A 144,179-nucleotide genomic window follows, 5' to 3' on the forward strand; every position below is an offset into this window, starting at 1 on the left:
ACCCTGATCCTTTAACTGCAAAGCCTTTACATATTTTATTTTGTGTTTCCTTAGCCTTAACTTGAATAAGAGAGTTACTGCACTTTCAGGTAACTGACAACTTTTAAATATAAATAATGATCTTGGTCATGTAAAGTGCCATTGCGTATATCTTCTTTATACGAAATTTGGCTTGCCCAATTGCTGACATTTTTTTCTCCTTCCAAAAGAGAACCATTTAGATTATATTGTTAGAAATAGATCAAAGAGCTTCTCTAAGTTATTGTCACCTCAAACTTTAGAAAATAAGCAAAGTTTAGAGATTCAAAACTTTATCCAAAATCTGCAATTATCTTTCAGAAATTCAGACAAGAGTTTCTTTGTGCTAATTTAGCTTCCATTATCCTGAGGGGTCGAGTAACTCGACAGCTGTTGTTAGAATAAAGTAGGAAGGAACATCTTTACATTTAAAGCTCCCCCCCCTTTCTTTTTAAATGAACATTAGGAAAACTATGGTCAAAATTCTTATTGTTGTTATTGCTATTGTTGTTGTTGTTGTTGTTATTCCTTTGGGAATAGATTTGGGTATTTCCTTGCCAAGCCGAATGTAATAATTGAATCTCTCCCAAATCTGAGTGATAGAGCAGTCAGAAATGACTCCATCTGACAGAAGAGCCATGAGGCAAGTGATGGATACTATTGTCCAAATTTGACCCTCCATTAACACCACCTATCAGCATCTGTATTCTGTCATCAATTCCCATCCTAGAGCCAAGAGGGGTGACTCTAATATTCTAAGCACATTGAAGGCTTCCATGCTGAGCTCAACCCTGCATCAACTAAATGGGTGGAGAGGGTGACCTAAACCTTGCTCTCTCTATCTCAACTCGCCTTATTACCCCTCTCCAGTCCTATTGTTTTGCAGGTGCTTGCAATTTGCTCCTTATCTCTCCTATGTTTATGAGGGCTTTTTATTAATAACAAAAGGAGAAATGTTATTAATATTAATTAACAAAATAAAATGAAGCAGTTTTGGGAATCCACCAAATGAATAATCTCATCGTCTAATTGAGTTGAAGAGAAAGGGGGGGAGGGGAGGGTGGAGAAACAGATGACCTACTGGGTGACAGGCACAGGTTGGAAGGGTGACATTTTATTGTAAGCCTCCCAATGAAAGGAAGAAAAGGAAAGGACCAGTCAATTTAATGCAGGGACCAAGAGTGCAAGAGTGTTGCTAAGAGACAGAGATGCTGCTAAAGTTCTATCAGAAGCTGTACTCTGACCTTATGCAAATAGAGGCTTCCAACTCTTTGTGGAAAGGCTGAAAATTCCACCCACTGTGTCACCAATACCTGGCATAGAGCCTTTTATTCAAATGTTCTCTAAAAACACACACACAGAGGATGTGACAAAGCATGACACATTTAGGGCTGTAAAGAAAAACAGAGAAAATGGGAAAAACAGATCTTAGTGTGGAAATGTCACCCTTCCATACCTTCTGGGACTGTCATTTTCCCTTTGCAGAAAAGTAACCCAAAGACTCCTAAATTGCCCTCTCCTTGCGTGAATACAAGCTTATTAAGACTCTGGAGTAAAGCTAAAAGTACTGTCATTAATTATATACGCCAGGGAAGCTGGAGATGGGGAAGCACAGGGGAGGGAGGGTAGAGGTGGGGGGTCAAGGGGTGGAGAGAGCTGAGAGAGATTATATCACACGCCTTTTTTGAAAAAAAAAAAAGGCTATTCTTTTCCTCTTGTTTACCAGGGTAAAGATACGGGCCTTCTCCTCAGGAACCTGGGCATCTTTAAAAGTTTCTGAATAGAGGGTGAGAGTCTGCCAACCCAAAGGAGATTTGGAGGATAGGGGCTGATAAAGTGAATGGCACCTCGTGGGTGTAGCTTGGGACATCCATGGGACATCTAGCTGTAGGGTAGTTCAAGATAAAAGGGAGGTGGAGTCCTTCTTCCCAGGTGGTAACTCAGACATGCTTCTGTCTGAGACAGGCGATCTCACAGGTCAGTCCCTGTCCCACTCTTCAATGGAAAAATTGTCCAAGAATTTTTTCCAGGTAAAATGAATTTACCAAGCCGGATTCTCCTGTCATTTCTCAGTTTTCAAATGAGAGCATACTCACCTAGCTTCATTCTTCCATCACTTAACTCAAAGTTAACTCATTCGTTAAAAAAAAAACAACACAGAATATCACTTATCGATCTGGGGAACTGTTTTAAATTTCTGGATGCCAGTCCCCAGAGGTGGGGGTTATGCCCGTTGCCTTCCTGGCTGAGGGTGCCAGGTGAGGACCAAGATCCAGAGTCGGAAGAGTGGCACTTTAAAGCACCTCCTGGCCAGACCAATCATACACTCCTTATAAGCGAACTCCTCCTCAAAGTCCCTTTTCACTATGTTCTTTGGCATTTCTTTCATTTTCTTGGGCTGTCTTGCAATTCTGCCGATTTGATTTCAAATGAAATTGGAGCTCAATTCGTTTTTCTCACAGGTCCTTCTGAGGTCTAAAGATACAACAGGAATAAGTTGAGATCTCTGGGAAGGTTGAAATAGCAAAGGGACAAATTGACCGTTAACACTCAATCTTTTATTTTTTTTAACTTTTTCTTTAATCACCACACTTAAACTCTACTTTGTCACACCTCTTCCGCTTTCACACTTTGAGGTGATATTAGGCAAATTTTCCAAATCATGCCTCTGAGCAAAAATATTTTCAAGACCACACTTTTCAACTTGGATTTTGTAGTCAGTTGTGATGTGGAGATGCAGTCAGAACTGAAGAAAACCTTTCTTATTAGAAATCAGGGGAAAAACCCCAACCCCAAACCCAACCAACCCTGTTTTCACAAGTAATGTTAAGGTTGTCCTTCCCTTCCTCTAACTCCTGTCCTCTCTTTTTACCCTGTAGGTTGGCAAAATTAAAAAAAAAAAACAAAAAAACAAAACCAAACCCAAAAAAACCCCACCAAAATTCAACTTATTTGTAAATGAATTATAATGAAAAGAGTGGACTTTATATAAACCACTCAATTTCATTTCTTTTTATCTCAACACTGGAAAAAAATCCCTAGGCAAAAGAGATGTTTTTTTACTCTTATTAATATACACAAATAAATATATTTAAGGACTTTTAGGGGGAAGATTTGAAAATGTTTTATAGTGATGAACTTCCTAGGGCAACTTGTCTATTGGATTTCTTTTCTCTTTTTTATGGCAGGACTTTTCATAATGTGCACAATACTATTAAAATTTCATATTAGCAGTGTGTATGGTGAACTTTGTAATGGGAAATTCAATAGCTGCTGTAAATATTAATGGAATATGAAATGAAGCCACAGCCTCCATGTAGCCCTGACAGTAAAACGGAGTGAACATGTGGCGGCCCTGGGGCAAGAGAGGCCCTTCCTCTTGTCTCTCGCGCTTTATTACATTAGCCCCAGCCTCTCCGTACAGTTCTGAGCTCTGAAGCTTAAGTTCACGGGTCACCCATGACAAATGTCCCCGTGTCGAGCCAAACCAGACCCGCCTGGCCCTGCTATTACATCTGCCCAACAAGCCCCTGGAGAGTGCTTCAGGGTGTCAGTTTCAGGTAAAGAGCTCTTTAGCGAAACTTCTCTAAACAGATTACAGGAGAGGGAGGGAGCGACTCAACTACTTCAGGACATTTTAACTGCAGCTTGACAGGAGCGAGGAGAGGGGTAGCTGGGGAAGTGGGAGTACAGGCTGTCCCTTCTTCAACCCTAACTGAAGCCCAAACTCCAGGTCCTTACACAGATTGCCCCAATTGCTGCACCTTGGTTGAAAATAATATTTGGGATTTTCTCTCTCTCTCTCTCTGTGTCTCTGTATCTTTCTCTGGGTCTCTGTCTGTCTCTGGGTCTCTCTTTCTGTCTCTGTCTCTCTCCATCTCTCTCCCCTTGTTCCTCTTTTCTATCTCTCTGTTTGCCTGCCTGCCTATCTTCTCTCTCCCTCCTGATCTCCCAATGTCAGGTTTAAGGGGAGGGAGAGGGAAATTTGAGAATGAGTCGCTTCCACCAAACCTCCTGCCACTCTAATAGCTTCTTCATGCTACAATCGAGGGAGCCCTAGAAATAACTCTCTTAAAAGTTTCCTCGGTCCTTCCTTACTTGATCTACCCAAGTGGTGTCTCCCATCTGGGAATACCAAGGCACGAAGGAATAATGAGGAGCCTTGAATTCTACTAGTTTGGGGACTGGTAAAAGTGGAGGCAGTTAAGGGGATGGGGAAAGCGGAGGGGGAGGCCCTAGACAAGAGCATTGCTCCAAGAGCTATTATAGACCCCCTTCCTCTGCCCCTCGACTTCATTCTGGGTACTTCTGGTTCGAGATCTCAGGCGCCGGATCCCGTGACACAGGATCTCACCTAATGGTCCTTTGCATAGTTTTGTGATTTAATAATGGGGGCCTGAGGGAAGGGCCAGGGCACGGAGGTGGTTTAATGCAGAGAGACAGGATGTAGGTAGAAAGTGTAATCCATTCAGTTTTAATAGAATAAAAGAGAAAAAAAAAACGGCAGTCGAGAAAATAAAGATAACTTCTGTTTTTAATCGCACCAGATACGATCAGTTCAGAATTCCCTACGACTGAAATGAAGGGCCGAAGGTGCACTTGTGTGTTGACAAAAGTGTGTGTCAACACCTCTAACATCATCAACTATTTATTTCAACACTTTATACAAAGTCGGCATTTTGAGCGGCAGGCTCTGCCAAATTTTTATGGTATACGAGCATGCACTTATAATAGCTTAGTATTCGTTTGGACATTAATCTTCACTTGTTAAGAGATAGTGTGTCAAATTTTACTTTATGATATCACTAACATTTTTAGGGTGCAACTCCTTGGTATTTGTAGCTCCCCAACTGTCTTTGACCAAGGCACACATTGTTCTTGTTGCATATGAAAAGGAAGTAAAACAGGTTGAAAAGGCGACAAGGTACAAGTCTATGCAATTCTTGAAAGAAGAGTTAATATAAAAATCAGTGGGAAAATGTGCATTATGTGGCAATTGACACTATAAACTAATTTCTCTTTCCTTCCTTCCTTCCTTCCTTCCTTCCTTCCTTCCTTCCTTCCTTCCTTCCTTCCTTCCTTCCTTCCTTCCTTCCTTCCTTCCTTCCTTCCTTCCTTCCTTCCTTCCTTCCCTCCTTCCTTCCCTCCTTCCCTCCTTCCTTCCTTCCCTCCTTCCTTCCCTCCTTCCTTCCCTCCTTCCTTCCTTCCTTCCTTCCTTCCTTCCTTCCTTCCTTCCTTCCTTCCTTCCTTCCTTCCTTCCTTCCTTCCTTCCTTCCTTCCTTCCTTCCTTCCTTCCTTCCCTCCTTCCCTCCTTCCCTCCTTCCTTCCTTCCCTCCTTCCTTCCTTCCTTCCTTCCTTCCTTCCTTCCTTCCTTCCTTCCTTCCTTCCTTCCTTCCTTCCTTCCTTCCTTCCTTCCTTCCTTCCTTCCTTCCCTCCCTCCCTCCCTCCTTCCTTCCTTCCTTCCTTCCTTCCTTCCTTCCTTCCTTCCTTCCTTCCTTCCTTCCTTCCTTCCTTCCCTCCTTCCTTCCTTCCTTCCTTCCTTCCTTCCTTCCTTCCTTCCTTCCTTCCTTCCTTCCTTCCTTCCCTCCTTCCTTCCTTCCTTCCTTCCTTCCTTCCTTCCTTCCTTCCTTCCTTCCTTCCTTCCTTCCTTCCTTCCCTCCTTCCTTCCTTCCCTCCTTCCTTCCTTCCCTCCTTCCTTCCCTCCTTCCCTCCTTCCTTCCCTCCTTCCTTCCTTCCTTCCCTCCTTCCTTCCTTCCTTCCTTCCCTCCTTCCTTCCTTCCTTCCTTCCTTCCTTCCTTCCTTCCTTCCTTCCTTCCTTCCTTCCTTCCTTCCTTCCTTCCTTCCTTCCCTCCTTCCTTCCTTCCTTCCCTCCTCCCTCCCTCCCTCCTTCCTTCCTTCCTTCCTTCCTTCCTTCCTTCCTTCCTTCCTTCCTTCCTTCCTTCCTTCCTTCCTTCCTTCCTTCCTTCCTTCCTTCCTTCCTTCCTTCCTTCCTTCCTTCCTTCCTTCCTTCCTTCCTTCCTTCCTTCCTTCCTTCCTTCCTCCCCCCTTCCCCCCTTGCTTGTGGGAGGAAAGACTTTAGCATACCTTAATGTTCAGACATTCTCTCACTTTAAAGCACAAGATACACAACCATATGTAAACTTTCATTACCTACCTAGGGCAACTGTCTAAATATTTCCATAACATTGACTCCAAATATTTTCCCGCATTCAGTTCTTTGACATAAATAAATAATCATTTAACTTCCCTTTTGACGTCAGTTCTTTGATATTATCTCTCTATTCAGTTATCTTGGTGAGGGTACTTTAAAAACAACACACATTTCCTGTCTAGTTTGTTCTACTAATCAACAATACTTTCTGAAAGGAACTGCATCTGCTCCAGATGCAAGATGCAGAGCTGAAATGGGAGCAGAACTTCAATTAGCATATGTTTATGTCCTTTTGCAACAGATCATTCAATGGTATGTACTGCTTCAACGAGACAACCAAGTTTGCAAGGTAAACTTAAATGCTTCAGGGACACATTTTTATACCTTCTGAATGAAAAGGAAAACACAACAATCTATATCTTTAAAATGGTACTGGCCATCCCTGTTTTTTCGGTTTTTTGTTTATTTGTTTTGTTGTTGTTGTCTTAGTGGCTTTCATATTCTTCACCCATTTTTTTTTTTTTGGTTTGTTTTTTTTGTGGGGTAATGAAGGCTAAGTGACTTGCCCAGGGTCACACAGCTAGTAAGTGTGAAGTGTCTGAGGTTAGATTTGAACTCAGGTCCTCCTGAATCCAGGGCTGGTGCTTTATCCATTGCATTACCTAGCTGCCCCCTTTCATATTCTTTTTCAAGAGTTTAGCAGATGTTTCTTACTATTTCATTGGGGCCATTAAAGGCTTTACAATTCCCCAGGAAGTAGAACTCCCTCTTGTTGCCCTTTGGAAGAGTTACACTTTCTAAGAACACCAAGCTCCCCTCAACAAACTACTACCACCACCACTACCACGACCACCAGCACCACCACAAAAAAAGGACAAGAAATGGATATGGGTTTTGTAAGTGTTAAATAACTTTCTCAGCGTGTATTAAAGGAAGATTGTATTTTATCAACAGCTGATTGATGCTGCCATGTGGTCCTCTCCGTTTGTCTATAGTATCATATTTATTTAACCTGCTGGGGGACTGTGTCCAGGGGCAGCTTGCTCATGCTGACAAGAGCATACACATTACACACTACCCCAGGTATTCTGATTGATTGTTCCCACCCCAAAGCCTTTGGATCATAATTTAGCACAGCAGGTTCTGCATCACAGACTAGGTTTAAAAAAAAAAAAACAACACAAAACCTTGTAAGAGATTTCAATAAGCAACTACTGCCAAGAAACCTTTCTCTACCTCCTCCCCCCAAATATTTTAAATGCTTCCCCTGATATTTCAGTTTGTATAATTACAGGGCACACAACCTTTATTTACCTTAGTTCCCTGAAGTGTTATCAGACTATTCATATAATCTATGGCCAGACCCATACACTTTCATGACTGGAAAAAAAAATGAGCATGCCAAATTAGGATTATGTCAAACAGTGGATTTTTGAAGGGAGGGGACAACAAACAGTTTTAAAGGGTGGGGGTGATAAAAAGGAAGACTCCAGGATTGTTGTTTTTAATAGACTTTCACACAGACTACTTGAGATTCAGTTCATAAACTCCTTTGGTAGCTAACTGGATTTTGCCCCAGGGAAAAAAAAGATTTTTCTTGCATATGATAAACTGTTCAGCAAACTCTGTGATAAATTACTGGTGGAGGGAATTTCCCTGATATCTCTATTCTTTCAAGGCAACAATTACAATGCTTTAGGCACATCTGAGTAGTTCTGAAAGCTTTGGCCTGAAATTAGAGTTATTCATTGAAGAAACAAATATGTGAATCCTTACTTTAGCATTTCTTAAAGCAACAATACACCACTTTTATTCCTTCCCTTCTTGCCCCTTCCACCTCCCCCCACCCCACTAACATTACTCCCTCATAAAATGCACATGAAGATATTAATTCTTTTAGAATATGTTTCTGAAAAGTTACACTAGGAAAATGATTTTTTGGTTTTTTTCCCTATGCATTATTTTAGATTACTTTTCAGGTTATTAACTTTAAAAAGACTTTTAAATGTGGTATTTTATAATGCATGGCACTGATAAATCTGTAAGCCCTATGTTATTATTTCTGTCATTTAAATACCCACAAGAATTACTCTTGAAATCTGAAAAGACAATCTTAACAAACACAATTTTATATCTCTTTGCCCATCAGTTTTACTTTGTCAGTCTAGGTCAGATGGGAAGGTCATTACTGAAGGTGGCTAATTGCATGTATATATAATGCCATGTTTGGGGGTGGGGAATTTTAGCATTTAAAAAATGTTAAGTACATAATTGCTTTACAAATAAATCAACACACTTAAGATAGTTTTCCTTTAACTCAGTTTAATATCCATCAGAAATAAAATGATTCTTATCCTTCCCAGGGACATAGTAATAGTATTTATTACTAAAGACTCACTCCTTTTCCCTCCCAACCTTTTATTATACAAAGCAAAGCACTGTTATCCAGAGGAGGAAAAAAAAACTCCACATCTATTGCTACCTACTCTGTTTTCTTCTCTTTTACAAAGAAGGTAAATACATTAACTAAATGTAAAGAACACTTCACATTCCAGTGAATGTTTCTTCTCTCTAGTGTTGTTTTCCTGACCACTCTTCAATAAGGGAAAATCTCTGAAGCCTACCTCTTATCGTCCCCAATCCAGGATGTATGTGCTAGACCCAGGTGGCATGGTGGCATATTCTTGCCAATATTGCCATTTTGAAAAACACATGTGGGGAACTTGTTATTTGTTCTTAGATGATATTTGACAAAAATCTTTGCAAGATTCCAGGAGACTCATCTTTTCTCCTGAGAAACATCTGTTATCAAAGTAAGTACATATCCAAGATACAGAGAAAAAGAGAAGAGGTTGCTGGGCAAAACAACTGCATAGGAGGGGCACTAAGATGAAGGCTACAAGGTAAAAGAAAGGATATATTAGTTTACAACTAAAGAAATCTACAAATTTTACTCCTAAGCTAAAGGACTAATAATGTAATTGACTGATAAAGTAATTGAATAATAGCCCCTTAGAATAGTGTTTATAAACCATTAATTTTTCACTTAAAAGCATTCATTTAACTCCATCTACTACCAGGTCTATTTAACAAAATAAACATGCACATTACCTGCCCATAATATTGTAGAAAACATATTCATCTCCTGTGACCCTGAAGTTTGGGAGTTGAACAAATTGCATGATATTCTTCTATTTATTCATACAGGGCACACCTATTTCGTTTAGTAAGTGTTTTAACCACACCTATTCTAATTTCTTCCTGTTCAATGTGATAGAAAATGTTTTCAGACTCAGTAACCAGGAATGAAATGACAACACCAAAGTTAAACAGAAGATTCTAAAGTGGGGAAAGATTGCATTATGACATTGTACCCAACTATCAAATTTACTGAGGCTTTAGAAATGCAGAGGCAGGCATTCTGCCCCACTCCCCAACAAAGTATGAATCACACAGATAGGGTAAAGTGTGAATAATCTTTAGGGAAAGTGATCTGTATCATGCTACCTGTCTCCTTGGGCCCCATAGTAGACTAAATAAAACATCCTTTCATGTTAACATCAAGTCCAAACTAAGCTCTAAGTGGCTACTATTCCACCAGTCACTATGTACCAAAATGCAAGAAAACTGTCAAGAAACATTTAAAAACAGGCAGATACATGAATCTGTGACTTGCTATCAACAACTGTACATCATAATCTGTGTATACCACTTTTGTTTCCTCAGTCTTGACATGTACCAGGTACAAAATTCCTTCATATTTTAATATCCTCTAATATGTGAGACTTTCTGAAGGGATACTAAGTAACAAGGAATGTTTTTTTTTTTTATTGTGAGTTGTTTTGCTTACCTATTTGAATGAAAATTTAGTTCTAAATCCAATTATTTTCTGCAAATGTGTTTATGTATCATAAATATAGACGATTTTATTTTGAAGCCATTTTTGAGTGAATGTATTTAAATGAAACAAAATAGAAGAAGTGTTTAATTTCCATCAATTTTTATTTGAGAAAATAAAAAGAAAATTTCATATGTGAATATGATTAGCATTGTTTATTCTATGGGAAGTTGGTCTCCATGTATTTGTTTTTTTTGCCGCTATTTTAGATATTGGAGATTAGTGCTAAGATTAAAATCAGAATATTATGGTGACTTGGTTTGTTAACACCAGTGAAAGTAGTTATTTCTTATCAATCACAATTTCTGTTAAGTAAAGGAAAGCCATGATTTTGTCAGCTTTGATCACCTGTTTAATACACATAGATGCAAATTCTCCATCCCTGTTTTCTTGACTACTTAAAGATAGCATATTAATATGATTGACTTTTGTTAGAACAATAACTAAGGTAAGAATAGTTTCCATTTGATGTCATTTCCTTAACTAGATCATGCAAACATGTCTCAACAAAAGCTTATGTTTTCTTACACATGTTAACTTTAACCTTGTCACTTCAAGCCACTCCTTTTCTTGGAATCAGTCTTCTCTACCTTTCCCAGATCTCTATTCACAAGTAATTTCTCTTTCTTTAAACAAAATATTTCTAATTGATGCACATTTGAAATTTATGTGGAGTTATAAGCTTATAGACCACCATTCAATGTACCTAAAGAATAGGAAAATTTGGATTGCATTTTTGGCATTTGCCTTCCTCAATATCCAGTCATTATTTTATCTGAGAGGGAACCTAAGTTTCAGCTCTAAATACTGTATTCTCACCTTTTATCAGGGGAAACTAAACCCCTTGGAATACCCATTGTGTCTATTCACCGTTGCTACCCCCTACACTGCTGAATCAAATCTCTGTCTTCATATTTAGACTAATAATTTCTGAGTCAAAGCCAGGGTCTCTCAAGGAAGGACAATATATCACAGACCCTTATCAATTTCTCTATCTAAATGCTAAGATTTAAGGAAATATGATTGTTCTCATTGATTTACATTTTTTTTTACTTTGTTCCTTCTGAGATTCAGCAAATAGTTAAACTAGTTTACACAGTTGATTATTGGCATTTCCCCTTTTAAGTACAGCTCTTAAGTAAGCAGACATGCTAACGAGCTTTTCTATTAGGCAGCTTTTACTTTATTGCCTTTTCATAGTGCAGCTATCAAAAATAAGATAATGACCAAAGAGCTGGTACCTAATCAGCTTTTTAGCTGAGTTTAAAGAGTCTAAAGGCTGTTTAAAGGTAGCTTTGGTCATGTATGCTGGCTGACTGTAGTGTTTGCTCTGCCACATTATGATGGGGAGAGTAATGTGTTTAAAAGATAAGGGGAAAGGGGCCAATCAAAAAAGTAGGGTTACATATGATAAACCCTGACACATCTAGTCATTTTTCACATACATGAAAGGAAGTCTAAAAAACTGTAAGGAAAATAAAGGTACATTCAAGCACACTACTGTTTATCAAAGAGCAGGAAAAGAGTAAATGAGGAAACCTGAAAACTTTTCATTTGCCTTAATTAATTGCCCCTAAAGCTTATCCTTAAATTAAAAGGCTGGATGAAATAAAATAGATTTCTTAGTATTTTTTTTCTTCCTTTTGGGGAAACAAAAGGTAAATTCTTTTAAAACAAATGTGGTTTAAATGAGTAGAGAATTCCCCTTCCTCATTCCCCTTACCCTGCCCCCATTCTAATTTTGACACTGATATAGGAAATTTTAGGCACTAGGGATATAGGTTATGAACTGAGCTTAACTTTTTTTTTTAAGTGAGGCAATTGGGGTTAAGTGACTTGCCCAGGGTCACACAGCTAGTAAGTGTTAAGTGCCTGAGGCTGGATTTGAACTCAGGTACTCCTGACTCCAGGGCCGGTGCTCTATCCACTGCACCACCTAGCTGCCCCTTGAGCTTAACTTTTAATAGAGCTGATGAAAATAAAATGATTGCATTATGTTTAGGAGTGAGTTGAAATTAGAGATATAGTATATGAAGAGGTTCTTTTCACTGGACTTGGAGGTTGCATTTATATTAAATGGTTTTCCTGATTACTGGTGGACAAATCCAGAATTAAAATGAACAAACCAAAAGACCTCCCACTTTCCTATGATGTATATAATGCCATATTTTGATAGTATTGGGGTGGGGGGTGTTCCATGATTGGAACGTTTTAATTAATGTAGATCTGTAACTAAAAATGTATGAGAAAAATATTCCCCCAAATTGTAATCATTAAAATTCCTTCTTAGATTTATGGTCTCATTACAAAAACTTCCTTTCCCCAGGTAAAATAAAATTCTAGGAAGAGTATAAGAATGTCTTCTAAAGTACAATAATCTCCCACAAAATAAAAGTTTAAATTGTGAAAACTTATAGAAATTAATTCTGTGGATTTTTGTTCTGTCTTCTTTTTGGTAGAATTTTAGTGACTTTGATTAGGTAACATAATTAAACTTGCTGTATTTTTTCTTAGAAAAATCTTCTTTATTTTGAATTTGTCCCTTTTTTTGAAAAGTATTTGATAAGCTGAAAAAGTCTCTTCAAATTATTTTTTCAGATGCAGCATATTTTAAAAGACCATCACATAGTCTAGATATGTATTTCTTCTATATATTAATCACCTTTAACATTTTTTGTGCTTTGGTTCTAATAATCTATTGGTGTAGGTTTTAAAGATGAATTTAATGTCAACTAGGGATTAATGTGCATTAATTAAATTGACTGTATCTTATTTAATGAGAAAAAAGGATTTAGTTTTAATGCTGAAGATCTTAATAAAGCTTCTCTGTACTTATCTGTATTTTCCCAACATTCTGAAATATTTTATTAAAAAGTGAATTAATTTAGTACCTATAGAGTAGCAAAACCATGAAGTATACCAAGTGATTGCAAACTGATTTTGTTTTTGTCATTCAAGAAAGATAATCAAATACTACTTTCAATTACCAATGATTCAATTAGTTTCAACATATTTTGGAGTAAAAACATAATTTCAGTTTTTTGGGTTTTGAAGTCAATTTTCCATCAAGTTTCATAGAAAAACATTAATTCCAAAAACATTGTATTGAATACCTACCATATTAAGTGAAATTTTATCACATTCAAACAGATCTGGTAATAAGTCTAAAATTATTCTTTGTAAAAAAGTGTGTATGCATAATATTTACATGATACATGATGTTTTTGACTAGTTTACATAGAAATTATATCCATTTGTATATGTGTTTATATGCATACATTTACATATATTTATAATTTACACATATACTTATATGCATACAGAAATATATAAACTAACATTACAGAAAAAAACAACCTTTTGTGTATCACAAAACAAAATTCCAAGTCTAATCTCTAAATTATGAGTTCCCCTTTAAATGATCATTAGTCCCCAAATACACAAAATGGCAATACAGATTCTGTTTAATGAATCTTTGTGACTGAGGAGAAATCCAACTGACTTTTTGTTAATCCCTAAGGATGAATTCAAAATAACTTAATCTGAGACTGATATTATTGTGCTTAATTTATCCTTTACTTATATTTTAGGGCATCTAATCAGAACCATGTCTTTATAGGGACCAAGCTTCCAAAGAACTGGATTTCATTTCTAGTTGTTTTTTTTGGGGGGGGGAGGGAGCAGGAGGATGTGAGAAGGGCAACATCTAGTCATCCCTAAAATATTTTCAATAATGTACTCTTTCCTTTCCTTTCTGCTCTTCTCACAGTCCTGTCACAAGGGCTGGACATTGGCAAAAATCCTAATTGTACAAAATTTTTCTTTTGTGACTTTTACCTACCTTTTGTCTCTTCCATTTACTGTCCCAAACCAAATGCCCGAGTGCTTTGTGTTTGCCTCTTAGTAACCTTTCTTTGGTCCTATCTTGGGTAAGATCCATAACCTGGAGTTTTCTTCTTTTGATCTTTCTGTTCATTAAATAGCTGCTGTTCTCATTTCAGAGTACTGTTCTATACTTTTTTTTTCTTTCAGTGAGACAATTGAGGTTAAGTGACTTGCTGAGGGTCACACAGCTAGTGTCAAGTGTCTGAGGCTGGATTTGAACTCAGGTCCTCCTGACTCCAGGACCCGCATTCTATCCAATGCACCGCCTAGCTGCCCCAAATCATTAACATTCTTTTTTTGGTTGTTGTTGTTCTATACTTCTTAAGATAATAGCTAACAATTTTGATTTACTAATTTGTATGTGGATAGAGCACCAGGCCCAAGGTCAGGAAGTCCTGAGTTCAAATTTGACCTCAGACATTTACTAGCTGTGACACCCTGGGCTAGCCACTTAACCCTATTTGCTTCATTTTCCTCATCTGTGAAATGATCAAGAGAAGGAAATGGCAAACCACTCCAGTATCTTTGCCAAGGAAACCCCAAAAGGGTCATAAAGAGTAGGACATGACTGAAATGATTGAACAGCAGCCAGAGCAACAGCAACAAAACTTCTTCCAGATAACACATTTGCTTTTTAATAGGGATCTTTAGGAAACAGTGTAGTACAATATCTAGAACAAGGAGAAAAAGTACTCTCATTGTATTCTTTACTAGTCAGCCTTGGTCTGAAATACCACATTTAGTTATGGAGTTAAATGTTTTAGGAGGGACATTAGTAAACTGGAGCGGATTCAGAGAAAGGCAATAAAGACAGTTAAGAGTCTTGAAATCATGTCATCCAAGAAACAATTGAATTAAATAGGTATATGGAGCCCGGGATAGGGAAGTCTTTGAGAGAATTTTGTCTCCAGCCTTTGAAAGGGATGTTTTGTAGAAGAAATGTTGAATTTATTCCATTTCCACTATAAGACAGAAGTAGCATCTTTGGATAGAAATTATATGGGGACAGGTAAGACTTTCCAAAGGCAAAACTGCTCAGAAATGAAATCAGCTACTTTGAGAAACAGTAAGTTCCCTGTTCCTGGAAGAATAATTTTCAGTGATATTGAAGAATGGATTTTTGTACTGGGTGAATGATGCAGCTAGGTGAATTCTAAGACTTCTTCAATAATTAATGGTGGACATGTCAGACACTGTGTTGGACTGATGGCAAAAATATTTTTGAGCAAGACAGTATTCCTTATTCCTCATATCATGCTAAATAAACAGCACCTTACTTACTCTAACTGTTCACTGAACTGGTTCTGCCTATACTTACCATTTCTTGTGAGAGATGTGACAGCACTTCCATTATTTTCCTGTGTCCTTCCCCAATGGGATTGAAGTGGGAGGTAGATGTGGGAGAATCCAAGTGGAGCTAGAATGTTATTACTTTTCTTTCAGTGAATACATGTTAAGAATCTATTGTCCTCTTCTAGAATTATACTTACTGCTGTCATTAACTGCCCCTCCCTGCCTTTTGGCCACAAGTTGTATAAATACTGTGACACACTTTGGTAGTCATAGGACTTAATGTAGCATCAGTGAAGATTTCATATTTGTCCCTCTGCTGAATGGTGAGATCAAAGATCATGGAAGCTGTATTCTCAGTCCATGTTTGGGTTCGGAGTGAGGAAATTTACCCTCATTTGCTGCTAAGGAAAAGATAAGTTCTTCCACTGACACCAGTCAAGAAAGTTATTGATGCCCTTAATAATATTAAACACATATATGTCACTTGGGGCACTTATTCTCACATATGAGTCTCTTAGAATGACTACTCTCCCAGAGTTAAGATCCTTATTGGGTCCCCATTCACTCAAAACCACAGATTAAGAGCCCCCAGCAATGTGTTTACTTTTTCTGTGGTCAATCATAGGACACAATTTGTTCAAAGCAAAGGCATTTAGTGAAATAGTGTAAAAGAAAAGTCATAATGGAACATGACCCCCTTTTCCTCTCCACATATACATACAGCATTAGTAATAAAGATAGGCAAACAAAGGGACATGCAAAGGGTTCACACATAGTGAAGATAAGTGTCCAGGGCACACTTGGGGAGAGACAACTCATACTCTTGATCCTGCTGGTCTCAAGGTGACTGCTGGGCATATAGTCTCAATTGATGCACTGATCTCTGCTGGGCATTCCTACTACTTACCAGCTTTGAGATTCAACTCTTCAGGGCTACCTATTATGAAGATCACCTCTAATCTTCTAGGGTTTAACTAGATTGGCTTAGACCTTTTGTTTGGTAGGCCAACAGTTTTTCAGTCATAACTACCACACCCTTTCCTTTCCAATCTCATGTTTGAATGGATATGAAAACCCTTCTATAATAGGTAACTATCTAACCCAAGGTTAGATATGCCCAAGATCTTCTCTGGTTGGGCATGTAATGGTATTTGAGTGAGAAGAAAAGGTAAACTTAAGGTGAAAGGCCATTATTCTCTACCTAATGGTTAACTGAAATTCCTTGTGTCAATCTGAGTTATTTTGGTGCCATATGTTGGACAGGGAAAAACTCCATTATCTCCCTATTTACATAGGGAAAAAAGGATTTAGTTTTAATGCTGGAGATCTTAATAAAGCTTCTCTGTACTTATCTGTATTTCCCCAACATTCTGAAATATTTTATTAGAAAGTGAATTAATTTAGTACCTACAGAGTCGCAAAACCATGAAGTCTACCAAGTGATTGCAAACCGATTTTGTTTTTGTTATTCAAGCAAGATAATCAAATACCACTTTCAATTACCAATGATTCAATTAGTTTCAACATATTTCAGAGTAAAAACATAATTTCAGGTTTTTTGGGTTTTGAAGTCAATTTTCTCATATTTCTTTTTTCTCATATTTACATTTTCTTCAGCAGACAATGCACAGGGTTTAGAATTAAATAGGAGGGAAAGATCAGAATGGGTTATATTTGGAAAACAGCAACTCTTTTAAAGTTGTAAAGTCGTTTGCTACCTGACAAGCCCATATTTTTTAACACAATTGTTTTTCTGGTGATGTTTTATTACTACAGCAGGATTGGTGGTTCTTGGAAGGTTTAGAAAAAAAAAAAACATGATCAAAAATCAAACAGGATGAGAAAACATACAAGGCTGGGGATTTCATTTGGAGAAGAAGGACCCATAACACTAAGAACCCAGATCCACCCAAATATAAGTACTTTTGTCAGGGGGGAGGACACCTTAATTTGTAGACAAATGTCCCAGAGGCAGCAGCAAAAGGGTACTCAAATAAGCCTTTACAAACAAAATCAATCATATCGTCAGATTTGTAAAACCTCATGTTCTAAACAGGAACAACAAATTATTACACAATGCAAGTGTATTATTTGGTATCTTTATAAGCAATTTTTTGTTGTGATCTATATTCAGGACAGGGTCACCAGGGAATGATTCAATTAAGAACTTACTGGGTTTTCCCCCAGGGTGGTAACAGGAATCCCTAGAAGAGTAGAGTCTAGGGCAGATCACAATGGGTGCCTTCCCATAACACTTATTTTATTTGATTTTGTTTGTTCATTTGATTGTCTGTCTGTCTGTCTGTCTATCTATCTATCTATCCATCTATCTATTTATTTTGGGGCCATGTGGGCTAAGTGACTTCCCAGGGTTATACAACTAGTGTCTGAGACCAGATTTGAACTCAGGTCCTCCTGAATCCAGGGCTGGTGCTTTATCCACTGTACCACCTAGCTGTCCCTTCCTCCCCACTAACATTTTTTAGTAGGTAAAATATACCAAATGGACTGAATGTCTAGAAGGGGAATATAAAAGCCAAAGAGGAGGAAACATAAAACCAGGGCTAACTAATAGTCCTGTGACAAGTTGTATGACCTTGGACAAGTCACTTAACCTCTTTCATTCTTATTTTCCTTTTTTTTTTCAGGGCAATGAGGGTTAAGTGACTTGCCCAGGGTCACACAGCTAGTAACTGTCAAGTGTCTGAGGCTGAATTTGAACTCAGGTCCTCCTGAATCCAAGGTCAATGCTTTATCCACTGCACCACCTAGCTGCCCCTTCCTTTTTTTTTTTTTTAAATGAGCTGAATACAACAAAAACAATGTAAAAAATATTAAACAAGTACTGCCTCAGGCACTGAGAGAGATACTAAATTTAGATAAACCAGGTTTCTTATCTCATGGAGCTTCTAGTACAGTAAGTGGATAAGACAAAAACACAGATAACTGTGTCATTACATGATAAGTGCATTAGCAAGTTGTAAAACTAAGTGCTATGTGAGGTCTTAGGGGGAAGATTGTTATTAACCAGGGATCTGGAAAGGATTTCTGAAAGGGGAAGCATTTCAGTGGTGTTATAAAGGGTGCAGCAGAAATCAACAGGCAAAGAAGAGGAAGGAAACTATGTGGCTCTGCTATTTAATACCTACGAAACTTGGGGAAAGTTTTTTCTCCTGAGTTTCCTCATCTGTAAAATGAAAGAACTGGAGTAGGTGACCTCTAATATCCTTCGTATTCTAGGTCTATGATTCATATGATACTCAGAAGACTTGTAATCATCAAGTTGCAGTGGTAGATTTTTTTTTTGGGGGGGGGAGTCATAGAGCAAATCACCTTACCTGGAACATAGACTGCATTGAGGCTAGTGATAGAAGATTGGAAAGTTAGGAAACTTTTTGCTTGTGCATGCCAGGAAAAGGAATTGAAACTTTATTCAGGAGGCAAGGGGAACCACCTAAAGAAAAATTAAATAGTATGTTTCATCTTAAAAAGTCTGCTATAGGGGGCAGCTAGATGGTGCAGTGGATAAAGCACTGGCCTTGGATTCAGGAGGACCTGAGTTCAAATCTAGCCTCAGACACTTGACATTTAACTAGCTGTGTGACCCTGGACAAGTAATTTAATCCTCATTGCCCTTCCCTCCCCCCTCCCCCCAATCTGCTATATCTTGGAAGAAAAGGCCAGTGTACAAAGGCAAAATGTTATTGATCTGAAATTATTATTTTGTCCATATTTCATGTTTCTTATAATTGTGGCACAAAATAGAAAGAAGGAAGAAAAACCTAGTTCATTTGTTATTTCTCTTATTGTCCAGGACAGAGCTCAGTTATGCAACCACTGGTTCTGTTCTTGCATCTATAATGCTCTTTCCAGTTGTAGGCTTTCTGAGGTGAAAGTAAGATTAATCTCATAGGTTTTCCTGGTTCTGGAAACTTAAGAGTAGATTTTGAGTGACAAGGGAGGACCAGAGCTTAAGGTTTATTGCTATTGATCTAAAGCAGTCAGTGGAAGACTGTAAACTTGAAAGTAGGGACCTTGGTTATTGAATTGAGTTTGTATAGTGCCTAGTACAGCTCTATTCACAAATACAGCAAATATTGATAATTCAGATTTAGGTCAATAGCTTTAAATAAAATATAAGAGCTTTCGCTTCTATATACAGTTCTCTCCCCCCCCCCCCCCCCCCGTCCAAATTCAGCATGTGGACTGCTTGGGAGTGATTTCAAGGAAGAAGTATAGGAATTGGAAAGCTGGATCCAATGGGAAAGAAACAAACAGAAGTTCAAAGGTATGTTTAAGGTGCTCAAAGGCAGGGAACATGTCTTATGCTCTAAAAACAAGTCCTTCATGGTGCCTCACTATACTAGGTACTCAACAAATATTTACTGATTTGATCTGAGAGGAAAATATTAAAAGAAAGATATAGGGGAGAAACTTAAGAACCTGCAAATCGCTACCTGATGGTCTGAATTGCAGTAGAACAGCTTCTGAAAGTAGATTTCAACTTTATATCATGGAATAGTATAGTCCATTCCCATTCCATAGTCATGCAACAAGAAATTTATCCAGTCAACTCTCATGATAATAATTCAATTCAGACTAGAAAACATTTCAAAGCAATTAAAATCATTTGCCAATTATATTGTTTGAATTATTTTCAAAATTATATCCAAATTCCAATGTTTATCAAGTAGGGTCATTTATTAATGGAATAGATTTGTCTAAGGTTTTCTTTGGGTTCTTTGTAACACCTGTATTCATGTTCTATAACTTAATTTGTCTTTTAGAAATTACTTGGCAGTGGGTGTGTTACTATTGTTTTGGCTTGAAAAATTATGATCCAAAGGGTGATCCCCCCCCCAACTTTTATTTATAATACAAATGTTTGTTCAATTCTGCTTTATTTAGTTACATAGTGCAATTAGGGTAAGATTCAGCAAGGATTTAATACCATTTTTAGTCATAGAATCTTAAGAATTGAAAAGGATATCCACTTATTTAGTTCTGATGAAAGTATTCCCTTTATAACATCTTGTAGAAGTGATTCTTTAAGTGCTTGAACACCTTGTGACAGTAAACTTGCTGCCTTACAAAGATGCCCATACATTTCTGTATAGCACTAATTGTGATAAAATTCATTATCTTGATCCCAAATCTGCTTCTATTTAATTTCTGCTTATTGTCCTAGTTCTGTCTTTTAGAACAATGAAGCAAAACATCTAATTACTTTTACATACAATAGTGCTACAAATATTTGGAGGCAGCTATGGTATTCTGATATATCCTCTCTTTGCCAGAATAAATATGCACAGTTGATTCAACTGTTAAAATATGCTACAATTTTTACTCTCTCACCATCATAGTGATAATGCTCTGGACTAGTTCCAGCTTATTAATGGTGCTTTAAAAATATGGTCCTCATAAGAAATGTGTTTTGACTATTACTATGAAATGGGACTATCACATAACACTTTCCCATTGATATTGACACCTTACTTCCATTAAAGTTGCTTGATATAATTTTTTTTAGTGATGCAATTGGAATATCATTTTGTTATTATTATTTTCATCTGCTATGACTGATAGAGTCTTTAGAGTCATTTAATATCCCCAAACCCTCTCCCAAAACTTCTGTCTAGTTACTTCTTCCATTTTGTCTTTCAACAGTTGTTTTTTTGAACCCAAGTCCAGGGTATTACATTTATTTTTTTTGCTTGAAGGATCTGTAATTTTATATTGAAATTCTCTGAGCCAATGCAGGTCACAACCTTTTCTTAAAAATGATATTCTTTAAAGCACCAGCCCTGGAGTTAGTAGGACCTGAGTTCAAATCTGGCCTCAGACACTTGACATTTACTAGCTGTGTGATCCTGGGCAAGTCACTTAACCCTCATTGCCCTGCAAAAAAAAAAAAGTTGTTCTTTAGTTTATTTGGCCAAAACAACCTCATCATCTTGCAGCCAATCCAATGAGTCAACTTATCACCTTCCAATCCAATGATGGATCTTTATACCTTTAGATATTCTGATTATGAAGCAATGGGAATGCAATGTATCAGTGGTCCCATATTTGAAGCCTTTCCAACTTGCCCAGGTCTTCCAGAGCCTGTTATCTCTTGGCATAGTCCTCCAGAATTCAAATTCACTTCCACATTATGATAAAATATGAAAGAAAGAATTTGAGATGGGGCTTTATATTTGTTTCTATTAAATTTCATCTTAATTTTGGGAAACTGTTCTACCCTGTTGAAAGCTTATTGTTTTCACTCTATCATTCAATGTCAGTTATCTATGGCATCTTTGTTTATTAAAAAATCTGAAATAATGTTATCTCTTTCTTCATCAAAGTCAGTCATATTAGTTAAGTAGGGATGCTGTGATCATTCATGAGGAAGGGCTCCAGGATATCACTGAAGTTTTCTACACTATGACTTCCCTTTGCTCTTTTCTTTTTGACAATAAAGGTATAGGTCATAATTTTTTTTTCCTGGATTGTTCCCTGTCTTAATTCTATATTGCTCTTTCATTCTCATTTTCCCAAATGATCTTAATGTGTGGATGGGAGTTAAAAAGAGCATAAAATAGAGAAAAGCCCTAAAGTTGAATTCAGTGAATCCTATCACAGTCTAGGTCTCCAGGAACACTGGGCATCACATGTATTTTAGAATGAAAAAAGACCCACAAATTGGTTTCTTTTTAAAAAATTATTATTATTATTATTATTATTATTTTTTTTTGTGAGGCAATTGGGGTTAAGTGACTTGCCCAGGGTCACACAGCCAGTAAGTGTTAAACATCTGAGGCCGGATTTGAAATCAGGTACTCCTGACTCCAGGGCTGGTGCTCTATCGACTGGGCCATCTAGCTGCCCCCACAAATTGATTTCTAAAGGTATGCTTTCAATAAAAATGGGGAGTTCTTTTTAAAATAGTCTTAAAATTTTACAGAAGAAACAACTTTAAGAATTTATGGTCTATATTCTGTGCATTCTTAAGCAGTCCAATGTAGGGAAGGAATGTGAGCATACAAGCTTCTTTGATTACAACTTAAAGATTTTTTTTTTAATTTTGCCACTAAATGAACAATTTGTTTGCCAAGATTCTAAAACAAATAAACAATAACAACAACATCATCATCAACAACAATTTTAAAGCTATGTTCATATTGACTAATGTCCTGCCTCTTTTCTTTGTATCGTTAAAGGAGATTCTTTATTTTTTTTTTATTTTTTATTTTTTAGTGAGGCAATTGGGGTTAAGTGACTTGCCCAGGGTCACACAGCTAGCAAGTGTTAAGTGTCTGAGGCCGGATTTGAACTCAGGTCCTCCTGACTCCAGGGCTGGTGCTCTATCCACTGCGCCACCTAGCTGCCCCCGATTCTTTATTTTTTAAAAAATATTTTTACTTTTGTCCTTTTTTTTACATCACCAAATTTTCTCTCAATATCCCCTCCTAGAGATCCCTCCCATGTAAAAAGCCAATATTTTAATGACAAAAAAATGACAGGAAAAATGAGGTAACCTGATTAAAATATTGAAAAAGTTTAAAAATCTGTGCAACCTACCATCCTTGTGCAAATGGGGCGGGGTGGGAATATCTTTTCATATCTCTTCTTTAGAGCCATGCTTGTTCTTTGTTAATTTTGCAACATTCACTTTTGATTTGTCTGTGGTTATTCTTTCCATTTGCCCTGTTGTGGTCATTGCAGATATTCCTTTCCTGGCTCTGCTTATTTCACTTTGCATCAATTCATTTATGTCTTTCCATGCTTCTTTTATCTTGTTCATAATTTCTTAGAGTAAACTAATATTCAGTTACATTCATGTTCTATGGATTGTTTTGCCGTTTTATGCTTGATCAGCAGCTCTAGGTCCTGTGAACACCCTCTGAAATGATGATTTTGATAGCCTTTGGACCTTTCTCATAGGAAGACATTTCCTGAGTCTTTTTATAATGAGTAAATAGTTCTTATCGAGGATTCAGAAAAAAAAACACAACACACTACTTGACAGTAGTTCTTGAAATGATGCTTTTTCCTTCTCTGTCTTTGTCATTGAAGGAATGTATTGTACTGGTAAATGACTTCAGAAATATGTTATGTGTAATTGGGTTTAAAATAGGATTAAAAATAATTCTTTTCCATGTATTACTTTCCATTTATTACTATTCTCAGGCAAAGAGAAAGGGAACCAATTTCAAGAAATGATAAGAGGATGATAATAACATTTGTTAGTAAGTGGAATGGACACACCATTTATATGATGACTATAGATGTGACCAAATAAAATGTAATGTTTTCACTGTTCTCTTAGATTTATAATAGGGGACTGGTCTGTGATTGTCTATTGCCTTAGGACACCATAGTGAGCATTTCTTACACACATATGAAAGAATTTCATGCAATGTATGAGTGAGTACCCCTAAGTTTAAATTTAGTGGAGCTATGGACATTCATCTCAGAGGTGGGGAAGAAAGAAACTCCCTTCATTTACTACAGAGTAAAGAATTTCTCAAAGGAAAGATTTTCTTTATAACCTTAAAAAAAATAATCTTGTCCTCATCCTCACCCTATAGTCTATAGAGGTACAAAGAGGTGGACTGTGTTCATAGATGGAAAGTACATCATAGAATTCTTTCTTTCTTTCTTTCTTTCTTTCTTTCTTTCTTTCTTTCTTTCTTTCTTTCTTTCTTTCTTTCTTTCTTTCTTTCTTTCTTTCTTTCTTTCTTTCTTCCTTCCTTCCTTCCTTCCTTCCTTCCTTCCTTCCTTCCTTCCTTCCTTCCTTCCTTCCTTTCTTCCTTTCAGGGCAATGAGGGTTAAGTGACTTGCCCAGGGTCACACAGCTAGTGAGGCCAGATTTGAACTCAGGTCCTCCTGAATCCAGGGCTGGTGCTTTATCCACTGTGCCATCTAGCCGCCCCCACATCATAGAATTCTAATTAATTTAATATGATATTTGAAACTGAGTAATTCCTTTTATTTATATATTTTAGAGACAGTCTTAAAGTAATCTGAGCACTCAAGGACCCAATCTCAGCACTCACTGGTCACAGAAACCTTGACCTGCTCTCTTCTTGGGCTGGTTTGCCACTACTTAGGCAGCCAAATTACCCTCTATTCCCAGGAGTTCACCATATTGGTGCTAGACTTAATGTAGATAACTGGTCAACTTTAGTCCTACTGTAGCTCAGAACTCCCAAGGTCAAGTGATCAATTGACCGGCCTCAGTCTGCCCAGTAGTAGGGATTGAATGTATGTACTACCACACCTGTCTGAATACAAGCATTTCCAAACATCTTCTATTGATTCCTGTGATACTGCATTATAATGAGAAAGTGGACCTGTATTCTTGGAGGCTGATACTTATAAGCCCTAGCTGATTATGAAGGTCTCAAATACGAGCCCAGCAAAATCTATTTAGCCATTGTCTGAGGATGATCCTAGCTAAATTTGGAAAGAGTCGTCATCAGATGGTTGGAATTTTCATCCCTAAGATTTCACAACTAGTATTTAATGAAGGTATAGAAAGATTGTAGTTTGTATAGGAAGAGGGAGTATGTATACCAGTGAAATAGCTGAGGTACTGAATATTTCCAAACACACTAGATAAATGAATATTTTTTGCTTATATAGATTGTGGAAACAGACACATTTAATGCTTAATATTTAATCTAACCACATTTAATTAATACAGTCCATATTTATTTCATTTGTTTATACCATTCCTTTCTCTTTTGTGATTAAATTACTGAGTAGCAGTACCTATAAGTAACTTAATTATATGTGTTGCTTAATGGAGATATTAGTTAATTATGTATAAAATAATTGTTGTGTTTTATAACATATTGCAGTTATAATGTCAATCATATCATCCTTGAATAGATTTTTTGGGGGGTTTGATTTTAGTATGTTTAAATGAGAAAGGCATATACTAACTGATGTAAATCATTACCTTAAACATAATACTAGATTCAAATTATAGCCTTATTAATGTACATATTTTGTTTACTTGCACATAATTTCACAAGTAACCATTTTAATAACATCCTTATCATTTCTGTGCAAAGTTGTACTGTTTAATATGAAAGAAAAATTCTGTTTGCTTCTTTAAAAAAAAGTAGTCTAAAATTTGATATCAGCGTTTTTAAATGGATTTTCCAATTTCAGACTAGATAAGCCTATTCATTAGGTTTATAGTTTTTTCTCTTCATTTCAAAGAAAAATTAAAAAAATAAAAATGCATTAAAGAAGAGGGGCATAATTAACTTATAAGGTTCTTTGCATTTCTTTGTGTTCCTCAGAGCCCTTAGCACAGTGCCTTTTATGAAGCATATTTTAAATAAATAAATTTCCAATTTGAATTTAATTGAAATTTCAAGAAATTCACATTAGAAAAAAAACAACCCAGAATGAATATTCCTGAATGAAAGCCAGAAGATATGGAGGAACAGTAAATGACAAGTTTTGTCAAAGTATCTTTAGTGACAATTCAAAAGAATCTCCAGGTGAAAATAATACTTCAGCACATGGAGAAAGTGCTCCCATTCCTTTGACGCTAGAGCACTCATAGTTATGCCTTCAAGTTATGTAACTTTCAATGCATATCTCTTTTAAAAATAGTTGGAAGAGGGCATTTTCCTGGTTTCTGGAGAAATTCGCAGTAGAAATTTACATTCTTAACAAATAGCTAACATAGGCCGACTCTTTGAATTTTATTTAATGTGTTTAGAACTCTAAGAGTCAAGGAAACAGAAAGTATCTTTCCTGATGTGATGATTTCTACTGATCAATGTACACTTTGCCTCCCGGTCCCATTTGTGGCCCATGAGATCTAAGTGACTGCCCAGGACTGGCATTATGATCAAGAAACAGAGCAATTATACAGAATAGTAGGGCTGGATCTAGATACAATTGTAAAATAGAATTGTTTGTCTTTTGTACCCTTCTGCCTCACATTTCATTGCCTTTATCTCCTTACTTAACACTTTTGAGAAGTCTTCCTCTTTCCTCCCCAGCAAAGTCTGTCATTTAGATTTCTATTCATTCTTCATAAAGTCTTAGCTTTATTGCCTGTCAAGACTATTCACTCTTTAGGCCTAATTTTTTTTTTCACCCAGAGAGTCAGGTTTTTTGTCTTGTTTTTTTGTTTGTTTGTTTTGGCAGGGTAATGAGGGTTAAGTGACTTGCCCAGGGTCACACAGCTAATAGGTGTCAAGTGTATGAGGCTGGATTTGAACTCAGGTCCTCCTGAATCAAAGGCCAGTGCTTTATGCACTGTGCCACCTAGTTCCCTTGAGTATTCACACTTTAACAGGGTCCTTTGGAAGACCCAATACCCTTCAAGACCCCCAAATAATGAATTTCTATTGGTGAAATTTCAACACAACCAGTGCAAGGGAATCGTTTTGCTGTAAAGGACTTTTGTTATGCTCCTCAAATCAAACCTTATGTGTGAATATTGACAGATTGCCAGCTGATAAGTCTGGCCAACAACAATCCCAAAGAAGAATTTAGAGACATTAATCTAAAGTTGAAATCATAAGTTGTTCTTGAAGGTTTATATTTATTAACTAGCTCAGTTGAATGAAGGCTCCTTTTATTAAAGATATGATGGGATGAATCATGCTGGAGAGCAGCCTCAGTAAGCAAATGGTAGTAGACTTCAGAGGGCAAAGGAGCTCATTTATCAAATTTTAAAGCTTAAACTTTAATTTATTTTCAGATATTTTTTAATCATGTAGATGGAAAAGTTAAAATTTTGCAGGTACCTGAAATCAGGTCATTATCTGAAGTAAAGCAAGGGAATGGGGGAAACCTAGTAAAAAGAGACCAAAAATTGATCAGAAGGGATACTTTTCTTTGATACATTTCTGTGTTTTTTCCCTCTGCAGATAAGGGAACTTTCTGAACTTACCCATAGGTACTGCCTCTAGCAATATTATCATCTGATATAAAAAAGGATAGGTTTCCAGCTTGCAGTTATTATTCTTTAATTTCCCTCATTCTAAATTATTTAGGAATATAATTAGATCAAAGTGAAATGAGATTTTATCATGCATAATTTTTTTCTACTTTAAAGAGACAAGTCAACAGAAAATTTCACTCAGTAGAAAGGGGAGCCAAAGCATAGATACCTGAAAGTGAAATTTTTTTCTCACTTTGAGTATTAACACTGGACATGTTAGTTCATTTTTTTTTTTTTTAGTGAGGCAATTGGGGTTAAGTGACTTGCCCAGGGTCACACAGCTAGTAAGTGTTAAGTGTCTGAGGCTGGATTTGAACTCAGGTACTCCTGACTCCAAGGCCGGTGCTCTATCCACTGCGCCACCTAGCTGCCCCATGTTAGTTCAATTTTAAATAGGAAAATCTGTATTCTGGATTTTATTTTAGTGAGGCACGAACAGAAAAGGGAGAATGAGTTTTAGGAGGGGGATTTTTTTTTCTTTTACTGTTCTTTCTTACATCTGGGACTGAAAATTCACTTTAAAGTAGAGCCAAATTTCCCATAAAATATAAAATGGAAACTTATACACCTCCTACAAAGATTTTCTGCCTTCAAATTTCTTAACCAAGTAAATTATCGGCTCCCTCCGTAAAAAAAGAGCAAAATCAGATCTTCTGAAGAAATGGGATATCTGTGAGATAGGTTGTATTAGTGTTTCTCTCTTTAGGTAGAGGTTAGTTGTTTTGTGCATTGAGGAGCAGAGGGACAATTTTGTGACTATTCCAAATAGACTTGGGGGTGTGGCACCAATTATTAATTTATCAGTGAGCTAAACTTGGACATTTCTGATGTCATGGTTGTATTCAGATGAACATTGTGATATGGTCCTTCGGGAAAGCTGACCCCTGCCAGCTATGGGAAAGCAGTAGTGGTGGTAAGCCCTCTCTGGTGTGGCCTACCGTTATAGGCTTGATGGATCCCTGACCTCGGTCCAAGCGGATATTCCTGTAATGATATTGATTGTAATCTATTCATACCCACAATCTAAGAATCAACTTAGTTGAGAATATAGAGGAAGAGGCTCATCCCAGTATACTGGACAGTAGGCAAATTCTTTGGTCATGGCAAACCATGAAATAAAGGAAAATATAAAATGACCTTTATTCCCCATGTAGCCATTTTCTACAGCTTTAGTGATGGCAATAGAGTTATGGAAAGGGGGTGACAGTGCTGAGAACCAGGAGGTTTCTACACTGCCAATAAACATTATTTAACTTAAATGTGAGATTCTTATTCAATGACCAAATGAGGTCATATCTTAGCAGTGAGAGGAACTGAATGATGCTAATGTTGACACTCTCATGGTAAAAGAAAGCAGGAGAGATAAGGAAATCACATTTAAATGGAAGAATGGATGACAGATTCTGCTTGGAGAAGAAAATAAATGAGTTGGCAAAATTTACTTTATCAATTATCAAAAGATATAGTATTATGGATCATTTGATCATCTCAACTCACAGTGCTCATGATATGCATAAATAAAGAGACCACCACGAAAATAAAATTCTACATGTTAACATCTGTTAACAATAGAGGATGGGGGCAGCTAGGTGACACAGTGGATAGAACACCGGCCCTGGACTCAGGAGTACCTAAGTTCAAATCCGGCCTCAGACATTTGAAACTTACTAGCTGTGTGACCCTGGGCAAGTCACTTAACCCCAATTGCCTCACAAACAAACAAACAAAAAACCAATAGAGGACAAAATAGAAATAGACTTGGTGGTGTGGTACCGATTATTAATTTACCAGTGAGCTAAACTTGGACATTTCTGATGTCATGGGTGTATTCAGATGAACATTATGATGTGGTCCTAGGGAAAGTTAACCCCTGACCAGCTATGGGAAAGCAGTAGTAGTGGTAAGGCCTCTATGGTGAGGCCTACTGTTACAGGCTTGATGGATTCCTGACCTCAGTCCATGTGGATATTCCTGTAATCAAGCTAATATTTGGAAATAGCAGTGCAAAGGTAGGCATAGGGGAAGATGACAAAAAATATGTTGAAAAAATGTAACAAAGGAGGTCAAATACTTGTAGCATACACTAGAAACTCCTCTATATCAAAATAAATACTTTCTCGAAGAAGGAAGTCAAAAGATCAAATAATGCCACAAAATTTACATTTACTCTATTTAGCAAGAAACAACTGGTTTCTTGTGTGAGAATCATTTATAAATCAGCTTTATATAAGTAAGACCATTGATTTGTTAAAGTCCAATTTGAAAGAAAAGGTAAAGATTAGAACATGCAAATAAATGACTCCAAACTGCCCTTATTGATCCCTTCCCAAAATGGGAAATAAATTGAGGAGGACTCATTGACTTGATATACAACCATCTTCTGTGAAAGTTTAACTAAATTAAGGCTGAAATAAGGTGGTCAAAAATATTTAGAAATGACCTCAACCATTAATTACTTAATCTGCTTGCTAAGTGGAGAAATAGGATAACCAAATAAAAATTAATTAAAAGTGCCTTATGAGGGAGATGGTAGAAGACCATGAGTAATATTGGTTCATTAAAGAAGCAGGGGAGGGAAATACAAATATGAAGAAATTTGACAGCCAATTAAGTCTAATCATTCCAAAATCATTTAAAGATGAACCAGAAAGATGTACATGAAAGAAAAGAAAAATAATAATGTCAGCATTTCTATGACAGACTTTTTTCTTCATCATTGACAGTGGAACCACCATATTTGAACTCCAGCACCACAGTCCTTGATGTGCTGCTAGGGAAAGTGGAAATAGAAGTGGAAAACCAAGATGGAAAAAGTTGCTGGATCATATTGGATATTCACAGAGGAAATGTGGAGTGGCAAAATTTTAAGAGCAGTGAGGGATCAGTTGTCAAGATATCAGCAAGATGGGAAGATAATGAATAACTGAAATAATTATGGTTTTAAAATGACTAATTAAAGGCACTTATTGGGCTATTTGGGCTTAGCTCAAACAAGTATCTACCTTTTATGAGGATATTGTTAATATTACTCTTTTTTTCTTTTTCTTTTCTTTCTTTTTTTATTTTGTTGGGCAATGAAGGTTAAGTGACTTGCCCAGGGTCACACAGCTAGTAAGTGTCAAGTGTCTGAGGCCTGATTTGAACTCAGGTCCTCCTGAATCCAGGGCTAGTGCATTATCCACTGCACCACCTAGCTTCCCATTGATATTACTCTTGTTTTTATATTATGTTCTTTTTAGATAGCTATTTACTTCACATATATGTTCTAATTTTTTGTCACTAGTCATGTATTGATATTATAAGTTTGTTCAGGAGGATATTTCTGATTGGTGTTATTATATTATGGTAATGATTGGTTATTTTCTTTTTAAGATATTAATCAAATAAATTAAAAATATGTTATTATCAGATTACCAAACAAAAGCTATTAAGTAAATATCCCTGCTTAAATGCCTATAAAATCTACATGAGAAGGATCTACATGTATCAAGGGCAAATGTGATGAAAATATGAGGCTTTTTCAAATGATATTTGGAACCAGCCCACATTGTTATAATCATACAGTTGACTTAAAGATGCAGTAAAAACAACATCCCACCATAGTCATTATTTGTTGGCCATAAAAAGACTTTGATGATAGAAGAAAGTTCTGTCTTAAAGGTATTCCTCCAATAAGAACTTTCCTAACATATATCAAGGTTGTACAAGATTCCTTGAAAGATATAATAATAATAATAATAATAATAACAACAACAACAACAACAACAACAATAATGTGATTGTGATGGAATACTATCGTGGTATAAGAAATGATGAACAATATGGCTTCAGAAAAACCTGGGAAGACTTAAAATGAACTGATGGAAAGTGATGTGAACAGAACCAAGAGAACATTGTACACAGCAAAATCAATAGCAATATTGTATGATGATCAGCTGTGAATGACTTAGCTATTCTAAAAAAATACAGTGATCCAAGATAATTCCAAAGAATTTATTAAGAAAAATCCTATCTAACTCCAAAGAAAGACATGATGGAGTCTTAATGTATATCAAAACATACTTTTAAAACTTTATTTTTATTGTTTTTTTTTAAAGTCTGTGTTTTCTTTTGTAATGTGGCTAATATGGAAATATATTTTGCGTGAGTGCACAAGTATAATCTGTATCAAATTTTTTGCTTTCTTAAGGTGGCATTAGGGGAGGGAGGGAAGGAGAGAATTTGGAATTAAAAAAATGTAAAAAAATATTACATGTAATTCGAAAAATATAAAAATTAGAAAGATATAGTAACAAAAAACTTTTGATGACCTTCTGAAGAATATGATCAATTGAGGCAAAAGAGGCACTAGCTCTTAAAGGAATCTAGTACTTAGTTTGAATGGAAGAAGAATTTAATTCAGGTGGTGAGGTCCTTCAGATGATTCTGTGGGTGCATGACATTTTGCTGATTATATCAAACCCTAACATTGTTAAACCCCTTAAATGTGTTTCATAACTACTCAATAGCTGCCCAATGATCTTCTCAGGAAAAACTGAGTGGATGAGGAATAGCTATGGCTCAGAATGTAATATACATTTGGATGCAAAATTCTTTGAGTTGTTTTATCTATACATATATTTTGGTTAGACAATGTAGATCGATTTGAACCTAGTGTTTTTGAGCCCTAGAAACTAGCACAGTGCTTCAAGCATAGAAGACCCCAAAGAGATGCTTGTTGATTGAATGATTGTATAAACACAGCCTAAATTCCAACACTGATGTATAGATCATATCTCTGAAAATGAGCTGCTTTCCCCCATGGAGTGTGGGTGAGCTAGGAAAAGCTTAAATATAAATAGCATGGATTTAGTTCAAACATTAGAAAACCCTTCAATGAGGCTATTACCTTTATTATATATATTAATACATATATATCCACACATGTATATTTGTGTGTGTATATATGCATGCATATATGTATATCTATGTATATGGTACTCTTACACACAAATCCCTTCCCCCCAACCCCCGAATAGTTGGAATAAGTCTACTATCAAGCAAAGAGCACTTTGACTAGAGATTTCTTTTATGCTTGTGCAGTTTCCAACTTGGCTTTGTAGGCAGTAAAAAGCATTTTATAATAGGAACTTATTACCACTTTTGCCTTACCAGTCATTACAAGTTGCTATTAAGTTTTGGGATATGGAACTTCCAGGCCAGGAAACTCCCTTCACCAAAGTAGGTCAGCACCTGCACGGTAATTTCTAGTCTTAGAGAACTGAGAATTTAAACAATTTACCCAAGATCACAAGTCAGTATGTGTCAGGGGGAAGATTTGAACCCAGGTCTTCCCAGCTTAGAGGACAGCTATTAATCCTCTACACTATGCTCACTACCACCCCCAAAGTATTAAAATCACATCGTGTAACAAGGCATATTATTTCATGGATTTTTTTATAAATTGTTCCACAAACCACCCACTCTATATAATAATAATAATATCAAATATGTCTGATAATAGTAGAGTATATCACTTCATAGTTTAAAAATCCCTTTCTGGGGGCAGCTAGGTGGCTCAGTGGATAAAGCACTGGCCTTGGATTCGGGAGGACCTGAGTTCAAATCTGACCTCAGACACTTGACACTTACTAGCTGTGTGACCCTGGGCAAGTCACTTAACCCTCATTGCCCCGCAAAACAAAAAAAAATCCCTTTCTTCACAACTCTGTGAGACAGTATAATTATTCCTGTTTTAGAGATGAGGTAGCACTGAGGCTCAGAGAAATTAATTGATTAGTCTAGGATTATACAACTACTAAGTAACAGTCTTGGATTCAAACATAGGTCTCTCCTGACTTATAGCTCAGTGCTTTCCCCTACAGTATCATGCTGAAGAATTATAGGATAAGTATTAACCCTGTCCCCTAAAACAAGTGTTACAAATAAATTATGGTGTTATTCCTTTGGGGATCATTTCCCTTTAGTATTGGCCAGACACCAGTTTTTAAATGGTGTATGAACAAGTATCTATCTGCAAGGATGCCTTAAGAAACTATAAAGGGCCATTAATAAAACTCAATTTAAAAACGGGCAAAATAAAGCTAAATAATACTAGATGCAGTTGAGTGAATTTCCTTCTATTCATACCTTCAGAATTAAGAAGAAAAGTAAGGGTTAACCATAAAGTATTCCACCTTGAACCCCTGCACTCTCTTTATCTAGCACACCATAATAAAAGATCAAGGGTTCCTGCTTATTATCTTATTTTTCTTGCTTGTTCCACTAGGCTAAGGCCCAGACTAGTTATGGATTAACACTGTGATCAATAGTAAGCTTGCTGTCTCTCTCTCAGCAGGGGAAAATGAACTCAAAATGCAGTCAAACTCTTATTGATCAAGGATATAGGTCTCACTTTCATTACCTCTGTCTCCTGATAACCCACAAATAATGTGATGAGTTGCTAATCTCTCTGATTTTCAATGGACCCTTCACCCCTCTTGTCTGCAAACTACAGCTTTTATTTCCATCTGGATACTTTCTCAGTGTAATTCATGTAGCAGTGACTCTCACTCTTTTACCATCAGACCTGGTCAATCAAATCTAATAAAATCGCTCTTCACTGAAGATGATCCAAGAGACTTCATCATAAACTTGGTAAGCAAATATATGTGAAAGCTGCTTCCACTCACAATGTAGTGTGACAAGTTCTCTTTGTAGAAGGATGCTAGTATTGATGGCAGCCACTTCAAGATTGGAACTGTTCATGACCAAAGAAGAAAAAAATAGAATCTTAAACATTTTTTAACTGTTCAGTTCTTTTTTAGCACCTGGTAGAAAGTTGTTGTTACCACAACTTAGTCTAAACTAGACTCATTTGTAAACATATCTATGGATATGTAAAATATTATATATGTATTCACAAGTTTTTTACAGAACACAGAAAAAATCTAGCATAACATAGAAAATGGAAATTATGTATATTGTCTTTTCTAGGCTTATTATTTTATAATGCTTTAGATAGTACAACCTATGCCATACATACAAAACACTATAACCCTATGCCCTTAGAGAAGCACAAGATATAATGGATAGAGAGACTTCAGAGAGCAAGATTTAAGTGTAAGTCTCACTGCTGATACATACTGGCTTTGTGAACCTGGGCAGGTAACTTAACCTGTCCATGCTTAATGAGGTTCTCTCTCCATTATTAGTTGTGGAGGTGTTGACCTGCACTGAAAAAAGTTTCTTCACCAGTATCCCTATACTTGTGAAATCACAGGTCCAATCCCAATTCCATAATTGTTACTTTGCTTCCCACATCCATAACATCTAGTTAGGAATCCAAAGACTTTTTAAAGAAGGGTAAGATTTAAAAAATTTTTTTTTCCTTGGGTGGGGCAATGAGGGTTAAGTGACTTGCCCAGGGTCACACAGCTAGAACTTGTCAAGGGTCTGAGGTGGGATTTGAACTCAGGTCCTCCTGAATCCAGGGACGGTGCTTTATCCACTGCGCCACCTAGCTGCCCCCGAAGGGTAAGATTTTAAGAGGGAAGGTGATTTACATTTTTCTTCATGTGTCTGGATTGGCTTAGAGACTGCCTTGTAAAATGGGCATAGGAAATAATTAAATGTAAAATCCAATAAGAAGATGTAAGGGCATTTCCTTCTGCAGAATTCTACAGTAAATATCATTCATTTAAAACTTTTTTGAAGACATAATTTTTTAAAAATTGTAATAATAATAATAATAATTACAACAATGCTGTCACCTTAATATACTATTTCATGTTTTCCTGGTCTTCTAAAATTGTCTATTTTAATTGGCAAGAAAAGGAATGGAATATTTATTTTAAAGTATTATAGCTATATCGCTTTACTGATCTCACCTTCATTCCTCTCTAGGCTCTGCTCCTGATTGCCTTCTGGAGCCCCACAATCAGATGCCTCCTTCTGCCCCTCCTTTTCAGCTTTCTTTTATCAGCTGTCTCTTCCTTTCCCCACCCCCACTCTCTACCCCACCCAACTAAGAGGTATCCCTAGCATTTAGCACAGTACTTAGTATGTAGCAAGTGCTTCATAAATACTTATTGACTTGACTATTGTCCTTTGATAAACTTTAAAAAACTAATTTAATTGAGCAACAAAGAACCATGACTTCATCACCCTTCCTTAACATGTTTGTATGTTTTTTCTTCTCAACTTTGTATCCCTTACTTAGGTTTCTGACCCATGAAAAATCAAAACAATTAGAGTAGCAAAGGATATATATTGAAGAAAGATTCCCCTGGAATTATATTTTTTCCCCTAGCTCATCCAATTTCTCTTATTTGCTTCTTTTAATTGAATTAGAGGCATCAAGTAATGTTTAACAATTTGATGTGCAAGTAGTGAAACCCTTCATTAATAACTTCTCTTGCAAGTAAAACTATAATTTAGCTGAAGTCTTAAGAAAAACCCCAAACATAAAAGTCAACTAAGTTCCATTTTGTTGACGTAACCAACAGATGGCCAAGTACCACTAATGAAATGAAATAATTTGTCAATAGGCAAAAACCTGTGAAAATAGAATATTGCCTTAAAACTCAAGTCCAAGCAATTTGTACACCTACTGAAGGAAGTGTGAAATATGACAGTGGTAAAAAGTCAGGAGATTAACATGATTGGCACTGAGCTCTTAAAGCTGAAGTAATTGCAGGTCTCACTTTCTTCTTTTGTTCTTCAGAGGTGCATTTGAAATTCAACAGGGAAGCTCTCTCCCAGGAATGATCAGGGAACTGACCAAAAACTTTTGCTCTGTTCCTCCTTTCCCTATTTGCATATTTTCCATTGGTGTGCTGTATTTTTGTTTGGTTTCAAGTGGTGAGAAACAAGGCCTCATGATACAAGGCACTTGACTACTTGGAAACCCTTGGCAGTGCTTTTGATTTATTATTCTTATATGTGGCATTAAAGAATGAGAGGGGGGAAAAAAGGAAGCATTTAAGAAAATTCATTTGCTTAAGTCCTGAAAGAAATCTTATATTGTGGAACAATGTAAGTGAGGATATTACAGCTGAATTGTCTTCTATCTGCTTGCTGGTTTTCATGATTGCATTCTGTCTCCTGGTTATGCAGTGTCATATACATTCAGACAGTGATTTGATATACTTTTCAGTCTGGGCAGATACTATGAAGTACCTTTGATGTCAGTATAATTGTTTGTGTGATCTGCAAGCATGGATGTCATCAAATTTTATTAAACTTAATATAGATAAAACTAAGACATTATTGATTAGTTCTGCAGCGCAAAGGCCCCAGGTTTCATCTATAGTGGTTTTCTTCTATGGTAGTTCTCTTTATCCTTTCGATAATACTCATGCCCTCAGAGCCATTGTGGATTCTGAGTTTTCTTTTGAAGCCCACATCAATCATATAATTAAGACATCTTAATACTACTACAGCAATCTAGCCATATTGAGAGGCATGCTCTCTTGGTCAGCTTCTGAAATTTTAATTCATCTTCTTCTTTCATGTAGGCCATAATTACTGCAATTCTTTGTTTATGGGTCTTTCACTTAATATTTTTAGTTGATCCAAATTTCACTACATAGACCTCTATCTGGATTCAAGCTTTTCTACCTCATTAATAAGATTAATTGGATTTTAACAAAATAAGCCAGACTCTTTTCCCCTGTTTTACTCATCTTTCCAGTCACTATGGGAAGCATCTCTTTGACATGCTATCTGTGAATTAGCTTTGGATGTATCTAAGTGATACCAAAGATCCAGATGTCAGGTGAAAATTTCAATTTTACATTCAGATGTTGCCAAATTGCCAGGATGTTTGATATCATGTAGGGAAAATATCTGGTCTGTCAGTAATTTTTTTTCTCCCACTCTTTTGTGTGTGTCTTGGGATTGTTGTCATATACTTTTTTTGCCCTCAGTGCCCTCTGTATTTTGTCAATAAATCTTGCTGCTTCCTCTGAATCTATTTTCTCTATCCTGGATTCTAGTCCTGACTCTGCCACCAATTCACTGTGTTTTTGTGTTTTATGGTACAGAGCTTTGGGAACTGAATGAAATACTTGTACATTCTTTTTATTTCTCTTCTCTTTTTTCTTTTTTTTGCTGGGCAATGAGGGTTAAGTGACTTGCCCAGGATCACACAACTAGTAAGTATCAAGTGTCTGAGGATGGATTTGAATTCATGTCCTCCTGAATCCAGGGCCGGCGCTTTATCCACTCCACCACTAGCTGCCCCCAATACTTGTATATTCAATTCAATAACTATTTATCAAGTACATATTATGTGCCAGGTATTGTGCTAAGTGTGGAAACTACTTAGTTCACACTAATCTGTGAGAGAATTGTCAGGAATTGACTGCAACAACCTAATACATGTCAAGGCTACTTGAGAAACTTTATGTTTAAAATAAACAATGTAATGGATATGCTACCTATCTAATCATTTGTATTCTCCAAGTTCTGTTTTTGTATGAGTCAGAGATAGACAGAAAGCAAAAGAATCATAGAGTTGTAAGGCACAGATAGGACATCTAGTTTAACATATGGCTAAAAAAGAATTCTCTCCACATCACACCTGACAAATAATCATTTAGATTTTTATCAGTGCCCTTCAGTGAATGGGAATCCCTTACCTCCTGAGGCATCTCAATATCACTTCTAACTAGTTATAATTGTTAATCTATATTTGCTTCTTCATAACTTCCAGGCACTGGTCTGAGTTCTGCCTAATAGGCCAAATAGTACAAATCTAATCTCTCTTCCATGTGACAGATGTCCAGTTACTTTACATAGCCATTAAATCTTCTTTTCTTTAACCTACCTTCCCACCCCCACCCCACCAAGCTGCAAGGTAGATTACATCAACCTCTTTCAATTTTAGAACATGTCTCCAAATACCTTCATTAAGTTACAATTTGTTCTAGTTTTGCCCTTCATAGAAGGTTGATATATAATTTGTCTATTTGAAAAGATTTTCTGGGTCTTATATTTGTCACTAAAAACACTGTCCATTGTTTTACCCAATATCTCTCATAGAATCTATCTTCGCAAAGCCTATTCTCCAAGTATGGAGTGCTCTTTCTCCTCACCACTGACTTTTTGGAACTTTTTACATAATTTAATTTAATGTAATTAATTTATTTTTTGGGGGGTGGGCAGGGCAATGGGGGTTAAGTGACCTGCCCAGGGTCACGCAGCTATTGTGTCAAGTGTCTGAGGTCGGATTTGAACTCAGGTCCTTCTGAATCCAGGGCCGGTGCTCTATCCACTGAGCCACCTATCTGCCCTTCTTACATAATTTTAAGGACCAGCTCAAGTACCACATGCTACAAGAGACCTTTCCTCATTTCCCTAGGACTTAGTCTTCTTGCTTCTCTTCTACTTCCTGCCCTCAACTGCTTTGCAGTATTTATTTATCTATCTATATGTCTTTTCCCTCCTTTAGAGGAAGGTAAGCTCCTTGAGGGTAAGGACTGTTTTTGATTTTTGTTCTTTATTCTCCAAATTTAGGACAATGCCTAAAATCTAATAGGTGATTAATAAATGCATTTTGAATTGAATAGGTTATAAAAATGCACATGATATATTACTGCCTGGGTTAGTTGTAAGAAAAAATTATAACTTTATATGAGTATGTCTATGTTATTTATCTAGGAAGCAAAAACTACATAAATCAATGTGTCACGTTTTGTCCTTTCTGTTCAGTCCTTTTCAGTTGTGTCCAGCTCTTCACGAACCCATTTGGGGTTTTCTTGGCAAAGATACTTGAGTGATTTTCCATTTTCCTCTCCAACTCATTATACAGATGAGGAAATTGAGGCAATCAACTGTTAAATGACTTGCTCAGGATCACATAGCTAGTAAGAGTCTGAGACCAGATTTGGAACCAGGAAGATGAGTCTTTCTGACTCCAGGTCACCTAGCTACCCCTTTATTTTTTCCTTAGCTTCACAGAAATCTAGACCCAAATTGAATGCATTGCCAATGAGCCTCAAGTGTCTGATTTCACTTCCTCTAGGCTTTTTAACTGCTCTGTTTTAATTATTTTTGCCTTATTTTGCTCTATATTTAATCTTAAAACCCATTTCTCTTCTTTTTGGAAAGTAGGTTGGGTACAAATTCCCACTTGAAAGAAAGATATCTTGGTGACCTTTAGCAGTCACAACTTTACAAATATATATTATTTGCATGGCTTTGGTCAAACCATTTCCTCATTCTGGGCCTTAATTTTCTTGTCAATAAATGGGAGAAGGTTGGGTTAGTTGCTCTCAAAAGTTATTTTCCAGCTCCCAATCCAATAACCCTCTGATTTCAGTTCATTTGTAAAATTAAAGATTTGGACTACATGAACTCTCTAGTTCAAACATTTAATTTTTTCACATTCTACCTTCTTTCTTCCTTCCCACTGGGCAATGGTGCTGCTAACTATTAAAAATGTTTCATGTTTAACTTTTTTTTTGTCACTCTCTCCCAAAGAACCTTAAATGATGACTATATTCAAATTCTTTTCTACTATTATATTCAAATTATTGGTTTCAAGACCTTTAATCAATCTTTTTTTTAATGTTTAATCTTTTTCATCCTCCTTTGTTTCCATCTCCCTTAGTCATGCTCATTACTCTTTTTATCCAAGAACATTTTTACAACAGTCCTACCTGAATCCAGTAGCCCTGTTTATGCTGGTTATTGTTAGGTTCTCCTTTCCAACTGACAGAATCATATAGTAGTGGATAAGAATTACATCACTACACAGGTTATCATTCTCTATATGCATTTCTATATTCTTCATGCCAAATCATGCCCTTCAAAACTTTGAGAACACATACACTGAGGACTGGATAGCACTGCAAAGTGTCAGCTTGTCCTGACCTCCAACACTATCCTTATGAAGAGTTCTGCCATCCTAACTTGAAATTGTTCTGTGTCATTAGGTATATCTAGCAATCTGAAACTATATTTTCTGCTGTTTCAAATTTCCAAGAAAACTTCGTATAGTTTTCTTTTTGCGCTAGAAGTTGCTGACTGGCTGATTTGTAACTCATTTATTACTTTTCATTTCCTACGTTTGGTATAATATCAATTAAGGCATGGTTTATTTAAAACAGCCTTCAAACCTAGCCCCCTCCCAAATATAAAGTAGGTAATGTACAGGTTCAGCAGATATACTGCTTGACTTGGGAAGCCTAGGAAGCCCCGGGTTTGAAGTAGATATAAACTCTCTGTGTGACTTTGGGCAAGTTACAACCCTTTTGAGCTTCAATTTCCTTACATGTAAAGTTGTAATAATAATATCTGTTGCAACTACTGCACATGCTTGTTGTGATTATGAAATGGGGGCAATGTAAATAACTTTGCAAACTTTAAAGGGTTATGCAAATGTAAGCTATTATCATTATCAAGATTCTCTTTTTATTTCCAGATAAAACTGAAAAACTCTTTCCTCTTCCTCCCTGCTCAATTTCTCTCCTTTCTTCCCACCCCGTATCACACAATGTTCCATATGCGTATTATAGTCTCTCTCCCTTCCCCCATTTAATCAGTAAAGAACAAACTTAAAAGGGGGTGTACATAATTGTTGTACTTTAGGAGTTTTTTAAAAAAATTAAACTGGTCATGGTGGCATCAGTTGAGGAACAAGGAAAAGAATTCCCAAGTATGAGAGTTTATGAATAGGTTTCAATCAGCATCATTGGAAGGAGTGGTAACCCTCATTTATGAGATCATAGATTCCTCCTAGTATTGAAGTGCAGTGAATTGAGACCAATGACAAAATAATTCCAGTTGTCTTTGGTAACCCAAGGAGTGGTACAATCTTATGAAATTAGTGCATAATCATAAATTTTTAGCAATGTTGATTTGTTTAGTCAATAAAACACATAGCTTTCTTTTTTTTTTCTTCCTTTTTTTTTTTTGTGGGGCTATGGGAGGTTGAGTGACTTGTCCAGGGTCACACAACCAGTAAGTGTCAAATATCTGAGGCTGGATTTGAACTCAGGTACTCCTGAATCAGGGCCAGTGCTTTATCCACTGTGCCACCTAGCTGCCCCCAAAACACATAGCTTTCAATTATGGAGAAACTCCTGTACATCTAGTCAGGTTTACACAATGCATCCTATAGGCATTTGTAATGATAGCCATTTACCAAAAAATCCCAGTAGCATGAAATAAATCCAGAATAGCTATTCTGCTTGTCTTAAATTTTTTGTACAACTAAGGGAAATTACACCCCAAGAACTATATAGAAATGGTCCTGTCAGGCAAACTCTTAAAAAGCTTCCTAGAATTTGGATATTCTGCAAAATATCTAGAGTACTAGTAAACTAATAAATCATATAACCTCAATACCTACCTGTGTATATATTTCCATGGAACTGCTCACCAACATCTTTGCAATATTGAGTTACAACCTTAGGATACTGTAACTAGTTCCTTGTTGCAGAATAGGGAAACAAAGCAAACAAGATTTCTTTTTGGTTTCATTTGAATAAATACCAAATTTTGTGCTTTGGCTTACAAAATAGGATCATATTTATCCATTCATTTTATATTTTTGAATTTAAAAAATTGGCATATTAGATAAAGACCCAATTGTGGAGTTAGGCATACCCTTGTTCTGAACTCATCCCTGACACTAGCTATGTGGCTATGGCCAAGGCTATTTAATATCTTCAAGCCTCAGCTTTCCCATCTGTAAAGGGGGGAGAATAAGAACAGTAATCCCTACTTGATTTATAATGGAGATATATTAGATAATATATTATTATAAGTTATTATGGAGATCAATTAGATAATATACAGAAAGGGTTTTGAAAACTTTAAATCATTATATAAGTATAAATTATTAGTCACGCCATTAAAATTTAACTTTCTATATTTTATATTGATAACAATGACAATATTAATAATACTTTAAAATCAGATAGAGGTGTCAGGATCACAAGGGATATAACATTCAGATTTCTATGATGTTCTTGGTTCAGTGTTTTACAAATGAGATTAAATGAGATGACATATGTAAAGCACTTGTAATATAAATACTAGGAATTGTTTTGTACATAATGGGCCTTCAATAAATTCTCCTTGAGTGAATCTATGTAAGCACAGGTCTTACAGTAGTAACCAGACTTTTTGGTACCTCCTTGAGACAATAATACCTCTAGTAAAATAAATGTCAACACAAATGTATTAGCTTTGAAAACTCCTCAAGAGATCATCTGTTCCCCTGCATTTAAGGTTGTTGTTATCTCCATTTTACATCCATTTAATTTAGGCTCAGAAAAATTGAGCAACTTGCCCAAGGTCTCTCAACTTGGTACAAGAGGCCCTAGAATCTGGTCTTTCCAGGTCTAATACTGTGCTCCTCCCTCTATGCCACAATACTTTCTTTTAAATGACTTTTATTATAGAAATAACAAAAATAGTAGGCTTAAGTAGTATTTAGTACTAAAGCAGGGAAATCGCCATCTAGCCCAATTCCCCTCATTTTAAAGATGAGAAAGCTGAGGCCCAAGGTGACTGGTCCAACATCACATAGGTAGTAAAAAGCAGAGCTAGTCCTCAAAATCTTCCTGATTTCAAATCTAGCATTCTTTCCACTGGGCCATACTGTCTGCCACCATAATGATTACTGTCAGAGAAACATAAAATCTATTTCCATTTCAGGATTTTTCCACATTTTTCCTCTTTTTCCATCATGTAACTTTTATATTTGGACAGCTATGTGGACAATGGATAGAATTTCAAGTCAGTAGTCAGGAAGACTCATTTTCCTGAGTTCAATTTGGGTTCAGACACTTTGTAATCCTGGGCAAGTCGCTTGACTCTGTTTACTTCAGTTCCCTCATCTAGAAAATGATGATCCAGAGAAGGAAATGGCAACCACTCCAGCATCCTTGCCAAGAAAACCTCAAATGGAGTTACAAAGAGTTGGACATGAATGAAAAATGACTCAAACTCCAAACTTTTATATTTATAAAATTAGCCAAATTTTTAACAGTTTTGATGATACATGCACACACATGCAAACACCCACATCCCCTTCACACAAACTCATGACAAATGGTAATAAAGTAAAATCTTTTTATTTAGTCAAACATTTGCCACAGTATAGGGGAAAGAATACTGTCTTTAAAGTCAGAAGACTTGGGCTCCATTAACTGGAGAATGACCACAAAAATTATGGTACACGAATATAACTGAATATTACTGCATGATGGGAAAGGACAAATATGAGGAATTCAGAGACCTATTGAAAGTCTTACATCAACTGATGTAGGGTGCACTAAGCAGTTGAAGGAAAATTATTGTTTTGAATCACAAAATATCATGGTAGCAATTTTGGAGATGGAAATTTTGAGAAGGATGATACATTTTTTTTCTCTTTGATTTTTAAGTTGTAACCTTTTATCTTAGGTTATAAATTCATTGGGAAGCAGAGACTATTTCTCATTCATTTTAATATCTCACTTAGTGCATTATCCAGTGCTTTGCACATGGTAGACATTTAATAAGTATTGGATATTTAATGGCGGGTAAAAGCATGCAACAAAATGCCCATAGGTGGCAAATACATTATTATAAACAATTCATCATTACAGGGCAAGACAAAAGTGGAATTTTTGGCTACATGAAAATAAATGGATTTAGAAATAATATTCTTATATATGTAAGATATTCAGAAGTTTCACAAAACATTCAGAATTTTATTTAAAAAATAACCTATAGAATTCTATTTTCTGTGGAACATAGTTGAAATGTCTCTGCTCTCTGCCAACAATCCCTCATGGGAGTACCTAAGTACTTGAGAAATACTTAAGTAGTGTTTAAATACTTAGGAAGAATTTAGGATTGCATCTTAACTACTTAACCAGGAAATTCATTGGCAGAGATTAAAAAAAAATCAATTAACGACTTCAATTATGTCTGTAAAGAAGAAAAGGACTCAGTTTTCAAGATGATAGCTAACAACCCTATGAGGTTGCTATTCTGGATAAAGATAGTATTATGGGTAAAGTACTAGATGTATTTGGGAATGCCTGAGTTCAAATCCTTCTTCAAGGTACTTAGTAGCTTTGTTGACTGGGCAAGTGATGTAGCCACTCAGCCTCAGTTTCCTCATATATAATGGAGATAATAATAGCACTTACCTCTCATTTTTTATTATTGTGAGTATCAGAGTAAATAATATACGTAAAAGGCTTTATAAAGCTTAGAGTGTCATGTAAGTGCTAGTTATGATTATGATTTTATCACATTTTTGAAGAATTTTGAACTTATTTAAACAGAGATGCTAAGTAGGTAATTTAATGTTTATTATCAGTTAGCATAAATATTTGTATGTGACTACCCCCTCTGATAACTGTACCTGCAATGTATTAAAAAAAATGAATCACACCAGGTAATTAAAAGCTGTCTCAGAAGGCTAGAATACATACTTCTAAAAGCTTCTTGAATTAGCTCTCAAGGAAATAATCTTGGTTTTGAATTTCATCTCTTCAGATGCATTGTGCCCCCTACAGCATCCTGCTACCCTTTATGATCATGGTCTATACATAATTTATACAGTCAACTGCCTGTTGTGACTAGTGGAGGTGGGAGAGATGATAACATTTATTTAAAAAGTCATCTTTTGCTTTCACTATCTACATAGTGGTCAGTGAAAGTAGCTCGGTCTGGCATATGCACCATTCCACCAAGGTGGCAAAGCCATATCTGTCCACCACTTATATGGCTAACATTAACTTGGCTTTCAAATGTGAATAGATCCTTTGTAGTCATCTTTTATTTTATTTTTTTTTCAAATGCAATGCTTTTTTATTTTTGTCAACAAACTGTGTCATTTGCTATAGTCAGAAAACTCCTGTTGTTTGAGGTCTTTATCAGAGTTCTTACAAATCAGGTTAATTGGGGATCAACAGAGATTTTCTGCCTTTAATGAGGCCTAGTAGCCCAAGGCAAGGCCCACCTCTTGATAAGGGACTTTCCTTTTCCTTATTCTGGACTCTTTGATCACTTAAAAAAAAAAAAAACCTGGAAGAACAACCACCGGGAATGTCATTGTTTTTTAATTGCCTGATTACCAAATGTTGGAGATAAAAGATAGATGTTCTCAATTAATAACATTTACATAGATTAGCATCACTAACAAGCCTCATTAGTAGCTGCTGACTTTTGTTTAGACTGTGTCCCATGTCATTTGCACTCTCCTATAGTACAAGGGAATGTACCTTCTGTATGACAAACCGTTTTTTCCCCCTAATCTATTTCCATTAATCAAACTATAAGGCATTTTAAAGCACAGCCAGATTCTTCATTAATTAAGAGTTAACTATTACTGGATCTAAATTTATTGAACAGTTAGAAATGTTAAATAGAATTCCAAAAAGTTTTTGAACTCAAACTTCATTAATTTATACTAAAGTGCTTTCTTCCTCTGGTTAATTACACATGTATGCCAATCCTCTACCCTCATCTATAGTAGACAAAAATTATCATATGATCAATATGTTCTCAAATGAGAGTAAATAGAAACTAAAATATCCACCCACATTTATATCTCTATAGCAAAATATCTATCTGCATCTGTATCCATATTCATATTGACATCCATATCTATACATCTATACCTATACCTATATTTATATATCTCTATATCTACTTATGTATCTGTCAATCATCTATCATCTATATATCATCTGTCTAATCTATCTCTATCATATCTATATCCATCCATGCATACTTTATGAAGAGAACTTGCATCCTAAAAATTTAGCCATCATGAAAATGATAGGAATAGAGACTGGATCAGTGATTTCATAGGCATAGGAAACTCACAGGTAAGAAAAGATCCTTTCTCTATGTAGGTTATCATTCTCTCTTCAACTTATAGTCTTTTTTTTTTTTTTTAAAGGCAATTGGGGTTAAGTGATTTGCCTAGGGTCACACAGCTAGTAAGTTGTCAAGTGTCTGAGGCCGGATTTGAACTCAGGTCCTCCTGACTCCAGGACTAGTGCTCTATCCACTGTGCCACCTAGCTGCCCCTCTTCAACTTATAGTCTTATAGAGTTGAAAACATTGTTAAGTTTAAGTTATATGCTCAGGGTTACATAGCTAGTACATGTCAGAACTTATACTTAAAGTCAGGTCTTTCTGTTTGGCTCTCTATTCACATTCCATGTTGCCTCTCTTTAAGTATGATTATATATAAATATCAGGAAATTCAAAGGAATAAGAAAATGATATATTTAATTCATATTAGTATATATGAATATTCTTATATATCTAATCAAATTCAACCCAAGAAGCTTATCTTTTATGCCTACTTATTATGTGTCAGACATTATAGACATAATGGCTATACCAAGAAAATAGGAAGATCTTTTTCAAAATGACTAAATAAGGATTTTATACTTACTAGTACTTCATGGGGAAAAAATGTCAAGTTCTTTGTTTTACTGTTTTGCTTCTTTGAGGCTGCAATTAAAAAAGTGGTACACAAGGTTTCTAGCCATATGAGGCATCAAAAAAAATTTTATTTAAAGTATTTTATAGTAAGAGGAGAATGGGTCCCATAGTCAATCAATAATGGGTTAAAACATTTTTTGGGAATACCTACTAGGGAGAAATGGATACCAATTTTGGAGGGCCTATTATTTATCTGAAAAGTTTTTCTACTGACTTTTGTTGAATTCTGAAATATGTCAGCTTCCATTTCTTTTTGTATTTGTTTTTTGGTTTGTGAGGCAATTGGGGTTAAGTGACTTGCCCAGAGTCACACAGCTAGTAAGTGTTAAATGTCCGAGGCTGGATTTGAACTCAGGCACTCCTGACTCCAGGGCCAGTGCTCTATCCACCGTGCCACCTAGCTGCCCCTAGCTTCCATTTCTACAAGGATATTTATGTAGCTCACTAAAACCATGTGACAATAATGGGTAAAATTTCACAATCATATTTCCTTAAAAGTAGTCAAGCCAGTAGTCATATCCATTTAAAATATAGCACATTAACTAGATAATTTCAGCAGGTGCAAAATGGCATTCTGAAATCTCATTGTTCACTCACGAGTTTCTTTTCTAGGGAGGTATTTTATCTCAGATATTTTAAAGGCAGAATCAGTAATCTTAAATGGAACCATATAATTAAATAAAGGGACTAAGTTCCCTTTCATGGGAACTTCAGTTGAGCATAGGGTGACTCCAATTTTATCATTCTCCTACCTATATTGCTTACTGTAGTGATAATTTCAACAAATGTCTTGTAATTATATAGCAACTCTCATTGAATGACTCAAACCAACATTTATCCCATTAATTTTTATTCCCTTCCCATGTGATAGGGAAAGTAAAATTTCACAGAATCACAGCGCTGTGGGAAGTTATTCTAAGTTGCTGGTAAGACAATAAAGATACCTCAAGGTATGTGAGAAATATGAGAAACAAGATTCATGGGTTCAAGGTAACATTTGCCTGATACGGGGTTTTTAAATTATATTCTAAACAGTTTTGGAGATTTGGGGCTGGGAATTTCCAGCAGGACTAGGGGGTGATATTTCTTTAGCATACATTTCTACCCTAAACCAATCTTGACCAGACGCAGGTCTTTCTTTGTTCAAAATACCAGACCTCAATTTCCCAATATGATTTAGGTCATATCACAATCTGTTAGGGTACTCATAGCAAGTAAAGTACAGAAGAGATTCATGCTTCCCAATATGTCTTCTGGCCTAGTGTCCAGCTATCTACCAGTTCTTTTCTTTGTCCACCCACACAGCCTATCATCTTCCTTTTATGTACAGAAAAACACATACTATCTGATTTTGGGAGAATGTGGTTAGTCAAATATTCTTTTACAAACTAGTTACCATATTTGATTTACAATAATCACTATTTTTTCAAAGAATTCAAATATAAGAAAACAACACTAAATTATATTTGATGATTAAAAAGACAGCCTAAGATCTTGAAGTACCTCTAGGTCATCATCATGAATTCAATTATAATTACAGGGTAAATATACTCAAGTATTGTTTAGTAGTAACACCTAGTTGATAGAAATTCTGATGAACTTTTGTACAATTTCAAAACAGACACATACATATATAAGTTATCTAGCTACGAATTTGTCACTACTATGAAAAATACTACTTCCATTTATCCTCCTCTAATAAAAAAAATTGGTAAAGTGATAAAAACAGGTATGTTGCAATACCCCAAGAACAATTGGAGGCATGGCATCTTGATGCACTGGCTGAGAAATAGTACAATATTTGCTTTCTAGCATTATTCACAATATTACAATAAAGCTCCAACTTGGCTTGGGAGAATTGAGTTTAAGTTGAGAATATTAAATTTTCCTTGTTGAACTTATAGAGTATTAGGTAAATGTTTTTAAAAAAAGTATCATGTAGACCTTTGCTTACAGGGAATAGGCTCTTAACATATGAAATAATTGCAGATGAAGTAGTGCATAATTATTATCAACTGAAGTTTGTGTTAATGAGTAGCTTAGTCTGTTTCTATGCAGTGTTGAGTAAATCAGAAAATTGAAAATGTTTGGTTAATTTGATCAATGTATTGAGCCAAATAAGTGTATCTATGCCTCAAAAAATGTCTTTAGGATTTCTTAGCTTGCACGTTGACTTTCACATTTTGCCAAATCTCCATTTTGTTTTGATTACATATTTAGAGTCTGGGAGGCATGGCCAATGCTATTTTTCAGAGTTAATCTAATAAGAAGGTGTGGTGGACTTATCATTTTAAACAGTAGAAGGAGTATCCACACCAGCAAAATAATTCAAGATTCATCAAAGTTCCAAAGTAAGTGTTAACTTAAATATTTATGCTTATTTCATAAAAATAAATTTTTTCATTTCAGGAATGTACAATATATTTGTGGAGAAGAATCATTACACATGAACAATACATCATGTTGCGAATGCATAAATTATGTGTTTCTTTAAAAAACAAAACCAAAACCAAAACCAAGACTTTGGAATATTTGACTTCCTAAATGAAGTATAGAAACTTTATATAGGTAAGCTTTTGCAACATATATCATCTATATCTATATCTATATCTATATCTATATCTATATCTATATCTATATCTATATCTATATCTATATCTATATCTATATCTATATCTATATCTATATCTATATCTATATCTATATCTATATCTATATCTATATCTATATCTATATCCATATCCATATCTATATCTACATCTACATCTCTATATCTCTATATCTCATTATTACCAACCTCAGAATATGTCTTTTTAAAAAAGCCTTGATTTACTTATCTTAAGAAATAATTGACACAATATGATTCCAGTATACTCAAAGAATTCAGATAGTCCTTTAGATATTCACTGTAATAGCATTTGACATTTTGGTTCAATTCGGGAAAAGAAAATTAAGTGACTATTACATGTAAGGCACTGGGGATGGAAAAATGATAAAAGATAGTCTGTGATTTTAAGGCAATTACAGTCTACTAGGCATATATAAGAATAAAAACTATGTCTTGAAATGCATGCATTTATATGCATATATATGTATGTATTCACAGGGACATATATGTACATATTCATGCACACATGTATTTATAGCTCCAAATTGTCATAACTTATGGCACATATTCAATGATAAGCTTTCTCTTTGAATCCCAGTATGAGATCACACCTGTGACTAGATAGAGCTCTTAAGTTACTAGCACTCACTTCTCATCTGGTTGGAGAAATATAAAAATACACTTGGGTTTTAACCTTTCTTACTGGTTTCTAATGTTGGACTTAATTGGTACCTAAGCTATGATGGCATGGAGTTCATTTGTGATTCTTAACATTTAATTTTTCTTTATTATTGAATCATTGGACATGATCTTGCTTTCCCTCTATCAGAAAATATATCATCACTTACATGTTTCTTCTATATAACTTTTACCTAACAGACCTAGAGAGAGATTGAAATGAGATGTAAAAAAAACCTAACAACAACACAACTTTGGGATGTCTAAAAACAATCATCAGCTACATATTGTTCATACAACAGCATAAATAAACAATCCTTAAAGTTAATGTTAGGGTTTACTATGTGAATTTTCCAGGAAAGATATATGATTTGCTCGATTTTCAGTGATTTCTTTGGAGCAAAATAAAAGATAATTTGTATAATGCCTTTTAACTTTTCAGAATAGAGTTTAATATAGTTTAATATGGTTTTATTTCCATTTCTTTTGCTTCATTGAGTAACTTTGTAAAGTAAATGCCCACAGGAAATTAGGACTTTCAACACAAACAGTCTACCACTGTTTTGGATCTATATTGAACTAGGGCAGCTTAGTAGATAAGGTCACCTCAGTTCATCTATAGGACCTCTGTCTGAACCAACTTCAGGTTATAACCTAATTGGCTTTTTCATCTTAGCTCAATGTCTCCAGGTCAGAGTATAGATCACTGCTAAAGCTTTAGGGAAACTTCTAGCACAGATGTATGGTTAGGAGATAGACAACTCTAGTTTCTAGATTTGCTTGTCTTGACCCTTATTCTTCATGTGCACAAATATTCTCTCCCTGCCAAGGGAAGAGAAAACACATTCTTTTGCAATCAATGTGCTTATTTTTTCTTTCTGTGTCAGGGCAGAAGGATAAGAAGAAAGAATTTAAAAATGAATTCAGTCAATATTATCACTTGAGTTGAAGTATATATTTGAAACATAGTTACATTAGAGGAATTTCTCTCTCTAAATGAAATAGCTATTACAAGACCTTTGCATTAAATAATCATGAATATGTTTTACTGTCACCATCAGGTCATAATATTTCTCTTCCTTCCTGTGAGCTAAATTTAAATGCATGGAGAAATTAAGGCAAAGAGCATGTTTAATCTTTGTGCTGTAACATGGGATCTTGTAACAATTGAGAAAAGAACTCATCACTATCTAATAATTTACTCATCCAAACTTTTGGGTGGCTCTTTATTTGTGAAAAACATTAAAATTGCCATAATGATGACAGATACACAATTTGGGTAACTCGATATGTTGATAAACTGACATATTAATATATTCTAAGAGTAATGGTTGGTTTAAATATCTAAAGCTTTGAAAAGCCCTTAGCTCTATTGTCTGATGCTGGGCATGATCTTTCTCTCTCTCTCTCTCTCTCTCTCTCTCCCTCAAATAGTATTTTATTTTTTCCCAATGAAATGTAAAGATAGTTTGATACTTTTTAACATTAATTCTTGTTTTTTTTTTTTTTTTGTGTGTGTGTGTTTTGGTGAGGCAATTGGGGTTAAGTGACTTGCCCAGGGTCACACAGCTAGTAAGTGTCAAGTGTCTGAGGCTGGAATTGAACTCAGGTACTCCTGACTCGAGGGCTGGTGCTCTATCCACTGCGCCACCTAGCTGCCCCAACATTAATTTTTTATAAGATTTGAGTTTCATTTTTTTCTCCCTCCCTCCCAACCCCCCTCCCAAAGATGGCCAGCAATCTAATATAGATTATACATGTATAATCATGTAAACATATTTCCACATTAGTCATGTTGTGAAAGAAACAAAACAAAAGGGAAAAGCCACAAAAACAACAACAAAAAAGTGAAAATACTATGCTTTGATCTGCATTCAGAATCCATAATTTTTTCTCTTGATGTGGATAGCATTTTCCACCATGAATATTTTGGAATTGTCTTGGACCATTGTATTACCGAGAACTAAGCCAATCATAGTTGATCATCTCAAAATGTTGCTGTTACTGTGTATAATATTCTCCTGCTTCTGCTCACTTCACTCAAAATCAGTTCATTTAAGTCGTTCCAGGTTTTTCTGAAATCTGCTTGCTCATCATTTCTTATAGCACAATAGTATTCCATTACATTTATATGCCATAACTTGTTCAGCCATTGAAGATGATCTTTCAAACAAATAGTTTTGTTGAACAACACAGAAAAAGAGACTATATTGGCTGGACATACTAGAGCAATATACTAGATGTCAACTAGACTTTGATATCATTTAAAAATTCTAACAACAGCTGACAAATGAATGGGAAGTATGGTATAGTGGCGAGAGCTTAGAGTAACTATACCAGTTTTCAAATTCTGGCCTTAACATTACTAGTATACCCTTTGTGCAGGTCTGTTTCTTTGTGAAATGTAAGTGTAAGTGAAATGTAAGCAGTAATTATCAAAACAATCTGGTACTGGCTAAGAAATAGAGAGGTAGATCAGTGGAATAGAATAAATAGAAACAACACTATAGTAAATGACTATAGTAATCTAGTATGTGATGAACCCAAAGATCCAAGCTTTTGGAACAAAAACTCATTATTTAACAAAAACTTCTGGGAAAACTGGAAAACAGTAAGGCAGAAATTAGGTATAGATCAACATCTCACACTGTGTACTAAAATAAGGTCAAAATGGGTACATGATTTACAAATAAAGGATGATACCATAAGAAAATTAAAGGAGTATGGAATTGTCTATCTGCTAGATTTATGGACAGGGGAAGAATTTAGGACCAAAGACAATATAAAGAATAAAATAAAATGTAAAATAGGTCATTTTGATTACATAAAATTAAAAAGCTTTTGCAAAAACAAAACTAATGGAACCATGATTACAAGGCAAGTAGAAAACTGGGAAAGAATTTTTGAAACAAATATCTCTGATAAAGGCCTCATTTCTCAAATATATAAAGAACTGCATCACATTTTTAAAAATACAAGGCATTACCCAATTGATAAATGGTCAAAGGATTTGAACAGGCAGTTTTCAGACAAAGAAATCAAGGTTATCGATAATCATATGAACAAATGCTCTAGATCATTATTGCTCAGAGAAATGCAAATTAAAACAACTCTTAGATATCACCTTACACCTATTAGAATGGCAAATATAACACGAATGGAAAATATTGGTTGTTGGAGGGATTGTGGGAAAACTGGGACACTAATCCACTGTTGATGGAATTGTGAAAAGCTTCTGGAGAGCAATTTGGAACTATGCCCAAAGGGCTATAGAATTGCGCATGCCCTTTGATCCAGCAATACCACTACTTGGTTTATATCCCAAGGACATCCCCCAAAAGGGAAAAAGACCTATTTGTACAAAAATATTTATAGCAGCTCTTTTTGCGGTGGCTAAAAATTGGAAATCAAAGGAATGCCTATCAATTGGGGAATGTCTAAACAAACTGTGGTAAGAAATGACAAATGGGATGACTTCAAAAAAGCCTGGAAAGACATGTATGAAATGATATATTGGGAAGTGAGCAGAACCAAGAGAATACTGTACACAGAGACAGCATATTGTTCATCGAAGAACTGTGAAAGACTCGACTATTCTCAATAATACAATAATCTAAGACAATCCCAAAATAATATTGATGTAACATACTATTCACCTCCAAAGAAAGAACTGATGGAACAGATTGAAGCATGCTATTTTCCACATTCTTTCATTAAGTGACAAATATGTTGATGTTTTGCATGATCATATATGTATAACCCATATTGGATTGTTTGCCACCCCAAGAAGGGGGGAGGGGAAGGAGGGGTAGAGATTGGAAGAGAAAAATATAATTTAAAATGTTTAACCTGAAAACCAAGAAATAAGGTAGAAGTTAAATCATATATATATATTTTTTTGGGGGGGCAGTTGGGGTTAAGTGACTTGCCCAGGGTCACACAGCCAGTAAATGTTAAGTGTCTAAAGCTGGATTTGAACCTATGTCCTCCTAAATCTAGGGCCGATGCTCTATCCACTGCGCCACCTGACTGCCCCTAAATCATATTTTCTAAATGTTAAGCTATTTGTACATATTTAGAACAAAAAATACTATACATTGCACAGATCAATATTTTTTCATAATTATCTCAATGTATGAAATTAAGAAAAGTCAAATATGTTGAAAGGCATGAGAGCTCCTTCAGGTTATGGGACACTGTAATGATTAAAAATATGAGAAACAGAAAAAAAGAAATATAAGTGACAACAACAACAATCATGACACATTTAGACAGACCTTCAAGGATTTTAAAGCATTTTCTTTATGACAATCTTGGGGGATAGGTAGTATATGATGTATTATTCTCATCTTACTGATGAGAAAATCGAGAATCATAGAGGTTAAATGACAATTTATCTTACATGCGTTTTGAGGGAATATAAGCTTTAGGATGTTATAATGAAGTGCAAAATTCATTAATTCATTATATGTTTTATTGGAGAGATGATCAATTGGGTAGTCAGTCATTGATTCTTTTTGTTTTTTTTTTGGTGAGGCAATTGGGGTTTAAGTGACTTGCCCAGGGTCACACAGCTAGTAAGTGTAAAGTGTCTGAGGCTGAATTTGAACTCAGGGACTCCTGACTTCAGGGCTGGTGCTCTATCCACTGCTCCACCTAGCTGTCCTCAGTCATTGATTCTTAATCATAGTGTTTTCCAATGCAGTAGTAGTTAATATTATCAAGTAGCAGGGCAGTTATCTCTCAGTGTATTGTTTTGACACTATATTTCAATATTAATTAAATTAACAAGTTCTTGTGATCATTAATGGGTTTTCATGTCTAACTGTCTTAGAAAGTAAGGGAGATAGGGACACCTAAGTGGCACAGTGGATAAAGTGCTGGCCCTGGATTCAGGAGGAACTGAGTTCAAATCCGGCCTCAAACACTTGACACTTACTAGCTGTGTGACCCTGGGCAAGTCACTTAACTCTCATTGCCCCTCCCCCTGCCCAAAAAGAAAAGGAGATAAAACTAAAAATCTGGTATACTCCTTCCCATCAAGGAGTTTCCAGTCTTGTTGGGGAGACAAGTTATGCACATGGAAATTTAGAAAATTATCTTTCATATAATTGTGTCCAAATATGTACAAAGTGTCTTCCTTAGTGCATATTATGTATACCAAGAGAGTACATATAAGAAAATTGAGAAGTACTGTGGAATTTCAAAATGTATCTTTCTATAAATGTACCTTAGATTGAAAATGCATAAGAAGTAACATCCTGTTCACTTATATTTGGCATGAATGTTTCATTACTGTCCTCTATTGAGCAGAATGCTGTATTCAAGTCTTCATGAAGATCCCCCTCTACTGGCTGCAGTTCAGAGGCTAAAATCCAGAGACAACTAGAGGTCAAGTAATCCTTCATCCCTAAAGGTGGCAGGTCTCTGCACAGCTACACATGCCTGATCATTAATGTCTATGATGTCTGTTAATAATTGTGGCACACACTTGAATTTATCAGTTTTGATAAGTGAATTCAATTGATGACATCAGCTTCATAAAGGTTGAAAGACTTCCCTCAGGCAGTGAAGCTGGAGACTGGGAAGTCCCTTGAAGTTTGGAATTCCTTAAAACCCTCACATTCACCCATAAGTTTTAGATCTTGTGAGAAATGTGGTTGATTTTATAAGATCATTTTGAAATTAATATTATTATGATATTTTACATATGCATATTTTTCTATTTTTACAGATATGTAGAAAAACAGATGAGCTCAGAATGTTTAAGGAAGCATTCCCCTAAAATACAAAGGTTTAATTTCAGCAGGGAATTTCTAATTAATGATGTTTGAGTGGTTTTTAAATTCCCCAACCATATTCCCATCATCCTTACTTGCCACATGGGGGAGGTTTATGCCTTAGGGCATCTTTCAGATGAATACTAGTAGCCACATTTATGCTTCATGGAACTATACCAGTAACACAATTATAGCAGAAAGGAAATCTCTCATTCCCAAGGCACATACTCAAACATCATTCCATTGTCCAGTCAATGATTCTTTGTTTCATTTATCTTACAGTGTGGAGAGAGAGGAATAGGAATGGTGATCCAGTTGGCTAATAAAAGATCTAAAATTATTTTTATCAATGATCCTTCTATAATGAAAATTTAAAAAAATATTAAAAACTATGGCATGGTATAGTATTTCTGTGTGCAATAACTCCCCCTCCCAAAACCCCCCCCACAAAACTCCCAAGTCATCAGAACAAGAAAGGAAAGAACCTGAACTACTTTAAAACAACATTCACATAAGAATAATCCTTGAGAAGTCAACTACTCACCTGAGTGAGGTGAACACATTTTAGTTCATCACCTTTTTATGCAGTGAAATAGATAATTTATAAAATGGTATCCTGGTATTCCTGAGAGAGCTAATTCACTGCAACAGAGTGAACAGTTCATCCACATGCATAAATTATTTTACTCACCATAGGATAAGATTTCTATTTTTGCTGCCAAGCATCTTTGACCTATCTGGTTACACAAGTGCACAAAGGAACCTATGTTAAGTTGTATTGAGATAGTAGGAATAATGTAATGAAGTTGTAAGGATTTACATCCTAGCCAAGAAACTGGCATGTATTTCTGTACCTCTAGTCTATGTATCCTGAGGACTCCTTTTATGATACCTGTATGTCTCTTCAGTTATTTCATGGTATATTGAGAAATTCACTTACAAAAATGATCATCCAAGAAAAATTAATTTGAATTAACATTTCACAATTTGTTGAAGCAATTTTAGGAAGAAAGGTATGAAATGAAACAAAAATAACAAAGATAAGTCACTACTGCTCCTCAAATTTTGGGAATCATTAGTTTAAATAGATATAAAGAAATTACAAAATGGAGAAATGAGTGGAATGGAGATACTACCATTACCTCAGTAAGGAAGGGTAGAGTTATGAGTTCTGAATTAAAAATGATAAAAGACTGACAGAACTGGGGAAATACTATTTACATAATAGATTTAATTAGTACAGAACACCCAAATTTAACAGAATTAATTTATCAGTAATATGATATAGTAGAAAAAGAAAGAAAATATTCAGGCTCATTCCTCTTTATTATCATGATTGTTTGCCACTTGCTTGATGTATCTATAGATGTATTTGCAATTTAGTTCTTTGTAATTTCTTTACATAAATTCATTAGAAAGTATTATAAAACAAGTCAATTACATGAGATTTTAAATCAAAGGGAAACATTTGGAACAGTAGAGTAGGAGCTTATAGGTACTAAGTGAAAATTGGTTGGGCTTAGATAGAATTTCCAAATGGGAAGCTTTTAACTTGAACCCTTCAATTTAATGCCTGTGTCTACATATGCACAGAAAGGAGAATTAAGGCCTCATGCAAACAGTAATTCCTAATGTTGAAGAAAAAAAACTTCTTCTTATTTGGGGCCTGAATAATCCAGACTGACTACAAGTCTTGATTGAATCTATGAAATATAATCTTAGATTATAATTTGGAGGGAATTGTTATTTTCTTTTATATCCTTCCTTTTGTTACTTAGGCACAGAAAATTTCACAGATGGTGGAAGGGGAAAATTGTTGGCATCTCTAAACCAGAGGAAAAAAAAAACACATCAATATAACAACAACAACGACCACACAAACCACTGAACAAATTTTGTAATGGTGATCTGATGATGTCAGATGACTGCATCTTTCTGCCAAATTGTTGTTCTCTCTGTCTCTTTCTCTGTCTCTGTCTCTTAAAGAAACATTGCTTATAGTACCAGCTGGTCAGTTCATGGACTCATTAAAAGTTTTACAACTTTCCTTTTGATAAACATAGTGAAATTGTGGTTAAAATGATTTAAGAAGTCAGAACCATTAAAGAACATGGTAGACATTAAAGAGGAATAACAAATTATTATTTAATGAGATGACAACCCTTTCTATTGTTACTTTATTTTCAAGTTACATTGAAATAGGCTCCCTGGTGTTTGTAGTTTCTGGCTATCTTTTTTCTGCTCATTATTAATTCTTTTTTCCCCCTCCCTGCTAATCAGCTGTAGTGCCATGTGTTTGAAAATATGATTTTATACCACATTCCCTTTGGATTTGGGGGTTACTTGTAGACCTAGTCAAAAACATAGCCAGTAGCTAAGTCAAGGGTATGGCTTATGAACACCAAAATATTCACCACATATCATTAATGTGGATGGAACATTTCTAGGTTAGAGTTCATTGAGGATTTCCATAATTCCGATGGGTAATGTGCCAAATAAGATTAGAGAGAACTTTATATTATATAGTTAAATGAAAAGATGTGAATTTTCTGGCAAAAGATTAAATAAGATAGCTAATATTGTTTTGGAGGAGCCTCATTTTTGAGGAAAAATAAAACAGGAATATCAGGTCTTAAGTGAATAGAAAGATGAAGCTTGCAAGAGTAACTCACTTGTATAAACAGGTTTTTGATTTTGTTAGTAAAAAAATGTAAATTCTACAGCAACCAAGAACTGGGATATAGAGACTGATTCTGTCATGTCATATTCTCTCTGTCTCTGTCTGTCTCTGTCTCTCTTCCTCTCTCTTAACACACATATACATATATATACACACACATATACATACATACATACACACACACATATATATATATACACATATATCTATTCTGTTGTTAAATTTTATCATCCTAAACAACATTTTAATTTAATTCTACTTCAAAGATTGTGTTTATAACTTGTGGGCAAATTTTTAAAGCTACATAATAATGAAGAAAGCAAGCCAAGGAGAACAGAACATCACTAAATGTTTATAGATTTAATCTCTACTTAACCATGTATACATTTTTCTTTTAAACCTTGACCCAAATCAACACAGAATTGATAGAATAATGAATGAATGTACTTCTATTTGAAAATAAAACAACATGAATATTTTGAGGTAATAGAAATAGGACTTCAAAATCTGACCCCTCAGCAATCCATGGCCTTTTCTCAAAGCATTACCAACACATTGTACTAACCTCTTAATGGAATATACCTGTACAGAGACTCTTAAACATAACCATAATTGAAAAATAAATGTTGAGGGTTGAGGCATAAATCAGTGATGAGTAGAAATGAAAGAATATTCAATTCAATTGAAAATTGGTGGCCTACTATGTAACTCATGCTGTTTTTTGAATTAAGGATGTTAGGGGAGATCAGAGGAGGTATAAGATGGTTTCTGTCATAAAAGTTTACAGTCTGTCTCATTAGATAGAGGAGACATGCATCCAACAATAAGAAAACCATATATGATGAAATTTTTAAATATGTAAATAGATTATATATAAATATACAATTATAAACACACATTTATGTGTATATATATGTATATGCATATATGTGACTAAAGAATGGAACTTAATCAATGTGTCTTATTAGAGTAAAGGAAAATTTCAAGGAGGTAGTAGGGCTTGTGATGGGTTGTGAGGGTAGGTAGGATTTAGATAGGTTTACAAGGAGAAATATAGATGGAAGGATAGAATAAAATAAATTGAATAATGGTATATTTAGGGGGTTGTGGAGACAATGTAGTATAATGGAAAAAGTATTCAATCAGGAAATTGGCTCAGTCACTACATTGAGCAAACCACTTCAACTCTGCATATCAGTTTATTCATGGTTTAAATAATGTGAGTAACATAAATGATCTCTAAGGTTCCTTCCAGTTCTAAAATTCTATGATCTAAGATCTTTGAGTACAGAGTCAGTTAAAGTCAAGGAGACTGGAGATCATATGTTTAGATCATGAAACAACTAATAGTGCTGTTTGGTTAGAGCACATTAAGAATAATGTGAAGTATGTTTGAAAATGTAGGCTGGAGAGAAATTGTATAGGTCTTTAAATGTTAAATTGAGTAGTTTTTATTTTATGGTGGAAGTACAGTGCATTTTTTGAATAGAAGAGTGACAAGGTCAGGCCTATGATTTAGAAATACTAATTTGGTAGCTTTCTTTCTTCATTATTATGTAGCTTTAAAAATTTGCCCACAAGTTATAAACACAATCTTTGAAGTAGAATTAAATTAAAATGTTGTTTAGGATGATAAAATTTAACAACAGAATAGATATATGTATATATATATGTATGTATGTATATGTATGTGTATATATGTATATGTGTGTTAAGAGAGAGGAAGAGAGACAGAGACAGACAGAGACAGAGAGAATATGACATGACAGAATCAGTCTCTATATCCCAGTTCTTGGTTGCTGTAGAATTTACATTTTTTTACTAACAAAATCAATTGGAAGCAGAAAGATGAATTAGGAGGGTATTGCAATAGTTTAGGTGAGAGGTGATAAGGCCCTGAGCTAGGGAATGGCCTGTGTGATTATAGAGAATGGGGTATATGAGAATGATGCTATGGAAGTAGAATCTTTAAGACTTGGCAACTGATTCAATATGGAGTGTGAAAAGTCAAGAATGACTCCAAGCCTGCAAACCTGGGTTATTGGAAGAACCAGGGACATTTTCAGGAGAGATGAGTTCTACTTTGGACACTAAGTTTGTGCTGCCTATGGGATATGCAGGCTTGGATGCTTAGTAGGCATTTGGGTTGGTGATACTTGAATCAAGAAGGGAAATGAAGGTTAAATATGCGGCTTTTAGAGTCCTCTTCATAGAGATGATAATTAATTCAGGGGGAGCTGATGACACCACAAGGTGAGAGATGATAGTGGGGTTCAGGACAGAGCCTTGGTGAATATCCTTGGCAATGAGAAGAACACAGAGATGATGCTTTGGCAAAGGAAACTGAGATGGAGCAGTCAGATCAGTAGAACTGTGAGAGAAGTATATCATAGAAGCCAAGAAATTAGAGTATCTGTGAGAAAAAGGTAGATAACATTGATGAAAACTGAAGAGATGAAGCCTGAGAAAATAAATACCATTGACTTTAGTAGCTCAGCTATGGAAATCCTTAGAGAAAACATTTCTTGCAACCCATTTGGGATATACTTAGAAGTGCTTTAACATTCTGGTTCTCTTCCCATCAATGTTCATCAACATATTAGTATGTCTTTTCTTAAATAGCAATGGCCAGAACTGAACACAATATTCTAGACATGGTGTGGCCAATGTTAAGAGTTGGGATCTTAATATAGAGCTATGAAGGAAAAGAGGAGCATCTGTGTGCCTGAATATATGGGGTTATGCAGATGCCCATGATTTTGTGGATTCATGCTGGACTAAAAGAGACATCAGGTAAGTATAAGAGAAGAGTATGAACTTGGATGGGAAGTTAATGTTTTTGGTAATAGTGTGTTGAGTTGATGACTTCAACAATTATGCAGAAAGTGTCCAAGGGAGAATGGAGAAAGTAAGAGGGGATTAGAGAATTTATTTCATGAATGCATATAGAAAATAGCAAGAGAGAAGAGAATGTGTGTGCATATGTGTGCATGTGTGAAATGAAAGTCATTCCATTGAGTGCATGAAGGAAGGAGAATTAGTGACTGGGAATGAAAAGGAAGGGGTAAAATTTCTAGACTTGTGTGAATATTTTTGAGGAAATAGTTTAAGAAAGTGAAAGTAACCCTTTACACATTCAGAGCTTATTCAGCAATTTTAGCCATACAGATGATAATTGAGAGCCAGGAAGCTTAAAACAACAAACAAACAAACAAAACAAAACAAAAAAACAAAGAGCTCTGGGAAGCTAAATACAGAATCTCTCCAAATTTTCAATGTAGATTTAAGCTATTAAAATGAAAAATCTTTTAAGCTACTAAAGCTTAAAATTACATTAACCCTTTTGTGATAACCTTTACTTCTTTGGGTCACACTCTAAAATGAAAGCATTTTACTTCTAGATCATCTTTCTCCTTTGCTTATTTGACAATATTTTACACTTTTCCACAATGACTGACTCTACTTTCCCACTGACCCATCTCTTCTCAGTCCCTTGTAATAGATTTTTAGCCTTAAAGGCAAGAACAGGTTGATATTTCTTTACATCCTCACTACCTCCTAGTATCCTAAACTAATGTTTTGCTCTGTATCATTAGCATCACTTTTAGTAATTTTTCTTTTCAGCATCATTCTACTTCTCTGCATGCAAATACTATTCAGCTGAGAGTCAGAAGACTTGATTTTGGTCTTGGATTTACCACTACCTAGTCGCAGTACTTTAGACAAGTCACTTAACTTTTTTGTATCAATTTAATTCAACACACATTTATTAAGCTGTTACTGTATGCCTGATATTGTACTTGGCACTGGAGTTGCCACAAAAAAAAAATACCCCTGTTTTTTGGAGCTTATAATCTGATGGAGAAATTTGAAATCTGTTGGGGTCTGTTTCTTCACCTTAATTAGGGGTTGGATTAGATATCTCTCCACTGTAAAATTTCAAAATCATATAATCTCCTGAGCCCATTCTCTCAAAAAGCATCAAAAAATCCAAAAGATTTTCTTCATTATCATCTTTCAAGATGGTTTATTTAGATCAATGTTAGGTTGTTCTGAAGTAATTTTTTTTAAATGTATAAGGTATTTTATTTTTTCTGTTACATGTAAAGATAGTTCTCAACTTTTGTTTATACAAGCTTTACAATTTCAGATTTTTCTCCCTCCCTCCCCTCCCTCCCTCCTCCCCTAGACAGCAGGTAATCTGATATAGGTTATATCTATATATCTCTATACATATAGATATAGATATATACACACATATATATATATACACATAATAACATTAATCCTATTTCTGCATTAATCCTGTTACAAGAGAAAAAATCAGAGCAGTGATGCAAAACCTCAAAATAGAAAAAAAAACCAACAGCACCCAAAACAAAAGAAATAATATGGTTCAATCAGCATCTATACTCCACAATTCTTTCTTTCTTTTTTTTTTCTTGGATTTGGAGATCCTCTTCTATCATGAGTTCCCTGGAACTCTTCTGTACCATTGCATTGGTGAGAAGAATATAGTCCATCACAGTAGGTCAACACTCACTGTTGATGATACTGTGTACAATGTTCTTCTGGTTCTGCTCATCTCACTCATCATCAGCTGACGTAAGACCCTCCAGGTTTCTCTGAACTCTTCCTGCTCATCATTTCTTACAGAACAATAGTATTCCATTGTATTCATATACCACAACTTGTCCAGCCATTCTCCAATTGATGGGCACCCCCTCAACTTCCAATTCCTTGCTACCACGTAAAGAGCAGCTATAAATATTTTTGTACATGTGGGTCCCTTTCCCCCTTCCATGATTTCTTTGGGCAAAAGACCTAAAAGTGGAATTGCTGGGTCAAAGGGTATGCACAGCTTTATTGCCCTTTGGGCATAATTCCAAATTGCTCTCCAGAATGGTTGGATCAGCTCACAGCTCCACCAACAATGCATTAGTGTTCCAATTTTCCCACAGCCTCTCCAACATTTATTATCTTCCTTTTTTGTCATTTTAGCCAATCTGATAGGTGTCAGGTGGTACCTCAGAGTTGTTTTAATTTTCATCTCTCTAATCATTAGAGATTTAGAGCATTTTTTCATATGGGAATAGATAGCTTTGGTTTCTTCATCTGTTCTGAAGTAATTTTGTTAGTTACCTTCTAGGATCATTTTAGTTTTAGGCATGTTGTATATTCTTCAAATCACATTGTCTTTAACTGGCAGTTTATGATTAAAACAAACCATAGATTTTGGCAAATTCCTTTACCCTTAAAGTCTTTGTTTATATGCAAAGATAACTGGATCTGGAATGAGAGGACATATGTTTGAATGTTGTTTCTGCACTTCCTATTTGTGAACTTGTGAACAACTTACTTCAGCTCTTTGGGCCTTAGTTTCTCCATATGTAAATTGAGGATGGTTATCTGGACAGTATTCCACATTTTAGAACAGGATCCTAAAAATGCTTTACACTTAAATGGGGATAATCCTTAGCAATCTCAACATTGACCAATATGAAACATTCCCTAATAATATTGAAAAAAGAAGATACTAATATGCTTCAAAAATTTCATGTTAAGAAGGAAAAGTGAGAAAAGCTGGAGTTTACAAATTGCATAACATAAGAGAGACAAAATAGATTTTTAAAAAGGTACTCTTCATCTTTGGTCTTCCAGAAAAATGACATTGGTCAAGACAAATTCCCAGATCCCTATAAGAGGGTGCCTCTGTTATCCTGAGCTGGAGATCCTCATCAGCCCAAAGTAGATGCTGGTGTGGCTGTGTATGTGTCATGTTACTGAAGCCCTCAGATTATTATTATGACCAATTATACAAGATGCCATGTTACTTAATCATATCACTTACATTTCTTACTAATGGCAGTGACAAGGGTTTGAAAGGAAAAGATCACAGCTGTCTGACAAAAAAAATCAGACAAAATAGATGGCATTTGTTGACAGAAAATTGCACACTATCCTGAGAAGGAGATTTAGTGAATTATTATTTTTTAACTTATTTTGTATCTCTGTTATTTATTATTGAAATGATTAAGGTATTTATATATAAACCTGTAAATATGTTCATTTGTTGGTGAGCTTCCCCTTCCCTCACACCCCTCACACAGACACACAGACAAAGACACACACACACACACACACACACACACACACACACACACACACACACCTTTTCCTAAGATGAATCTTCTTGATTTGGAAATTTCAGGGCTACATATTGTTAAGACTTCAATGTCTCTTCTGAATCACAGGGTGGTAATGCCAATATCCTCATCTTACCCTAGAAGTAAGTGGAATTTTAAGTTGAAAATATGACTCCTTCAGAGTCACTTATTTTTGAATCTCTTTTTGAACAGAGAAAGTCAACTATCCTGAATTAAATACATATTTTCAGATGTTACTCAGGATAGTGATTATTTAATGTCTCATTCATTTGAAGAGGACTTTTGAAGCAGGTTAGTGATGTGAAGTTGTCATCATCTCTGAACAGCAACAAAACAACAATGCATTTGATATGTAGCTGAGGAAAAAAGTGCTACAGAAAGTATTTCTCAATTATTGTGGTCAACAGTGTTGTTATACAATCTGCCAGAAATTGTTTTTTTCCCCAATTTTATTTAGTATTTTATTTTCCCCCAATACACATAAAAATAATTTTTAACATCTATTTTTAAAACTTGGAGTTCCAAATTCTCTTCCTTCCTCCCTCCCTCACCCAGTTGAGAAGGCAAGATATTTGATAAAGGCTATACATGTATAGTCATGCAAAGCATTTCCATATTAGTCATGTTATGAAAGAAAACAGACAAAAGAACCTCAAGAAAAATAAAGTTAAAAAAATGCTTCAATCTGTATTAATTTTTTTTTGTTTTTGCAGGGCAATGTGGGTTAAATGACTTGCCCAGGGTCACACAGCTAGTAAGTGTTAAGTCTCTGAGGCCAAATTTGAACTCAGGTCCTTCTGAATCCAGGGCTGGTGCTTTATCCACTACACCACCTAGCTGCCCCCTTCAATCTGTATTCGGACACCATTAGTTCTTTCTCTGGGAATGGATAGCATTCTTTTTAATAAGTCCCTCAGGGTTATCTTGGATCATTGTATTGCTGAGGATAGCTGTCATCTCCAACTGATCATTTTAAAGTATTGCTGTTACTTTGTACACAGTACATTTCACTTTGCATCAGCTCATGCAGGTCTTCCCAGGTTTTTCTGAGAGCTTCCTGCTCATCATTTCTTATAGCACAATAGTATTCCATCATAATCACATACCAACAATTTGTTCAGCCATTCCCCAATTGATGGCTATCCCCTCAATTTCCAATTCTTTGCCATCAGAACAGAGCTGCTATAAATATTTTCATACCTATAGGTCATTTTCCTTTTTGTTTTTAGTCTCTTTTTGGATACAGATCTAGTAGTGGTATTGCTAGGTCAAAGAGTTTTCATGGTTTAATAGCACTTTGGGCATATGGTTTCTAATTGCTCTACAGAATGGTTGAATCAGTTTACAACTTCATCAACAGTGCATTAATGTCTCATTTTTACCACTTCACCTCAAATATTTGTCATTTTTCTCTTCTGTTCTATTAGTCAATCTAATAGGTATGAGGTAGTACCCCAGAATTGTTTTTGATTTGCATCTCTTCAATCAATAGTGAGTTAGAGCATTTAAAAAATATGGCTTTGATTATTTCATCTAAAAACTGTTCATATTTTTGATCATTTATCAATTGGGGAATGGCTCATTTTTACAAATTTGACTCAGTTCTCTATATATTTGAGAAATGAGGTCTTTATCAGAAAAATTTGCTTCAAAATTTTTTTCAGTCACTATTTTTAACTGTATTTCTTTCTATCCTATCTCTCTGTTCTTTTTTCTTTCTCCTTTCACTCTGTGCCTCCTCAAAAGTTTTTGCTTCTGATTATCCCCTTTCCCAATCTGTCCTCCCTTCTATCACCCACCCCGCCCCCTCTTATTCCCCTTTCCTCCTCCTTTCTTGCAGGGTAAGATAAATTTCTATATCCAATTGAGTGTGTGTGTTATTCCTTCTTAGAGCCAATTCTGATGAGAGTAAGGTTCACTCACTCCCTTTACCTCCCCATCTTCCCCTCTACTGTATAAGCTTTTCCTTGCTTCTTTTATGAGTTAATTTTCCCCATTCCACCTTTCCCTTTACCTTTCTCCCTGTGCTTTCCTCTCTCACCCCTTAATTTTATTTTTTTAGATACCATCCCTTCATATTCTACTCACACTTTTACCCTCTGTTTAGATATACTCTTTCCAACTGTCCTAATAATGAGAAAGTTCTTATGAGTTACATTTTCTGATGTAGGAATATAAAGTTTAACCTTTAAAAACCCATATGTTTTTATTTTCCTGTTTACCTTTTTATGCTTCTCTTTAGTCTTATATTTTGGAAGTCAGATTTTGTATTCAGCTCTGGTCTCTTCATTTTCTTTTTCATTGAATGCCCATCTTTCCCCCTGAAGGATTATAATCAGTTTTTCTGGTATCCCAACCCCTCTGATCCTTTAATGTAGTAGCTGCTAAATCTCGTGTGATCCTGACTATGGCTCTACAATATTTTTTTTCTGGTTGCTTGCAATATTTTTTCCTTGACCTGGGAGCTCTGGAATTTGGCTATAACATTCCTGTGAGTTTTCATTTTGGGATCTTTTTCAAGAGGTTATTGGTGGATTCTTTCAATTTCTATTCTATACTCTGGTTCTAGAATATCAGGACAGTTTTCCTTGATAATTTCTTGAAAGATTATGTCTAGGCTTATTTTTTGATCATAGCTTTCAGGTAGTCCAATAACTTTAAAATGATCTCTCCTGGATCTACTTTCCAAGTCAGTTGTTTTTCCAATGAGATATTTCACATTGTCTTCTCTTTTTCTATTACTTTGGCTTTGTTTTATTGTTTCTTGATTTCTTATAAGGTTATTAGCTTCCATTTGCTCAATTCTAATTTTTAAATGTTATTTTCTTCAGTGAGCTTTTGTACTTCCTTTTCCATTTGGCCAATTCTACTTTTTAAGGAGTTTTTTTTTTCCTTCAGTGAATTTTTGTGTCTCATTTTCCATTTGTCCAACCCTGTTTTTCAAGGCATTTTTCGCTTCATTGGCTTTTTGTCCCTCTTTTACCATTTGGCCTATTCTGTTTTGTAAGATATTATTTGCTTCAGTTTTTTTTTGTGTTTCCTTCACCAAGCTGTTGACTCTTTTTTCATGATTTTCTTATATCGCTCCAATTTATTTTCTCAAATTTTCCTCTACTGCTCTTATTTTATTTTCAAAGTCCTTTTTGAACTCTTTCATGGCCTGAGACCAATTCATATATTTCTTTTCTTTTTTTTTTTTTTTTTAGTGAGGCAATTGGAATTAAGTGACTTGCCCAGGGTCACACAGCTAGTAAGTGTTAAGTGTCTGAGGCTGGATTTAAACTCAGGTACTCTTGACTCCAGGGCCGGTGCTTTATCCACTGCACCACCTAGCTGCCCCAAATTTTTATTTATTTATTCATTCATTGATTCATTGATTGATTCATTTATTTATTTGTTTATTAATTTATTTATTTTGTGGGGCAATGTGGGTTAATTGACTTACCCAGGGTCACACAGCTAGTAAGTGTCAAGTGTCTGAGGCCAGATTTGAACTCAGGTACTCCTGAATCCAAGGTCAGTGCTTTATCCACTGCACCACCTAGCTGCCCAAATTCATATATTTCTTGGAGGCTTTGTGTGTAGGAGCTTTGACTTTGTTATCTTCCTTTGAGGGTGTGTTTTGTTACTGTCACCATAGTAACTTTCTATGGTCAGATTTTTTTCTGTTTTTTGCTCATTTCCCAGCCTATTTCTTGAATTTTAACTCTTTGTAAAAGTAGGACTCTGCTTCCAGGGTGGAGGGCACACTATTTCAAACTTCAGGGGTTTGTGCAGTTGTTTTCAGAGATACTTCTATGACCTGCACGTTTTCAGTTCTTCCAAGGTGGTATGATCTAAGGAGAGGTTTATTTACTATTCTCCTGGTCTGTGTCTTGTATGTGAACAACCACAAGCTCCCTTTTCTGCTCTGGAACTCTGAGGAGGGTCTACATTCCACTGAACCCATAAGCTCCCATGTGCTAGTGCTCCTCCTTTCCCTGGGACTACCACCCAACATTGTAACCTGAATCCTAGTATGGGCAAAGCAACAGAGTCCTGCCTCAGTGCTAGCAAAGAGATCTGTGTAATCTCCATCTGACCAGTTGTTTGACCTCTTTACCATCTCTGGGCTGAGAGTTCCAGAAGCAGTCAATGTCACTGCTGATTCAGTGGCCTGCTCCTGGTTTGCTGCGACCCCATCCGAATGGCCTGTGCTGGATTGTGTTCCACTCTCATTGGGTTACAACAGATCCTTCCTGTCAACTTTCTTTTTTTTCCTGTCAACTTTCTAAGCTGTCTTTCACTGGAAGATTATTTCAGCCTATATTTTTGTGGGTTCTGCTGCTCCAAGAATTGTTTCATGGCATTAATTAAAGGTATTTGGGGAGGTTTTGGGGAGAGCTCAAGAAAGTTACTGCCTTCCTCCACCATCTTGGTCCCCCTCCCCTCTGAAATTCTTAAGAACAATATTGTGGCCACCCCTTTGATCAAGAATGAAACATGAGAAACACATTAATCTCAAAATGTGTAAGGTCATAATTCTGAAGCTAAATTAAAAAAGACAATGTCCATAACCACATGAATTTCAAGTATTAGGTAGTGTTTTAAAATAAAATTGTATTCAATTGGTTGCTGATAATCTTTTAAGTAAGCTGTTGATTGCAACAAATTCCTTGGCCCTTCAAGTGTTTAACAGTAGCTATGTGCATCTTCTATTTTGTAATGGCAAATTCTCTATTCTCAGTTAGTTGGATATTTATTTTGTTTATAATGTGCCAAATAAAGCAGTCAGAGTGTAAGCAAGTGTTGTGAGCATAAGTGACAGTCAGTCTGAAGTAGAATAAATTATGCATGTGAGGCTGGCTATATCCAGCTGTCCAGATGCAATTGTTTGGCAAGCCCTTGACCCTTCACTTGTCCAAAGTAGTAACTGTGTACATGAGTTTGTAACGATAATCATTTTGAACTTTGCAACTAGCTTTTTCTCATCATTTTTTTTTACTAGAAAACATGTCAAATCACTCTTATGATAAAATACTGGTGATAGAACTCAGAATCCTAAACAATTCTGCCCATCTATGTCACAGTCAGATTTTCTGATTTGTTAGATAATGCTGCTTAAGTTCATGAAATGTACAACTTCCTCTATTTTACCATTGCTTCTCACCTAAGTCATTGTAGGTATGTAAGTCATTGAGAATAAGCACAACATATTTGATCAACTTTGAATGGAGCAATAAAAAATAATTTACCACTTCTTATAGATGAGAGAGGGGGAAGAGAAAGAGAGAGGGAGAGAGAGAGAGAGAGAGAGAGAGAGAGAGAGAGAGAGAGAGAGAGAGAGAGAGAATCTGATATATTGTAAAAAAAAATTGTCCAATGACCTAGCCTTCAATTCTGACTCTGTGATGCTGGACAAATGACAACATCTCTGTCTTCCATCTGTAAGATAAGAATGCTGGACTATATGTTTTTCCAAATTTATTCCAGTTCCAAAATCTTATGAATTTTATGTCTATGCTATAGACAATAGGTAAGAGTAATAGTTATGGGACACAGAAATGGGTCATAATGTTTCCTAAAATGAAACTTGTCCAAAGTTAGGATGGTAGGAGAACAGATGAAATCATCCAAGTAAATATCCTTAATTAGATTAGGATCTGATCTAATTTTAATTGTTAAATTTTCTTTCCTAAATACTTTCTCATTTCTATTCCCAGATTTAAACAATTAAGTTTATCTCTTTGAATGGAGAGTAGTAGAATCAGTTTTGAAGTCTGATAACCTTTGTTAAGTCTATGTTTTGACCACAAGAAAATTATTGAACCTTTCAATTCCACCAGAGATTGCCTAAGACTTTGTTACAAATAAATTGCACATCTAGATTTGTTTATGCAGATGAAATCACATATCTGTACCAAACATTTAAAAAAGTTTAGCTATCTTATTGTAACTATCAACATGAGACCATTATGGAAATTTAAAATAAGAGCACTTTGAATTTAAACAAAACCTTTAAATAAGAATTTAAAAAAATCTTCTGGCCTTAGAAAGATCCCAAGTTTGACTTGTGAACTTGTGAAGAACCATGAAGAAATATAGATTCATAATTGTTGCCAATATATGTCATATGGCCTTGTTGAATAAAGGACAGTGATTTCTTAGGGTTTTCCTAAACCCCTTAAATTGACTTCTAAGGCCACATGTGACCACATGTGGTATAAATAAATTGAGTGTAGGAGCAATGAAAAAAGATAAACATATAATTAAAAACAGCTCAGTAGATACACGTGCTCATTCATTTCAGTGATGACATTCTTTAGTTTATGGAGTGGTTATAGACCCACAATATATTGAAGTTGACTGTGTGCCATAAAATACATCAGGGAAGCCTGGATCCAAATTATTATATACTAACAATAAGTCCATCCTCTTAACAATATTGATATGATAGCTATAGATAATTTCAGAAAAAGGCAGAATTTAGCCCAGAGTATACTATTACCTTTTAGTGAGAAGCAAAGATTATTTTAGCTTTTAAGACCTCCCATGACTTTCCTTCTGTTATCTGTAATTTGAACTGAGAGATTGTGGCCTTGAAAGCTTCTATCTTGATTACTTTTTGTAAGCCTAATAAAAGACATCAGTCATACCATTTATTTGTGAAAATGAAATTTTCATATATTGAAGGTCAATTTTAGTTGAACTAATATAATAAGCAAAAGTCAAGGTTTCTTTACCATTAAAATTACCCATGGTATGACTCTTTGGTATTCTACTCTTAACCTTGAATCCTGCTGTGTATGTTGTATGAAGGATAGCAAATTTGCAGTAAAATAAAATGATGGAGGCATGAGGGTTTTAATTTTCCAATGGAACAGTTATTTAAATAGTCAGGAAAATTTTTTTCTCAAATATTCCATAAGAAATATTCTGGTAAAAATATACCCACTATGAGTTGAAAGCTAATATTTCACCTGCCATGGTTCTCATTTCATCTTATAAGAGATCCAAGAAGTTTCATTTATCATTCATATCAAGTTAGGGCTAATAAGTATTCCTTTGGGTATAAACATAATCAGACATACTCATTTCACATAATGGATTGGCATGCAGAAAGGAAATTGGAATCAATGAGTCCTGTTATCTACCCTGTTGGGCATAGAGTGGACTATGGTAAATCTATGGTGATAAGTTCTCTGTGGGGGTTGAATATTCTTCAGAGTTTCTTTTTGCAGCCATAAATATGTAATATGGCAGTTTTTTAAAAGGGGTGTAACCTACTAATCTGCTGCCAAGGTTTGACTGAAGGTAAGGGTTTGAAAAATACATGGGCAAGAAGATTTTTTCTCCTCCATGATTCTGGGGGAATTGCTGTTGCATATTCTTTATTTAGAAGGGAAAAATCTCATTGAACAAATAACTACATGCATTTTGTCAAAAACTAGATTTTTCTATTAATTGGTATGGTATCTTGATAATTTATATTTTATTTTATATGTATATTCAATCCAATCTGATTTAATGGGCCCTAAAAAAACCAAATCAAATCAAGCTATGGAAAGTCTCTGTTTAACAGAGTTTACTTTAATTGAAATCAATTTGAGAACTCTCTTTCTTATATACAAAGAAAATATGCATATAGAGTTGTAGAAATGTATTATATATATTTTTTGCTGTTGAAGATTAGAGTATAGGGTTATCAATAAGAAACTATAATGGTAAAGAAAACTTTGAGAAGAAGTTGGTACTTGAGCTGTCCTTTGAGGCTGAATAGGACTTGAACTAGGCCAAAGAAATGTGTCTAATCAAAGGGGAAATGATAGAAATGACATGGTAAGTGTGTGGGCAAATATGCATTTTTTTTTTGGATGGGGCAATGAGGGTTAAGTGACTTGTCCAAGGTCACATAGCTGGTAAGTGTTAAGTGAGGTCGGATTTGAATTTAGGTTCTCCTGAATCCAGGGCTAATAATGCTTTATCCACTGCTGCCCTCATCTATGCATTTTTGCATGAAAGAGCAGTATTATTTTTTGCTTAACAATAGGAGTAAGGACTGGACCTGTGATTTTATATAGGGAAATCCCAGGTGAGGAAACTCCTATTTACGTATTCCTTTCTTTGTGACATAACATTAGAGTTGCCTATTATAATGAGAAGTTGTGAATTGCCCAGGGTCACGCAGCTAGTACATGTCATGGACAGGTCTCTGGCTTCTAGGTCAGCTCTCTATTTGCTCTGCAGTGTTACCTTTACTTTATGTAAAACAGCAATAGTGAGTCAGTCAATGAACATTTGTTAAGTGTGTGCTAGTGCCAGGCACTATGCAACAACAACTTCAGTTGCAATAGAAGGCCATGATACAGTTATCTCAACAAGTTAAATATAACAAATTGATAATCCCCTGGAGTAAAGAGAAAGGAATTGGGTGATAGTGGTCAAATCACTTAATCTCTCTCAGCTTCAATTTCCTTATCTGTAAAATGCTTATACTCTGTTACTCAGAGGGAAGTTGTGAAGAAAAACTTTTATAAGTCTTTAAATGCTGTATCAGTGGGAGTTATGATTATTGTGGTTGGCTCAGCAGTGGGAGAATAGTAAGTTATTTGCTCGTCCTTTTCCTCGCTACTAATTTATTGTTCTGGGGCTCCAACATAGGTGGATATTATGGTCAGAAAAGGGGACCCCCCCTGTGAACTGTCAAGTGCTTGTAAAGGCATGCATGGTCTGGGCATCTCTTATATACCTTTTTGGTGTTCATCAGAGTAACTGCCTGGGTAGGCATCACACCGCACAGTGGCATTGCTTTCAACTGAGGGAGGAGGCCTGGCTAGCAAACCTCCAGTCATGAAATATTGCTGACTTTGCATTTGCCTGAAGTGATTGTCATTATTGCAGCACCATGCTCCCTCATTTGCAGTGTGTTCCTGACTCATTTCTTTATTGAATTCTCTACATTTTCCCCTTCCTCTCTCCCCCCACCCCATTCTCCCTTAGTTTTTGACTGGATCCTGGAGAACTCAGACAGTATTTTTCTACGTTTATCCTGGGTCTGGCATCTTTCTGCTTGTTGAATTCTCAGCTTTAAATTTAGGCCTTACTTCCACTTAATCTGTTGATTCCCTGACTAGAGGCATTGTTTTGGGGCAACACCTTTTTCAGTGTTTTTGCACCATACTTTATCTTCATTCCTGGGATCACCTTCTCATTTATACCCTCTAGATTAGACTCTGCTTAAGATTCAGGTTTATTATTTTCTGGCCCAGACCTGGCTCAAAGCAGGGCTTTAATAAATGTTTGTCGAATGAGTGACTGATATGTACATGCTTCTTCGAGAGCAGTGTGACTTTGGATTGTTCCTCGATGTTCAAAATAGTGACCTGTCAGATTCAGTGGCCCAAGAAAGAATGAGGACCATTATGGAGCAAGCCAGTGACTTCAGGAGACAAAGTTAGGCTCTATTTTGGGATGGCCAAAATAAATAAATAAAAAAAACCCAGGTCACCAAACCCAACTAATAGAGTGGTCACATCTGATAGTGTATGAGACATACTGCATCCATAGTTCCTTACCTCTGCAAAGAACAGAAGGAGATTCTTGTTCTTATGAGGCCAAACTTGATCATTATAATTACACTGAATTCAGTTTCACTTTTTTGGTCCTTTCTGTTTATATTGTTTCTGTGTATATTGTTTTCTAGCTCAGCTTTTTTTCTCATTGAAACAGTTCATGCAAGTCTTCACATGATTCTTTGAATTCTTCACCAGCATTTCTCATCACATGGTTATATTACACTATGTTCACATGTTTGGTTATAAATTCTCCCCCTAAGGAATAGCTATCAATGATGTTTGATCATATTATCTCCTTTATGGTACGAACTTTAATGTTCAAGTTATATATTCATTTTAAGACTATTTTTGTGGCATTTGTTATGTTTATCTAAGATGTTTCTTCTTTACTGAGCTATTTCAGTATTTCCAGCATTCTTCATGCCTATTTCCTGGTAGTATAACCTTTGACATTTAAAGTTAAGAGGGAACTAGCCTCAGACAAGCAATGATGCATAGATTGGAAGCATAAAAGGAGAATGACATTTGTACTGAAGTTGAGTGGCAAGTTGTCTCTCCAAAGAGCAGAGTCACTAGAGGCAGAAGTAGGTAAACTCCTTGAAATAGAAGGTCCTATTGGAGGCTTCTCCCTAAGAGACTTCCTAAGTGTCTCTATTCTTTCTGAAGTCTATGTATTCCTGATGTTGAATATATTATTTTTGTGGGGCAATGAGGGTTAAATGACTTGCCTAGGGTCACACAGCTAGTGAATGTCAAGTGTCTGAGGCAGGATTTGAACTCAGGCCATCCTGAATCCAGGGCCGGTGCTTTATCCACTGCACCACCTGGCTGCCCCCTGATGTTGAATATTAAATGTAGTTTTTATACTTATGCTCCTACAAAAATAATAAACACATAAGAGACATCAATAATATTTTCTATAACTTGTTCACCCAGATCAGAGAAGGCTATTTCTGCCTCTCCTACCAGAAGTATGCACCTCACAGAAACCAGATCATAGAATGGATAGGAAAAACATAATAACAATTTGTTTTTGTCCCAAGAAGAAAAAAACCATGAACATGGAGACCCCCCCCCTCCTCCTCAGAAGGGAGCTCCAGGACTTCCTCTTTCTGAAGGTATATAAGGGTTTTGTTTTTGTTTTTGTTTCTGTCCATGGGTTATAGGGTGTAGTCAGTTACAGATCAACCCAAAAGCAAATACTATAATAAGAATGGATGTAACAGAGACATCATGATAAGAATATGGGATTCCAAAAAAGGGTTTGACAAGGATGAGGATGCTGAGATGTCCCCATAAGATACGGATTGGCTAACCCTAGGGGAAAGAAGTTACCAGGTAGGGACTTTTATCAACTAGGTATCTGGGTTCAGTTTGGAGTTCAGTTGAAGGACATTTTTCTCCTATTTACCCAGGGTTTCATAAAAATACTTTTGGATAATAAGGCATCTCCATCAAATCCAGGTGATCCATACATTCATATTACCACTGACAAGTCAACTTGCACATTTATAGGTAATTCCTCCAATTGGAATTTGTACAGGATACCTTCTATGACCATGGTGAATTCTTTTAGCAAGTATGTGACTTCCAATTTTACATATTTTTTTACATTGGCAAATGGAAGAAAGACACTTTGAAAGATACCAAGATAAAGCAGATAGAGCACTGGATTTGGCAGTAGAGAACTTCTGTTTGAATGCTATTTCTACTTACTACCTGTGTGACACTGAGTAAGTCACCTAACTTCAATTTCCTCATATACAAATGAAGGGATTTAATTAGATGGTCTCTTATAACTCTAAATGACTCTAAGGTTATTAAAACATTTGTAATTATCAATGAATATTATATCATCTTACACATGGGAAATAATATTTCACTGGAGGAATGCAACTAAGGTTGAATTTTACTCAACCAAGTTTAAAAACAAAACCCTTTTTATAATGATACCAGAAGAAACATAGGAGGATCTTATTGGTTTACTCTAAAGCAGTGGTGTCAAACTTAAATAGAAATGGGGGTCATTAAACCATATATAAGGATCCGTTTGGGCCTCATATTAACTTAGAAAAACACATTTTGCCATTATGTATATTTTATTGTATTCTTACTTATTTTATTAATATTTCTCAATTAAATTTTTTCCACATAAATATTTTTATTTTCTGGTTACATTTAGAGATAGTTTTCAACATTTGTTTTTATAAGATTTCTAGTTTCAAATTTTTTCCCCTCCCTCCTCTCCCTCCCTTCTCCCCAAGATAGCAAGTAATCTGATATAGGTTATATATGTACAATTCTCAATTACATTTTAATCTACATGTTTGATTGTTGTGGGCTTCATGTGGCCTATGGGACACATATTTGAAATCATTGCTCTAAAGAATCATAAATAAAACCCCAATTATTTCCTTCTCATATTTTTATCAAAGCTATTGTCACTATGTCTATAGAGATTTTATAGAAATGAGAAGGTAGATTTATGGATTTGGTAGTTCCCAATATCTATTAGTATTCTTTTTTATTTTGGTAATAATATTTTCCATTTTTTTGCAATGATAAATTTTCTACAGAATTGATCCCTAAGAGCATTTTAAATTATATTTCATCTGGCATATATTTGGTCAAGTCCAGCTGATCTTCTGAATTTCATTTTTTGAGTGTTATTTTAACTTCCTCATGAAGTATAAAAATGTGCTGGCTCCATTGTCATCAATAATGAGGAGGAATTAACATAGAAACACTTGCTGATATGTGCCATTTTCACCGGTAATAGGTATTCTTTCAATTTTGCCTATAAATGCTTTCAGGATGATATGGCTTAGTTTTGTTTCATGCCAAATTCTACCTCACAGGCTGGTGAGTAACACAAATGGATCCACACAAAGTAGAGGGCACATTACATTGGGAGACTCCTACATTGGTGAAAGACATGCATTGGTTCCTGGGTTTTGTGTGAAACTACTATTGCTGTACTCACAGATTTTCTGCTATGAGAGTGCTCTTCCATCACCTATTCAAACATCAAATGTGCTTCCAATACATAATAGAATCAGAAGACATCTCAGCCTGTATCTTAAATAAACGAATGAATGAAAAAGTATTTAAGTGCTTATTTTGTGCAAAGCACTATGCCTTAAGCAGTAGAGATATACATAGAAAAGTAAAAGACTGCCTATTCTTAGGGATCTGAGCTTCTAATAGAGAGAGATTATAGTACTTATAAAAGGGTTAGTGTCACAATAGCAAAATGTTTAAAGTATTAGAATTGGAGCCAGAAAGACTTTGGTTCAAATACTGTCTCAAATATTTTTTGGGTTAAAGTCATCATTCTTTTATGATTCTACAGTTTGCTCATCTGTAAAACGAGGACTTTGGACTCAATTTCCCCTTAGGTCTCCTCCAGATCTAAATCTGTAATCCTACGTAGAGGAGCTGGAAAGGCTCAATAGTTTGAATGACAAATAATCATGTTTGATTGCAGTGTAGAGAGGAAATGAAGCTATTATACAAATGTACCTTTAGTATCATTTTAATTGATAAGATCATATCCCTTTCTGTTTAACCATCTGATAGTGCCAAACACTTTTATGGTGAGTACTTTCTTTTCTAGGTGTTCTTTACCTATGGGTGCTGAAGAGGCAAGAACTTCAGTTTTGGCAAATTCAGGTGTTTGTGTCTCCAAGTTATGAACCATGGATCATGACGTCAGGGGAGAGTTGACTGGAAATAGTTGATATTGGCTGAGATACTCTATACATTGTATTAAAAAGTTAAGTTACTTGCTGAGAAAGGTTGAGTTCAAGATGCAGAATGTATCATCTGGAGGGAACACAATAATCTATTGTCATTCATTTTATATATATATATATATATATATATATATATATATATAGGCAATTGGGGTTAAGTGACTTGCCCAGGGTCACAGCTAGTAAGTGTTAAGTGTCTGAGGCTAGATTTGAACTCAGGTCCTCCTGACTCCAGGGCCTGTGCTTTATCCACTGCACCACCTAGCTGCCTTTTTAAAATTGTCATCCATTATAACAGAAGGATTTAGAACACATCCAAGTTGCTCACAAACTCAATCAAAGGTCAAATCTGTTGGGATGATTAAACATTTTTTTTCTACATACTGTGGTCACATGTTGTTGTTATTCTTGTTGAGTCATTCAGGTGTGTTAGGCTTTTCATGATCCTGTGGACCTGGCACTCCAGGCCCTTCTAGCCTCTACTATCTCTTGAAGTCATCTCACCCTCTGCCATCCCTTTTTCTTTTGCCTTCGGAATTTCCCAACATCAAGGGTCTTTCCTAATGAGTCCTATCTTCTCATTCTGTGGCCTAAGTATTTAAACTTCAGCTTTAGTATTTGACTTTCTAGTGAATAGCCTGAACTAATTTCTTTAAGTAGTGAATGATTTGATCTCCTTGCTGTCCAAGTCTTCTTCAGTACTACAATTAGAAAGCATTGATTCTGTGGCTCTCAGGTTTCCTTATAGTCCAATTCTCACATGCATATATTGCTACTGGAAAAAGCATAGCTTTGATGATACAGACCTTTTGTCAACAAGATGAACTGTTTACTTTTTAGTATGCTGTTCATATTTTCCACAACTTTTTTCCAACGAGCAAGTGTCTTTTAATTTCATGACTTCAGTTACCATCTGCAGTGAACTCTGAGCCCAATAATATAAAATCTGAGACTACTTCCATTTCTTATTTTTCTATTTGTGAGGAAGTGATGGGACCAGGTGCCAAGATCTTATTATTATTTTTTTTTATGTTAAGCTTCAAGCCAGCTTTTATACTTTCCTCTTTCACCCTCATCAAGAGGTTTCTTAATTCCTCTCCACTTTCTGCCATCAGAGTAGTGTCATCTGCATATTTGAGATTGTTGATATTTTCCCCAGAAACCTTAATTTGAGCTTTTGATTCATCCTCCCTGGCATTTCACATCATGTACTTTGCATATAAGTAAAATAAGTAAGGTAACAATATATAGCCATGTTGTACTCCTTTTCCCATCTTAATCAGTTATTTCACAGTAAGTTCTGTTGCTACTTGGCCTTCATGCAGGAGACAAGTAAGATGGTCTGGTATTCCCATCTTTTTGAGGACTTGCTACATTTTGTTGTGATCCATGCAGTCAAAAACGTTAGTATATTCAATGAAGCAGAAATAGATGTTTTTCTACAACTCCCTTGCTTTCTTTATAATCCAGCAAATGTTGGCAATTTGGTCTCTAGTTCCTCTATCTCTTTGAAAACAATCTTACACATCTGGCAATTCTCAGTTCACATATTGCTAAAGTCTAATTTGCAGAATCTTAAGTATAACCTTGCTGGTGTGTGAAATGAGTGCAATTATTTGATAATTTGAACCTTCCTTGGAATTACTCCATAACCAGAAGCAAATGTGTTGCTGTGGAGCCTGACTCTAGATACCCTGCAGAACAGCAACTTTCGCAGAAATTCCTGCAAGGTGGAACCCCCTCAGTCACTCAGCCTTGGCTATATCTGGGTCTCATTTACCAGTAGTAAGCACAGAATGCTGTTATCTAGGCATATCCATTTGCATTCCAAACTGGCATGAATCCTGTATTTAAAGGAAGATTTGTCTTTGAAAGTTTCCTATGCCCCATTCTTCCCCCCCAATCATAATAGTATTTTATTTTTTTCCAGTTACCTATAAAGATAGGTGTTTTTTTTTTAGTGAGGAAATTGAGGTTAAGTGACTTGTCCAGGGTCACACAGCTAGTAAGTGTCAAGTGTCTGAGGCTGGATTTGAACTCAGGTCATCCTGAATCCAGGGCCAGTGCTCTATCCACTGTGCCACTTACCTGCCCCTAAAGATAGTTTTCAACATTTGTTTTTATAAGATTTTGAATTTCAAATTTTTCTCTCTCCCTTCCTTCCCTTTCCCCTAACCAAGACAAAAAACAATCAGATATAGGTTAAATATGGACAATCACATTAAACATATCTCTGCATTAGTCATGTTGTCAAAGAAGAATCAGAACAAAAGGGAAAAACCTCAGAAAATGAAAAAAAATACAACCCCCCCACCCCTAGAAATAGTATGGTTCAATCTGCATTCAGATTCCACAGTTCTTTTTTTCTGGGTATAGAGAGCATTTTCCATCACAAGTTCTTTGGAATTGTCTTGGATCATTATATTGCTTAGAAGAGATAAGTCTATTCCAGCTGATCATCACACAGTGTTGCTGGTACTGTGTACAATGTTCTCCTGGTTCTGCTCACTTCACTTAGCATCAGTCCACTTAAGTCTTTCCAGGTTTTTCTGAAATCTGCCTGCTCATCATTTCTTATAGCACAATAGTATTCCATTACATTCACATACTATAATTTGTTCAGCCATTTCCCAATTGATGGGCATCACCCCAATTTCCAATTCTTTGCCACCACAAAGAGAGCTGCTATAAATATTTTTATACAAGTGAGTCATTTTCCCTTGCTTATGATTTCTTTGGGATACAGACCTAGTAGTGGTATTACTGGGTCAAAGGGGTATGCACAGACCCATAGCTCTTTGGCTTATGTGGCATTCTTAACTTCAGTAACTTTCTATTGCCTATGAGCTGGTAGTTGCCAAATAGATGCTGTTTTACCTCTGCTATAGTAGCCTGGATACAAAACACATGACCTTGTTTAAAATTCTGCATGGCTTTGCCCGGTCATTTTTTGGCCACATATATTCAATGTGACTTCTAGCTCTATGAATTATATGACCAACCAAGGACCCAGTGAAGAATCTAGTAAACCTGTAACCCCTGCCAGGTTCTCTTCTATTCTGTGTGGTAGTAATAGTGGTCTTTGTTATGTTCCTATCCTTGTCCCAGGGGGATGACATCATTTTTATGGTCATGGACACTCACCGAATGCCTCATTTCCTGCTCTGAATAGACTATCTTAAGTACTGCTGGAACCACTGGCCTGGTCATTAAAGAAACTACTAATTCTATTGTTTCCTCTCTTAATCTTTGTCTGGTCAGGGTCCCCAGTTTATAGTTTTGGACTGTATTATATATTACCTGAAAGATGAAAATTCATCTTGCTTCTGCATATTACCTTTAGGTTGATGAACAGATTGTATGCACCAGGTCTTTAAATGTGTATTATGTCATATCACCAAAATGACTAGTTTACCAATAGCCTACCACTCTGTTGTATTATTTTTCTATAATATCTCAGTTCATGTATCTAACCCAACATATCTTTTAATGCAAATTATGGTTTTAATTCCTAATTCTTACCCACATTCATGATGTATGCCACTTGGATAAGAGAATTAAATGTCTTAAGAGCAGGCAATTTTTGTTATTTTGTTCATAGTCTCAGTTCCAAATCCAATTTTTTGCTCATAGTAGGTACATGATAAAAATTTGTTGAAATGATTTTGATGGCTGATGGCTAGTTAGGGGAACTGCAACAAAATCCTTAAACAGTATAGCCCAGTATAAAGAGGAAATAAATCATGCTTAAACTCTTAAAGGATTCTTATAGGTCAGGAAATAAGGTCTGTCTGTCTGGCTGCCTTAAACATGTACACCAGAGGTTCTCAAATTTTTTTGGTCCCAGGACCCCTTCACATTCTGAAAAAAAATTGAGGACTCCTCAAAGAACTTAGTTTATGTAAACTATACCTACCAATCTTTACTACATTACAAAAGTAGTATTATGAAAGTTGTTTTAATCTTGTGGACCCTCTAAAAGGTTTTTTGAGACCCCTAGGGGTCGCTGGACCATACTTTGAGAAAGACTAATATATACAGATAGGCATTTCAGGAAGCTGGTTGACAGTCATGCATTGTTCCCTTATAAAACATGCTTGTAGTGAGCCCCATAAGTCAGTCAGCATGTTATACTAGCATTTTAATGCTAGTTTATTATACTAGCCTGTGATCTATTAATTAGGTTTGAATCTTTTGCTCTGTATATAACCTATTTTGACATTGGTCTTTGGTAAGAGAGTCTCATTTGAAACCAAATCTTCATCTATTGAATTCTTGCCAACCTTAACAAATAATAGATAGGAAGAATACGTGGATCAGGAGAGACAACCCACAGAAGTGACATGGCCTGGTAAGTTTGGAGAGCAATGGACCCAATGAAATAATTCTGGACCCTTAGAAAATCTGAACAGCCTTTGTTTTGTCATATTTTTCCAGTCTGGGATTTTTAGATCTGGGAAGTAATTTTAGGAGAAGGAGGACAGGGTAGAGGGAACATGGCTAGCATGTCACCCAACTTAAAATTCTGTTGCCATGGATTGATACTTCATGTGAAGGAATTTGTCATTATTGAATCACTATACTCTTTATTCCTTTACCATACAGTCCAGCCCAACTGGACTTCTTGCTCTTGTTCCTCTCACACAAAACTCCCTCCCCCAACTCCTTGCCCTTCTACAGATTGTTCCCCATGATTGGAATGGACTTTTTCCTCACTTGTTATGGGAATAATTCCCCTTGGCATGTAAAATTAGTTTTTCCTTAAAAGGTATTGAACCAATTTTTGAGTTTAATGGGCTCAAGAGATTAGGCTAAGGTTGTTGATGCAGTTCTTTGATGTCCTAAGTACAAACACAGCTAAGAAATAATGTTAGAGCTCTTCCCTCAGACATCAGATTGAAGAGCAGCAGTATGACCAATGGCAGCATAGGGAAATTTTGCTGAACTGTATCATTTCTGTCCTCAATGAATATCTTTTCCCTGTTTTTTTTTTTTTTTTTTTTTTAGTGAGGCAATTGGGGTTAAGTGACTTGCCCAGGGTCACACAGCTAGTCAGTGTTAAGTGTCTGAGGCCGGATTTGAACTCAGGTACTCCTGGCTCCAGGGCCGGTGCTCTTTCCACTGCACCACCTAGCTGTCCTTCCCTGTTATTTTTTTGTCTCCCAAGTGAACCTCCATTTAAAAATTGTTAAGACAGTCTACATGTGCTTTATTTTATTCCTATTCCATACCCGAGGCAACTGACCAGCTTCTTCAAACATGTACTAATCTGGGGAGTCAGAGTCTACAAGTTCTCTTTCTCTTATAACTTCTGGGCTCCTTCAAGGCTCTGCTCAATTGCCACATTCTACAAGAGTCCTTTTTTGGTCATCCTTCACCATAATATTATATCTGTTTTGTATATCTTCGCTATATACTTATGTATGTACATGTTACATCCATTATAAGTTCCTTGAGGGAATGTTTTGCTCTCCCCCACTTCCCCAGGATCTCACATAGTATCTAGCATCTAGCAACAACTTCATTAAATACTGTTTCTGTTTAACTTCACGTTCCCCACTTTCCGTTTCTGACACACTGCATTTTCCTGCCTAGACCCAGGTTTGGTATCTATATGATTTTTGAATGATTAGTTTGAGATTTTGCTACTATCCCCCCATTTTTTTATTCTTTTATGTTTGTGCTGAATTTGAATAATACCTTTCTATTTACCCAGGTTTGCTATTTCACTTACTTCCTAATGATTAGATACTCTCTTCACCTGTTACTTGGCTAATTCCTAGCACCTATTCTTGTTCCTTCCTCATCCCTCTGGAGGTAAGAATCACAGAATCTCATGGTTGGAAGGGTTCTCAGAGTACATCTGGTCCAATCTATAGTTGAACAAAGAATTCCTCTACAATATAATGGGATCACAGATTTAGAGCAAGAAGTGACCAGTCGCTTTATTTTACAGATGAGGAAATTAAGACCCAAAGAAAGTCAGTGATCTATTTATTTAGGTAGTAAGTGGAGGAGATAAGATTGGAACTCATGTTCTTAGATCTGAATTCCAGCACTTTTCTTGCTCTATCAAAATACCTTTCATCTTTCTGGCCTTTTCTTGAAGACCTTTAAGGATGGAGAATTTGCTGCTTCCTAAGATAACCCAGGTAAGACATGAAAACAGAATTCAGGGGAATTGCTTCCACACATTAGGCAATAAAGTAAATATTGTTTTCATTCAGAACCTTTTCTCTAGGTTGACTAATGGAATTTCTGTTTGGGTAGAAAGTTTCTTGTTCATTGATTTTCTTCAAAAACCAAATATCCATAATGCTGTAAGGTTAGTATTAGAATAAGTAATTGTTACCTGGGTGGGTCCCTCAGAGTAGAAATCACACATTCTGAGTGAGTTGGCTATCCATCACTTTTAGGTATAGTAAGAATGCAATGTACATTGGTAAATGTATGATTTAAATATTGGTATCCAGTTATCTGGGAATGTTAAGAACTATCATGACATATTTTCTTATAAACTGTTAAGCAACTTTATTTATATTATTATAAGAAAATATACAGAATTGATAAGGGAAAAGTGGTAAAGGAAGTATATAGAGGGAAGCACTGATAATGATCTTGTGAATTCAAATGTCTATTAAAAAGCTTGCCAAATGGATTATCCTGAATGAAATGTTAGAAATTGTCTGTGCAGGAATTTACTGCCTTAATTTATTCACTTTGTCTAATATAGATTTTGCCAAAGGCTTGCTACTTCTCTCCAGGTAAAAAAATGCTGAGATTTCTCCCCTCATTTTATTCTTTGTAATTCCTTCTAATCAGTGATCAAATAAAGTTACCTACTATTTACTATGATGACAATCACCTTAAAGAATTTTTCTTAAAAAAATTTGCAACTGATGAAAACGTTAAGAATTGTGTAGGATTTAAACCATTTTCCCTCAGTAGCCATTAAGGATAATGGTTGTGATGAGTGCTTTTTTTTCTTCAATATGTTTTCCACATAAAATGAATATTTGCATTTCACATTTCAGACTATTGCCATCATTTACTTTCCTTTTCTCCCTCTTCCCACCAGAAAATCATTGTTAAAAGAAAGGAGATATCAGGCTGACTAAAAATAGAAATGCATACGTTGAACTTTTGAACTATGAAATCTAGGGGGATGTAATCCTCAGGAAAAAGAGAGGTTTATAATAGATTCTTAATACTGAAATGGGGAATCTTCCAATGCCTGCATCGTCTGGTAGCAATGAGAAATTATGGATGATTGTTGAAGTGCTATGATTTCAATACTTTGTTTTCCTAATTTAAAAAATGCTTTACACTCATTATATTATAAAGGAATGAAACTAAGAGTTAATCAATCATTAATCAATGATGATGTTCCTTGAACTCACAAATAGTTTCTTTTTCTAAAGGGATCAAAGTACTACAATAAGTCTGATTCTTTTTGTTCTTGGGGGTTGGTGTGGAGAAATGAGAGAGGTTCAAGAAATAGGGTCTAATCTGTGGAGGAAAAACTCTACTGTTGCATCTCTTCCAATGTAGTAAGGACATACTGTGTGCAAGGCATGGTGAGAGGTACTGGAGGATACATAAAAAGAACAAAATTTGGTTTATTCTCCCAAGAAATTCCTTCATTCAGGAATTCAGCTATCTCCAGTACACATGATATCTTGGCAGCTCTGCTCCTTTCATACAAAAATAAAACAAATTAAAAGAAAACAAAAATCTTTCCTCTATGCTGCACATCAATTTCAGTATAAGTCTATAGTCTGGGGCCTAGTTAAAACTAGGAAACATACAAAAATTTTCAACCTTATGCCTCTTTCCTCTTTTTCATTCCCTCAAATCTACAGTTGTCTCCATCAAGGTGATAATTCTTTATAGCTATTTAGGCTTACATAGCAATATTTTTTTTTTTAAAGACTTGATTGGGGCAGCTAGGTGGCACAGTGGATAAAGCACTGGCCCTGGATTCAGGAGGACCTGAGTTCAAATCCGGCCTCAGACACTTGACACTAGCTGTGTGACCCTGGGCAAGTCACTTAACCCTCATTGTACTACCAAAAAAAAAAAAAAAAGACTGGGTCTCCCCATTTGGTCCAGGCTGGAAGTGCATGGATGTTTCAAGGCCCAATCCTACTGCTGTTTGGCATAGTAACTTTGATTTATGCTATTTCCAACCTGGGCCTATTTTCCCCATTTCAGGTAAGCAGGTGGTCTCCATAAGGGCTCAAAATATTGAATTTGAACTTAGAGTAGACACCTGATCTGTTTAGCCCATTGTGGTTTAGAACTCCTGAGCTCAAGAAGTATACCAGCCTCAGTCTCCTAGTGACTGGGATTATATGCCTCTACCATCACACCCAGTGGAATCACCATTTTCCTAGAAAAGTTTTGAAGACCGAAATGCCCTTAAGATAAAAGATGATAATGCCTAATGAGGGGCAGTCAGGTGGTACAGTGGATAGAGAACCAGTCCTGGAGTCAGGAGACCTGGAGTTCAAATCTGTCACACTAGTTGTGTGACCCTGGGCAAGTCACTTAACTGTTTGCCTCAGTTCCCTCATCTATAAAATGAGCTGGAGAAGGAAATGATAAGCCACTCCAATATCTTTACTAAGAAAACCCCAAATGGGGTCACAAAGAGTCGGACATGACTAAAATGACTGAACCACCATAACAAATGATGACTAACATATGCAAATAGAATGCTGAGTTATATTGGAATTTCAGACTGGAAGGTGAACTGTTTTAAAAGTGTTTTTCTCAGAGATCTTTAAATCAGCTTTTATAAGTTTCCTTTGTATAGATGCAAGGGATCCATGGGGCATGGGAAACATCATATAAACAGAATAGCTGAATAGAATTGGAGTGGAAGGGTAAGGATTTTACTTATTCCCCAAGTTGTCTTTTCTCCATATTGGAAAAGGGATACAAATGAGAAATATGGTTATTTAAATATATAATATATTTGAGAGTGGCTTAAGCAACAAATTGAAACTGTTTTTTAACTATCTGTGAAGAGGCATATCAGCAGAAGGTTTGCCCCACAGTCATACATTGTTTTGATAGTGGTAAATCATGAAACAATTAAAAAAGTAATCCTTTCACTTCTACAGTTATGATAGTTGAGTGGTGTGAAAGATCTGATAATAAGATGCTAAGAATCACAATTTTTTTTACTATCAATAAACTTTAATTGGATTGTTGTTCTAATTATGAGAACATTATCCAATGACAAAGAAGTGAACACGTTGCATGAGGTGCTCAATTATATCAATCTGAATATTCTTGCTATAATTGAAAAAAGAAGAAAGAAGAAAGTTGTGGCTGAGTGGAAGGATAGGTAAAGACAGAACTTGGCAGACTGTGTTTTATCATGCCCAAAGATAAAAAGAAGCAACACTGCATTGAGGAAATGTATGAAGATCTCCAGCCCAATGGGGGAATCTATGGAAGAACATGAACAAAAATAGTGGGATAACTAGGCTCATTTAAATTGCAATCTACACTAATGGAAAGAATATCCATATCAGTGAGTTGACAGTTCTATTGAAGTTTTTAAAAAAAAAAATTTTGGGCAGGGCAATGAGGGTTAAGTGACTTGCCCAGGGTCACATAGCTAGTAAGTGTCAAGTGTCTGAGGCTGGATTTGAAATCAGGCCCTCCTGAATCCAGGGCCAGTGCTTTATCTATTGAAGTTTTGAAGTAGTTTTCCAGTAATGCTATAATGTTGCACACTATGGAATGCAACAAGCTATGAAGAATTAAAAGTACAGGTGACAAAAGCAATAGAGAGAAAGAGAGGGGGAGGGAGAGAGAGGGAGAGCAAGATATGCATGGTGTTTATAAGTAGGCTGCATCATATTGCCAGTGATGAATGTTGTGCATGAAAAAGTTAAAATATATTGTCCAAAGGACTTACATGAACTGATGCTGAGTGAGATGAACAGAACCAGGAGAACATTGTACACAGTATCAACAACACTGTGTTGATCAACTCTGATAGACTTGACTCTTCTCAGCAATACAATGTTTTAAGATAGTTACAAAGGACTCATGATGGAAAATGCTCTCCAAATCCAGATAAAAGAATTGTGGAATCTAGATGCAAATTGAACCATACTATTTCTACTTTTTTTGTTTTTTTTTTTTGTTTTTGTTTTTCCCTTTTGTTCTGATTCTTTTTTCACAGCATGACTACTGCAGAAATATGTTTAATGTGATTGTACATATATAACCTATATCAGATTGTTTGCTTTCTTGGGGAGGGGGGAGAGAGAAAAATTTGGAAGTAAAAATATTATAAAAATGTTGAACACTATCTCTACATATAACTAGAAAGTAACAAAATACTTTTATGATTAAAAAATAAAAAAATACACTGTCCAAGAAATATTTGATTGGAATTAGGTGAACCTGTTCATAGCGAGTTCAAGAGATAAGAAATGGACAGCTTACATAATGCACTAGGACCAACAGAATTTGAAAAAGACCAGGAGAAAGACTTTTATTATGCAAGACAGTTCCTGCATAGAGGATTCATGGGAGGACACAGACAAGAATGGCACAGGATATGAAAGTATGGGTGGGTTGCGGTCTGTACTGCTTGGAGGGAATATGTATGAGAATAAGATGATATAGTCATTGATATACTACTAGAATGACATGATCATTGATTTAGAATGGGAAGGGACTATTGAGACCACCTACAGTGTTCAGACTTTCTCCTTTTACAGAGAAGGAGTTGAGGTCTTGAGGAATTAAATAATGGGGCCAAGGTCACACAGATAAGTGACAGAGCCAAGATGTAAACCTAGGCTCTTGGACTACAAATCCAATGCTCTCTTTACTCCATCACTATTTTTACTCTTTAGTACCATTCTGGTAAGAAGCTCAGTTCTGTCAAAACTCTATTATGGCTTAAGTGTTAAGGTTTAAATTTAACATTTGCATTGTGCAAGATATCTTTCAGGTCAAATGCCCATTCAAATATAGTGTAAGTGAAATGGCCACTTATTAGCATGAAGCTAATCATTGTAAAGACATGGCTTGGTATTTCCAAAATGTTAGTCTCCAAATCTTAGGTATTTCCTCAGTAGTTCATGCTTCAAAAGTGTGAATTCCATTTAATTAACATACTCTGAGATTATTCATCATTTATTTGAAAAAGATACCTGAGGAAAGAAATGACCCCAATATAACAGGATTAAATAAGCATCCCTGTGCATTGTAATAATAATTATAATCAGTGGTGTTCTGATAAATGCTTAGGAATCAACTCTCCAAAAAAATGTACATATGACACTTTTTCATTGTTAACATTTTCTTTCTATCTTTATTTAGTCTACTGTTAATGTTCAGTTATGTCCAACTCTTTATGACCCTTTGGGTATGGTTTTTGTTCATGGAGTTTTCTTGGCAAAGGTACTAGAGTGGTTTGCAATTTTCTTCTTCACTGGATTAAGGCAAACAGAGGTTAAGTGACTTGCCCAAAGTCACGCAGCTTGTAAGTGAGGCCCAATTTGAAGTCAGATCTTCCTGACTGCAGGCCTGGCACTCTACTGAATGATCCATTTGACTGCCTCCTTTTATTAAGCCTAGAAGCCAATAAAACAATAAATCAGCTCTCATTCATAGTATTTTCCCTTTTCCAAAGCATTAAAAATGCTCATAGTGAAAATTTAACAATAATTTTTTTCAGGAATTAGTTCAAGCCTACTGTAGCACACACCTGATTATAACTCACATGTATATGGTGTTTTATTGTGATAGAATGTTTTCATATACAACACTTCATTGGGTCCTAGTAATAATCTCATTCACTGGACGTACCATTCGATTTGGATTCAGAGGACTTGGGTTCTAATTCTGACTTTGCCACTTACTACTTGTAGAATCATGAACATGTCACTTGACCTCTATGATCTTGTTTTCTCATCTGTAAAATAATGAGGTTAGGTTGAATAACATACAAGGTTCTTTCTATCTCTAACTCTATGATTGAACTAGGGCTCTTATTTTATAGATGAAAAACAGAGAAGTTGAATGACTTGCCCAAAATCACATAGCAAATATATAACAAAGGCAAAATTTGAACCCAAGTACTCTGATTCTAAGTCTGTCCTTCTTTCCACTATGGTAACCTACCTCTTACACTCTATACTGATATTTGAAGTATTTTTAGAGATTTTTGAGTCTTCGCATAAGCTTGTTGTTCATCCTTCATTCTTGAAGGGGATCGATGACATCATGAGGGGTCTGTGTACTGGTTTCATCAAACGATGCTCCTGTTTTCTATTGTAAAACCAGGGTCAAATGATCTAAAGATCTGTAGGCAGATTATCTGCCATTTACTTACAAGGAAGATCATCTGATAACTTGATGAAATATGGTCCTTTTGGAGGTTTAATTATGTGGTTCAGTATGAAAGAATCTTTTTCTTTTCTTATGTCCTAAAAATAGCTAATCTCAGGTAAATTATCATATGGCAGATGAAGCTAGGGCATAACTTTTATTTCTTCCTCCTTTCCTTTCCTTTCCTTTCCTTTCCTTTCCTTTCCTTTCCTTTCCTTTCCTTTCCTTTCCTTTCCTTTCCTTTCCTTTCCTTTCCTTTCCTTTCCTTTCCTTTCCTTTCCTTTCCTTTCCTTTCCTTTCCTTTCCTTTCCTTTCCTTTCCTTTCCTTTCCTTTCCTTTCCTTTCCTTTCCTTTCCTTTCCTTTCCTTTCCTTTCCTTTCCTTTCCTTTCCTTTCCTTTCCTTTCCTTTCCCTTTTTTCTTCCTTCCTTCCTTCCTTCCTCCTTCCTTCCTTCCTTCCTTCCTTCCTTCCTTCCTTCCTTCCTTCCTTCCTTCCTTCCTTCCTTCCTTCCTTCCTTCCTTCCTTCCTTCCTCCCTCCCTCCCTCCCTTCCTTCCTTCCTTCCTCCTCCTTCTCCCCCCTCCTTCTCTTTCTCCCTCCCTTCCTCTCTCTCTCTCTCTCTCTCTCTCTCTCTCTCTCTCTCTCTCTCTCTCTCAGCATTTGGGGTTAAGCAACTTGCCCAGAATCACACAGCTATCTAGATTTGAACTCAGGTCCTCCTGAATCCAGGGAAAGCATTCTATCCACTGTGCCACCTAGATGCCTCCATAGATTTTATTTCTGGAATTTAGGATATAAGGATCAGGTAACAGAGACAAATAGGTGTAAGAGTTTACCTCTTTCATACATGTTTTGCCTTTCATTTGCATTTTATAGAGGGGTATGCCTTTTAGAACTTGATTGGCCAGTGTAAAAAATAGATAAATAATACATTTCAATAAAGACATATTTATTATTCCTTTTTTAGAGTCACTGAGAAATTTCTCAATGAACTTGGTGGGATTTTAAAGTGGCTTGCTATTGGCTCCTGAAGATCAGCCATGCCCCTGTTGACCTTTAAAAAACAAGATTAAGCTCTGAGGAATCCATGATTTCTGACAGTTAAAAAGAAAGCCAGCTATGGAGGAAGAAGCCAGCTCTTTTAAAAGGTAACTGTTCTTTTCCCTTTCCCTTGTGCTTCTTAGAGACTTGGGGGAGGGGGTACAAGAGAGAGCATTTCTCTCTGTGCCACCAACATTCAACAATTATCTCTTGGAATAGGAGATACCCCACTCAGCAGAAAGCAGGCTCAAAGCAACGAAACATAGAGAAAAGCATTCCTAGGGAGTCTAGTGGAGTGAATTGCCCAACAGAGACAATGAACCCAGGCAGAACAGAGTGAGGACACCACGAGAAGGAGCAAGGCATTTGGAACCTGAACTGTCAGAGGTTTGAGTTACCTTGGCCACATGTGTTTCCTTTGTCTGTTTCTCTTTACTATATGATCTATATGTGTGCCCACTTTGTCCTTGTGGGAAACTACATCTCACATTAACGGTAGACAATTTTTATTGCTACTATTCTTCCTATTCTATTTCTGTAAATGCTTTTGTCTTGGGCTAATTGTCTCCTATGGTTAATAAAAATTAAATGGAGCAGTTAGGGTTCATGCCATATTGTTTTCAACATAATGTCTCACAGAGTACATTGAAACTGAGCTAGTTGTCTTCCTAGGGACCCAACCTGGGTATCTGGGATGGAACCCTACACTTACAATAAATCTGTAACATTGACAAGGTAGATAGATATTGAGAGAGAGACAGAGAGAGAAAGAGAGAGAGAGAGAGAGACAGAGACAGAGAGAGAGACAGAGACAGAGAGAAAGACAGAGAGACAGAGATATTACATGGTTTGTTCAAAGCTACCAGTGAGTAATAGATCCTTGAATCAGATTTAGTATCCTGGCTTTCTCCAGTCATCGAACTTCCTTGTTCTGTACCTAGGTGAAACTTTCCCCTTTCTCTATAAACTTATTAACTGTCTACTTCAGATATTCCATGTGGACCTTTTGCTTTTTGGTTGTAAGGTCTAAGAAGCCAGAGGCATTATTTATAATGAGATAATCAGAGGGGGAGGAGAAAGAGGGGGAAGAGGGAGGGAAGGAAATAGGCACGTATATAGTATATGCTATGTACCAGACACTGTGCTTTTTGTTGTTGAGTCATTTTCAATATTGTCTGACTCTCCTCTGACCCCATTTGGGGTTTTCTTGGCAAAGATACTGGAGTAGTTTGCCATTTACCGCTGCTCATTTTACAGAGGAGGAAACTGAGGCAAACAGGGTTAAGTGACTTGCCCAGGATCACAGAGCTAGTGGGTGCCTGAGGCCAGATTTGATGTCAGGTCTGTGCAACCTAGCTGCCTCAGAAATCAGTGATGAGAAAGTTGTAGATTTAAAAAATATTTAAAATCGATCATTTCCTTTCATTTTGGAAGAAAATTGACCTTCATAAGTTTTTTTTTAAATTTGGTACTCAGAATTACACATCAAGCATGAGAACCTGACTGATTTAAAAAAAATCATCTCTAATGCTTTGCTAATTTCAATTCACAATCACAAAACTAAGAAAACACATGGCTAAAACAGCAGAGAATTTTCAAGCTGGAGAGGTCTTTTAAAATTCTTAAATGCAAGATCCCCCAAACCCTTTTTTTAAAACCATTTTAGCCTTCTAACTTTTATACTATTCTACGGAAACTTCTTCCTTTAAAATGGTCAGTAATGGATTCCCTTTGACAAATACAATGTTCTTTTTTTCACCTTCATTCTTCTTGACCTACTACTACATATGGTAAATTTGACCACTTTTTAATGCCAGTGACACACCACCCTAGTTCCATCTCTTTAGTCTTTCTTTCATTGCCTTTGATAGTTCTTGTTTATCTTCAGAATCCCAAATAATCCCCAAATCTCAGTCCTTGGCCTTCTGTTCTCTTTACACAGTCATAGAGAGCTCATTCTTTATTATGTATTCAACTTTCATTTCCATACTGATGACTCAAATCTATATCTATATTTTTAATACCATCCTCACACTCAATGTAATCATTTACACTTACATATAGTCATTTATAATTTGTACAATGTTTTCCTCATAACAGTACTATGAGGTGGGCACTAAATTATAGGTATGACTTGGAGTCAGAGGACTCCATTCAACTCTGTCTCTTGTCATGTGTGGGACAGTGGAAAAGTAAGTCAACTTTTCTGGGTCTCAGTTTTTTCATCTGTAAAATAAGGTTAGAGTACATGATATCTAAGAACCCTTCTGGCTTTCAACCTGTAATCTTATCTCATCTCCAATTAACAATTGACCATGTACAGTTAATAAGTGTCTATCAACTTAATTTAAATGTTCAATTTTAGAACTGAAAGGGACCTAGGAGTCTAAAACTGAAATTGTTGTTTTTGACAAAATGGTTTCTCCTCAACTTTAAAGTCTTTGTCAATGGTTCTGCAATTCTCTTAGGCACCTAGTTTTTATAAAAGTTTCTATGATTTACCCTGTGCTTTATTCTCAATAAAATGTTAATCCTAATGTCCTGCTGACTTTTCCTAAGTAATGTTTTCTCATTCATCCCTTCTTCTCCACTTCCATTACCACCACTCTAGTCTGCACCTTTAGTATCTAATGCCTAAATTATTGGGATAGTCTCTTATTTGGCCTCCTTGACTCTAGGCTTGCCTTCTTCAAATACATTTCATATTCCCAATGCCAGGTTTCTTTAGACATCAATCACATCATACCTCTTCCCTTTCCAAAAACATTCCATTGCTTCCTATTTCTAATGTTGACTCCCCTGACTCCTTTTCAAGGTCAATTATTATCCAGTTCTACCTATCCATTCTTCTTCCCCATTATCTTTCAATATATTCCCCATATAACTGGTAAGACTATTATGTTCACTATTCCATTAATATTCTAGTGTTATATTGATTAACAAGATAGTTCTAGAAACATAAATAATTTTAAAAAATCTTTAACATGTTAATTTTGAAAAGGAAAGTTAAAAAATTTGGTGTTTGCACCATATAAAGTTCAATACCACAGGACTTTGTAAGATTAGCATATGATATCACAAAATAGAAAACATAATGCTTTAAGTTTGTAGTCTGTCATCAGTATGCAACACTGCTCCAGGAAGCTAAATAAGCATTTAGAGTACAGTGGAAGAAAGGTGCTCTCCAAATCATTCTCAGATCACTTAGTACTTTATAGGTTTATGAACATCATGCCTATTGGGGAGGACTGGAGTGATGTCTAATTTGCACCTTGAACCATAGAGTATTTGATGGTTGCCTTCAAAACCAGATGAAACTTTCAGGTAGACACCAAAGCCTATAAATTTCAGAGGTTTTTTAAAAGAAAGGGGGAGTGAAAAGAAAATAATTTTGGAGAGGCTGTGACAAGAAAGGCATTGTTTGTGGAGTTGTGATTTTTTTCTAACTTCTTTGGAAAGCAATTTGAAATTAAGAGATAAGTTGCTAAACTGTTAGGATTCTTTGATTTACCAATTCCATTAATGTGCATATTCCCTTTTATTGTAAGGCTAACCCAAGGAGGCCAATGGCAGAAATAAAGGGCCTATATATAACAAAAATATTTATATGGTATATTTATATACTACTTTATGGTAGTAATAACAATTAGCATTTATACAGCACTTTAAGTTTTGCAAAGCACTTTATATGTATATATGCCTATACATATATGTTTATATATATGTATATATGCATATGTGTATGCATATTCATTTTTGGAGGAGGCAATTGAAGTTAAGTAACTTGTCCAGGGTCACACAGCTAGTAAGTGTTTGAGGCTGGATTTGAACTCAGGTCCTTCTGACTTCAGGGCTGATGATCTATCCATTGTGTCACCTAGTTGCCCCTAGAAATTAATTTAATCCTCACAACAACCTAAAGTTAGATGCTATTATTATTATGATTTTACAGATAAGGAATTTGATTTGCCTATGGTTACAAAGTTAGTGTCTGTGAAGCAGTATTTGAATTCAAGTCTCCCTAAGTCCACTTCCAATATGCCACCTAGCTACATCATTACGCAACTCATTTGTCACTTTATGGTGGTAAAAACAAGCTAGCAAACACATAACCCAAACCGAAAAGCAAAATGAGTGCCTATTAATGGAGAATGACTAAATAACTGGTATATGAGTTTAATGAAATATTATTATAAACAAATTTACCCTATGGGACAGATTGAGGGAAAGAATGGGGACTTGAAGAGTAGAGCAGCAGCAGAAGTGGGATGATTTCTCCAGTCCCACTGAAAACTTAACAAGAAGACCTGGAATGAATTCTAAGCAAAGGAACAAAAAGCAAAAAGAGAAACCAAAAGGAGAAAAGAGAATAGATTGAAAGGAGCATTGAGCTGTGGTAGAAAAGGAAGAGATTGAGGAGGGCCATCTGGACATCTGAGAAGACTCAGGATGAGGTTACCAGTTGTAATCACTTCTTCAAGGACTTGAAGGACTTCTTCAAGGAAATCCAGAAAGATTTCTACTCCTTCCCCAATCTCCTCTTTTTATTCTTGTCACACAATTGTCACTCTAAAATACCCTGTTGACTTTTTTTAATACTATTATTTTTGGTGAGGCAATTGGGGTTAAGTGACTTGTCTAGGGTCACACAGCTAGTAAGTGTTATGTGTTTGAGGCGGAATTTGAACTCAGGTCCTCCTGTTGAGTTGGATACTAAACATTTCCTGTTTTCAGCTTTTTTTCTTAAATATAAAAAGGTCAGAGACTATCTAGATGTAAACAGAAATTTAAATTAGGACAGAGAGGCAAGTCTCTGAATGTTACTAACTTTCATAACTGGAGGCTGTGGGGTGTTTTGATTGCAATAATTTTATTCTGATATATACTCCATAAAACAGAGAAAGCAATCATTTGGCACCAAGAGTCATTATACTGCCCCTAAGGCTAAAAAGGGAGCGGATTTTGTAATAGGGTGTGACTAATTAAGTCTCTAGAGAGAAAGATGGTAGGTAGGATAGGGCAGTGACCAGAGAAGAGAGATAGGAAAGACTTGGAAAAGATTAGCTCTGCCCTATCCAGAAGGGAGGGGGGAGCAGAAAGAACAAGTCTACACTCCATAGTGACACTCACCAGCATTATACCTGTATGAAATGATGCAGGACAAAGTTAGCAGAACCAGAATAATAATATACTTTATACCACCAACAATAAGTGAAAACAAGAGATAATTGAATTTGGATTAATCATAATAATCATTCTCATTTCTTAAAAGCTGATGATAAAACTCATTTCTCTCCTCTCAGTGGAGAAATTAAGGAATATGGATCTAGAATGTGACCTATTTTATCAGACATGGTCATGATTTCTTTTCATTTGCCTTGATGTTTTTCTTGATTACAAGGGAGGGTTGAAATAGGGTAGATAAGGGTATTTTTAGGGTATTTTAAGGATAAAAAGCTATGGTATGGAAACAAAAGGCAACAATTAAAACTAAAAAAAGAAGATGGAGTGATCAGGAATAAGTAGGAATAAGTCAGAGGTGTAAAAAAAGATTTAAAAAGATGGAAAAACAGATTATGTAGAGAATTCATTCAATGTGTTGATAGAGGATGAGGACTAGGAAGGAATGACTGTATTTGGTTGGGAGTCAGATTATTTCCATAGTTCTATTAAGGAGCACAAAGGTCTAATCAATACGTGAAGCATTTTACAATGCAGAAGTTATCTTCCCTGTTTAGTGTTATATAGCTTAAATAAGGGTACCACATGCCCCCTGAGAAAGGGGATTAAAAAGTGGGGAATTAAGGTACCTGATACTGAATGACACAGAAAATTTCAGAGCTTGAGTAGATTTTATCAGAGAAAATCTTAGAAAGTATTATTTTAGCTTGAAGTGGCCTAATAATTTTGGTTCTAGGTAAGTTATTGGTGATCTCTTTGAAGACACTGTGGGGAATATAAGATACATAATCAGATTCGAATCAACTTTTTAGAGATTTTAATTAAGTATGGGTTCATCCTGATCAGGAGAGCAAAGAAGAAGTTGGCTTCTGGAAATTTGGATGAACTTGGGTAAGCTAAAGAAACTAGGAGTTTTTCTTTGTCTTCCAAGTAGACTCCAGGCTAGAGGTTGAACACGTTAAGAGTTCTGGTGAAGTTTATAAGGCTTCTCAGAAATAACTTGATCTTTATGTGTAGGCCAGAGATGCCTCAAAACCTGGCCCTGGACTAGAAATACACTGGACTCTGAATGCTCAATGGATTGAAAGTTAAGTGGTACCTGCTGTTTTAGTGCTTATGAAAGTATTCTTGTCTTTGATGCCTAGCATTTCTTCCACGCCTAATTCTAGTATCTGGATGGTTTTTCTTTTTTTACCTGTGACTTTAAAAATTGGGAGTGACTCTGCTACCTATGCATAATTTTCTTCGACAAGGAAAATCTGGTTCCTTGCCAATCAGAACAGATCCAGAGGTAGACAGAATATAGCAGGATGAAGACATCAGTATTATGAGAAAATAGCAGACCCCAGAGGAAGGCAATAGCAATGTATCTTGTCAAAATAGAATGATTAGTATTTGGCAGGCTACATGTTGAAGATCATTTGATTGGTATTATTTTGTTGAAATTTTGGCTTTGGATTTAACCAAAATAATCACCATCATTCAAATGTAACAGTCCAGTTTTCATAGGTAAGGGTAGGGCTATGCAAATATATGAATTGAAGATAAATGGGACATGAACAGTTTCTGAGAGGAGAACCTTCTATAATGGTTTTCCAAAGTTTCCACATAATAGAAATGTGCTCTTTTTAGAAATGAGATAGTATCTGGCAATGGAGTCAACATTGTGTGTCCATCAATATAAAGTGCCAAGAACAAGTTACTTTGTAATAAAATAGCTTGTTTTGCTTATCAGGTTTCATATACTTTAGTCAAGGGACAACACAACTATTTAGAGATATCCAGGAGGTGTTTTTCTTATGGGAAAAGAGACCATCTTATTGTATACTGCATGATATTTTAGACATGTATTCAAGGTGACACTAGTTAGGACTCAAACTCTATGCAGAGTCTAAGAATAAATATTTAATTATTATTTTAAAGGGTTTGATTTGGTGAGAAGGTATTGGATTCTAGTCACTGACAACAGCCTAGGGTGTGGGGATGGGAAATGGATTATTATCATAAATGTAAATGTAAATCTTCATTATTTTTTTTAAGGGGCAATGAGGGTTAAGTGACTTGCCCAGGGTCACACAGCTAGCAAGTATAAAGTGTCTGAGGCTGGATTTGAACTCAGGTCCTCCTGAATTCAAGGCCAGTGTTTTATCCACTGTGCCACCTAGCTGTCCCAAAGGGTTTGATTTGGAAACCTTAGAAGGACACAAAATAAATGGATGGAAAGGCTCTAAATCAAAGAAAAAGAATGAGTAAACAGACTGGACCATGCTCAAATGCAGCCAAGGGCCTGAAGAAGAGGAGAAGGAAAAAGGAGAGATTAAACATTTATCTAGGGCCTGCTACATGCCAGGCACTGTGCTATGGGCTTTAAAAAAAAAACAGATACCTCAGCTGATCTTCACAACAACTCTGTGAGATAGATACTATAATTATCCCCATTTTATGATGAGGAAACTAAGGCAAAAAGAGGTTGTGACTTGCTCAGGGTCACACAGCTAGTAAATGCCTCAGTCAGTATTTGCACTTAGGTCTTCCTGACTCTGGGCCCAGCACTCTGTCCCCTGTTCCACCAGCTACCTTCCAGCTATAAGAATGGGAAAGCGACTTTGCAAAATATTCAACTTTTTGCTTAATAATTAATTTGCTGAAAAAAATAATTGGATTAGCTAAATGGTACAGGAGATAGAGTTCAGGACTTGGAATCAGGAAGATGTGAGTTCAAAATCCTATCTCAAAGACTAACTAGCTTTGGACTGTGGGCAAATTGCTTAACCTGTTTATGACTTAGTTTTATCTATAAAATATGGATAATAATAGCACCTACCTGAAAAGGTTTTCTGCGTGGTTAAAATGAGTTAACATATGCAAAGCACTTTGCAAACCTTGAAGTGCTATATAAATGCTAGCTATTATTATTATTGAAGATAGTAGAAAGGCTAATGAGCACTATGGGAGATGTGAAAGCTTAATTGTAAAATTGTGATGCATTTTCATATGTAGCTTATTAGTCATACATTGGATAATGGTTTTCTGCTGTAAAGGGATCAGGATGCTCAAGAAATGAAATCCATTAGGAAGAGAACTTTCTACTCCAAAGAAATAGCTCCAAATATACAGTTGTCCATCATGTTGGATGACAGTACTAACAGTTGTTGCCTGGGAGTGGATAAAAACACCAGTGTTTAATGAACAATGCCAAAACCTTGTGGTCTAGTAAAGAAATAAAAAAATGGTTTAAGGTTTTAAAAATAAGGCAAGATAAATTAATAGAAGTAAAACACCTTCTTTCCTTCCTGAATTTGAATATTTGAAGTAATATTTGAATATTACTTCCTCTTTTCTTTCTTTTATAAATAGGCAATGGGAGAAGAAATGAAGGGAGAAAGGAAGAAGGAAAGGAGAAAAGTGTTTTAGGAAGTGCTAATTAATATGGAAGTATCTCAATGTCAAGGTAAGGTTATTGATACTATGATCTCAAGGATATTCTTTTTAGGAAATGAAGATACCTTTGGTTGCATAGAGAAGATACCATTGAAGTCTTTTGTTTTATGTGTGGGTAAAAGTTTATTTTCAATGAAGGCCTCACCTAAAATGGCAAAGTTTCACCAAGAAAGTCCTTGTACACTGAACATATCAAGTGAAGGATTCTCTGTTGACGTGTGTCTAGGAAGTAATGGAGTCGAAAGAAGACCATAGTCTGCAAGAGGAAAGTAAGGTTCAGGAAGTGAAAATTAACTTAACAGGGTCTATGGAATAATCAAGAATCTGAAAAAAAGAACATAAAACTGGTTATTAAGATAGGTTAAAAACAATGGCCAGAAGATTAGAAAGAAAAAGGAAAATGAATATTTTATGATTATTGTGTTAATGTTGACTTTTTGACAAACAAAAGTAGCAAGGTAGACTCAAATTGAAAGTTAAATACATGAGTAAAGCCTTATTTTTTTTCAGGCCAATGAGGTTTAAGTGACTTGCCCGGGGTAACATAGCTAGTAAGTGTCAAGTGTGAGGCTGGATTTGAAGTCAGGTCCTCCTGAATCCAGGGCTGATGCTTTATCCACTGGGCCACCTAGCTGCCCATAAAGCCTTATTTTTAATTATTTTTTGGGTGGGGCAATGAGGGTTAAGTGACTTGCCCAGGGTTACACAGCTAATAAGTACCAAGTGTCTGAGGCTGGATTTGAACTCAGGTCTTCCTGAATCCAGAGCTGGTGCGTTATCCACTGTGCCACCTAGCTGCCCTCATAAAGCCTTATTTTTAAAGAGAGGTAAAGATGATGGTAATATACATTCAGGGTGGGTAATAGAGACAGATAGAAGTGAAAGAGAACAGGTCTTCTTTGCCTACAGTTGGAAATACAAGATTTTAATTGTATTTCAAACTGCATGCAGAGAAGAAAGTGTCTGTATATTATCACCATTGATGGTGACAAGTCTCATAAGATATTGAATGGTTGGGATAGATTGCTTCTCAATGATGTTCTCAATGAAGACAAAGATAGAGGAGAAGGAATATGATACTTTTTTTCAGGTATCTGAAAGGCTTTCATGTAAAGGAAGGATCAGAATTTGCTTGGCCCCAATGATAAAGGAGAGATGGATGAAGTTACAAAAAGGAAAAATGGATGTGATATAAGGGAAAACTTACTGTTTTTTCTTTAGAAGTCTTAAAAAACTGTCTGGATGACCATAGTTTTCAAGGTGGATGGAGTATTAGAGGTTATGTAGTTTAACCTCCTAATTTTAAAGATAAGGAAACTATGGTCCAGAGATATTTAGTGACTTGTTCAGATTCATATATGTGATTAAAGGCATAGCTAGGATTTGAAAGCAGCCCCTCTGACTCCCAAACCAGCACTCTCTCTAAGATACCCCATTGTGCTCTTACCATTTGTCAGGTAATGTAAAAAAAATTACTTGGTGGTGGTGGTGGGGGCATCTGATAGAGAAGATGACCATTGAGGTCCTGTATAATTCTGTGATTCTATTGTGGAACTATGTGTAAGCATAATCTCTACATGGAAGAAGGTAGATTTTAACCTTTTTTTTTTGTGAGGCAATGAGGGTTAAGTGACTTGCCCAGGGTCAAACAGGTAGTAAATATTGAGTGTCCAAGGCTAGATTTGAACTCAGGTCCTCCTGAATCCAGGCCTGATGCTTTATCCACTGCGTCACCTCGCTGCTCCTGATTTTAACTTTTTAAAAGATTTTTCCCCTCATTTTTGAGCATGCATTGTCAAGGGTTGATCAGTGTAAAGCATATGGCACAAACCCAGTATGGAGGTCATAATAACATGAATTATTACAGCAAATTTCATATTTTTGAGAAGACATGATAGTCTTTGCTATATTTGTATGATAACTATCCATTAGAATAGTCCTCTGAAGCTTTAGAAACAATTACGATCTAGAAGAAATTATGGCATAGAGAGACTGGGTATTAAGAAATGGAAATATTTCTTGTGGAGAAGAGAAGAATTTTGGAGGATATGGCACCTGTTTTCAAATACTTGTAGGGTCAATAGCTCTATTGCTTGGTCATAGAGGGAAGAAACAGGACTGATACATGGAAGTTATCTGTGGGATTTCTAAAGTTAAACGCACTGACAGCTGTGAGTGTTGTTGTTCAGTCATTTTAGTCATTTCCAACTCTCCATTACCCCATTTGGGTTTTTCTTGGCAAAGGTTATTATAACAGTGGTTCACCATTTCCTTCTCTAGCTCATTTTACAGATGAGCACATTGAGACAAACAGGGGTAAGTGACTTGCCCAGGTGTCACATAGTGAGTGTCTGAGGCTACATTTGAACTCAGGTCCTCTTGACTTGAGGCACTGCACTCTATCCATTGTGTCATCTAGCTGCCTCTAGCTGTGAATAGTGAAAATTAATAGCTGGAGAGTGAGGAATAGAAAAGAAATGTTTACAAAGATGTAAAAAATGGCAATTTTTGGACTAATCTATTATTTCAAATCTCAGTAGACTCTGGGGACTTCACTGTTTTTCTTTTAATTTTTTTATAAGCCAGTCTCCACATCACTCTCAGGTTAGTGTAGAAATATTTTAACTAGCTGGCCTAATTTGGCAAGCCTAATCTGACTGGGGTACTTAATCTGGGACTGTTGACTGGTTATCTGACTGCAATTAATTTAATATAGGCCGTTTATAAAGTTCCACCACACTGTTCCACTCCCAAAATTGATAAGCAAAAGCTTAAGAAGCCCCTTCCATTTTAATAGCAGAGGGTTTATTTATGAGATACAATATAAAATTAAGAATACAGGGAAATAAAATGTACAACCTGACTGCGTTCCAGCATGGCTCTTTCCACCTGCTGCTCCTGGAACTTTTTTAGTCTCCTCCTATGTACCAATGGACCTTCTTCTAGCATTCTCCTAGTGCTCCAGCATTCCTCGGCCTCCTTGCTTTCTCCAACCTGTACCCTGTGCTGACCGCTTCTGTGCTCTCCACTGCCTCTGCCGCTTTTGACGTTCCCCCTTTCAATTCTCTTACATGTCTTTCTCCAACTTTGCTTTCTCCAACTTGTACCATCCCCCCTCTCTTTACGTAGCCTCAGTCTCCTTAGCGTCCTTGTAGCCCCTTTCTGTCTGTTCCTACGTCTTAACCTTCCGGCCTCTCCCCTCCTCCTAGTCCTTTGGCGTTTTTTTCCCTTTATATATGTTCCTTCTCACCCCTCAAATCTTGGGCTCCCTGCACTCCCCCCCCTCCCACCAAGCTAATCTGCTAGCCGCACTAGGGCTGTGGCTGGTGGGGGGGGGGGACGCTCGAGCTTCCGGTGCATACCACACCCAGAGATCCAGGGGCCCATGCCCCATGCTGTGCACCCAGGGACCTCTGCATGGGCTATGCCAGAGGCCGGCCTGTACGATAGATCCACTCAGGGCGGAGGGAGCTGGGGCTTTTTCCCCCAGCTGTCTGACCTAGAGTTCCATAAAACTCATGGGGCTTTTTTTGGGCTCAGCTGAAGTAGACGGGGAGGGGCACCAGCCCCTCCCACACAGAGAAGAAAAACCTGGGGGCCTAAGGCTTTCTAATCTCAGCCCAAAGGTAGGGTCCCCAAATCAAAATAAATTTCCACATTAGAAATGAGGAGTATGTATTCATATATGTATGTGTATATAAATGGTACATGAAAGTCAATCTGAAGCCACTAATGAACAAATCTTTTATTAAGGAACACATTGGAAAGAGCTGGTCGAAATGTGTCCCCAGAAGGAATTCAAGTCCAAGGACAGTACATATGGCACTAGAAGAGACCCAAATCTAGGCATAATTCATAGAATACTAAAGCTAAAAAACATGGGCAGTGGAGAGGGGAACTTGATTTCATTAATTTTAAGTATAATCTCATTCAAGTCTTTGTGAAAAGTTTCAGGAAAGAGTACTTCAAGTAAGGGGAAAGCGCAGGTATTTTCTCTTTCTCTTGACTTAGTCTTAGCATGAAAGTAGACTATCTATCAGTTTTCTTTTGTATGACTCCTTCTCCCCCTTCCTCCCCACCCTCAACTTGGCTATAAACTGGATAAAATCCTAGAATCCTAGAGTCATGGAACTAGAAGATCAGCCAGGAGAAAACTTAGTTTAGTTCACCTTTTTTTTTTTTTTAAATGGAGGAGGGGGCTGAAGACCAGAGAGATTAAGTGACTTATTTTAAGTCATATAGCTAATTAGCAGAGTTGAGACCAGAAACCAGACAGTTCTCCTGACAATCCAGGGTTCTCCTTTTCTACTACATAGCACTCAATAGTATGCCCTTTCTGTACTTCTCCAAATATACCACCTATAGGGGTTCCATTCGGAAAAGAGTATAAAATTTTTTTAAAAAGAAAAAGAAAACCCATAATAAAAATACATTTTAAATCTAGGGAAATTTCACCTAGTCACTTAACTGAGAAGTAAAAAATTTCATCAGTACATCCAAAATGAGACAGTTCTGTCTATTCCTTTAGCTGTGCAGCCAAGAGTAAGAGAATAGAGCCAAGATATCTTGTATAACCAGCTGTGGTGATATGTCCTGTTCTCAGTCCAGTATACTGGCACTTTTCCCTCAAGCTAGTCAAAGGCCCCTGGAGACAGGGAATGGCATTCTTTTGGACCTTATGTCATGTGATTAAAATGTGGACCTGTCAGGTTTCTGCAATGAGAAACTCACTGGTAGTTTTGAAGCATATTGCTTACATAGTAAGGTATTTTCTTTTTTTTTCTTTTTTTTTCTTTTTAGTTTCTGATAGCATAAAGTCTTAAAAGAACTAAATACTAGCACAAAATGAAGGAAGCATCAACTTTGCAGGTTGGTGAATGGTCATCTACATATTTGTGTACCATTCATTTAATTATGTCATAAGTCAGAAGCACAGACCTTTTTATTGTGGAAATATTGAATGAATTCTTTGAAAATTAGTAGTCTTTCTGTTTGATTTAAAATGTTGGCCAGGGGAGATGAGAATATTCTCCCTGGTCTAGAGTAAATTAAGAAAGAAGGGTGATTCACCAACTTTGACTTCATAGTCAGGGTAATATATTGATTTTTTTCTCTTTATTTTTCAATCTAAATGAAAAAATTCGAATAAAACCTAATTACATCATCCTGATTCTGAACAACTCTGGAAATTACTGAGCAATCAATATGAAATACACTTTATATAAATCTGAAGACCTATTTTGCTCCTATGTACACCAATATAACTTTGATTTTTATGTAATTTAACTTTGGAAAAAGTGGTGTAATGTGAATTTTCCAATTAGTTTACATTGCTAGTTAATACATATTTTGAAATACAGAATAGAAAATAGAAAAACTACCACTCAAAAGAGAGATCCTTCTTTTGCAAGAGGGGAGTGAAAAATGAAAAGAGACCCTTCTAATTATACTGATTCACAACATTTAGATTTTCAATAAAGGTGAACATGTGAATTGTCAATGTTACAGGAATATTTTAACTTGTCATTCAAGTTATGGCTACCCTTCAATTCTCTGGGTTCTGGGAGATTCACTAGAGTGAATTTTACCATTCAGGTGAAATTTAACAGCAAACCCTATACAATTCAACAATGAACTTAGGAAATATTCATCACTTACAACCATAAAAACCTAGATGCTCTCTCAACAAGATGCCTAGAATTACTGCTAAGTTAAATCCTGATAACACAGAACTTGATGGTTCCAATCATTAATAATTTTAGCTTATTTGAAATCTCATTGTCCCAGAAGATGCACAGAAAAAGAAGGGAAAGGACCCATTTTCTTATGTTTATAACTTCCTTTCCTTGATAGCTATTTGCTAGTGTGTTTAAACTTTCTCTTCTCTTTGATGGATTCTGGCTATATAAAATTGTAGGATGGAGCTGATGAGGATTAGAAAAGAATATGTGCATCAGGCAAAAAGGGAATGCCACTTTCCAATTTCCAATCACTGTTTTGTCACCATCAGTATTTGACTTTTGGAAAATTTTGCATTACCTGCCTCATTTTATTTATCTGTAAAAGGAGCTTTGTCTTTTGTTGTTGTTGTTGTTTTTTGTGTTTTTTTTGAAAGGCAACGAGGGTTAAGTGACTTGCCCAGGGTCACACAGCTAGTAAGTGTCAAGTGTCTGAGGCCGAATTTGAACTCAGATACTCCTGAATCCAGGGCTGGTGCTTTACCACTGAGCCATCTAGCTGCCCCTAAAAGGAGCTTTGTCAAACTCTTGGCAGCAATTAGGCCTTAATAATTGAATGGTGAATATGGCTCTATTATTGGTCCTGAGCTGACAGACAATGACTCAGAAACCATATTAGAAAGCCAGATTCTACCCGTAGATGTGTGCATGCCACCTCAATTGGCTTTATCGTGACAGATTGAGCCTCTGTGTCTGAGGGCAGAAGTTTGCTCCAGAGCTGAACTTATACTGAGTTTTTTTTCTTCAGTATAATCCCTTTCAAGTCTTTGTGAAAGACTTATAGCTCAAACTAGCTTAGCATAGCCCCTACTGGTTTGGCCAGAGGGAGGCTCTCTTTTAGTTTACATTTTACAACAGCTGCTGATGGATACTACAAGGGATCCTAGTTAGAATCTGAGCTCTGTTAAAAGGCTATATGGAGAGAGGGCAAGGGCAGGGCTTTAGGATGGGCTTGTTCATTACCAGGGATAGCTAATACAGATGCCACAGGATTGTTAAATATTTTTACTGGTCATTAGTCCTTAAAATTCCATATTTAAAGGACTGGAATTAAAAAAAAAACCCCAATTGATAGTAAAGGTTAGCATCAGTTATAGTGATTTCTTTACACAATTAGGAATAACAGTTGCCAAATATTATATATTAAAGCTTTGCTTATGTTATGATTGGCTAGTAAAGTACTTTGGCCAAATAAGTAGGAATTTGTCATTTTAAAGTACTCCCTGATCAACACTATAGGTCCATCTTAACTTGTGGTTCCTATAGTGGTTTTTGGATAGATTCCAAAAGATTAGTGTATTTAAATGGGAAAAATTACAACCTTATTTTCACTGATCTCTTAAGTGAAATTTAGCATTCCCTTCAATGATGAATTAAATATTTTGAGAAGGGTTTCTTAGGCTTTATCAAGCTGCCAAAGGGGTCTTTACCCCCACCTCAAAATAGATTAAGATACCCTTTTCTAGATGTCTCCTTTCTCCCACAACTCAGTAAGATGACCTGCTGAATGAATAAATTCTCAGACATGTTGAAATACTTAAGTCAATGCCTTAGAATGAAAACAATCTTCTTTGTGGTAACATGTCTAAACTTTCTCTAGTCCTAGAACAAGCTGATGCAGTTCAGAATTTGTTGATGAATAATGTGCATTTGCAATGAATCTGCTACATAAGGAGGTAATAGCAAGAAAAGGTCCCAGGAGTAACAATGGAACTCAAAATTGCATAGTATATTATAGATTTCTTAATGCCTGGACCCTTCTTTATTCAGTGGAGGATAAGCATATATCACTGTATATAGATTTTTCTCTTTATGAGTCATGGATAAGGCATATTTGCAGAAGTGGTGTTGAACATTACCCTCCCCCCCAATACTTTATAGTCCTTGAATGGCTTCTCTTAATAGATATTAGAATAAGTATAACTTTTTCAAGTTCACGATAGCTGAAGCAATACCCCATTTACCTTGATTGCTAAGGGTCTGTTAATGGAATATCATTTGAAGAGATGTTTGAAGGAAACTAGTATTTCTAACTACTATTTTCTCATAAAATATCTCTTCCTCTCCCTTTTGTTTGGATTTTTGAACTAATGTATTTAGGTAAAAGGCAGATCGTGGAGTGGAAAAAATGCTGAACTTGAATCTGGAGATGCATTAAATACTAGAAAGCAAGAGTCTCAGTTTCTCCATATGTAAATGGGGATAATAATATCTCCTTTACCTACTTCAGAGGGTTCCTATGAGAAAAAACTTTCTTTAAGATGTAAAGCACTATATAAAATAGTATATTATTATAATTAATAATAATTATAAGATACCTGTATTAACAACACAAATACTCAGTAGGACCTTGAGCTCTACATTCTAGTGAGAGATCTCTGAATCATAAATTACAATGATACCTCAAAGAGGAAGCAACTTTGGTTAACAGTAATATCTATATTTGAACAGTTTTTATTTATACAATTAAAAATCACCCTATTTTTAGGCGCAGCTAGATGGCACAGTGGATAGAGCACCGGCCTTGGATTCAGGAGTACCTGAGTTCAAATCCGACCTCAGACACTTAACACTCACTAGCTGTGTGACCCTGGGCAAGTCACTTAACCCCAATTGCCTCACCAAAAATACCCCCAAATCACCCTATTTTAATTGATGATTTAAAATATATCACATATATTTCTTAATGCATCCATCCCTCCTCCACTACACAATGAGTGGTTATTATTATGTAGATTAATAAATAGAAAACTTGTACAGTTTTTATTGGCACTATTATTACTCACAAGCCATTTCCCATAAATACTATTTTGACAACTCATTTTGATGTTTAGCTGACTGGGTTCTTGAAGATTTTTGCCACTGAGGACAAACTCTGGCTTTTTCTATTATGTTAGAAGGACTCTTAGCATAGTCTCAGAAGCAGACTTTGTTTGCTTTATGAGGGCCAGCCTCATATGGTATAGATGAAAGGATACTGACTGTTATCATAGGTCTTGAGTTCAAATTCCATCTCAGACACTATTTATTCACTGGTGATGAATTCTTTGACCATGTCAATGCAAAAAACTAAGACACTTACATTTCCCTCATACCTGTTTGACTTCCTTCCATTTCTTCAGTGATCAGAATCAATACCATCTTAAAAGAAAGAATAGTAATGACAAAATGAAAATGAAAAATAGCCACTGAACAACAGTCACTAACACAGATTATCATCATTTCCCGAGGAAGTTTAACTAATCTGTCTATTGCCAAAAGGAGACCAAAAGAATCTAGAAGCTAGTTAAGCCACCAAACACTTGATTTCCATTCTAAGGATAGACAAATGGCAGTGAAGAGCAATATTATATAGAAGGAAATAAAACCTTTTTTTTTGTAAGATTTCATGGAAAATAGAATATTATTATCAAAAACTGTGTAAAAAAAGCCAAATTTACAGACAGCTTGGCAAGGCTTAATTTAATCAGGGATATATCGAGTATTTATGAAAGGAAGACAATAAACAAACACTAAAATGGAAAATATTAGTCAAGATTTTTATAGTAATTTTCTCCATCAGTGACAGAAGAGCTACTCTAACATCTTACTTTACATTTGGGAAACTGCAATTCCCTGGGCCTGCTAGGCTTTAACCCTGGTCTCCAGATTCTAAGTCCACTGTTCTTTCCATTGCACTCTTTGCCTTTCATCCAAAAGCATATAGCCCAAATGTCCAAAAAAGGTAGGGGGACATTTTGAGATGAGAAAATGGTTAGATAAAGGTACTTGTTTCTTTAAAGTATATCTTGCAATGCAATTTCCTTAGTAAACTCTTTGAAATTAAGATATAGATATAGGATATATATGGATATCTCTGTCTTTGTCTCTCTCTATCATCTATGGCATTGTTTCACCTATAATGAGTTTCTAAGTCATACTTTTTCTAATAACTCAATGGAAGCCTTTTAAGTGTTATAAAGTAGTATGGGGGAAATATTCATTTCTACCATTCAAAAGTTGTAGATTCTCTCTCTGTTTCTCTCCATCTCTATATGTTCCTCTCAATGCATATAGTTTGGATCTATTATTCTTCAGTGGGGCCAGGTGTGCTTAGGGAGGGAATTCCCTCTACTGATATGGATGAGCAAGTGACTTGATTCAGGTTTCATAGCCAACATATATCAGAGGTAGCGCTAACCATTTTGACTCTGAGACTGACTCTCTATTTAATTCACTACTCTGCCTCTCCTTATTTCAGCAGCATGACATAGTGGATAAAGTTCTGGATTCAGAATCAGGGAGAGCTGTAAATCTTAAAACACTAAGCCATTATTATAGCTTTTATTATTAATGGGTTAGATAGTGCATTTTAAAAAGAAGATTACAGTCAAAATCACCAATTTTGGGGGTCTTTTTCCCTTCAAAGCATAATTTATCATGTAATTTCATTGGTATCTTGGAGGGGATAAGAAATGGAACAGGTAGATCTTAGTATGTATGTGTAAATGGATGATAATTCAGGCTTATATAGTAATTTATATACAGTATACAATGTAATCCTCATGACTGTCCTGTGAAGCAGGTAGTACAAGTATCATATAGGATGTCCCTAAATCCTAGTGTGGTTCATTCCTTTGATAGCTTAAAACTTTACTGAGACTTTTGAAATATATTGTATTTGCTTTATGCATGAGAAGACCGAGGCTCAGAAAAGGGAAGTGACTTACTAAAAAGTCACCAAGATAGTATCTGGCTGCACTGTCACTTAATCCCAATCTTCTCACAGTAAATCCAAATGATACATTTTGCCTCATAGTAGTTATTTTCTTGAGGACTTGGAGGGTGACATATAGCTAAAGGCATCTGACCAAGGCAGATGGGATGATTGGAATAAGAGAAATTCTGCTGGAAGGGGAGGGAAGATGATAAACTTGAGCTTTTTCAAAGCTTAAACTAGGACCACTTGATGTTTACTTTTCTGTTAAAAATTTTGCCATGTCACATAATCTATTTTGGTTGATTTTTTTCCTTAAATGATAACAATGCATTCATATTGTTCTATCTGTGAATTTTCCTAACCTTTAATGAGACCAATAGTTTTGTATTGTATATGCTCAATAAAAAAGATTTACTTCAATTCCATGGGAATTTGTTGAGGGGTTCTCTATCCCTGCATAATCTTCAGCAGCATGCATGGATGACTTCTTCCCCCCCCCCCCATGAATCAATCCTTTAGTGTTATCTAGTTAAGTCTTTAAATTTGGTATTTAAGTTAAATACAAAATATGGTTCTTAGCAATATTTAAGGTCACTATTCATGGTGAAAAATGTTAAAAGCATAGAAGTAGTGCGTGAAAAATCCATTATTAAGAAAAAAACCATCCCCTTATCTACAATAGCAGTTACTTTGCCAAGATTTCAGTGCATTGTTGCAGCCTGTTATTGCCACTATTGTTAATATTTCCATTATAAGTCTCTATTCAGTATTCCCGCCAATTTAGAACACTATATAATGTACTAAACTTCAGTCTACAGAAGTCTTGGGTTCTTAGTGATATTTTAAAACTACTGCCAAATAAATTCAAAAAACTATATGAATGAAAATGTGCAGATCACTAAGTTTCAAATGTGTGAGGGAGATAAGCAGCTTATTGATAGGGAAGACTGGGAGGGGAAATACAGTTTGGAATTTTAATCAATGTTGACTAGGATTTTAATGTTATTAATTCAAACACATGCTGAAATGGGAATCACAGGACAGGATGGTATCCCAAATGGCTTCCCATAGGCAAAATTACATATAGAGGACCTTAGACCAAGCAAAATTCAAGTTTGAAATCTTTTGGAGAAGAAAATTCTACAGTTACTATTTCTAACTTGCTCCATTCTTTAATGATGCTTTTGTTAAGAATTTTTTTCTGCATGCTTATCTAAAATTCCTCTGATTTTACTCCATCTTATTCTTATTTTTAGAAAAAATGGGAAATAATTTTAAATCCTTGGAATAATAATACAATGGGTTATTTAAAAAAAAGTGATCTGAAGCCTAGGGGGATGGGACTTCTCCGAGTTCATATAGTGTCATAATTGTGTGCTTAAAAATCTAAATGTGGGTTCTAATCTGTCCCTCCCCCCAAGTTTTTGGGGAAACTGGCTAAAATCACTGATAAATTCACCAAGAGTTTAGGCTTTTAAGGGTTTATTAAAAGATATAAGATAGTAAAGAGAGAGAAAGATTGAGAACAGATTTCTTATAGCATGGAAATCCTAGCCTTTCTAACCTTCCACGTGAAGTCCTGCCACCAAGCTGATGTCTTGAACCCAAAGAGGAAAACCCCCCCCACCAGCGTCCACTTTCTATTCATGTTCTCCTCCCAGAAATGGGAGGCTCCTCAAGTTGATTGGCTGGTAGCTTTGATAGACAGTACCCACGAGCAAACGTCACTTCCTGATGCCAAGGAACTGACCACATGGCTTGCCCTCAGATGCCTTCTCCTCATGGCGGAGCTTTCCTACAGTAACTCTCCAGCAGGTGGTGGCACTCCAATTAGAGATTACAATTGGGATTAGAATCCAGAACCTCTGACTCCTGAAAAATCTTTGCACTGCATCATCCTGTCTTTTCCCTTCTTAATTTTGAAACCTAGAATTTATTAGTTCCACTATCCATTCTCCTCTACCCTTGAATCCCTTGCTTCCTAAACCTACTACCATTCATATCCTATTGACACTTTATACTTCTAGAATAAAATCAGTTGGGTCTGGTACAAATTCATGTTACCTAATATGAATTGCATAGGAATCATTTTATTCTTCTGATTTACTATCATTCTATCTTATGCAGATGTTCTCAGTTATCTTTCATAGCAAATTATTTTGTCTACTACTTTACTGAGAAATTTGAGACCATCCATCACAACCCCTGTCATCTTCCCTATTCCGCACACATCAAAATCTCTGCATTCATACTTAGATAGCTAATACATAAGACAAAGACACATATAAGACATTTATTAGTGTACCTTAATCAACATGAGGCTGTAAGAAGATGAACTTGTTTGGGATTTTGATTAAATATCCTTATAGATTGACACTTTAATGACTATTAAACTTTATTGATGATGAATTATAATAGTGATTGAGAATGGAAGTATTGGCTTAGCCTTTTGAGAATTGCTTTGGGATGAATCGGTTGACCCAAACTCATTTGGATCTGAAAATGGAAGTTTTCATGGGAAACTCAACTGGCCCTTTTTTTGATCAGAGACCAGAGATATGAGAATGAACTTTGATCCCTGGATACCTCTCAGAGACTGATCAACCATCTCCCTCCTCATTCCCATGGGTGCTTTCACCACTCCTCTTTCCAATTTTCAGGTACTCTCTTTTCTATTAGATTTTTATCACATTGTTCTTTCTTGGATGTCCTTCTACCTGTTTAATCCTTCACAGTTTCTTCTGATGAATCATCATCTGTCTTCAATTTCCTAAGGAAGGACATACCCTCATATGCCAGACCTCTTCTCTTTTGTCTTTTTCTTTGATGATCTCTTCATTTATAAAGGAATTCAATAATCATCTCTAAGCAGCTGAGTCTCAACATATGTATATATGTATATATAAATATCTGTATGTGTGTACACATACTTTTATACAGCTGTCATTTCAAGTTTGAACTACAGTTGCATCTCTCTCTTTCTGCTGAGTATCTCTTATTGGATATTCCACTGACTTAGCAAACTCAACACATTTTTTGTGAAGGCGAACTCCTAATTTTCTCCATTAAATCCTGCTACTATTCTTCTAGTTATCCAGGTTCATAATTTTAGAGTCTTCCTAGAACTTTTCCTTTTTTCAATTCACCATATCCAATAAGTTGGCAACTCTGTAGACTTTATGCTCACACATCTTACATACACCCTTTTTTTTCTACTACCTGAGTTATTACTCTAATGTAGGCTATAAAAAGCTCTTTTGGACTATTGTTATAGCCCTCAAATTGATCTCCCCACCTCCAACCTCTTCCCTTGACTATCCATCCTTCAAATAGCTGCCAAAATAATCTTCCAGAAGCACAGATCTGGCCATGTTACCCCCCTTCTCAAAACAATTCAATGTCTCCCTGTGGATTCTAGGATCAAACACAAACTCCTTATCCTCATTTAGAGCCATCCAAAATCTGCCTCCAGTCTACCTTTCCAGCTTTATGTCACATCTTGTAAGCAGAGACCTTGTATTCTGGTTCTCATGTACAGTACCTTTCAGAGGACAAAACAGTGTTCTGATTTATTTATTTTTAATTTTTTTTTTTTAGTGAGGCAATTGGGGTTAAGTGACTTGCCCAGGGTCATACAGCTAGGAAGTGTTGTGTCTTGAGGCCAGATTTGAACTCAGGTACTCCTGACTCCAGGGCCAGTGCTCTATCCACTGCGCTACCTAGCTGCCCCTCTGATTTATTTTTAATCCCCTTTGTTTGATATTTGAAGCACTTCACAACTTAGCTGTATCCTACCTTTCTAGTCTTATTACACATTACTACCCTTCATGCGTATGATATAGTCCAGCCAAACTTCCTGTAATGTAATCCCTTTTCACCTTCATCTTGTAGAATGCACCATTTTTTTTGGAGGCTCAACTTGAGTGCCATGTTCTATATGAAGCCTTTCCTGATTCCCCTAAGTTCTTGTGTCTTTTTCCTAAATTATCTTGAATCTGTTTTGTATATTTGCTTATTAGATTTAGATGTTTTCTCTTCTGGCTATAATGTAAGATCCTAAAATCAGGGACTATCTAATTTTTGCCTTTGTATCCCCATACACACTATAGTGCCTGGCACGTAGTAGGTACTTCTTACTGATTGTCTGACAATTGCTTTTGCAAACTCATGAAATTCTGTATTGTGTGCATTTATGATAATCCCTGGTAGCATTTTGTAGGAAGTGGGGCATTTTCCTTAATCTCAGACACTCCCCTCATTTCTTTTTAAATTTACTCATGGGGCAGCTAGGTGGCGCAGTGGATAGAGCACCGGCCCTGGAGTCAGGAGTACCTGAGTTCAAATCCGGCCTCAGACACTTAACACTTACTAGCTGTGTGACCCTGGGCAAGTCACTTAACCCTAATTACCTCACTAAAAAAAAAAAAGAAATTACTCATCAATGCCCCTGTGGAAATTTATTTTGATTTGGGGACCCTACCTTTAGACTGAGATTAGAAAGCCTTAGGCCCTCAGGGTCTCTTCTGTGTGGGAGGTGTTGGTGCCCCTCCCCCTCTGCTTCAGCTGAGCCAAAAAGCCCCATGGGCTGTACAAGACCCCAGGTCAGACAGCTTGGGGGAGGGAGTGCTAGCTCCTTCCACCCTGAGTGGAGCTATCCAAGAGATCCTGGGCTCATCCAGGCCGGGCTCTGGCATAGCCTGTGCTGAGGCACGGGATGCTCGAGTGGGCCCCCTGCAGCCCTGGCTGGCGGATTGGCTTGGTCTGTGGGGGAGCAAAAAGGCCCCAAGATTTGAGTGGAGATAAAGATATATATCTATATCTATATCTATATCTATAGATATAGATATAGATATATAGATAGATAGATACATATAGATACATATAGATATCTGGGAGTGAGACAGCAGGGGGGGCTGACAGGAGGACTGGAGGCTGACTGACAAGATTAGAGGGGTGGCAAAGGCAGCAGAGGGCATACGACTGAGCAGACAAACAGAACAGGAGGCAGCGGAGAGCACAGAGGCGGTCAGCACAGGGTACAGGTTGGAGAAAGTGAAGATTAAGAGAATAGTAAGGAGAAGAAAGTTAGAAGCAGGGGGATTTACAAAGTGAAAGGGGCTTGCAGTTAGTGAAAGTAGCTGAGCAGTGAAAGTGTAACACACCCTAAGGCAAGAGGTGGCTAAGGTCCTTATTGTATTAAAAAAGTTCCAGGGGCAGCAGGTGGAAGCACTGGAACTGAATTCAGTCAGTTTGTACATTTTATTTCCCTGTATTCTTAATTTTAAATAGTATCTCATGAATAAGCTCTGCTTTGATTATTTAGTTGAGAGGCTTATTAATATTTTCCTTATCAATTTTGGGAGTGGAGCAGTGTGGTGGAACTTTATAAATGGCCCATGTTAAATTAATAGCAGTCAGATAGCCAAATAGTCAAAAGTCCCCAGATTAGTCCCCCCAAATTAGGCAAATCAGTCAAAACATTTTCACATTTGAATGGCGACCGCGTCAGGACTTATGGCCTAATTATAATTTTTCTAAACTTATAATTTTTCATATAATCATAATTTTTCATAAGTTCAATTAAAAAAAATTTCAGATTAGATTAGATATAATAATTAATTTTTTTACACCCCTTTTATAGCTTTCTGCTCATTGAAATAATTTTAATTTTACCCCAAGTTCTACTGCTAAGGCTTCTAGTAATGGCCATTTTAAAAATAAACATTTTAGTTTGATTATCTGCTGTCACTTTGGAATTGCATAATGTTGGTGGAATCATATTATTCTTTGTGCCTCAGTTTTCTATTTTATCTCTACTTAGGGATGATTCAATAAATGCTCTCAAGATTCTTAAAATAAATAATATTAAAAAATTTAAAACATTAGCAATTTTTAGTGTTATGGACCTGGAAGGGGCTTGGAGTAACATCTTGTATAGCCCTTTATGTTACAGATGAAGAAACTGAAGGTCAGAGAGGCAAATTGATCTATTTGGACATGAGCAACAATACTTCCCCCTAGACCTCTTTCTCTACTTTAACTAAAAGAGGATAGAGTTCCACTTAATACATTCTCTTTCCTTTCCCCCTCAACTTTCATTGTTTGCTTTTGAAATAAAAACCCCTACCTTTCCTAGAAAACATCATTTATGTTTTGTCCAACAAGTTGGAATTCTTGTAGAAGTTTTTCTACTTTCCTTAGGCCCAAGGCAATGACTTACTTGACATCTACCATAGTCAATGAATAATTTTATCTGTTCAGACCAAGTGATGGCATTCTCAGGTACATAATCTTTAGTACAGTGCTACACAACAGCCAAAACACATTAAAAGAGGGCAAGCTACAATATAACTGGTAATTAGACTGGGAGTTTTTTGAGAACAGTGACTGTTTGTGGCCTCTGTTTGTATTCCCAGTGCTTAGCACAGTTCTTGGTACATAGTAGTAGGCCTCCACCAATCACTGACAACCATGGATCTGCCTCCTGAAGAGCCACAGACAACAATGTGGCTGTGTGTTATATCTACCCCATGAGGAATAGCTGGAGTGTCCTCTCCAGGGAGCTGGCCTGGGTGGATCAATATGGAAAACAAGCTGTTGCCCATGCAGCAGGTTTTCCCTCTCTGCAACATTGGTGGATCCAAAGGAGAGGCAGAACCAATATAGTTTGGCACCAGTCCCGCTGCAGGAGTTGCCAGAGGGATGTGATGACCAACATCCAACTGTCTAAGGGACTCCGACTCCTGATTTTTCCTCGGGGTTAACTTCCAAAGTCTTTCCCATAGGGTATAGCTGCAAGGCAGTGGCAAGCTTAATAAATGCTTGTTGACTAAAAAGGAAGAGCAAATTCACTTATTCCTTACTGGGAATAATAATACTATCCAATACATTTCATAGAGTGCTGGGCCTAGAGTCAGGAAGACTCATCTTCCTGGGTTTAAATCAGTCCTCAGACACTTACTAACTATGTGACCCTGGGCAAGTCACTTATTCCTGTTTGCCTCAATTTCTTCATCAGTGAAATTAGCTGAGAAGGAAATGGCAAGCCACTCCAATATCTTTGCCAAGAAAACCCAAATTGGGGTCATGAAGAGTCAGGTACAAGTGAAACAACTGAGCAAAAACAACAAAATTCTAGTAGCTGTCTTCATGTGAATTCAATATATTTAAATTTTCCAATTTTTTAGTGAGCAAGAGAGACAGAGAGATACATACACACACACATACACACATACATACACAGAGAAACAGATACAGATAAAGATAATTCCAGTGTTTCCTTATATTCTCTAGGATCAAGTTGAAAAATCTCTATTTGACTTCTAAGTCACTTCATAACCTGGACCCTTCCTACTTTTTCGATCTCCTTACAATTTATTCTCTTCTGCATACTCTACAATTCAGTGACATGGCCTTCTTTCTTATTCTTCCTTGAACATGACACTCTATATAAATTCACTGGTTGTCACTTCTGCCTGGAATACATTCCTTCGTCTCTACCTGCTGACTTTCCTAGTTGTGTTCAAAACTCCCCTCAAATCCACCTTTTGCAGGAATCATTTCCTGGTGTCCCCCATTACTAGTGCCACCTCTCTGAGATTACTTTCTTTTCATACTGTACATATCTTGTATATTCATTTTTTGCATGTTTCTCTCATTAGCATTTGAGTTCCTTGAAACCTGGGGAGTTTTTGTCTTTCTTTGTATCCTTATATCTTTATGCTTTATGCATAGTAATCACTAAAGAAATACTTGTTGCCAACTACACCTGGTGCAATGGGTAGTGAGCCAGGCTCAGAGTTAAGGAGACCTGAGTCAAGTCTTTTCTCTTTATTCTGTGTATCCCTGGGCAAGTCAGTTAATTTTGTACACCTGACTCAGTTAATTTTTGAAAGTTTTCAGATGAAGAACAAATTCAGGTCTCCTTCCTCATTGGATGTTTCTCCTACCGATGACTTTTTGCATTAACGATGAAAATTACCTCAAAGGTCTCAGCAATTAGAAATGGAAGTGACCTTAGAAATTATCTAGTCCAAATGCTTCCTTTAAGAAATGAATAAACTTCATTTTAAAAATGCATAAACCAGGGGGCAGCTTGGTGGTGCAGTGAATAAAGCATTGGCCCTGGATTCAGGAGGACCTGAGTTCAAATCCGGCCTCAAACACTTTACACTAGCTGTGTGACCCTGGGCAAGTCACTTAACCCTCATTGCCCTGCAAGACAATTAAAAAAAAATGCATAAACCTCTAGAGAGGTTTGCAAAATACCTTGCAAATTTCACTTCAACTTATGTTTTAGCTTTTATTATTGTTATTATTAGTAATATTCAAAGTAGTAGCAAAACTGGATACCAGTGTCATCTAACTATTTTTGTCTTTACTTTCTATCAAGTACCATAGTGATCAAAAGTGACATTTTGGGCAGCTAGATGGCGCAGTGGATAGAGCACCGGCCTTGGAGTCAGGAGTACCTGAGTTCAAATCCGGCCTCAGACACTTAATACTTACTAGCTGTGTGACCCTGGGCAAGTCACTTAACCCCAACTGCCTCACTAAAAAAAAAAAAAAGTGACATTTTAATAAGCAAACTTGTGTAGGATTGACCAATGCTAATTGTTAAATAAAACTAATATCTGGTGGGGCATCAGGGATAGAGGTAGGAATATTAGAAATGAGTACTTTGGTTTTGATTGAGGGGATAAGAAGGAGGATATTATATTTGTAATTATCCATATAGATTATCACATACAGGGACTATATGTGTGGGCTTATATATGTATTTGTCAGAGGCCCTAAATTTAAATTTGTCTATATAGTACTCCAGGATGGACTCCTGAACAATAAAGTGCTTTTATAAGGTTCAATTATATATCAACCAAACAAAAGTCTTATTTTTATTAGAGTAAATTTTTCCTTCACATTTGATGAATTGTAATATTTAGCTTTGACGGTTTGCATCATCATAAATGTAGGATAATTCATCTCTCTCTCTATATATATATCTATATATCTTTGTGCATACATGCATGCATGTGTGTGTGTGTATGTGTGTGTGTGTGTGTGTTTGAGAAGTGCAGGTTGTCCTGACTTTTCCGGCTAGGGCAAGCCCAGTCTATAGCTTGTCAGCCTCCATTCAGAAGGTGATTCCACATGTTCCTTGGTACTATCTGAAGGTGTAAAGTATTTTTTAAAAAAGAAATGAACATAGAAACAACATTTAAAAAGCAGTAACTTGGAGCTAAGCAGTCATTTTCAGCTTTTTGCATAGTAATGAATAACCCTGTTGAATATGTCTTTTGTATTTGGTTAAGTAGTTGTTTTGGGGTGGCAAGAATCTAGTTTTCAGCACCTGGGCAAAAAGCATGCTTTATGTCCAATTTGGCAAGGTGGTTGTACCCTGGTAATCCCTTATGCATTGAGGTCTGAGTCCTAGTGAACCATTGTACTTCCTTCCCTCAATCTGAAAAAAAACCCCACAAACCCAATGCATATTTTATCTGCCTTTGTTTTACTTTCAGGCCATGGCTGACCCCTCCTAGAAAGAGTGAAATGTGGCTACCTTTGGCCCCCGAAATGTGCTAATTCATTTCTTTGGGGCCAGTGTAGTCATGTGCTTATGTGTCACACCACATACGTATAAGAATGGCTTTACTAAGACTGACTTGGTTTCTGGATTTTTCTGGCTTAGGGGCCACTGCTTTTGACATGTTATTTTTTATCCCTTACTCAACACCAATGTCCAGGGGTTTTTGGGACATCACATTTCATTGATGGAGTTTAGTCTAGTAGGTTAGCCACATTTGGGCAACAATATAGGTGAGCCTAATACATTGTGCTTCCCTCAGATAATTGCTTTTTTTTTCTCTTGTGACCTTTGAGTGCGAGGACAGAAGTGATCCTCCCTTTTCTTTGGTCTTAAGTAAAATACTCCCTGTGAGTTATTTCCCAAAATCATGATTCCTCACCCCCCGCCAAAAAACAACAAAAATCATGCTCTTTGGTTTTTATCTCCAACTAGAGAGGCTAACAATAGTTTCTTGTTTTCTGTTACCAATGCACCAACTAAATCTTACTACTTTAGTTTTGACTGAAATTTAGATTACATAGGATGAACCCTCCTTGTCTCTCTATCCCCTAGACAATCATAGACCACAACATAGACCAATAATAAATACACTGCAGTCCACTTCCTTCTAAGGGGAGTCATAAGCCAAGCTGAATATGTTCAAACCAACGTATCATTTTGAGATATAATGAATCTTCAAAAACAAACACTATTCTGTACAGCCAGGAAAGGCATACCAATACTCTTTGGAGGAGATGTTCCACAAATTTCGGCTGGCAACTTGTGAAGGATATAACACTGATTCCATATGTCTCCTGCAAAGCCACAGGAAATCCATGCTGCTCACATCAGGACGCTAAAATATTATAAGATTTACTGCTCAGCAGGGGGACATTTAAAAACTACTAAAGAAAAGTACTTGGCATCACTAATTTAAAATATGTGCCATGCTGTGGGGCAAAAACACAGAGTTGTTTTCCTAACTGGTTTTGTTTTGTGTGACTGTAAAGTTAAGCCATATAATGAAGGACAGAGGGATTGCTTACTCGCCTTTTCTGCCCTTATGTGGAACAGATCCAGGGTGATGAGGAGCAAGATAAGGAAGTCCTCTAGCGAGCCTCTCTAATGACAAGAGGACTCTGTTCTCAGATGTCTCAACAGCTTGTTTCATTATGGTTCCATACTTTTGCAACATGTGGGGTGCCAGAATTGGGGGGGGGTATATGTAATGCTGAATCAGCAATATAGATTCAGGCTCCAGGTTGCAACCTCTTTCCATATCGCAAACATTTTCTTTTTCTTTCTTTTTTTTTTCTTTTTTAATGAATGAAGTAAAGGTTTGCTCATCTGTTGTCTGGCTCACAATTCAGGAAATTGAAATTGTAATAGGAGTTCTAATTACCCCAGCTCTGCCATTCACTGTCTTAAGTGTGGTGTTAGATCAGAACCAGAGAGGGTACTTACTACTGGCAGGAGGAATGGGGTTTGATAGCTCTTATTTCTGCACATTTCACTCACAGCACAATACAATGCACACCTGACTGTATGATGCTGTTTTACAATGATAGCACTGATCTGTTGGGACAAAGGGCAGTGAATATAGGTATCCTGAGTAGAATTTGGCTCTCTGTTCATAGCAAATACTCATGACATAGTTCATAGGAAATACTGTGACTAGGTTTACACTATAAAACCTTGGGATAAAGGACAGATGAAGATTTAGAATGTTAGTCATAAAAGAGGAGTCAAATTTCTATTCCTTCAAATAGTATTGAGTTGTTTTTTAGAGAAAAGGGAGTAGATTCTTCTAACCACAGTGCTCCAGGAAAAGGAATAATTCTCCAATTTCCCCTTTCTTTAGGATGGTTTGTACCCTGGATGTACTTGGAGACTGATTTTTCCCCCCTGCTTCCTACATACCAGAATTGGGAAATACTAATATATACATATGGTACTCAATTGATTCTTATTGAATAAGAGGATAATATATAGCCTTTATTTAGAAGAACTTACACTTAAGTTAGGAAAATGGATTACTTTACCCCTTCCATCACTCTTATTCCTTGTTCCTTTCAATGTTATTTGGAGATTCTGTTCTTGTGTTGACAGGTCTTGGAATCAGGAAACCGCTTAAGTCTTTACTAAGAAGTTGCCACTACTCTTAAAGAGTTCATTTTGATCATGTGATTCAAAATAGCCAAGGACCTTAAAGACTTTTTATTCTAACTTTTTCATTTTACAAATGATGGAACTGAGGTTGAGATGAAGAAGTTACTACTCCATTTTGATTGAGTTCTGCACTTCAATCCAGCATGTCCCACCATGTCACAATCTGTCAGTGATGTTATAGCTATATAAACTAACTAGTTCTATGTTTTTATTCCAAACCTTTTTCTCTGGCATGCACATTTTAGTTGCCTAATTTATTTTTCTTGTGGCTTTCCTTATTAACAGTCCAGCCTGATTATAATTTCCTCTGGAATTCAAGCCTTTTCAATGACTCCTTTTAAATGAACTTTACCTCTAGTAATTTATTTATTTGTAGAGGACAAAAAGGTTAGCCATCACTTAATGCTTTATCACATTTATTCTCAGAGAGTTTTCATCATGACTTGATATTTATTAAGTGTAGAGACTGTTATTCTTTTACCATTGGCTACTCTCTTTTAAATTATTTTAATGGGACTCAACTAATTAAATCAGATGCTTTATCAATTGGACCTCAAGTTGTATACCTAAGGAACATAATTTTTGAAATGATTGAAATGTAAAATTGAAATGTTCAGATCTCATAATTTTATTATAATAAATGACTTTTTTCTTTTCTATTCTAAATAAGATTTTAAAAATCAGTAACAAACCTATGAATTCTGATTTAGCTTAAACCATTTTTGGTCTAAAGACAGCATTAGTTGTTGAGGTAACTTGCTATTTGATTTCTCCTCAAGTGGTCTAAGAAACAGAAAGTACAAATACTAATGGACACCAAAATATTTGAATACAGAAGGAGTGAAAGAGTTAACTGACCATCATCAATTACAACGTCAGAGGGGGGTGATTATGATTGAAATTGCAGGGAGGTTTTTAATTTAGCTGAGTAGAGGAGCCGCCCCCAGTTTAGCCAAGCTCATAATATCATGCACATCTTACTAATTCCTCCTTTTACCATCCACAGCCACTCAGAGGCATTGCATATGGGGAAAGCACCAAATGGAACCGAGGACATTATAATTTGCCCATAAATCCACCAGAGAACTATAGTCTTCACTGAATTTGAGAGAGAAAAAGAGAGACAGGAAGAGAGCGTGCACCCTAAAAAAAGTTAATGAAATAAAACAGAGAAAATATAAACCAAATATAAAGTCTAATTTTTGAAGAAGCCAATGTCTACATGAGGGTAGTTCTGTCACTGCACTCACTATTTGCAGATAGAGTTGTGGCATTTTGTAGTGATAATCTTTACTATTTCTATATAGCTATTGAACTGTTCAAAATTAATTCTTCCTTTCTTCTTCCTATAGGGAGAGTGTGAAGTAGTGGATCGAGCACCAGTAGACTTTTGGAATCATTGAGACCTAAGTTCCAACCCTGACTCAGACATTTAATAGCTATGTGCCCCTGGGCAAGTCACTTAATCTCTTGATGTCTCAGTTTCCTCCTCAGTAAAATGATAAGGTTGGCCTCAAAAATATCTAAGGTCTCTTACATCTCTAAATCTACAACTCTTGTGAACTTCATGTATATACCTTTTTCTGGAGTCTCTATATCCTATACCAACTTTTCCCTTAAGAACAGAGAGATGGCATTGAAACAGCTTTTGGGCAGACCCCCCCTTTTTTACTTAGAACATTGATAACTGCTTTAGAGTTACTTTCATGTTTCTCACAATACATATATTATAAAGTTGAGGGTTAGTAAGTCAAAGTGCTCTCTGGTAAAAGAGAGACTTTATATGAGTGATCTCATATCTCCATGAAAGTAAAGGCAGGAGGAATATTTAAATAGCATATATATGTATATCGACTCCCTAACACACTCATACATGAATGCTAGACATGCAAGTATAATTTATGTATAGTAACAATATAATTGTATTTAATATTATCATAAAGTCAAAATAAATATTCATGAATCATATTTAATTTACATGTTTGTATTTAAGCAAGTCTTCCTCAGTATCATGTGGTCAATGTGATTGAGATCTTTTATCACTAGTATATAAATGAGTATTTGCTAAGTTAACAGGTCATTTTTTTTGGATGTACAGTGTTAAAGTTCAAATCTGGATTGTGTGTCCTATTGCTTATGGTTACACTAGAAATAAACTCCCTTCAATGTATTTGGGCCATAGTTAATTGTTGCAAACCTTCTGAATTAAATTAGGAATAATGAAATATTTTCAAGAACATTTACTGATGAATAGTTTATTCTTTTTGGACAGAAGCTCAATTTAATTCAAGTTTCTGATTACGTTGCCCTATCATAGTGGGGGTAGCCTTGTCAAAATAATGATCATCTTCAACTCAGTAATTTGAAAACAGACAACTTTCTCCCTTGTTTATTGGACTTCAAAACAATAAACCAAAATAATCAGAGTAGAGAAAGCTTCAGTTTGAGTTACATTGTATTTTCCACTTGATTTTTGCTCTGTAAACCTTTTCATTACAATTGCCATTGGAAGGCACAAGACAATGAACTCATTTAATGCTTGTTCCCAAATGTGCCTGAAAATATTTGTTATTTCTTATTTGTGTTGTTTCAAAAATATCTATTCTTTAGAAGCCACAGATATTAACTGTCTCATTTACAGATCTAAAAATGCCATTGAGGACTTTTCTCAAAAGTGAGGGCAAATATTTTTAATGACTTGGGTGTAATTAGAGGAGGGTTCTTTTTTTGGGGGTGGGTGGGTGGGTATTTTAGAATGATATCACTAGGTATAACTATTTTCTGATTTTTGGAAAGCTATAGTCTATTTTTCATTCTAGAACAGTTTTAGTCATTGTGACACATTTGGATACATTTGCAAAGGACAGTGTTCCAGAGAAGAGATTAAGGGGGAATAGTGTGTGTGTGTGTGTGTGTGTGTTTGGGGAATCTGGCAACTAAACAATTCAACATATCATTTGAATAAAGAAATTAGTTCTGTTATCTTTTGAAGAAGCTTGAATTCTTTAAAATTCATCTGGAATGCCTCGTTCTAATCTATAAGATGTTTCACATAATAAATGATTATATAACTAAAATGATTCCCATATACACTAAAGAGAAAACGTTGAATGCCTTTTTAATAAATCATGTTCTTGCAGATTTTGTACCAATGATCATCAATAAGAAATCCCACTAAGTATCTAATATGTGTTGTATTGAAATACTTATTGCCAACATTCAGGCAGTGAAATGGTTAATTCTAGGATTCCTTCATCTATGGCAGGTGCTGGTTGCAGGTTTCAATGATTTCAATAGCTTTTAAATAGAAGAACAATGAAATATTGACAATTAAAAATAGATGAAGAAACATCTTTCCAACTTTTTTCTAGACTTTCACTTACAGATTGTTTAACTTTTCTGAAACTAGTTGAAATCTTCAGAGAAAAATAATTTAAGCTGTACATAGTAATTCCAAATAATAAGCAGAATTAAGAAAATATTTTTTATTTTAAAATTAGATAATATAACTTTTATGAATGTAGACCATTTATAATTGCAAATTCACTTAATTTGGTTTTATAAATAATGACAAAACACCCACAAATTGGTTAGTTTTGGGGAAAAAAGGTATCTTAATTTAAGTTTAAAGTTAAATTGGATCTCTAATTTTCATGTTAGGGATTTTTATTAGAAATGCAAGTTAGCTTTTTTCAGTTTTCCTATTAGCTATTTGTTAAGATAAATTTATTTTGAAAAAAATGCATTTTTATTTATTAGTGCAACAAATTAATACAACTCTGATTCTTTTAAGTCTATGCATGTTAAATATTTAGTTTTTTGTGAACTTTATCTTAATCAATTTACTGGTATTTATTGTGTGAATAGTGATTGACTAAGCATTTAAAATATCTTTTGGTATTCTAAACTTTAGGGCCAAGATAATAAGTATTCTTGTTAAATTATTTTAATTTGGTGCTTTTTTTGTACCATGACAGAAATATGTAAACGAATTTTATCTACTTATAAAAGATATAATTTCGTGCAACTTTGATAGAATGCTTTCTTTTAATTGGAGAGTAATCAAAAAATATTGTCAAAAAGTGATGAAAAATAAGATTATCGCCAGCAGGTTTTCATAGTTATTTTCAAGCTATCATTATTAAAGCTATTTTTATTATGATTAAACATTCTACTTACCGTGTTCTATTAAAACAGGAAAAAATCCATTTATAATGCCATGCATTAAGTTCATTTGTAATATGTATTTATAGGTAATTCAGATATTTTAACAAATTCAAATGTAGCATATCTCATTATCCAATATTTTAGAGTTTATGTTAACTTTTTCTTCAATATATTTTAAATAGAGACAACTAATTAAAACTAAAAGCAATATCAGGGGCAAATTACATTAGAAAAGTAGTGAACACCAATGAACGGTGAAAGCATTTCCCAAATTTTAGATATTTACAGAGTTGTTTACCATGTTTGAATACACTGAAATCCAATGTCTACATGTCTAAACCCCAGTTATAAGTACAAATAACAATTGATTCCTATCTTTTCATAAAAACTAAAACATTTCAGGTGACAATTTTCATTTGCTCCTTCCCTTAGAGCATTGAAATTATTCCTACCCTACCAATAAGATACAAAACTGGATACTGACTATAGTTAATTAAGATCACAAAGAACTCACGAATAATGAATTTCATTCACTGGAAAGTGTAATTAAATTAGAACTCCACATTAATATAACTGTTGACACAGGAACCAGTGAAAATCTTAGAAATAAAAATGCTGGCTTGCCTTAAAAAATATTGTGGCAGTAGAATTTTTTTTTTGGTAAGGAAAGGAGAAACATCTTAAACAGACCAAATTTTAATTTTCCAATTGTTTTGTGTCAATATTGAAACACGCATGTACTCCTTTTCTCTTTTATTTATTTTCCTTGATAAATTATTTCCTAGAAGTCTGCAAGATGCAATTCACTTTATTTGCTCTATGCTATACTTTTTTTTTGAAGGGGGTAGTATTTTCAGGAAGAGAATTAATAAAAGCTTTATGTTTTTGTCATAAGTAGTCAATAAAGTACAAGGATATTTTCTTCCAGTTACAGAACTTTCTAGCATATATTCACCCTTTTCAAATACTTCCTTTCTAAAGCAAAATTCCTTGGGGGATGGGAAGGAGGAAAGACTTTTTCCCAAGAAAGTCAAAAGACTGTATCAGTTTCTAAATTCATTCTTTTTACAATTTATAAATAGATATTTCCTCTTCCTCAAATTTTTATGTTACCAGTAAATTAATTTCTTGTTATAATTTTGACTAAAGAAAATATAATTTTTAATCACAAAGTTTAGAAAGAAAGTATTCCCCAGACTGGAAATATTCTAGCCTTACTACATATCAGATTTTAAAACAGTAAAATATTATGGAAGCTCTATAATGATTTCAGCATGGTGATAAATTGAAAACTAGTACATAATTCTTTAGAAAGTCTCATATAAAACATGCTTTCTTCTAAAACTGAAATTACTGAAATGTTGTCAATCTTAATTATTTTAATATTAAGCTTTAAGCTACAATTTTTGACTTAAGCTTAACTTGCTCACAAAGTGTATGTTTTTTTCACAAAGGTAATTAGTATAATTAATTAATTATTCAGTAATTCAAACTCAGGTTAACAAACTTCCATATATAAGAGTAAAAAAAATGTCCTTCATTCACACTGGGCTCTATAAGCCTATAAAACTCTTCAAAGAACCCCAAGATATCAAGCAATCTTTTATTTAGCTAAACCTACCCCCCCACCTTCACTCTTATTCATACTTAAATACTCAGTATGCTCACAGCTTGGAAAAAAGCTAGAAAGCCTTAATGGATCACTGATTTTAACTAAAGAAGTAGGTGCATACCCCTTATAAATGAATTCAAAACAATTTTTGTTTTAGCATTAATAGTTTTCATCAAATGAAAACAAGCTTCTTAGTGCAGGGGAGCAATGTCTTCAATAGGGCACTTATTAACATATCTTTTATTTTAAATCCAAGGACAAACATCTAAAACAATATCTATTACATTGGAACAATGGTGTAGTTACACCCCCACCCCAATTTTCTAATATTTCAGCATTGGACTTCTTTTGAGCAAAGGGTAATAAAAACCTAAGTACAAAGTGAAGGACTAAGCAAAAACAGCAGGAACATATCAAATCAATTTGAGGAAACAACATTTAATCTTTTCAGAGTTTTGAACTAATGGAGTGAATGTTCTATACCCTTTCATTTCTCCTGAGATATATTCTCAGCCTAGGTGCTATGACAAGAGCAAATGGATATATGATGAAAGGAAATGGGATGCATATCTGCATTATGAACTGGCCAATTCAGGGGTTATCCATTTCAAAGATGTTTATACGTTCTAGGTAAAGTTATCATATTCTGCAGCCAGAAGCATATTTTACAAGAAAGTTATTAGAATTTAAAAAATTCCAATTTTATATAAAGATTTGAAAGAGGTTTTGTTTGTCTTCTTTTTTGTTTCTAAAACAATTATATAGCCTCCTTTTGAAGATAAGTAATAATGTTATTTTGTCTCCTCCTACCCCCCATTTTTTGGCTGAGTGGTCCTGAATCCCAAAAATGTCCTTTAAAGGAATGTTTTTTTCTACATTTCAAAATGTGTTGCAATTTGGTCATTGACAATGAGAAGAATTCTGTCCAGGGATAGAGCTCCAGTGAGAAAGAGCAATGCTTTTAGGAACTAAAAGATAAGATTTGGCATGATAAATATATGATAATAAGAAATTTCAAAGTCACATTTTCATACCAATTTTACTTTTTATTTAAAATACTTTAATATTTGAATAAACTTAACCAGTCACAAAACATGTTACATATTACAACATAATTTGTGTAAAATAAATCAGTTAATGGCTCAAGTAAGATACCAAAGTCTACTGTAGGTAGATGATTATATGATTACAGAAGTTTTGCAAAAAAGTACTTTTATTTTTTATTGAATATATAATATTAATATATAATATTCAATTTTTGAGTTACTTAAAAGCAAGACAATTTTTTAGGGAAAAGTTTTGATGAGAGGTAGCATTCTATTAGAGGCATTCCCTAGAAAACTGTATGTCTGTAAATACTCTACAAAGTTTATTTCTGTCCCCTATATGCTGGTTGGTTGGATGACGGTCTTTTGCCATAGTACTTCCAAACCAAAATTTCACAATTTCACAATTTTGCCCTGCAAAGTAGCCTCCATATCTTTTTGGCACCACATCACTGTGACATATTGTCAAGTCCAGCTCAAATAGTAATCACACATCCAGGAAGACAGAAGCATTCTCTGTCTCTCTCTCTTTTTTTCTGGCCTGTTCTGTATAAACAGGTAAAGACATGAAGAAATATATTAAGACCCCAGTATGTCTATGGCCTCTGTGTCTGACACCTGTCAGATGAAAAAAAAAAGCAAGAGATGCTGTTATCAATTACAGGAGATCAGTGATAACACTGGTTTGTTGTAGTGCTGGGCAAGGTCTCCATACTTTTATAAAGGAATATAATTTATTGTTATTAAAGAAGACTAAGAAATATAATTTTAAATGTTTGCAGGAAAAATACTATCCTCAATAACCCCTAGAAGGCACCTAAATGGAGGTAAGTAGATAGCTTTGGAAGTCAAGAAGCATTCATCAGGTTCCAAGAATATAATTACCATTCTGCATAACAGAACACATTCCCTAAATGAAGCCTTAAAACTGCCAAAAAATGGCAAATAGCTCACATATCTAGAGGGTCTAATTAAGTATAAACAATTGAAAATGGCACTTCTGATTTCCTGAACCAAATAAAATTTATATTCATATCATATTCTAAGAAAATAATTTTATTACCTCCTTATAGAAGAAGAGTTGTATACATGGCATTTTGTTTATGGCAAAAAAAAAATCAGTTCTTAGGGGAAAAGTTAGAATTGGTTTTTCTGTACTTTTATCTAATTTATTCCCTTTCCTTTAAATAGGATCATTTGGGTGGTGACAGTCAGTAAATGCATTTAGTGGAACTTCTACTATTTGCTGAAACCAGACAAGGCATTAACTGATACAAGTACCATTTGTAGTTATAATAATGACTATTTATGAAATTTGTGGAAAAAGATCTGTTAAATTCAAGAACAATTATTCATATTTTTAGAAGCTGCAGTAAATGGGAGTATGACACATGAAGGCACATCTTATATGGATCTGCAAATAATATTCTTACCAAGATGTTTCACATAAGCCTTAGGACTACGATTTTATTTGCACAATTTTATTCAGACATCTTTAAGAATTTCACATATGATATATTGATTCATTGCTTATATTAAAACATTTCACATTTTTCCATATGTCAGTCATTCAGTATTTAAAATAAAGCAACAAGCTCTTTGGCTACCTGCATGAAGCTACAGTGCCTACCTCATTTTTCACATTTCTGTTTTTCTCCAAATGATCACCTTCTGTATTGGCTTGGTCAATACCTTATATTTTATTGGATATTTATAGTATTTGGGGGAATCAAACATTGTGAATTATGGACAACCATTTAACTCCACTTTTTACATATATTTTATGTACATAAATGCAATGTGTATAATATGTATGTGTTATACATAAAAACTTTGAAATCATTTGTCACATGCTGGACAGACTGAGGACAACATTATAAAAACCAATCCCTATACAAGAGTGGGAACTTCCTAATTAACATATGGCATCGAATTTTGGATTATCACTGAACTACAATTTAGGTTCAGTGAATCTGAAAGAAAGGTTGGAAGTAAGTTGGAAAATACTTCTCCCCCTACCCTCCTCAAAAAAAAAAAAAAGAGAGAGAGAGAGAGAGAGAATAAACTAAACAACCATCGCTACTATCCCCTGAAAAATTAACATCAGTTTTGCTAATCAAGGATTTCATCTTCACATTAAGCCAAGGCCAAATTAGGAAGGCTATGATACTAAGTCACACAAAAACATTTGTTAAGCAAAGTCAAAATTAATGACAAATAAAATCAAGTTTCCTTTGTGGTTGATTTTCAGCCAGCTGCATCCAAATATAAAAGAGCCATCAAAGAAAGATATCCATTAATTATTAACTCAGAACAACTTCAGACAGCAGAGTCCTTAAACCTCCATTGACACCATTCTGGCAGCTTCCTAATCTCGGAAAGTTGTTAGTAAGAGTTGCATTAAACTCAGCATGCCATCAATACTGGCTTTAACAACTGCAACTCAAGGTTTGCACACTGCAGCCTATATGAATATATGTTTTTTAGCTATGATTTCTGCAGACATTTTTAAGTAACATTCACAGACTCACATGCTGCATAATTTCCTGGATTACTCTACCTCTGTTCACCATACAATAGGGTGTCAACAGCCTAATTGCAATATACCCAATAAAGAAAGCCACCCAAAATTTCTGTGGAATCAAGGATCAACCATCATTATTTTTTTTTTAAAGAAAATTGGAACAACCTGTAGTTTAAATCACTTAAATCGGGAGATTATTCCCTGACTTTTTCTTTTGATTCTTATTATTAGAAGAGGAACAACTTATTGTTAAATGAAATTTAAAAAAATGCCAAAGTACTCAGCCTGTTTTATATGCCAGCTAGAAAAGACAGGTATTACACACTAATATTTATGTTTTAATGATGTTTTATTGAACTGGAGAGTCTTTTCCCGTCTTTAACTTTTCTCATGCTTTACAGTTCAAATGTTGATCTAACTCTAATGTCTATGAAATCATCTTTTATAAATGATTGGATGAGGGAGCACTCTTTAAGATTGTTGATCCAAAGTCTTAGTTTGGTTTTAGGAAGTTATACCGGTGGATGCATATCAAGTGTGACTTCATTCATTATGATATTTAATCATTTGGTGTTTTTATAGAATACCAGTTGTATTCAGGGCACTCATTGAAAGTGTTTCCAATATAAAATGAAACCAGAATGCTTACAACTGTATATCAACTTAGCATCAAAATTTCTAAGCATGTCCTAGAAAAGAAGGCTTGCAAAAATAGTTTATTGAAAACATATATCCAAATGCCACATATACGAAAATAGTAGAATTCTGGCTGTTGATATGACTTTAAGACATAGCTATGTTCTATCCATGGAAAGAATACAGTAATCTGATATGAAAGAACATTATCTTCTACTACTCCTTGGACTCTACTCATTTGTATACTCTCTTCTGTTCCCTTGTTCTTTCATTTTGTTTCTTTACTTAAAAACCTAACAGATAGTAGGTAAATATTTTCAGCCTAAAAATAAGGACTGAGTATGTTTTTTACATTATTGGAAACTTTGGACAATTGATACAGACATAAAAATAAAACACAAAAATAATATTGAGAATAGATGACAAAAATTTACTAGATCACTCTGATTTCTCTGAAGTTTTCCACCCCCCCGTCAGTTATAATCCCTTTGACCACCCACAATTTTTCAAATTGTCTTTTGATAATCACACAAATGGAATTATGGAAAAATCAAAATGTTAACTTTTCAAACAAATAAAAAGAGAACAGGATGAGGAGAAGTGTATATCTGTCTGATGATGCACATTTAAAGGTTTCATCTCCTTACTATATTTGATTAAAGGCCTGGTATTGAGCTAAGCAGAAAATCCTGCAGAATAATTACTGGCTGGTTTTTTCCCCTTCTTTAAATGAAAGCTTAAATGGGGGAAAAATGGAATGTCAGTCAGAAACTGGTTCATACCAATCACAATAATTATAATCTATTAGAATTAAGCCATAATTATTAGAATTTCTTCTTTTCTCCTACCTTTGATGGCCTGTTTCATCTGTTTCATTAAAGCTGTAATTTTTACAGATGCTCTTGAAGTTCCTATGTTTTCATCAGTGTATAAGACAGCCTAAAGGGAAAAAAATGGCTCTTTGCCTATAGAAATGTATGTTAATATAATAGTTACTTGAAGCAAGAAACTTCTGCAATATGTGTGTCTGAGTGTCTATAGTTGTCTTTATTTAGGCCTGTCCAGCATTTTGTTGTCCTCCAGCCTTGCCCGGCAGCTGGACCCTGACCTTCAAGTTCTTTTTTTAAGGAAAAAAAGAAAGAGAAAAAAAAGAATTCTTTTCAGATTCCCAGTTCCTCCCTTCTTACCCTCCCACTGACACCATCCTATTCAGTACTGGAGATAACTTTATTCATCTACAGATCATTGTATCAAATTCAATAGGCAAACTGCTTCAACATGCTTCAGACCTGGACTGGACAGTTATGTCTTCATTTTCCCCCCCCAATGCAGTGTGATTTTTATCACAGTATTTTCAGACAAGAATGAGCACAGCTACCAAAAATATTTTTAAATTAATGTTTTACTGCTATGTTGGGTTACTGTAGATACATACATATATACACATGTAGTTATGTAGTGATTTATACATAATATGTATCTATATACATATCTATTCTCCCCACCCCCACCCTGAAAACTCTTCTACTGGGTGAATACATTACCTTCACTCTGATCAGGTTACATAAAACCTCGGCTAATGCAAATTGCAAAGGAAAGAGGAAATCTGTTTATATATTAAGGCACCACAAACCTTAGAATAAATTTTGATGAAAAATATGCTTGTATCCCAAGAATTTTCTTTGCTATGAAATTAAGAGCATGAAACCACTTGTCTCTGTGAGGCTCTACTGGTGTGCAAATTGCATAAGGAATTGAAATGAAGAAATCTAAGGCAGCACAGAGCTGAAAACTAATGTCACATCTGAAAACAACTGACATCTGGTTCCTGACTAACTTTGGAATATAGCAATGAACTTTTCCGCCCTGGTCCAAGCAAATTTGCTCTCTGATGCTGATAATTGTTAAAGGACCCAACCAAATTTGTTTCATGTCAGGAGCATCAAATAACTGTTCAAGGCTAGGTTGATGTTGTAGGAAAAGAGCCAAGTATCTTTCCTCAGGATGAGTTATCCTAGCTAGCATCAGATTAGCTTAAGGGGTGGGAATTAATTCCCTTCCTAATGGGGGCTCCTGATAATCATTGCAGTTTATCAGACAAAATAGTCCTTTTCTTCAGAAGCTAGAATTTAAAAACTATATCTCTATAAGGATTCATTCGAAAACAAATCACTCTTTGAGAATCTGTTTTTAAAAACCCAAAACAAAACTTAAAAAAAACCATGTTAAGCACAATCGCACATTTTTTTTCCCTGCACTGCTGTCTCCTATATTGGAATGCAAAGACTCAGAGTAAGTTGAATTATTTAAAAAAGGAATAAAGAGACCTCCTGAAATAATTAAGCCACCTAATCATCATAATTTTTTTAAGACCCTGCAGATAGAAAAGGAGAAAGAAAGAAATAAAACAGACTTACATCATTGACTAGGTGTTTTCTACTCTAGGCCCTAGATGTTTATGTAGAGGGTGTTGTGAACATTTGGAGGGATTTGGGAGTTTCAAAAGGGAGAAGTTTATACATTAGTGCTGCAAGTTGCAAAACACTGTTGATATTCAAATGTTTATTGTGCAAAATCTGGGATAAGCTTCGGCATGAGAGCCCCTTTAAGTGCCTACAACTATTGCTAATTCCCCTCAGCATTGAGACTTGCACAAAGGCCTTAATCCAATTCCACTTTTTTTCAGAAAGCCTATGCTATTTTCTCTCACATAAACTAACAACACTATCCCATCACACTGCAGAGTGGGTCAAAGAAAAAAGCGCTCTCTGTTTATATTTCACCAACACTTTGTGTTTCTTGGCCAAGCATGGCAAGAAACTTTAAGTGGTTCCCCAGGCCCCACGCCATCTTTAGAAACAAAAATAAGCCTCCAACGACTGAAAACAGATGATTTTTTTAAGGTCTAAAAATGTACAGGGTGTTAAACTCTCTCTCCATCTTTATCTATGAAAAGAAATTGATCGCTTGAGCTTTCGTCTTGCAGTTCTGATTTAAATGATAGAACCTGGGCTTTGATAAGGTAGTATGTACACTTTGATAAGGTGGTATTATTTTTCTTCAGTCTGGTTTTCAATTTTTCCTACCTCAATCGCCTTTCATTACTTCCTGCAGAGATTTCATAAGGTCAGATAGACAATTCTCATTAAGTATTTTCTCTCTCAGAATTTCTTCTCCTTTCAAAGGAAAAAAATATATATATTTCTACCCCCTAAATTTAAACAGAATCTCCTCTGGTTGCACCTGCAATTTTTTTGTGGCAGGTTCTACCTTCAGGTGCAAAATTCTATATGCAAATAATTACACCTGCAGTTGTCTAATTGTAGGTGCAGTCAGTTACTTGCCTCTGACTGTGAAGACACAAGTGACCAATTACTCCAGTAATTAGCCAACTGTAGGTGGAATTATTAATGCCCATAATTTGCCCAAGAAAATAATTACAGGGGTTGGAAGAAAAAGTCAAAATTCAACTGGGTGTTGAGTCCTTTTTTAAAGTTCTACTCTTCCATTCTTAGATCAAATACTAATCCCAAACTACTATAACTGTCTAGAGTCAATTAAGGAGGAGTAGGTCTTATTCATATAGATTTCTTTTCATGTCACATAACTAATGCAGACTATTGTCTTGGTTAACACTGAACATTTCTACAAGACCTAACAAGGATTTCTAAAAACAAATTAAGTACTTATATGGATGAAAAAGTAGCAAAAATTTAATTGTTTTTGTTAAAAAGGATTGTTCTGAATTTAATAAGTCTACACAGTGGAAAAAATCTTTCATATACTTAGGGATTTAATATATATTCAAAACACTAATCCCTTTTCATGTGGCTAGTCTACTAAAGGGGAAGAAAAATTTTTTAAAGTAAAACTGGAAAGATTTTCTAGAGGCTTTCATCAAACTTTAGAAAAAGTTAATTTCCCTTACAACCAATAGTCATGAGAAGTGCCTTGCAAAGTTCTCCAGATTTGGAAATTAGATATTAGAATGTTGGGCATTTTCTATTATGTATGAGTAAAAATATGAAAATTCTAGGCCCTAGTTGGCAAACAGAATTTTGTGCTTACTGGATTCATTCAATTTACTGGTTCACCTGGTCCAGTCCAATAAATATTTATTAAGTACCTATTATGTTCATTGTTATTGTCCAGTCATTTTCAACACTCCATAACACAATTTGGGGTTTCCTTGGTAAAGATGCTGGAATGGTTTGTTATTTCCTCCTCCAACTCATTTTACAGATGAAGAAACTGAGGCAAATGGGGGTAAGTGATTTGCCCAGAATCACATAGCTAGTAAATGTCTGAGGGTGGATTTGAATTCAGAAAGATGAGTTTTCCTAACTCTAGACCTTGCACTCTATCTACTGTGACACCTAGCTGCTCAGTCCCATATCTGATATTTATTGTGTGACTAAGGGTAAATCATTTTCTTTTTATGATCCTCAGTTTACTCATCTGTAAAATGGGGATAAAATATTTTTCGTATGTACCTTATAGGGCTGTTGTGAGGCTCAGATGAGGTAATTTATATTTTAAAGCACTATGGCCAGGTCCTGACTAGTGTGAATAATGAATCCCTATAGAGCAGCCACATGGATTTGAATTCATACTATTTAAACTTATAATTGTATAAAATATGGTATTTTTTTTCAGCCCATTGGAAATTTGTAGAATGAATTGGAATAATGTGACCATGTCGTGGGCTTCATCATGCACACTAATCAAACATACCTGCATATAAATGTCAGCTATTGTTATTGTAAATCTATGCATAAAATTGTGGTATACTCTATTATGCTTTAGATTTCTTTGAGATTTAAAATCTTTAAAATTCTTTTCATTTTAACCTTCTCTCTCACCATGAGGCCAATAGATGCATAATGATTGTCAAACAAATCAAACTAGATGTAAATTGAAGTTTAGTTTTCAGGAGTCAGTTTTTCCATTTTATTGAATTAGACAATTTATGAATTGGTATAGTGTGTACTTTTGCTTGTCTTCTCAGTTGAGAGGCCAAAATTTTGAATGGGTATGAAAATGAGTTTGTTTTCTTGCTATTGATGTAATCATCCTAAGTCATAATTGGGGAACACTAATATGTGATTAAGGGGGGATAATTTTTCACTGTTAATGTATGTTGGCACATGGCAGACTTTGTAGATATCAATATAACTGCTTTTCATAAGCTATGTATTTTTTTTTTTTGCAGGGCAATGAGGGTTAAGTGACTTGACCAGGGTCACACAGCTAGTAAGTGTCAATTGTCTGAGGCCGGATTTGAACTAAGGTCCTCCTGAATCCAGGGCCGCTGCTTTATCCACTGCACCACCTAGCTGCCCAGCTATGTAATTAAAAAAATGATTACTGAGCACAATGTAGGACTTAAAATAGGAAATAATAAAAATAAAATATTGCATAATTTAAAAAATTTCACTTTATTACACAGAATGATCTTTTATTTTAAAAGGTAAAGCATTTAATCACAGAATTCTTGGGTCTTCTTATTACCTGTGAGATCTTAGGAAAGTTACAACCCCTCAGGTATCAGTTTTCTTATCTATAAAATGAGGAGGCTGAACTAGATTGTGTCTAACATCCCTTTCAGATCTAAATCTATGATCTTCAACATTCTGCATGAATAGAAGAGACAAAAGATGATTTGAGGCAGTTGTATTTTTTGGGAAGACTTTTTATTTTTCAGAAGAGCTTTATTTAGGATTTTTCTTTTTAAGTAGTCTGCTATAGGGTTATAGGACTAGGAACCAGACCTGTGATTTTCTTGGCACAAGGATCTCCCAGATGAAGAAATTCCCTCTATGAATGAGGTTTGCACCTTCTTGGGAAGGTATTTGTGGTATATCCAGCCTAGCACCTAGGAAAACAATGTCTCCATTCAACTCAACACATATTTATGTTACTACTTTGTGCCAGGCATTGTGCTAGGGGATATGAGGACCAAAAAGAAAGAATCCTGCCATCAAGGAGCTTACATTGTATAGGCCAGGGGGTTGGGTGATAATATGTACACAGATAAGAAAAATCCAAAATGTAAGCAAAGTAACCACAAAGCAATCTCCAGGATAAATCCTACTCAGTCTTTGTCTGCATTGTCTGCTTTTGTCTGACTTGTGCCTATATTAATGGAGGGTATGCCCCTCTCTTCAAGCAGTTAAAATATACTCAATAAGTAGTAGAGTGCTTACTCTATCCTACAGCAAAATAAGTAACACTAAAAAGTTCCAGATATGTGAGTGATGGAATATTCCATTATGGTGCCATCCTTAACCCTTTCTGGGAGAAAGTATGTGCCCAATTTGGTTTATTTGCAAGCAGCTATTCACAGGTTCAGTGGCTGAACACAGGGACATTTCTACATATGCAATTTCTCTCAACTCTGTTTATACACTCATGAAAATACATTAAGGTTATCTAGAGTAGGCTATTCTTCTCTCTTTCTTTGTAATGGGGAGAATCTGGCTACCAGATACCCAGAAACTCATTGTACTATTTGTTGTTGATAAGACATACTTCATAGGCAGTTTATTGTGTTTTAAAGACAATACTTATATATAAAAATATAGTGACCCCATGTTCAGGGCTTAAGATTTGTAATAGATATTACCACTTTAAATATACACAACCCTATTTGTTCTACCTAGGAAAAATAAAAATGAGTTCTGCTGGAAATTCTGCATTGTAGCAAATGAAAAGTTTATAGAGACTCATGATAGTAATTAGAATCAGTCAGCCTTATTTTTTAATGCTCTACTAATATCTGTTGTGTGCTATTTAATCTGGAACTTAGAGAATTTTTGACTTTAGGTTGTGTTAAATAAGAACTTCACAACTGTATATAGAATATATTTTAACAATGTTTATCATTAGGGATTATTTGTTGTTGTTTTTATTTTTTTTCTGGTACCACTGCTAAAGACTTAGCTCATTAGTTCATGATTCATTCTTACTCTGCTTTCCACATGGAGGATTCCAAAACTGACCTCAACTCTCAACTGAAAATATTCTTTCCAAAGTTTACAATTATCTCTTAATTGGCAGATCTATTGGCCTTTCCTCAAACCCCAACCTTAACCTGTCTATAGTATTTGACCTTGTTGATCATCCTCTTCTGGAAATAATCTTCTCTCTGGTATTTTTTATGACATAGTTCTTGGTTCTTCCCTTTACTGCCTGGGGATTTCTTATCTCCTTGTTGGATCTTCATCAATTTCATGCTTCTATGCTTTTTTTCTCTAGACTCTCTCACTTGGTGACTTCATCAGCTCTCATGGGTTTAATCACCATCTCTATTTAGATGACTCCTAGATTTGTATATTAAGCATTAGTCTTTCTTGAGAGCTCCAGTTTTACATCATGATTCCTATGGGGCATTTTGAACTCAGTGTTCTACCTCAAATTTAACACATCTAAGAGGGAAGTCATGATCATTACCCTATTACTTTGTCTCTCTTCCAAACTTCTCTTTTATTGTTGAAGGAATTTTAATTTACTTGTCATATAGGATCGTAGCCTTGAAGTCATCTTTGACTCCCAACTCTTACTAATCTCACATATACAGTTGATTGCCAAATCATGACATAGCCATACAGCCACCATCCTAGTTCAGACTTTCATTACATGTGACCTGGACTACTGCAATAGATTCCTAATTGATCTCTTTCCCTCAAGTCTCTGCCCACTATTATCCATTCTTTGAACAGTTGACAGAATGATTTTCTTAAAGTGCAGATCTGATCACTTCATACCCCTGATCAATACATTCCAATGACTTACTATTACCTTTAAGATAAAACGTAAACTCTGTTTGGCAATTAAAAACTCTTCACAGCCTAGCCCTTTACTGACTTTCCAGTATTCGTACATATTATTCTTTTTTACACAATATGTGTTACTGCCATACTGGCCTACTTGCTCAATCTCACATGTGGTGCCCCTAATTTCTGTCCCTAGGCCTTTGCACTGACTGTCTTGGTCAGTTCTCTTGCCCCCCTTTGTTTCTTTGAATCTCTGTCTTCTTTCAGGACTCAGATTTTGTGCCACATTCTGCAGGAAGGTCCCTTATACTTACTTGGTATGTATCATGTATGTTTTTTACTTGCCCATGTTGTCTCCTCCATTAGAATCTAAACTTTTTGATGACAGATAATATTTTGCTTGTCCCAAGCTCTTAGCACTATTCCTGGCAAAAAGCAGATACTTAATATATATTTGTTGAGTTGATTAGAGATTATAGAATTATATGTACATTTATATATGCATATGTTGTGTTTCCTAATAGGATGCAAGCTTTTTGAGAGCAAGGATTGTTTCATTTCATTTAATGAGAGGTTGGATGACCACCTTTTGGCTGTGTTATATTAAGAATTCTCATTGTATATAAGTTGGACTAAATGTTTATTGAGGTTTCTTCCAACTCTCAAATGCTGTGATTCTCTATTTTTTTTCATAATCAGCATTTAACATGGTGGCTGATTCATAGTAGGCACTGAGTAAATCCTTGATTGATTGAGTCATCTCATATGAATAGCAAGTTAACCATTGTCCTTTCTGATCACAGAACAAACAGGGTTATTGCTGGGACCACTTGCCTGGCCAGAAAAAGATTGAGAGCTGTGAAGGGAAATGACAGCAGAGAAATCATCAACCAAATGGAGAGTGTGTGCCTCCATACCCAATCTATATGAGGTCCAAGATTTAGAGCCCTCCTTTCCTGGGAATGTAATATTCTAGAACCTATTGACATATATGGAATGCTTCTAATCTTCTCTATTACTACAACTGTGACGACTCAGCCTTCTATTATTCAAGCGCTCAGGAAGAAAGGTCTACCAAGGCTCCTGCCACAACATCTTTCTTCTCCTATCTCCATCACAATACATTGAAATGTGGGGTTTCAGCCCCAACTCTTTTTGGGGATGTTTAAAGGTCTTTTTTGCTTTGGAACCTACTGTCATTTATGGAGGAAATATTTACTTCAAAATAATTTACCTAAAATATTTACCCACAATGTTAGGTCAGTTTCACAAAACAATATTTCAACCTTCCTTGTACCTATAGATTATATTTGCTAGCCTCCTTCTCTTGTTATCTATTGCTATCTATGAAGTCACTACCTATGCTCTTCTGATTTACCAAACTGTCCAAAAGAAATAGTAATAGCTTAGTTTTCTATAATTATTAAGAAGCCAGATTCCAGGTTTCTCACTGCCAGGACCCTATCTAGGACCATGGCCAGGACAGATCAAGAGCCAAGTGCATTCTCCACATGGAGAGAGGTTTTCAGCTGTGTTTCCTCCTTTATTACTATGGGAATTAGTTCATTCAGGCTTTTAGAGATTCAATAGCTTGGGATTTAGCAATTCAGAAACTGACCTGTGACCTTTCTGTTGCAAGCACTTTTTGCCGGATGTTTGAGTCATGTAATTAGATAGAGTAATGGATTCAAAATCAGGTAGACTTGAGTCTGGTTCCTATCCTAGACATTTACTATGTGTCACTAGGCAAGTCCCTTAACTTCTATCAGTATCAGTTTCCTCAAATGAGATAATAAAAGTGCTTTGAAAACCTGAAAGCACTATATAAAAGTACTCTTATTACTAGCTATTTTTGGAGAGGGTACAGTCTGATGCTATCCTTGGTTCTAGGATGGGCCCAATTGAGGTCAGCATCCTGGTAATTTAGGTTCAATGTTGGAATGAGATGAGACATTCACATGCCCTTCAAGTGAACAAAAGATTTACTTAAATGTACTGTTTAAGATATTCAACAAGGATAGACATGAAGGCCATCATGGGTTGATTCAATAGAGTGAATTTCCCCAGATGCTGAATTCCTCATCCTGGTCCACCCAGTAGACACCAGTGAAATGCTGGGCTTCTTCCTGGATGTTTTTACTCAATTTGAATACATCTTACCTGAGAGGCAGCTGGATGCTTCAGTGATGAGAATACTTGGAATCAGGAAGGCCTCAGTTCAAATCTGGCCTCAGACATTTATTATCTGGGTGAATCTGACCAAGTAACTTAATCTAAGATTGCCCCAGCTTCCTAATTTTTAAAGTGGGAATGATAATAGCACCTAGTTCCTGGGGTTGTTGTGAAGCTCAAATGAGATAATGTTTAAAATGCTTAGCACAGCGCCTGACACAATAAGCACTAAATAAAGGTTAGAGATGTTGCTGCTGCTGTTGCTATTATTATTAATTATTGTCACTATTACTATTATTATTATCCCACCAGGAAATAACATCAACACCCAGAGCCTTTGTTTTTCTGAACCAATTAAGTCTCTAGGGTGGTTTCAATATCCTTTAAAGAGAGCAACCATAACATTCAAGGGAGAGGGGACATTAGTATTTAATCCCACTACACCTTCCATCATCACTGTTCCCTGGAGGATTAGAACCTCAGTCAATTGGTATTTCCCCATTGAGCATCTAAAGTTTATGTCAATTCCTATCTTGTTGAAAGAATATAATTGCTATGAGTTCCAGAAATTTTTGAGCCTTGTTGCCCCAGAAACCTTGTTATGGTTCTTTTTGCCAAATTACAAATATTTCTTTTTCTTAAGGGCATCAATCAGTAGTTCTCATAGGTTTCCTCTCCATTTAAAATATGCTTTCATAGTTGGGAACTTAATATACGTATTGATGTCTCTGTAATCTCCTAAATACTTAATAAGATATTGGCCTAGTATCTCATCTTCACTTTGTTTCAGTCACCCAGAAGAATGGTTACATCTTACTATCTCACATAAATATGTTACTTCCTTTAACTTAAACTCTGATGTTCATCTCCAATCATAACTTATTATACTATATACTCTTCCTCTGACTGGTTTTTCTATACTTACTATTTGTTCTTACTTCTATCCTCAATCCAAGGAAGAATACCGCCTTGTTTTCCTAGTCATTCCCAGGCCCTGGCCTCACTTTCCTTCTTTGACAATCTTGAACCATTGATGGATCAATAAAAGTATATACCATTCTCTACCCTTGCATTATTTGACCTTGCCAAACCATAACTCTGCAGGTTTCCTATCCTCTCCTTGCTCTGCTCTTACATGCTGTTGACAACTTCTGGAGAAAGTCATGCAATCCTGCTGACTGGATCCATCATAAATTTATGTTGGGCCCTCATAGCTCAATACAATCTTGTCATTATTCTCTGACTCTATATCATACTTCCTACAGTGTCAATGCTAAAGCCAATTTTCTTTTCTCAACTTAACCAAACCACTTCTTTACTCTTTGCATTCAGCAGGGGACCTAGCATCCTACATTACTGAGAAAATCAGGGCAATTTCCCATGAGCTCTCTACTTTACCCCTCCAGGCCTCAAAACCTTCCCATCATCATTCCCTATTCCCCTTCTTTTTGCTCTAATATCTCAGGAAGAAGCAACCCTTGTCCTTTCCAAGGCTGATATCTCCACTTAATTTCATCTCCTCCTGAGCTTGCTCCATTCAATATTCTTTATATACTGACCCATCTGCTGCCTAAAACCTTTTCCAATACCTTAAAAATCCCTTGAATCACTAATTTCTTCAAATTATTAACCAAAACATTTCCCCTTTTCAAAGACAAATTCCTAGAAAAGTCATTGCCTCAATGTCCTTATTCCTCACTCAAAAACTCCTTATAATCTGTCTATCCCATCAATTGAAAATGATCTCTTTAAAGTATCAATAATCTTTTAACTGCCAAATATGATGGCCTTCTCTCATTGTACTTGAACTATCTGTAATTGTTTGACATTGTTGACTCTTCTTTTCTCCTAGACACTCCTTATAGGCTCCCTTGATTCCATTGATATAAGTGGTTGTGGTTTTTTCCCCTCTTTTCCAATCTGTTGAAATAGTCCTTTTTAGCCTCTTTGGATGGATCCTTATCCATTTCTTTCACACTAAGTGTGGGTGTCCCTTAAGTGTTAGTCATGGTCTTCTCTCTTTACATTTCTCTTTCTTGTTGATCTCATCCTTTCCTATGGGCTTAATTAATCCTTATTCATATGACTCCCAAATCTATATAACCAACCCTATGATCATTTTTAAAGTCATCATCAACTGGACATTTCCATCTGTGTATTTAAAATTCA

This window comes from Dromiciops gliroides, chromosome 2, assembly GCF_019393635.1.
Source record: "Dromiciops gliroides isolate mDroGli1 chromosome 2, mDroGli1.pri, whole genome shotgun sequence".
In the NCBI taxonomy this organism is placed as follows: domain Eukaryota; kingdom Metazoa; phylum Chordata; class Mammalia; order Microbiotheria; family Microbiotheriidae; genus Dromiciops; species Dromiciops gliroides.